This window comes from Balaenoptera borealis (assembly GCF_965194805.1).
Source record: "Balaenoptera borealis genome assembly, chromosome: 2".
Classification (NCBI taxonomy): Eukaryota; Metazoa; Chordata; class Mammalia; order Artiodactyla; family Balaenopteridae; genus Balaenoptera; species Balaenoptera borealis.
This window is the reverse complement of record NC_138867.1, coordinates 182,900,096-183,039,989: the sequence shown is the minus strand read 5'-3', so window position 1 is coordinate 183,039,989 and position 139,894 is coordinate 182,900,096. Positions and strand designations below refer to the sequence as shown.

The 139,894-nt window shown below is 56.1% G+C and overlaps 5 protein-coding genes and 2 long non-coding RNA genes across 18 annotated transcripts in view; 2 read left to right on the top strand and 5 right to left on the bottom strand.

Moving 5' to 3' along the window:
* The window catches only part of CELF5 (CUGBP Elav-like family member 5), a 64,947-nt gene extending 25,297 nt beyond the window's left edge, over positions 1 to 39,650 (bottom strand). For 5 of the 9 annotated variants that reach the window (XR_014241715.1, XM_082381245.1, XM_082381246.1 and 2 more), the window contains exons 1-6: positions 39,384 to 39,650; positions 18,707 to 18,789; positions 5,438 to 5,489; positions 3,442 to 3,570; positions 1,888 to 1,967; positions 79 to 225 (exon numbers count right to left, since the gene is read on the bottom strand). Coding sequence is in view for 8 of the 9 variants with exons in the window: in XM_082381245.1 (XP_082237371.1) it covers positions 79 to 225; positions 1,888 to 1,967; positions 3,442 to 3,570; positions 5,438 to 5,489; positions 18,707 to 18,789; positions 39,384 to 39,642 (750 nt within the window). In the remaining variant the exon portion in view is untranslated. Of the gene's footprint in view, positions 1 to 78; positions 226 to 1,887; positions 1,968 to 3,441; positions 3,571 to 5,437; positions 5,490 to 18,706; positions 18,790 to 38,717; positions 39,114 to 39,383 lie in introns of those variants that run through there. The other 4 variants (XM_082381250.1, XM_082381248.1, XM_082381244.1 and 1 more) reach the window with 2 other exon arrangements.
* A 10,087-nt stretch (positions 39,651 to 49,737) lies between these two features.
* On the bottom strand, positions 49,738 to 65,692 carry NCLN (nicalin). 4 transcript variants are annotated; one of them, XM_082381239.1, is made up of 16 exons: positions 65,359 to 65,692; positions 59,991 to 60,181; positions 59,720 to 59,864; positions 58,799 to 58,891; positions 57,942 to 58,036; positions 57,010 to 57,090; positions 55,538 to 55,641; positions 54,436 to 54,524; positions 54,213 to 54,352; positions 53,791 to 53,969; positions 52,867 to 52,954; positions 52,739 to 52,777; positions 52,490 to 52,653; positions 51,542 to 51,595; positions 51,370 to 51,448; positions 49,738 to 51,256 (listed from the first exon to the last, which is right to left on the bottom strand). In XM_082381239.1, exons 1-16 carry the CDS (start codon positions 65,540 to 65,542, stop codon positions 51,200 to 51,202), a joined length of 1,782 nt encoding a protein of 593 aa, XP_082237365.1. In that variant the 5' UTR covers positions 65,543 to 65,692; the 3' UTR covers positions 49,738 to 51,199. The 4 variants fall into 4 exon arrangements, with proteins under 4 accessions (XP_082237365.1, XP_082237366.1, XP_082237367.1 ...); XM_082381240.1 differs by having other exon boundaries at positions 52,490 to 52,650; XM_082381241.1 differs by lacking the exon at positions 58,799 to 58,891.
* A 154-nt stretch (positions 65,693 to 65,846) lies between these two features.
* On the bottom strand, positions 65,847 to 82,519 carry S1PR4 (sphingosine-1-phosphate receptor 4). The gene is made up of 2 exons (XM_082381251.1): positions 81,379 to 82,519; positions 65,847 to 72,828 (listed from the first exon to the last, which is right to left on the bottom strand). Exon 2 carries the CDS (start codon positions 72,743 to 72,745, stop codon positions 71,588 to 71,590), a length of 1,158 nt encoding a protein of 385 aa, XP_082237377.1. The 5' UTR covers positions 72,746 to 72,828; positions 81,379 to 82,519; the 3' UTR covers positions 65,847 to 71,587.
* Positions 82,520 to 82,620: 101 nt separating this feature from the next.
* On the bottom strand, positions 82,621 to 100,154 carry GNA15 (G protein subunit alpha 15). The gene is made up of 7 exons (XM_082381252.1): positions 99,080 to 100,154; positions 91,465 to 91,649; positions 89,692 to 89,846; positions 88,942 to 89,070; positions 86,186 to 86,315; positions 84,581 to 84,734; positions 82,621 to 83,592 (listed from the first exon to the last, which is right to left on the bottom strand). The coding sequence occupies exons 1-7, from the start codon at positions 99,222 to 99,224 to the stop codon at positions 83,366 to 83,368; spliced, it is 1,125 nt and encodes a 374-aa protein (XP_082237378.1). The 5' UTR covers positions 99,225 to 100,154; the 3' UTR covers positions 82,621 to 83,365.
* On the top strand, positions 99,096 to 109,454 carry LOC309623909. Its single transcript, XR_014241717.1, has 2 exons — positions 99,096 to 99,207; positions 106,739 to 109,454. It is a non-coding gene; the product is annotated as an uncharacterized lncRNA (long non-coding RNA).
* On the bottom strand, positions 109,320 to 127,332 carry GNA11 (G protein subunit alpha 11). Its single transcript, XM_082381253.1, has 7 exons — positions 127,146 to 127,332; positions 116,412 to 116,596; positions 113,986 to 114,140; positions 113,441 to 113,569; positions 110,700 to 110,829; positions 110,462 to 110,615; positions 109,320 to 109,757 (listed from the first exon to the last, which is right to left on the bottom strand). Exons 1-7 carry the CDS (start codon positions 127,279 to 127,281, stop codon positions 109,567 to 109,569), a joined length of 1,080 nt encoding a protein of 359 aa, XP_082237379.1. The 5' UTR covers positions 127,282 to 127,332; the 3' UTR covers positions 109,320 to 109,566.
* An 8,468-nt stretch (positions 127,333 to 135,800) lies between these two features.
* LOC309623908 lies at positions 135,801 to 138,917 on the top strand. Its single transcript, XR_014241716.1, has 2 exons — positions 135,801 to 138,460; positions 138,798 to 138,917. It is a non-coding gene; the product is annotated as an uncharacterized lncRNA (long non-coding RNA).
* Positions 138,918 to 139,894: the final 977 nt, after the last annotated feature.

The following is a 139,894-nucleotide window of genomic DNA, read 5'->3' as shown; positions in this document are numbered from 1 at the left end:
AGACAGACTGAGCCAGATCCCCAGAGAAGTCTCAGAAGCCCTGCTGGAGACAGAAGTGTGTCTGCCGGGGTCACTCACAGCCTGGGCGTAGGCACTGTAGGGGCTGAAGGGCAGGGTGAGGGACGGCGTCAGGATGCCCAGCTGGCCCACCATCTGCTGCATGCGCCGCAGTGTCCGCTCCTTGTCCGTGTCAGCAAACTTGACCACCAGGCTGGAGGAGGCACCCTGCAGGGGCAGCCGCAAGCAGGGAGGGAAAGAAGGGGGGACGTAGCCGGGACTCTGGGGTCCCTTACAAGGGGTGTAGGGGTGTGGATAGCAGCAGCTGTCAGCCCCACCCTCGAGGTCCCAGGTGCCACAGTGAGGACAGTCCGGAGATCAGCATCCCAGGTCTCGCACTTGACCCTGCAGCCCCCTCGTGCGCACAAGTGGGGCATCCGGGCGCGGGGGGGCTGCATCTGGGGCATAGTGAGGACCCTGACTGTCAACCACACTCTCAAAATGGGTGGAGAATCCAACTGCTGGAGAGGAACAATGGGGGCCCGCATGGAGGACCCTATAGCTGCCACCCACACCTGAGAACAGGTAAGGCTCCAACCATCAGAGAGGTTGAATACCTCCTCTGATGGAGAGCTCACTCCCTGAGCCGCCCACCAGCTCCATCACTGGACAGCTCGGAGCAGGAGAAAGCCTGCCCTTCGGGTGAGCTGATTCCTGTCCCTCTAGGGACTAAAGCTGATGCCTGAGGACCCAGAGAGCAATAGAAGGAAGGATCTGAGACTGCCCTGCTCTCCACACCCACTTTCCAGAACAACAGAGAGTGGGTCCCCAAGGCCTGTCTTCCCCGTGGCAGATCCGGACATTTATGTACAGTGATGGTGGCTCCCAGGGCCACTTTCCTGGGAGGCAGGGCCACCCCCAACACCTGTGTGGTCCCCTCCAGCCTCTCACTGCTGCAGGCCCACAGGCTCCCGGCTCCAGACTTGCCCATTCCCCACTCTGGCCCTACGGGGACATTTCCAAATGACCTGGTCCCTTCCGTCTGGGACTCCCCATCACCCTAGGAGGAACCCCATGCTTCTCAGCCTTGAACTGCAGGCCCCTCCAGCCCCATCTCTTCCTGCTCCTCTGGGGCTCACACACATTTGCACACACTCATACATGCATTCCGCCCACACAGACTCACACTCACCATTGACACTCACAGACACACATGCATACACTCCCAAATACGTGCACATATACTCACGTGCACACAGTCACACATGTACACACGTGACTGCCTACATTCACACGCATGCTCACCCCTCCACACATAGACATTTGCCTTCACACACTCCTACAGATGTACACACGTGCACTCGCTCCCCCCACATCACCCAGACACACACTCGCACATAAATATACATGTGCACTCAGCTACATACTTGCACACGTGTGCTCCCACGAACACACCCACTTAACACACTTGTGTGTATGCAGTCACACGTGTACACATGTGTGTATGCACCAGCGCACACGTGCACATGTATCCATACCCATTACACACACCTCATGTGCACACTGACACCCACCTACTCACAACCACACGCTCACACACAGACACGCACACGTGCACACACCAACACACACACTGGCCTGCGCGTACTCGCGTGCGGGCAGCCACGTGCTGGCAGGACATCCAAACACACTCCACGCTTACTTGCAGGCTCACACACACAATCACACACATACACCCACCCATACCACCATCAGAGACTGCGCCTCTTCTCCCCACCATGACCTCTCTGAAGAAGGGGCAGGGGCTACCGGATGGCTGGGATGGTAAGGCCAGGCCCCCTTGCTCCTTTCCCACCCCTATGCCCATCGCCCAGGGCAACTCCGACTCACCGGCATGGTCTGGCTGCCATGCAGGGCGTGGATGGCCGCCTGAGCCTCCGTGTGGGAGGAGAACTTCACGAAGGCACAGCCTGCTCCGAGAGAAGGGGAACGGGTGAGGGGCCACAGGAGAGGGGCTGACAGCCCTGCACGGCCGGTCAGCGTGGACACAGGCAGCCCGAAAGTCGGACGTCCGAGAGACAGCCAGCCATTTGTTCAGACAGACAGCTGGACAAGGAAGGATCAGACAGTAAGACAAGCACACAGCCAGCCAGCCAGATAGCGGTTTGTCCAAGACCTCATCAGAGGGTGTGAGGAGGTGCACAGGTGGAGAGGCAGGCCCTGCCCGTTAGAACAAGTGAAGGGGACGGGCTTAGAGAACGCCCACCAGCCACCGATGCCACGAGATCCAGAGTTGTAATCAGATACGCAGAATTAGAGTGACAAACCATCAGACATAGACACAGAGAGATGCAGTCCTGTGGGCACACTCAGGCAGAGGTACACTCAGACCCAGACAGATATGCCCATGTGGCCAGAGTTGGATAGATGGGGATGAAAAGTCACCAGGCAAGGGCAAAATCAGGTGGACAGACAACCAGAGACCACCTGACACAGGCAAATCCAGACAGACGGTCATAGGCTACAGTTCCAGACAGAGAGAGGGCTATGGAAGAGCCAGGCAGATTTGGGGGAAGGGGAGTGAAAATGTTCCAGAACTAGATAGTGGTGACAGTTGCACAGTTTTGTGAATTTTGTGAAGCACTTCACTGTACACTTTAAAAGGGTGAATTTTACAGTATGTGATCACATCTCAATTACAAGAAAAGAGCCAGGCAAATAAACAGTCAGGGACCATCAGATACATTCAGTCCCAGTAAGATAAAGTCGCCAGGGCAGAGACAGGCAAACTGAGAGTCAGTCCCAGACAGATGAACCTGAACACGTAGAATCAGGTAGACGGAGACCACCAGGCACATGGATACCCAAACAGAAATAGCCATTTGGACACTCAGAGAGAGGGTCAGAGACTAAGAGACACAGGCGGAGTGATACTCAACCCTAGGTACATGCAGTCACGTGAGCAGACCGGAAAACAAGTTTCTGGAGATCATTAAACAATCATTCCTGCATGGTACAACCATACAGGAACGGTGGAGGAAGTAGGATCAGGCACAGGACATAGGCAAATCCAGACGGCAACAGCCCCATGGACAGAGTCAGGTGGAGACAGGCAGCCCCAGACGGACACGGGCACACGGGTAGGACCACGTGGGACTGGACAGTCTCTGCTCGCCCCGCCCCCCGGAGCCGGCCCCGCCCTCCCATGTGCCGCTTCCGCCTCCTGAGCGAGCCCCACCCTCTTGTGTACCTAGCGGGGCCCCATCCCTCCAGCCCGCTCTCCACGTGCTAGGTCCCGCCCACTGTGGGCCAGCCCCGCCCCACGAGCCCGGCCCCGCCCCCTGGATCCCGCCGCGCTCTCCTGTACCCGCTCCGCCCCATCCCTCCAGCCCCGCCCTCCCACAGCCCCGCCCCCGGCAGCCAGCCCCGCCCCCGGCCCATCACCTTTGCTGCTGCCGTCGGGCCCCCGGAGCACGGTGCACTCGTCTATGACCCCGAAGGGCTGGAACAGCCGCAGCACGTCCTCCTCTGACTGCTGCTTGTTCAGCATCCCCACAAACAGCTTCCGGTCCCCTGTGGGCGGAGACACCACCTCAGCCGAGTCCTAACCTCCGGGAATTTCTCCGTCCCTCCAGCAGAGAGTGGAGGTAGCAGGGCGTGGAGCAGGGCGCCTGGACCCCCCTGGGCCATTTTCTGCGCGTGTGAGGGAGGACACAGCCACGCGCTTTCCCTGCCTGGGTCTCTCCACCTTTCCACGTGCCTGCGAGGTCCCACCTCATGCAGTGCCCGCTGCCTGGAATGCCTCTCTGTCCAACTGCTTCCACTCTCTGGGCAAAACGGCCACTCCCTCCTATGCACTCAGAGTCCACACATAGTACCAGGGTTAGGAACTGCCTTGCCTGGCCTGGGTCCATGTCTGTCTGTCTGTCTGCCATCTAGATTTTCCAGGCAGGGGTGAGCGCTGAGGGCCCCTGCATCCTCACAGTGCCCAGCAGAGCTCCCCGCCCAACCTTGCCAGGGCTCAGGAAGGGCCAAGCAATCAACGTCTGTTAAATGAATGAACAGTGTGTGTGCACAAGACCAGGTGCCTGGGGAGCCTGGGGTTGGCTTGGGGCCTGGCTGCAGGCCTGGCTGGGACCTGCCCAACTCTAAGGCCAGGGGCCAGTCTGGACCAGCCTCTCCCATGTGAGGTACCAGAGCTCTGTCCCCCCTCCCCCCGGGGGAATTGCACTGCTCCCCTGTAATCAGGAACACGGCAGCTTCCTCTTCCAGGAAGGGTGAGCTTGGTTACTATGGAAACCCATTCTCTGGCAGCTGTCACTCATAGGGGTGGGAGGGAGGGAGAGACACAGAAGTAGGGAGAGAGAGACATATGAGGGAGAGAGAGAGGGACAGGGAGAGACTGAGAGACAGAGACAGGCAAAGAGAGAGACAGTAAGAGGCAAAGAGAGATACACAGAGAAGCACAAAGAGAACCAGAGAGAAAGGAGGAGAGAAAAAGATTAGGAGAGAGAAACAGAGATGGAGGGAGAGGGAGCGAAGGAGAGAGAGAATGAGAGAGAGAGAGACAGAGAGATAGAGATGAAAACGTGCAGATTCCCCCTCTCTAGTCCCTGACCCACAGTGGAAGCCAGGTTGGAGAGTGTGAAAACAAGCTCCCAGTCCCGATGGGCTTTACCAGGATCCTACACATACACAGAGGTCCTAACAGCCCTACCCCCTACAGCACCTCCAAGGCTGGCTGCTCTCCCTCAGCCCCCAATCCACCTGAGATGGGGAGGGGGGTCAAAAATATCCAAGAATGACTAGCCTTGGATCCCACTGGGGCCAGCCAAGCATCTCCCCATAGGCACACAGCCACCCAGAGGTCCAGCCTAATGCAGACACAGGGCCCAGCCTGCACACCCACGCGCCCAGCCGGGACCAGTCAAGCACACACGCTTGAACATATACACCCACGCACAGCCCAGGCACGCAGATGTGCACACAGACAGGCAGGCGCCCCCACTGCACCTGCCAGAAACACACATGCACTTGTGCACACACTTGCATACATCTGCGCACAGCTGTGCCCAGGAATGCATGCTCATATACACACACCTGCACTTGCTCAGACATGCAAACATGCACACACACACAGAGCCCAGAAACCAATCCATAGTCCTTCAGGGACCCTATCCCCTCTGCGTCTGAAGATCCCCGTTATTGCACCCTGAGACGAGTGGGGTATTTCAAGTTCTAGGGGAAAGCAGCAGGACCCGGCCACACCTCCCACTGCTGGGCCTGTGGCCCTGTGGTTAGGAGGAGGGGACACAGCCTCCCTACTCTCCCACCCCACCCCAGCCTGCACCTCTGCCTCTCCCACCACCTTTGTGCAAGGATTTCCCTCCTCCCATTCCTCTGCCAACCCGCAGCCTGGTGGCCACGGAGAGATGACAACTACCTCCTCGGCTTTCGCTGTCCGCAGGCTTCACCTGGATTGGCCGTGCCATCTGTGGAGAGAGGGGGGAGGGAGGTCAAGGTGGGCAGTGGGGGTAGCATGGGTGGGAGCTTCACCTGAGCTCTGCTGGGCTCTCCTGTCCACCTCCCCAGCCTCAGCATCCCACCAACCTCTGGCAGCAACCAGCACCCCAGTCACACCAAATGACACATGGTCCCACCTACAGGGCTCTGCTCTTGCTGCCTGGAAAACTCCCACTTTGCCTTCAAAGCCCAGTAACAATAACCCTTCATCCAGGAAGTCTTCTTGCCTCCCCAAGTGTGATAGATTGTTTGCAAAGATGGCCCAACTCCTGCAATCCCTGTATGTGATGTGACTTTGTGGTTCCTCTCATCAAGGACTGGAGTCTTATTTCCCCACCTTTTCCTTTTGGACTTGGCCATGCGACTTGCTCTGACCAAGAGAATGTGGTGGAAGTGAAGTTGTGAGAGTTCCAAGCCTTGCCCTCAAGAGAACTTGCCTTTTTGGAACCATGGAGGTTGCCAGGTGGACAAATCCAGGCGAGTTACTGGAAGACAGGAGATCTCATGCACAGAGATGCCCTGCTGACACACAACGCATGGGAGTCCTGGCTCAGCTAGCCTCAGTTGAGCCCCAGTTGACTGAAACTGCATGAATGACTCAGGACAAAGCAGTAGAACTGCCCAACTAAGCCCAGCCTGAGCTTGTTAACCAACAGAATCATGAACAAATAAAATGGTTGGGGCAGTTTATTACTCAGCAGTAGCTGACTGATACACCAAGGCAGCTACTTTTGGCCAGCTCCCTGAGCCTCAAGTTGGGGGAACTGTCATACTTCAGTGGACTGGCCTGCAATCTGGACTTATTGTTCTGGACACTGTCCCCCACTCCCAGCACTGAAAATGGAAGAAACCAGTGAACTGTTCAGTGGAAGAAATCCTTCTCTAACCCCCACTCCTGCAACTTACCCAGCCAGGGGTATGAGCTAATGTGAATATTTTAGAACAGATTTGAGGGATGTGGGGTTGGGTGGCATTTGCTTCTCTATTGATTCTAGGACAGAATCTTCCTCCCAACCCGGTGTCTCTGGTGAACTCCTACTCATCCTTCAAAACCCAGCTCAAAAGCCCCCATGCAGGCAATCCTTCCACCTTTTTGGGTCCCTTCCTCCCTCTGCCTCAGGGCAGGAAGTGTCTATGTGTTGCTCTGTTTCCCTCCAGACTGAGACCATAACATCACAACCCCACCCCTCAGGGCAGGGTACAGGAGAGAATCAGAGGAGTTTGCTGAACAGAACTGACCAGAAGGAAGTGGCCAACACCCACCAGCATAGAAAGGCACCTGGTCCCTCTGCACCAGGCCTGGGGTTGGAACGAGTACTGGTCCCAGCCCCCCCTCCCAGGTCAGACAGTCTCGGAGTAGATCCCCACAGCCATTCAGAGGTGCTTGATAAACATGTTTTTAAATCACAGTGCAGCTGCCCAGCAAGCTTTCAGAAAGATGCACAATTTTTACACTGTTTTACAGATGTCAAAATCAAGGCCTGGAAAGGTTATTTTTCTGCTTCCCCTCCCCTCGGTGAGCCCCTCCCGCTCTGATACTCTCCCTCTTTCTGAGTGTGTGTCTGGGGCACATATGGGCCTCCTCAATGTGAACACAGCCTTGGGAGCCCCAGACCAGAGAGGCTTCTGTTTTCCCCTCTTGGCCCCCACTTCCCCCAGCCCAATTTTCCTGCCACCCAGCCACACCCTCAGAGGAACCTTGACCACCTGGGAAAGGCCGAACCACATCCCCCTTCCCCCACCATACACACACACACACACACACACACACACACACACACACACACACACACCCTGGGCCCTCTTCACCTGGGTGCCACACCCCTCTAGCTGGAGGCGGGAGGGGAGATTATTTCAACCGATGGGACCAGTTTCTGGGCTGAGGGCAGACTGAGGTGGTGAAGGGAGGTGGCGGGGAGGGGGCACCTGGGCTCCAGCCTCCCGTTCTCCCACCCCTCTCACCCGCCTCCGCTGGCCCTCACCTCCTCCCCGCCACCCCCAGCACCTTGGACAGATGAGGATGGGGTTGCCATGGCAACGCTGATTCACCACACGGAAGCTGGCAATTGTTGTTGCCATGGAAACCGCCTCTTAGGGGCGAGCCCAGCTCCTGCCTTGCACAAAAGAGATATTTAAATATAATCTTCTGGAGATGGATGAGCCGAGGGAGGGAGCGAGGGAGGGGGACCACAGGGAGGGAACCTGCCCCCATCACGGCATCCTCCACCCCCACCCCATTCTCGCGGCCTGGCTACCTGCTTCCCATCTCCCCCACCCGCTGCAGAGCCTGGGACCTTCCGCCTCCGACTGGGAGGCCCCTTCCCCCTCCTGGGTCAGGTCGGCGGGGGGGTGGGGGGGGTGGTCCTGGTCTGGCTCTGAGAAGCCAGGTGGGCAGCCCCTTCCTCTCTAGTCGCCCACTCGAAAGCCGAGGCTGCGAGGCCCGGCCATCCACACCCCGCGGACCCGCGCCTCGCCTTACCCACCGGCCTGCAGACGCGCGCCAGGCTGGCATCCATGTGCCGCCTCCCGCCCGGCTGGCCCTGGGCGCACGGGCGCGCATACGCCGCACGCACACTCGGGCTCCGGGCTCCGCGCCTCGTTCTCCGCGCCTCGTTCTCCGCGCCCAACGCCCAGGCGATCCGCCCGCCAGAGGCCGGGCCCTGCGCGCGCTGCCCGCCCAAGCCGGGAGGAGGCGTGCCAGGGGAGAGCTGGGTCTCCCCCCCACCCCAACCCGCCCATCTGGCTCTGCCCACCTCCTTCCGGCTCCCTCTCTCCATCTGTCCCACCGAGGTCTCTGCCGAGTGCCCTTCCTCCCTCCTCCACCTTCTCTGGCTCCCCATCACCGCACCCTTTCCCTGCCCCCTCCCTTCCTCTTTTTACTTATTCAACAACATTCCCGTGTGCCTCATGCTGAGTAATTCTGCAGCCTCAGGGAGCAACCTACTAGTCTGGCAGAGGGGGAAACAGAGGCATATGCAGACACTTCCAGACTCATGGGGTCAGGGTTGGGGCAGAGGGAAGGATCAAGTGCTGGGAGAGCCTAGAGCCGAGAACAATGAAGAGCCAAAGGCTATCATCCTGGGGGTGCACTGAAGATGGAAAATCTGCAGTGGGTTTTGAAGTATAAATAGGAGTTGGTGGTGGGGCGGGGGGAGCATGTTGGAGCAATACCTACGTCCACTGATTCATTTAATCTCCAAACAACTTTATGAGATGGGAACATGCCCCTTTTACAGGTAGCAAATCAGAAAGAGAGAGGAGGAAATCAGAAGCAGGGGTCAGACCTACTGCCAGTTTCCTCAGGGGCCTCTGAGGACCCAGACATTCCTCCAGCCAAGGATCAGATGGGATAGGGCTCTGGGTGGGCATACGTTAAGTGGCTGGAATCCACTTCTTGCTCTGCCACCTAGCTTTTGCTGAGTGACTTCAATCAAGCCATACACCACTGGGAAAACAGGGTCCCGTATGTCTGACCTGTGTATATTACAGATGGGGAAACTGAGGCCACTGTGGGGAGGGACTGCAGGAAGGTTCTTCGGTAGACAGGCTGGGGCCCAAAATATTCTCCTGGATTTGCAAAGCTATGCCTTCAGATGTGGGGGCCCAGGGAAAGCCCCAACTGGGTGGTTTCTGGATGGTGTGGAGGCTAAGGAAGCCAAGTGGACCCCTATCTGGGCCGCCTGGGCTACCATTCCAGCCTCTTCCTCTCCCACCCAAGCCCCAGCCCAACCTCTCAGACCAAGCCCCTCTCCTGGTCTAGATTCTGCCTTGGCTCCCTATTGCCCTTGGGGTAGAGTGCCAGCTCCTCATCCTGGCATTCGAGGCACCTTTACTGCTCAGTCCCAGCCATTCCTGCCCCCTCCTCCTCCCACACCCCGAGGACACAGGGCTGGAATGCACCCCTGTACACCCCATCCTCGCCCCACAAGCCCCTTGAATGCCACCTATCCCCGAAGCCTTCCCCTCCATCCCCATCTGCTTTGGTTGCTTTGCCCAGGCATTGCCTTGATGGTGACACATCCCCCAACACACACACCGTCCCTCTTTGGGATGAACTCCTGAAGTCAGGGCTGAGGGGCTCTGGTCTTTCTGGGGAAAGACCCAGCATAGGGTCCACCAATGACAACTGAGATGAAACGAGACGAGACCTATGGTTTCCAGACTCCTGTCCTGTTGGCAAGAGTGGGGCAGGCGTGCTGGGCACAGCGCCCTGCACGGGAAGTAACCCAAGAGCTCGTGCCAGGCATGTCTGCACTGTCCCCATTTCACGGGAGAAAACAGGCTCGGGAAGAGACATGACTGGCCAGAGTCCCACAGCTCGACTTGCCTGGGACCCTGCGTTCATTCACTCAGCATCTATTTGCCAAGTGTGTGCTCAGCATCTGGTCTGTGTCACCTCACAGGACCCTCAAAACACTCCGCAAACCCACTTTACAGACGAGGAGACTGAGGTCTGGGGAAGCCAGATCATGAGACATTCGGCACTTTGGGGCCCCCCCGCCCATTCTCAGGGTTGGCTTGACTCTGAGCCAAGTCATGGGATATGGGGGTGGATCGTGCAAAGGGACCATTTCAGAGACCCCTGTGTGCACAGAAGGGGCTTCAGGAGGGGCCTGTTGGGGGACTCATAGCTGGACAAACTCATCCTTTTCCAGAGTGCTCAGATGAGCAGCAGGGCGGCCACCAGGTCTGGGGCATCCCTCACTCCCCAAGGCCTTCACAAAGAAAGAGATGGCATTGCCTCACATGGCCCAGCCCCTCACCGTCCAAGAGGCGGGAGCTGGACCTGTTGCCTGTTGTCGATAGGGGTGGGGGTGTGAGGAGGGGAGGGGGGGTCCCTTCCATCCGCAGGAACCCCGTCCTGGGGTTTGACAGCCAGCAGGAAACCCCTGCGGGAATCGGAGACATCCACCCAGCGTGGATTCCAGGGTCCTGCGGTCCATTCTGGGTTCTATTCTGGGATTCTCTTATTCAATGTAGGGTCCTATTCCAGAGTGCTGAGATTTGATTAAACTGCGTCCCCCACGGACGCCGCTGTCATACTCGAGGAGGGAACTGGAAGTGGGAGTGGGTGGGTCACTCGCTGCAGAAAGCAGCATTATGGTGGGTGGGGGCCTGGGCTCTGCCAGGGCAGGGAGAGATGCACCGAGCCGGCAAACAACGGGGACCACTTCCCCCCTGGGTCATCAAGAGATAGAAAAACAGAAGTGTCCGCTTTATGCGTCTCCTCCAACACACACACGCGCACACACACGGGGACAGGAGAGATGGTGGCTGTCTGTCTCTAGCGCAACCCAGCCCCGGCCCCCCCGCCCCGACTCCCCAGCGGTGCGCGCGGGCATGCGCGGAGACGTGAGCCCGCGGGGTGGGCTTTCTCTTGCGGCCGGCCGAGGCTCCATCCTCTGGCGGAGACGCCTGGGAGGGGGCTCGGACGCCTGTGCTCAGCTGCCGCTGTCAGGCAAGGGGGTCTCCTGCGCAGTAGCCCCCATGCCTCCTCGTGCGATCAGCAAGCAAGCCTCCAGCGCTTGTTCTGAAAGGCTGATTCCATTTCTGCGGGTGTTCTCAGGCAGGGAGGCTCACCCCCCAAATCAGCGTCTTCGCTCATCAGAATCGGAAGATATGTGTACTCAGGGATCGGAACTCCTGGGTATGCACCTGACCCAAACGTGGCATGTGTCCACCAAAGACAAAACACCGGCAAGGATCTCTATGCCTTAACAGCAAAACTAGAAACAACCCAAATGTCCACCAGCAGGAGAGTGGACGAATAAATGGTGTGTCCCAGCCATGGAATACCACACAGCGATGATAAAGTGCAAAGCGCTTTGAATCTCACGGGCGCGGTACCAGAAGAAAAGCAGGGGTTGGTTACCGTAAAAGTCAGGGCAGCAGCTCCTCCAACAGAAGAGAGGGGCTTGGGCTTGGGGACATGGGACGGGGTGGTTTCCAGGGTGCCAACTGTGTAGTGGTAACAGGGTGCTTGCTTTGTAATCAGTTGGGTTGCATGCACTTTTCTCTAAGTGTGCAGTATTTTTCAAATTTTAAGAAAAAAAAATTTTAAGCCAGGCTCTACTCCCACAGAATGCTGCCCCAGTCAGGAGGTGGCCCCCAGGGGCCCCTCCGTCCCCAGGGTCCAGCCCCGAGCCACCTCCTTCTTCTTTATCAAACATCAGCCCTCACCTCCAGGGAGGAAGGGGGCCAGCTTGCAGGAACTGAGCCAGAGAAGCCAAGAGGTTCAAGGTCTGTGGAACTGGGTGGGTGGAGCTGCAGTCCTCACTCTGTTGGGTGACCTCAAACAAGTCCCTTCCTCTCTCTTGCCACAGTCTCCCCACCTGTCAAATGGGGTGAGCAGCAGCCCTGGTGCCCCCTTGACATGGCAGATGGATGAGGTGCCCCGGCAGTGCTGGGAAACAGTGATAACCCTGGGGAAACTGACGCCCAAGAAGAGAAGGGCATTGCTTGAGACTCCTCACCCATCCCCAACTGTGAGCAGGTGTCAAAGAGAGACCGAGAACTCCCTAACCTAGATGTATGATGACACTGCACCATGCTCTTGGTTCTAGAACAATCTAGCCTACACAGTCTAACATGGTAGCTGACCCTCAGGTCTAGAACATTCTAGGTCTGCACGGTCTATCATGGTAGCTGACCCCCAGCCTAGAACATTCTAGGTCTGCACTGTCTAACATGGTAGCTGACCCCCAGCCTAGAACATTCTAGGTCTGCACTGTCTAATATGGTGGCTGAGCCCTGGTCTGGAACATTCTGGGTCTGGGCTGTCCAAAGCAGTAGTTGATCCCTGATCTAGAACATTCTAGATTTGCACTGTCCAGTATGGTAGCCCTTAGCCACATGTAGACATTGGAAGTTTAAATTTACATCTATTAAAATTAAATAACATTAAAACTTCAGTTCCTGTGTCACTCTTGCCCCTTTTCAAGGGCTCCATAGCCACACGGAGCTAGTGGCCACCCTATTTGACAGCACAGAGAGAACACTTCCACCTTCAAGTTCTATTGGACAGCAGTGGTCTATAATGGGGATTGGCAAACTACAGCCCTATTCGGGCCCCCAATCTATTGTTGTCAATAAAGTTTTATTGGCACACAGCCACGCCCATTTGTTCACTTGTCATCTGTTACTGTTTTACACTTTGAGTAGATGTGACAGAGGCTGTATGGCCGGCAAAGCCATACATTTCTGCTTTACAGAAAAAGCTCGCTGACCCTTGGCCTGGAACATTTTAGAACTATGCCATCCAGTACAGCAGCCAACAGCCACATGTGGCTACTGAGCACTTGAAATGTGGCTTGTGTGACCGAGACACGGAACTGTGTTTAATTGTGTTTAGTTAAAATTAATATAGGACTTCCCTGGTGGCACAGTGGTTAAGAATCTGCCTGCCAATGCAGGGGACACGGGTTCCATCCCTGGTCCGGGAAGATCCCACATGCCTCGGAGCAACTAAGCCCATGTGCCACAACTACAGAGCCTGCGCTCTAGAGCCCGCGAGCCACCACTACTGAAGCCCGCACACCTAGAGCCCGTGCTCCGCAACAAGAGAAGCCACTGCAATGAGAAGCCCGCGCACCGCAACGAAGAGTAGCCCCTGCTTGCCGCAGCTAGAGAAAGCTGGCGCGCAGCAACGAAGACCCAACGCAGCCAAAAATAAATAAATGAACTTATTTCTTTTAAAATTAATATAAAGGTAAACCTAAGTCTAAAAACTGATACTAGCTGACTTCATTCTTGGAAAACCTTTAAGTATGTTTAGGACGATTTGGGCAAGTGAATCTACTTTTTCAACTGTCAATTTTATAAAATGCAAATCCAGATCGAGCATCTCTGATAACCACTGAGTGTCCCACTTGAGATGGACCAGAAGTGTGCAATCAACACACCGGATTCTGGAACACTTAGGATGAAAAAAAGGAATGTGAACTATCTCGTTAGTAAGCTTTACGTGGGCCCTACTGACTGCCTCTTGATAGGATTTTGGAGATAGTGGGTTAAAATAAAAGATAGCATTAAAATTCATTTCAACTGTTTCTTTTTACTCTTTAAATGGTGCTCCCAGAAAAATCTAAATGCTATACATGCCTTGCATTCTATTCCTATTAGCACCGTTCTAGAACATTAACCAGCTCCTTATTCTCCTAAACAGGGTTTCTCAGCCTCAGCACTGTTGATTTGGGGCTGGATAATTCTCCATCGTGGCGGGCCGCCCTGGGCACTGTAGGGTTTGGAGCAGCATCCCTGGCCTCTACCCACAAGATGCCAGCAGCAACTCCCGGTGATGACAACCACAAATGTCCCCAGACATTGCCCAGTGTCCCTGGGGGCAGTAAACTCGTCCGTCAGGCTCTCACATGTCCTTGCACTCAGCAGGCCAGGCATGTTCCTGCTTCCAAGTCTTGGTACACCCCGCGCTCACACCACCCCCATCTGCCACAATCCTCCCCATTGCTCGACTCAGCTCAAATGCATCCCCCTCCAAGAAGCCACCCTTTTTGCCCTCCACGAGGTCATCAACGCAGATCACCTGGTTCTCCCTTGAGATGCTGCCCACGGTGGCCCTTATATCTGGCTCTTCATTTTGTGGTCACCCCTTGTAGTGAGTTGAATGGCTGTCCTCACTAAAAATATGTCCAAGTCCTAACCCCTGGAATCTGTGAATGGGAACTTATTTGGAAAAGGCATCTTTAGAGATGTAATTAAGTGATAGATCTGGACACGAGGTCATCCTGGATTTAGGTGAGCCTTAAATCCAATGACTGGTGTCCTCATAAGAGAAAGGCAGAGGGGCTACCCTGGTGGCACAGTGGTTAAGAATCCGCCTGCCAATGCAGGGGACACGGGTTCAAGCCCTGGTCCGGGAAGATCCCACGTGCCGCGGAACAACTAAGCCCGTGCGCCACAACTACTGAGCCAGCGCTCTAGAGCCCGTGAGCCACAACTACCGAGCCTGCGTGCCACAACTACTGAAGCTCACGCGCCTAGAGCCCGTGCTCTGCAACAGGAGAAGGCACTGCACTGAGAAGCCCACTCACCGCAACGAAGAGTAGCCCTCGCTCACCGCAACTAGAGAAAGCCCACATGCAGCAACGAAGACCCAACACAGCCAAAAATAAATAAATTTATTAAAAAAAAATAGAGAGAGAGAAAGGCAGAGACTTCTGTGATGGCGCAGTGGTTAAGAATCTGCCTGCCAATTCAGGGGACACGGGTTCAATCCTTGGTCTGGGAAGATCCCACATGCCGCGGAGCAACTAAGCCCGTGTGCCACAACTACTGAGCCTGCGCTCTAGAGCCTGCGAGCCACAACTACTGAAGCCCGCGTGCCTAGAGCCCATGCTCTGCAACAAAAGAAGCCACCACAATGAGAAGCTCACGCACCGCAACGAAGTGTAGCCCCTGCTCGCCGCAACTAGAGAAAGCCTGCACGCAGCAACAAAGACCGAACGCAGCCAAAAATAATAAAAATAAAATAAATTAATTAAAAATAAAAAAGACTTCTCGCTCCCAATGCAGGGGGCCCGGCTCCGATCCCTGGTCAGGGAACTAGATCCCACATGCATGCCGCAACTAAGAGTTTGCATGCCGCAACTAAGAGTTTGCATGCCACAACTAAGGAGCCAGCGAGCCGCAACTAAGACCCGGCACAACCAAATGAATAAATAAATAAATAAATATTTTTTAAAAAGAGAAAGAGAGAGAGAGAAAGGCAGAGGGAGATGGGAGAGCTGAAGACACAGAGAAGAAGGCCACGTGATGACAGAGGCAGGGATTGGAGGGATGCGTCTACAAGCCAAGGATTGCCAGCGACCACCAGAAGCTGGGAGACAGCCTGGGATAGAATCTCCCTGAGAGCCTGCAGAGGGAGGGCGGCCCTGCTGACAACTGGATCTTGGACTCTGGCTCCTGGAACTGGGAGACTGTAAGTTTCTGTTGCTTTAAGACACCCAGTTTGTGGTGCCTTGTTAAGAGTGGCCCTAGGAGACGTCTACACCCCCGGATCTACTCCCATCCTGAAAGTCAGGGTCTGCTCTCAAGGGACCCCCAATCTAGGGGGAGACATAGGCAGACGCAGACACCCCCGGCCCCGAGGGGTCAGGGATGAGCAGAGGGAGGAGATAACAGGGGTCGCCTTGAAAGCAGCGTAGAGATTCTCCAGGTAGGAAGGCAGTTTCCCGCACGTTCTCAGCATGACCTAGAGGTTGGTGTTCTTTCCAGTCCCTCAGTATCTGGGGAGTGAGGAATTTCTAGGAACTAGGGGCTGCCGGAGACCAAAATATAAAAGCTTAACATCTCCAAAAATGGAATCTACTTTGTACCCACATTTTTTAACAACCCTCTCTCCAGGCTGGTCAGATGGACCTGGCGATGCCCATTTTGGAGACAAGGATGACTGAGCCTCTGAAGGAAAGACACTGTCAAGGTCACACAGGTTGGGAGGGGTGGAGCTGGGATGTGAACCCACAGGATCACAGAAGTGGGGGGAGGGGTGACACATGGAGGAGAGGCTCTGGAGAGCAGGATGTGGGGATGGCTGGGATGGGGGGGGATGGGGGAGGGAGGGAGGAGGAGAAACCTGTTCAAAGGGGATGCTGTGGCCAGTCTGAGCTCTGCTGGGTCTGGGGTGCCTGGGAGAGTCACCAGGGGGTGATTTCTGCACACAGAGCTGGCAAGAGAAGTGCAGCATAGGTGCTCAATGAAAGTTTGCTGGTGGCTGGATAGATGGATGAAAGAACTGGATCCATGGGCTGGGAGAGTGAGCAGAGAGAGGAGGACAGAGAGCCCTGAGCCTGACACAGAGAATGAACCCCTGGCAACTGGCATCTTTACATCCTGAAGAGGCCTCGGACCAGAGACCAGCCTGGCAAGAGGGGTGGGGCATACAGGGAGGGATGGCTCCTTGACTCCTGGCTCTTCCACCGTCTGCCAGAGCCCAGCTGTAGCCCCCAACACAGAGGGAACAGGCCCCTGAGGCTTCAGGCAGCCAAAGGCACTGGCTTTGGGTCTCAGTGATCCCATCAGGAAAATGGGCGCAGGGGAATGGGGAAGAGGGACTTAGCTGATGGGGGTGGAGGGAAACTGCTAGGAACATTGGCAAATCTCCATGTGGGTATTGATTTCTCTGGACAGAGAGTCAGAGCTTCCAGCCAGGACCTGATGCCACAAAAAAAAAAAAAAAAAAAGGTCCACTGGATATGGAAGGATAGGGAAACAGCACTGGGGCTGTTGCTAGCATGGGGTCTGCAGTCAGACCATGAAGGTCATATCCCTGCTCTGCTGCTTGCTGGCTGCCAGAACTTGGACAAATCCACTACCAAACTTTGTCCCTCCAAGGTGTCCCTCCCCAAGGCCCCCTGGCTCCTGGCAAATTGCCAGGATAGAATATGGCAGAAATGAGAGTGTGTCATTCTGAAAGGAAGCCATAAAAGGCGCCGTGGCTTCCTCCTGGCTCACAGTCGCTCCGATCACGTGCCCTGGGGGAAGCCAGCAGCCCTGTTGCGAGGCCCCTCCCTCAAGCAGCAAGCACGAGGGAGATGCCCACGGGGAGAGACGCTGAGGCCTCCAGCCAACAGTCGAGCTCTGGCTGACGACTCCACTGCAACCTCAGGAGAGACCCCGAAGCCAGGACCATGCAGCAAACTCACGCCCCAATTCCTGACCCCTGGCAACTGTGAGACAACGAATGCTGATTTTTTGAAGCCACTAAGTTGAGCAGTAATTTGTGATGCATCAGGAGATAACTAATACAGTCCGCAGAACTCCACTGTGCCCCTTGACGCTAACCTGTATGGACGGACCTGCCCTCCAGTTTCCAGTTGGTTTGGGGAGGTATTGGCAGAAGGTCCAAGGGAGGGAGAAGAGTGAATTCCGGATGGTGTTTATTCCACAGGCTCTAAGTCACCTTTGCATGTCCTGCTCCTTCTCCTGGCATGCCCTGCCTTCTCATCTTTCAAGTCTCTTCTCAGATGCCACCTACTCTGTGAATCCCTCCATGACCTTCTCTACAGTTTCACCACATTATACTCTTCCGATGCTGAAGACCAGAGAGGTTGAGTTACTGGCTCACTGTCACACAGCAAAAACAGGTGGGAGCTGAATGAGGAGTCCACTGATGTGGCCGCCAGAGCGTATGCTCTTGCCTCTGCCACTTCACCTTCCAAAGAGGGGCTCTTTGTTCTGCAAGATAAGGTTGAGGCCACCCCCTCCCAAACATTTTGATGCTTGTTCAGAGTTGAGTCAAACCCATGCCACAGCTTCATGTCCCTGGCAGGCAAACCCCAGATTGTCCACTGTCAGCCGTGCTGTGCCCAGGTTCCCAGCAGTGATGGCATGATGCCACCAAAGCATCCGCTGAATCCCCTTGAGGCTGAAGGGTCCCTGAGATTTCCAGAGGGAAGGGGAGACCCCCCACCCCCGAACTCATGGGGGGGTGTGCCACAGTTCTCACTGGAGACCTGGCTTGGCTGGTTCAGGGGGACCATCCATCCTTTACTGGGGGCAGGGACCTCCTGCCCACCCAAAGAGGACAGGGCTGATAAGAGAGACCAGCAGGGACAGAGCCTGGGCCAGCCTTCCCTGGGGAGGAACTATTACATTAAGGGGCCATAGCTTCATTTGCTCCATAAGGACAAGGGGAAAGAGAACCCCTTCCCTTTTTATGGTGAGAAACAGGTAGGGTCTAGGCTCCTCCCTGAGGCCCACGGGCCCTGCACATCTGCCTCTCTCACCTCCCTGCCCTCCCCTCCTCCCTCTCTCCCCCTCGCTCACTCTGCTCCAGACGCACGGGCCTCCTCGCTGTTCCTCCAACACGCCAGGCCCGGTCCTGCCCCAGGGCCTTTGCACGGGCTGTCCCTCGGCCCTGCCAATATTTCCTCATCCTTCAGGTTTCAGTCCAATGACACTCACATGCGAAGTCAGGTGCCCTTGTGCAGTATGCAGCCTGCACGGCACACAACCACCCTGGTGTGACGTATACAGCATGGGATGCAGTAGGCACGCAAGAAATGCTCATTCTGGTGATGATTTCTGTCTCCCTGTTCCTTATGCCTCTTTCTGAGTCCAGAGGCACGTGGGCTTCACAGCTGATCCCAGGAAGGGCCTTAGCCTTCCCCAGGCCGAAAGCATCTCCTCCATGTGTCCCCTCCCTTCCCAGACAGCACCCAGGACTCACCCCGGGCAAGGTCTTCTGTTCGTGTAGGGCAGTCTGAGCTTTGATGGCGGAGTCCCTGGCACAGTAGGTGAGAAAGGCACAGCCTGGAGGGGAGACAAAAAGGGGTGTTAGGAGAAAAGGATGCTGTATACCCATGTTCACAGCAGTATTATTCACAATAGCCAAGAGGCAGAAACAACCCAAGCGTCCACTGACTGACGAATGGATAAACTAAACGCGGTCCACCTGTACAATGGAATATTACTCAGCTTTATAAAGGAAGGAAATGGGACTTCTCTGGCGGTCCAGCGGTTAAAACTCCGCGCTCCCACTGCAGGGGCGAGGGTTCGATCCCTGGTTGGGGAATTAGGATCCCACATGCCGCACGGCACAGCCAAATAAATAAATTGAAAGGAAGGAAATTCTGACCCATGCTACAACATACATGAACTTGAGGATGTGATGCTCAGTGAGAGAACCAGACACAGACGGATAAATACTGTGTGATCCCACTCACAGGAGGTCCCTGGAGGAGTCAGACCCACAGGGACAGGAAGTAGATGGTGGGGGCCAGGGGCTGGGGGAGGGGGTGGGGAGTTAGTGTTTCATGGGGACAGAGTTTCAGTTTGGGCGGATGAGAAAGTTCTGGAGATGATGGTGGGGATGGTTGCACAACAGTGGGAGTATACTTAATGCCACTGAATTGCACACTTAAAAATGGTTAAAATGGTCAACTTTATGTGTATTTAACCACAATAAAAAAAATTTAAGGAAAGAAAAGAAGGAAAAATGATGAAGGTGGTAAATTTAATGTTATGTGTATTTTACTACAATTTAAAAAACAAAAAGAGAAAAGGAGGCTGGAGCCCCCTTTGGGTGTGGGGCAGTAGGAGTAGCTCAGCTCTCCCCTCCCACACGTACACTTCCCAAAGGGTGAGACAGGGAAAGGCAGAGAGGAGAATCCGCTGTTAATTAAATCCGTGGCTGATGCTAAAAAGCGGGGCGAGGTGGGGGAGGGGAGAGGGGACAGAGCTGCTGCCCCAGGGAGGAGGGTGGGGAGGGCACAAGCAGCCCCAGGGAGTCAGAAGAGGCCTCAACACTGGAATGACGAGCACAGTGACTCTGCCACTAACCAGCTTTGTGGCCTCGGATGGGACGCTGCCCCTGTGTGGGCCTCAGTTTCCCCCATCAGAGAGGATGGTCCGAGGGTGCGGTGGGATGGACCCACCAAGGGGCGGGGAGCGGAGCTACACGGGTGGGGTGTGGCGTCAAAGGGCAGGGCCAATCAGGAGAGGCAAGGGGCGGGGCCGGCCCTAAAGTGGTCCAGAGAGAGGGTGTGATTGGAGGAAGTCCTGAGTGGGGGCGGGGGGTGAGAAGCGTGAGAGCCACAGAGACAAGAAAGGTTGAGAGACAGACACAGAAGAGGAGCGAGCAGAGGGAGGCGCCCAGAGAAAGGCCAATGAGATCAAAGATATTTTGAAAGATGTTTGCCCGAGGCGGGCTAGAGGATGCAGGCAAGTTCCCTGGGATGGACATAGGGATCTGGGCCCCAGCACTGGGTTTGCCTCTCTAACCCCTATGGACCTCAGTTTCACTGTCTGTGAAATGAGACCATCGTTGGCTCTTTGATGCTGTCGAGTCCTGTGTCCTCCATGCCCAGCTCCCTCCCCATGGTCTCTCTGCCTCCCCCGAAGAGGACCCCCTGTGCAGAGCTCCGTGGGCACCACTTCCGCCCCAGGCTGGAGCTAATTAAAGCTGCATCCTGCTGGGCTGCGCTCACTACGCGGCTGCTCCCACCAGCTGGGCCTGGTGATGGGGAGGGGTCCCCGCCCCAGGCCTGAGAGGTGCCCTGCAGCCCTGGGGAAGGGGCACCAGGCAGAGCTGAGGACAGCTTCTAGCATTTAAAAAACATTTAAATGTGTTGGGAATGTAAAATGGTGCGGCCGCTGTGGAGAACACTTTGGCAGCTCCTAAAAAAAGTTAAACATAGAATTACCATATGATCCAGCAATTCCACTTCTGGGTATATATCCCAAAAGAATTGAAAGCAGGGACTCGAAGAGATATTTGCACACCCGTGTTCATAGCGGCATTATTCACAACAGCCAAAAGGTGGAAACAACCCAAATATCCATCAACAGATAAATGGATAAGCAAAATGTGGTCCATCTATAAAAGGACAACAAAGGAAAGAAATTCTGACACCTGCTACAACATGGATGAACCCTGAAGACCTGATGCTCAGTGAAATAAGCCAGACACAGAAGGACAAATACAGTATGATTCCACTCATAGGAGGACCCAGAGGAGTCAGATCCACAGAGACAGGAAGTAGATGGTGGGTTCCAGGGGCTGGGGGAGGGGGATGGGGAATTAGTGTTTAATGGGGACAGAGTTTCAGTTTAGGAAGATGAGAAAGTTCTGGAGATGGATGGTGGGGATGGTTGCACAACAATGTGAATGTACTGAATGCCGCTGAGCTGTGCACTTAAAAATGGTTAAGTTGGTAAATTTTGTTATGTAATTTTACCAGAATAAAAACTTGTAATTGGGATATATTACAAACATCCTCTCTTTATAAATTGTGTGTACTTATCCTTTTTTGATTATATTTGATGCCCATGTCTTCTTCCAATACATGCCTTGTCTTTCCACTTTTTTTTTTTTTTTTTTTTTGGTGTTTCTATTTTCTGAATAGAATCTCCCAAGGTCTTCAGGGAAAGGAGAAGCACTACGAAAATCAGCCATAAAGACTGAGAGAAATTAGGCATGATTGGCAAGAAATTGGGCTGCAGGGAGATGTAAAATAGGGGCAAAGCCCTTTCTCCTTGGGTCCTTTCTTGCCTGTGGAGCCCTATATGCAGAAGATGGAGTGTGCTGGCCCTAGGAGGGTAGGTGAGACCCCTGAATAACCTTCCATCAGCCTCTGGGTCTGGAAGGTTTGCAGCGAGAGAAAAAACCAAAACAAACACGCGAACCGCTGTCCCTGGTACTGAAATGTTTCCCTGTTTTCTTGGCCCTATCTCTTCTCAGCCTCTTAGCTTCTCTTTTCTAATTGGTGAAAACGTGTCATGTTCACCAGTTTCTGGATAATAGAACCTCGAATTTCAGGTTCTATTAGGGTTGAATTGTCTCCCTCCTCCCCCATGCTCATATGTTGTTCTCCTAACCAACAGGACCTCAGAATGTGAACTTATTTGGAAATAGAGTCGTTGCAGATGTAATTAGTTAAGGTGAGGTCATAGTAGAGTAGGGTGGACCCTAATCCAGCATGAGACTGGTACCCTTATAAAAGGGGAAAACCTGAACACAGAGACATGCACACAGGGAGAACGCCATGTGAACATGAAGGCAGAAATCTGGGGGATGTATGACAAGCCAAAGAACAGTAAGGACTGCCAGGACCACCAGAAGCTGGAAGACCTGGATCAGATTCTCCCTAATGGTCTCAGAAGGAGCCAGCCCCTGGGGCTTCCCTGGCGGTCCAGTGGTTAAGATTCCGCACTCCCAATGCAGGGGGCACGGGTTTGATCCCTGGTCGGGGAACTAAGATCCCACATGCCACACAGTGCGGCCAAAAAGAAAAAAAAAAAAAAAAGAAGCCAGCCCTGCCAACACCTTGATCTCAGACTTCTGGCCTGTTGGACTAGGAGAGATTACATTTCTGTTTTTTTAAGCCACCTGGTTTGCAGCACATTATTTCAGCAGCCTTAACAAACGAATACAGTTCCCAACAAACACAGACTTTTAGTGATGATGTTAATAAAGCTCCTTAGTTTTTATTGCTAATAAGCTTATACTCAATACTGACTCATTTAATCCTCACAACAACCCCACAAAGGAGCTGTTGGCATTGTCCTCGTTTTACAGATGAGGGGTTGAGGTACAGAGAGGGGAAGTGACTTGCCCAAGGTCACACAGTGGAATATCCCACGCAGTCAGGCGCCTCGAACTGTGTGCTAACCACTGGGATGCACTGCCTGGAGTTTGCATCTTTTCTAAAAATTTCCCCCAGGGCCTATGAGGGAAATAGGCCCCCCAGGCCTATGTGGAGGGTCACAGGCCCCTGCCTTAACTTTCCCTGTAAGGAACCTTAAAATAGTACCACCTTTCTGAGAGAATGTGCTGCTGGATCAAATGTTGAAGAGGCCATGGACCCCATTTCAATTGAGGGGGTCTGTTTTGCTGCATCCTAGTCCTAGAGGGACCCTCCCAGGGAAATCTCAGCCCAGCCAGTGCCCACAATGGGTGAGCCTCTCAGCAGATTCCAGCCCTGCCTACCCTCACCCTATACACCAGCCTCGTCAATGACAAGAGGGTGGGACCAGGTGTTCAGCAAAACACACCCCAAGCCCTGCGCTGGCCAAGCCCTGGGGTTCTGTAGAGGCGGGGCAGGTCAAGAGGGCAGCCCCACCTCCAAGAACCAATAACCCAGAATGCTCAGTACTTGACAACCCTATGGTTCCCTTCACACCCACCCCCATTTTCAAAGCCTGGACAAGAGCTGACCTCTCGACACCCGAGGTGGAGTAGGGACCAATGGGGGGATCCTTGGGAAACAAGAGATTTCCTCAATATATGAAAATTGTCTAACAACTAGATCTACCTCATCATGGCTCTCTCTGGAGGGAGGGAGTGCCCTGTCCCTGGAGGCAAGCAAGCAGACCCCCAGAGAGGAAACTTCTTTACTGGGAAATCCAGAGGGTCCCTCCTCTAGACGAGGTCCTCTGCTCTCTGCTCCAAGATCACAGCTTTTGGAATTTCATGACTTGAAGTTGTAATAATGACAGTAATAGTTGAAGTTCACTGAGTGCCAAGCATCTTATAGAGACATCACCCATATGAACCCTTCAAACCCTCAGCCTAGCCCAAGAGAATGGCACTATTGTATCTATTTTTCTCCCCATTTTAAGATGGGGAAAATGGAGACACCAGACATTGAGCTGTCACACAGCGACGGGTCCCAGAGGTGGAATCTGAACCCTGGAAGTCTAACTCCAGTCCCAGCCCTTCTGCACCACAATATTTCCCCTCTTATAAGATAACAGTAGTAGCAATAACAGCCAATTCACTGAACACTTAGGGCGTTCGCTGTCCTGGGTACTTGGCTCCACGCCCCTCTCTTCTCTGCAGGAATCCTATGAGGGAGGTGTTATGCATAGTACGGAGGAATTGAGGTTCAGAGAGACAAAGTGACTTGCCTATGATTGCACAGCAGGTAAGGGGTGGAGCTGGAATTTGAAGCCAGGGGTATCCGATGTCATGGGCTTCACTCCCATCCCCTGCACCTTTGGGGCTTTGGTCCCTGGGGTGTGGAGTGGCAGGGGCACCCAATTCTGCCATCTTCCTTGAACTCACTCCACACCTTTAATATTTTAAGACAAAGGTGGCCTTAAGCGCATCCATGAAAAGACCCTTGTGGGCCACCTACAATCTAGTCTAGACACCAACTGTTTGATGCACAGATAAACTGAACCATTAATACAGGCCTCCCAAACATGGAGACCCAGGCCGACCCCACAGAGCCTACGATGGTGGGGAGAAGAGTGCCCACGTTACAGATGAGGAGACTGAGGTTCCCAGTGGCCCAGGTCACCCACAGATAGGACAGGGCTAGGACTTAAGCCCATACCTGCATGACACATGACACAGGGCTCTTCCCCCAGCCCACAGGATGCTCCTCTCTCCAGCCCTGGGGATGCTCCTCTCTGAGGAAGGGGGCGGAGGTGGCCATTGTCCCTCCATGGCAACAGGCCTCTGCTCAGCTGGGGTTCTGGGGACGATGCTTTGACTAATGGGTGATGCTAAGCCTCCAGGCTGGGTAGAGGCAGAGACAGACACACCCCTGTGTGTTGTCAGCCTGGGGCAGAGGTGGGGACACAGGGCTAAGGAAGCCCAGAAGATAAGCATCTCTGGGCACTGAATGGTGGTCCTCCCAGAAAAGATCCATCCACTCCAGGAACCTGGAAACGGGACCTTATTTGGAAAAAGGGTCTTTGCAGATGTAAGTAAGGATCTTGACATGAGATCATCCTGGACAACCACGTGGGTCCCAAATCCAGTGCCAAGTGTCCTTATATGAGACAGAAGAGGAGACACAGACAGAAGGCTGGGGAATATGGAGGCAGACACTGGACGGATGCAGCCACAAGCCAAGGGACGCCTGGAGCCCCCAGAAGCTGGAAGAGGCAGGAGGGACCCTCCCCTGGAGCCTCCAGAGGGAGCACAGCTTTGATCTCAGACTTCTGGCCTCCAGGACTGAGAGAGAATCTGTGATCGTTTGTAACGGCTACCCCAGGAAACTAGTACAGATGGGGACCCAGGAGGAGGAGCAGTTTGGAAGGAAGAGGTGGAACCCGGTTTGGGCCCTGCTGGATCTGAGGGTTTGGGGGTCTTCATAGGAAGGACCCCCGCAGGACTGACTAAAAATCCCCCAAGTGGTACCAGCCTTGTGCACAGAGCCAAGCCCTCATGCAGCTGCTCTCCCTGCTATCCCTGGATTCTCACTATTTTTATCCCCATGTTACAGATGAGTTAACCCAGGCTCAGAGACGCTGAGCAGCTTTCCTGAGGTCACACAGCAAGTCAGAAACAACCCCTGGTGCTAAACCCAAACTGGGGGTGGGTAAAGGGCTTCTGAGTTCCAGAAAATTCCAGAGCGTTGGGGACGACTTAAGTCGCTGGAGCTTGTTACATTGATCTAATGAACTAAAAAAACTGTTTTAAAAATGAAAAGAAAAACAATTTTTTTTCCTTTTTACTATTCATAGCCCTTATGTTCATGCATAAGTCTGGGATTTTTGTCACTTCCCAGGCAGCTTGGTAGGTCTGGGGACTGACCCTGATTGACACTGGTCGTGTCCCTGGCTGCACCCTGACTCTGGACACACCCCACGCCTGGCCTCTCACTGACTGCCTTTGTTTTTGGTTTTTTTTTAATATTTATTTATTTGGCTGTGTCGGGTCTTAGTTGCGGCATGTGGGATCTTTTAGTTGCGGCATGCGGGATCTAGTTCCCTGACCAGGGATCGAACCTGGTCCCCCTGCATTGGGAGCGTGGAGTCTTAACCATTGGACCGCCAGGGAAGTCCCTCACTGACTACCTTTGAACTTGCCATTTCCTTGGTTCACACACCCTCACCCTCATCTTTGCCTGGCTCATTTCTCCTCAGCCTGAAGGTCCCAACTGAGTCACTGCTCCTCGGGGAAGCCTCCCCATCCCCAACTGATGCTGGGTCAGGGGGGTGGAGACAGGTAGTGTCCCAGTCACTGATGTGTTCCCAGTGTCCAGCATTGGGCCCAGCACACAGCACGTGCTCAGTAAGAATTTGGCCACTGTTCCTGGTCTCCATCCTGGTCCAGCCCCACCTGGACCAACTCAGTCCCCTCCGCCCTGGTCCCCAGCTACGCCCTGGCGCCCACATTCTGTCCTCCCCAGAGCAGCCACCAGGGGGCGCCCGTGAGCACCTGAGTCAGGCCCCGTCCCTCCTCTGCCCACAACCCTCCAGGGCTCCCACCTCCCTGGGGTAAAAGCCCAAGTCCTCCTCGTGGCCCACAAGGCCCTGCACGACCTGCCCCGTCCCCTCCCTGCCCTCCCCCCTCCCTCTCTTCCCCTCACTCACTCCGCTCCAGACACACGGGCCTCCCGGCTGTTCCTCCAACACGCCAGGCCCCGTCCTGCCCCAGAGCCTTTGCACAAGCTGTTCTGGGATGTAGTTCCCCCAGATCTCTGCACGGTTCACCCTCTCACTTCCTTCAGGTCTTGGCTCAAATGTCACCCCCTCAGTGAAACCTCCATGGAGCACCCTGTTTAAAACGACAGTCCTGGGGCTTCCCTGTTGGCGCAGTGGTTAAGAATCTGCCTGCCAGTGCAGGGGACATTCGTTCGATTCCCTGGTCTGGGAAGATCCCACATGCCGCGGAGCACCTAAGCCCATACACCACAACTACCGAGCCTGTGCTCTAGAGCCCGCGAGCCACAACTACTCAGCCCACGCGCCTAGAGCCCGTGCTCTGCAACAAGAGAAGCCACCGCAATGAGTAGCCCTGGCTGGACGGAACTAGAGAAAGCCCGCGCGCAGCAACGAAGACCCAGTGCAACCAAAAACAGTCCTCAACCACCCCCCACCCTGTTCTATTTTTTCCAGTGCCTTTGTCACCATCTCAAATGGCACATAATTTTTTTTTTCTGTCTCCCCCACTGAAATGCCACTTCCAAGAGGATGGGGGCAGGTTTGTATTTTGTTCAGTTTTGGGTCCCCAGAACTTAAATAGTGCCAGGAACAGAGTAGGTGCTCAATAAATACTGACTGAATGAATGACTTTGTTTCCAAACTGACCTGCTAATATCAAGACCACCTCCTGGAGGGCGGCGACTACATTTGATTCATTGTTCTCCCTCCCTCCACCGCCCCCCATGCCCAGCATCGGGTCAGTCAATATTTCCTGAGCACCTGTCATGTGCCAGCTGTGCTGGGGAAACAAAAGCAGGAGAGACAGCCTTGTTCATTTCTCTCTGACCACCAACATCTCCCCTCCCCAGCCAGGACTCCCACCATGACCGACTGTGCAAAGCCCTCGTCTCAAACCCCTCTGATCCCCACCCACCGCAGACTGGCACCCCAGGTTCAAGGTCTTTCAATTCAGCACTCATCTAGGGACTAAAGATGGGGAATTAACCCTGCCCAATGCCCTTCTGCTGTGTGACCTAGGGCCAGCTACTTAACCTCTCTGAGCCTCCACTTTCTCATCCATAAAATAATAATACCATCCACTAAGGATTATAGGAGACATTCCCTTCTGCTGTGGCGCCACCTCTCCACCACGCCCTGTCCCTGGTCACCCTCTCCACCTCCTCGTCCAACCTCTCATCCTGAAGCCATCCCCCACTTTGCTGAGAATAGTGGGGCTGATGGGCCCCTCCCTCTGCTTATAAACTCATTGCTTCCTGTCCAAGAGGGCAAGACCTAGGACCCAGGGCTCACACTCCCTCGGGCACACCGTCTCTGGGCTGCTGCTCCTTAGCCTCTGTTGCTCTCTCCTCCTCTGCCCCCACCTTACACACTGGGGCTTCTCAGGGCTCATCTGGACCCCCGACTTCCTGCCTGCGGCCATGTTGACTCCTCCCACGGATTTAGTCACCATCGCTGCACCAGTGATTCCCCCATCCGTGCACTCACCCATCCATCCATCCATCCACCTGTCCATCCATTCATCCTTCCATCCATCCATCTATCCATCCATCCACCTGTCCATCCATCCATCCTTCCATCCATCCATCTATCCACCCATCCACCTGTCCATCCATCCATTCATCCTTCCACCTGTCCATCCATCCATCCATCCATCCATCCATCCATCCATCCATCCACCCATCCATCCATCCATCCACCCACCTGTCCATCCATTCATCCTTCCATCCATCCATCTATCCATCCATCCACCTGTCCATCCATCCATCCTTCCATCCATCCATCTATCCATCCATCCACCTGTCCATCCATCCATCCTTCCATCCATCCATCTATCCATCCATCCACCTGTCCATCCATCCGTCCTTCCATCCATCCATCTATCCACCCATCCACCTGTCCATCCATCCATCCATCCATCCATCCACCTGTCCATCCATCCATCCTTCCATCCATCCATCTATCCACCCATCCACCTGTCCATCCATCCATTCATCCTTCCACCTGTCCATCCATCCATCCTTCCATCCATCCATCTATCCACCCATCCACCTGTCCATCCATCCATCTATCCATCCATCCACCTGTCCATCCATCCATCCTTCCATCCATCCATCTATCCACCCATCCACCTGTCCATCCATCCATTCATCCTTCCACCTGTCCATCCATCCATCCATCCATCCATCCATCCACCCATCCATCCATCCATCCATCCACCCACCTGTCCATCCATTCATCCTTCCATCCATCCATCTATCCATCCATCCACCTGTCCATCCATCCATCCTTCCATCCATCCATCTATCCATCCATCCACCTGTCCATCCATCCATCCTTCCACCCATCCATCCATCCATCCATCCACCTGTCCATCCATCCATCCATCCATCCATCCATCCATCCATCCATCCGTCCATCCATCCACCTGTCCATCCATTCATCCTTCCATCCATCCATCCATCCACCTGTCCATCCATCCATCCTTCCATCCATCCATCTATCCATCCATCCACCTGTCCATCCATCCATCCATCTATCCACCCATCCACCTGTCCATCCATCCATCCATCCATCCATCCACCTGTCCATCCATCCATCCTTCCATCCATCCATCTATCCACCCATCCACCTGTCCATCCATCCATCTATCCATCCATCCACCTGTCCATCCATCCATCCTTCCATCCATCCATCTATCCACCCATCCACCTGTCCATCCATCCATTCATCCTTCCACCTGTCCATCCATCCATCCATCCATCCATCCATCCACCCATCCATCCATCCATCCATCCACCCACCTGTCCATCCATTCATCCTTCCATCCATCCATCTATCCATCCATCCACCTGTCCATCCATCCATCCTTCCATCCATCCATCTATCCATCCATCCACCTGTCCATCCATCCATCCTTCCACCCATCCATCCATCCATCCATCCATCCACCTGTCAATCCATCCATCCATCCATCCATCCATCCATCCATCCGTCCATCCATCCACCTGTCCATCCATTCATCCTTCCATCCATCCATCCATCCACCCACCTGTCCATCCATTCATCCTTCCATCCATCCATCTATCCATCCATCCACCTGTCCATCCATCCATCCTTCCATCCATCCATCTATCCATCCATCCACCTGTCCATCCATCCATCCTTCCACCCATCCATCCATCCATCCATCCACCTGTCCATCCATCCATCCATCCATCCATCCATCCATCCATCCATCCATCCATCCGTCCATCCATCCACCTGTCCATCCATTCATCCTTCCATCCATCCATCCATCCACCCATCCATCCATCCATCCATCCATCCACCTGTCCATCCATCCATCCTTCCATCCATCCATCCACCTGTCCATCCATCCATCCTTCCATCCATCCATCTATCCACCCATCCACCTGTCCATCCATCCATCCATCCATCCATCCACCTGTCCATCCATCCTTCCATCCATCCATCCACCTGTCCATCCATCCATCCTTCCATCCATCCATCTATCCACCCATCCACCTGTCCATCCATCCATCCATCCATCCATCCACCTGTCCATCCATCCATCCATCCATCCATCCACCTGTCCATCCATCCATCCATCCATCCATCCACCCATCCATCCATCCATCCATACACCTGTCCATCCATCCATCCATCCATCCATCCATCCATCCATCCATCCATCCGTTATCCATTTATCATCCATTACTTTATTCATCCATCCATCATTCATTCATTTACCCATTCATCCATCCACACATCGAGCTACCTATCCATCCATACATACATCCGTGCATCCACCCACCCACCTGCTGTGTTTCAGATACTTTTCTAGGCACTCGAGACCTATCAGTGAACACAAAAGGCAGAAATATCCCATCTTAATAGGGTTTCTAGTCTATTGGGAGGAGAGAAAAACCAATAAAATACAAAGTAAAATCTATGGTACATCAGAAGTTCTCATTTTCACAGAAAAAAAAGGGGGAAAGCAGGGAAGAGGCATTTGGAGTGCTGGAGAGTGGCTGAGATTATAAATCATGTCTGCAGGATGGCTTCACTGAGAAGGTGAAGTTTACAGAGGATGAAGGAGGAGGCATGTGATTATTTGGGGGAAGTGTGGTCCAGGCAGAGGGCACAGCCCGTGCCAAGACCCTGGGGAAGGACCGGACTTGGTGTGTTGGAGGAACAGCGAGGAGGCCCGTGTGTCTGGAGCAGAGTGAGCAAGGGGGAGAGAGGGAGGAGGGGAGGGGACGGGGCAGGTCGTGCAGGGCCTTGTGGAGGACTTGGGCCGTTACCCCAAGGGAGGTAGCTGGGACCCTGGAGGGCTGTGGGCAGAGGAGGGGGTGGGGTCTGGCTCAGGTGCTCACAGGCACCTTCAGCTTGCTGTGGGGAGGACAGACAGTGGGGGGTGAGTATGGGAGACGAGGGACCGGGGTGGAGGAGACGAAGCCGGTCCAGGTGGGCAATGATGGGGTAGACAGAGTTGGGGGGAGAAGTGAGTGGATGTGGAGAAGGTTAGAAGGCAGAGCCATCAGGAGGGAGGGATGGGGAGCAGAGGTGTGAGGGGGGGGAGAGTGAGGGTGACTCCATAGTTCTATCCTGAGCACCCTGAGGGCTTGTCTACATGACACCACACTGACCACCAACCGCTCAGGCCAGAATGTTGGTGTGATCCTAGATCGGGGTCTCCCCCTCGGCACTGCTGCCATCGGGGCCGGGTCATCCTCTGTGGGGGCCATCCTGGGTGCTGTAGGGTGTGGAGCAGCCTCCCTGGTCCCCAGCCAAAGCCAGGACCCCCCCACTCATGACAACCACAGATGTCCCCAGACAATGCCTAGTGTCCCCCAGGGGGCAGGATCGCTCTGGGTGAGACCCACCTCACTGGACCCCTTCCTCCTCCTCATCTCCCCCCACCAAGAGATGACGATTTGACTTTTTTAATCACCACAGATCACCACCCTTAGGACCACTCAGCTGTTCTGACAACTTTCTCACAGCACATTGTGCTCCTCGTGGGCACAGTAGGTCTGGTTCACTCAAAGGTGGCACATAATAGCGACAAAAAAAAAAACAAACAGTTGAGAGAGGGGGTGGGTAGGTAGGTGAAGAAATGACCTTGCAGCCCTGCCCGCCCACTTGGGGTAGCTCTAGATGACACCAAAACCCTTCCAACGTAGACACTGCTATGATGAACATGCTGTGTGTCCTTGGGGAGGTGCCCTCCCCTCTCTGAGCCTGCCTTTCCCCATGAGGTTGCTCGGGAGACCCCTAGTTGTGGTGGGAATGCTTCCTTGGGTCCCTCCTCCTAGCAGAGGGTCAGGGACAAGGACATAATGAGTGCCCCCTCCCCACCTCTCAGAAGTGAAGACTCCACCCTTAAAGGCTGCTGGGAGAAGTAGGAGGACAGTTAGGGGAGGTCACAATCTACCCTACATGACATCTGCAGGCAACCCGCCATCTCTCAGGAGCCCCTCAGAGGAGCTGGGCTCAACCGTGGTGGCAGAAATCTCTGCTATTCCTCTGATACACCAGGCCCTATCCTGCCCCAGGGCCTTTGCACATGCTGTGCTCTCTACCTCCAGATTTTTGGGCCCTGAGACACACAGGCCACTATTCTCCCAACACAGCAAACTAATTCTGACCTCAGGGCCTTTGCACATGCCATGTCCTCTTCCTGGAATGCCTTTCCCTTGGCTTTAGAACATCTTTCTCATCTGTATTGCAGGTCTCATCCCAAATGTCACATCCTGACATCTTCAGTCACCCAAGGTCAGCTGTCACCCTTCAACACACATCTCATTTTACTTCCTCCAGAGCAACTCTCTCCTACCCAAATCTTATTCAACTGTTTGCTCATTTATTGTCAATCCCTCCTCCCCTCAGATTGCTTTGTGTCCCCCAGAGCCTAGCGCTGGCACATCCCAGAGACTTGACAGACAGTTGTTGACTATCTGGCTACCCAACCATTTACTGACACCAAGTATACACAAGACACTACTGACAGTGATTGCATTAACTACATTCTATAAATTAATTCTAATTTTTACAACTACTCTGTAAGACAACTATTGATATTCTTTCTCTTTTACAAAGGAGGACGCTAAGGCTCAGAAAAAAGATAAGGTGGTTTGTCCAAGATCACACAGAAATAAAAAGCAGAGCCAGGAATAGGAACCAAGCCTGCCCGGCTGCAAAGCTGATGGTCATTCCCATTCAGGTGGGGAGGAAGGTGGTAAATGGAGGGGTGTCCACCAACCCATCCATCCAGCAGTCAGCCAGCCAGCCATCCGTCCCTCTATCCGTCCACTCACCCATCCATCCACCCCTCTACCCATTTATTCCTCCATCCATTCATCCATCCATCCATCCATCCATCTATTCATCCATCCATTTACCCACCCACCCACCCACCCATCCATCCATCAATCCATTCAGCCTTTCATCTGTCTACCCACTCTTTCATCCAGCAATGCACTCATACAGACAAGTCACTGTCACCCATCCGTCCATTCATACCTAGAGCCATCTACTCATGTATCCATCTATCCACCTGTTGAGCAGCCCCACCCCCCACATCCAACCACTCCCTCACCTTCCCATCCTCTCATTCCCTCAGGCCCTTGTTCATCCACACGATCCACTTCAAAATGGTGAACAAGGGCTTCCCTGGTGGCGCAGTGGTTGAGGGTCTGCCTGCCAATGCGGGGGACACGTGTTCGGGCCCTGGTCTGGGAGGATCCCACATGCCGCGGAGCAACTGGGCCCGTGAGCCACAACTACTGAGCCTGTGCGTCTGGAGCCTGTGCTCCGCAACAAGAAAGGCCGCGATAGTGAGAGGCCCGCGCACCGCGATGAAGAGTGGCCCCCGCTTGCCACAACTGGAGAAAGCCCTCTCACAGAAACGAAGACCCAACACAGCAAAAATAAATTAATTAATTAAAAAAAAAATGGTGAACAGGACACAGTCCCTGCCCTCACAGAGCTTACATGTCAGTGATGATGACCATGACCCCAGACCAACAGGGCTATTGCTAGGTCAGTGTCTTCCAAACCTAGCAGCCCCTCCCTCTGGCCCTGCACAAGGACAGCCAGCATCCCTGGATGGCTTTCATCCTGAGTCTATGTCTCCACAATCACATCTCTTTCTCTGACTCCTTTATTTCTCTTCCAAAGTGGGTCAAGTCTCAGGTTGGGAGGTGTGACACCTACCTATACTGCTGTGTGACTTGAGTCTGGGTGTTGCCCGTCTCTGAGCCCCAATTCCTCGCCTATCCATGTGGGGGAGGGGAACCTGGTTTTCTAAGAACCACTGCGACCTGAGCACATGTCTGCTTCTTTGTGACCCTCTTGTCCCACACTGTGAGGCTTGCCCCAAGGGGAAGCTTCTGTTGTACCCATCCAGGTGTGTAGGAAATGTGCATATGCTGAACAAGGCTGGGAGGCTGGAAAGAGGCCAATGGTGGCCATGACAGTTAACAGGACATGAAGCTCCCTTTTCATGCAGGTCTGAGATCCTCCCCTGCTCCATATTCTTCCATGGCTCCCCAGTGTCCTCAGGAAAGAGTCCAAGCTCAGTCCAGCATAAGAGGCTCTTCAGGGTCCAGCCCATGCCAACTCTCTGGCCTCACCTCCCATGCCTCACCTAATTCCTCCTCTACTCCATCTGTGCCCCTTCACTCCTCCAGGCCTTTGCAAACCCAGTTCCCTCTGTCCACATCCATGAGGACAGAGACATCCACCTAGCTGACTCACTGCTTTTTTTCACACCCATAAAAGGGCCCAGAACAAAAAAAGTGCTCTGTGAATAAATACATGAAACGCTTTCTCCACCTGGCAAGCTCCTATTCATCCTTCAAAACCCCACTTCTAATGCCCCTCCGCCATGCAGCCAGAGTCCCCAGGCAGAGCCTTCAACGTCCTATCCAGTTCCCTCAACCCTGCATCCCTTCCCTTTCATACAACCCTGACCATTCCAGCTATAGGTGCCAATGTCTAGCTCTGTCTACCGATCAGAGGGGTCTCACATCTCTCTTGCCTAGTACAAGGCAAGGCCCCAAAAGGCTTTCAGGAAGTGTTGGCTAAATTAGTGAGTGTGGTCCTACTGAGTGCTCCTAATGGCGAGGGTCTCATCTGCCAACATCAGGGGTGAAAGAGAGAGTCACGGGCCTATTTCAGAGATAGCTCGTGGGTCCACCCCCCATGCCAGAACTTCTCAGAGGAGCCCTGCCAGATATGCCCCACATCAGAAGGGGACCCTGGGGCTCCCAGGACTCTTTGCTGTTTTCCCACCAGGGCAAAAACTCTGTCTTTCCCCTGCTTGAACTTTCCCAGAGTCAGCATCAGCATTGCTCTGGGCCTTTGCACATACTCTACCAGGAACACCCTTCCCCGTCAACAGAGCTTTCCCACCCTTCAGGTCTCAGCTTACTCGCATAATAAGCATGGCTCTGTGCCCAGCCCTGTGTCAAGAGCTTTAACCACCATTCCGGTCCTTACATCCCCCAACCCTCTCCGAGATGGGAGGTCCCGCTGGCCTCCCAACTCTATAGATAACAGCACTGAGGAGGCTGGGGCCTCCTCTGGGTTGTCCCCGCTCATGTGTTTCCACCATCGCAGCCCTGACATCAGTGCCTTGTAACCTCCTGGTTCCTCACTGTGTCCCCCACCATATGGGATCTGGGGGTGGGACGAGTCTGGGAGAGGATTTTTATCTGTTTGCCCAACACTGTATCCCGGGTCTAGGACGGGGCCTGGAACACAGCAGGCGCTCAATAAATGTTGGTCATAGGGGTAGATGGATTTACGGCTTGTTGACTCCATCGTGCCACATAGGGAATCCTATTTGCTCGGAATCTCAGCCCCGCACCAACACCGGCACACAGTAGGCGCTCAATCAATGCCCTCAGCCTGAAGGAAGGCAGAAACGATGTCACAGTCACCCTCAGAAAAGCCTGTTAAACCCATCATCATGGGAAACTGAGGCACTGAGAGGGGTGTGCCTGGCTCGAAGCCGCACAGCTAGCCCTGGTGGCTCTCCCCAGCCCCCCGCCGCTGTCCCCTCCCTCCGTCCCCCGCGCCAGGCAGCGCCTGCCGGCCGCCCAGCCCGCCGTTTCCCTGGGGCTGGCACGTCACACTCGGAATCTCACGCCTCAATCGCGGCGTGCTACAGCCTCCCCCCCTGCCGCCAGCCGAGCAGCTGGTGCTCCCATGGAAACCGTAGGCCCCCGACCCGCCCCCTCCACCTGCACAGGCCCCCCTCACAACCTCCGCTTTAAGACAAATATTGTCATTAACATGCAAATATATATGTGATTACCATAAATGGGGGCCGCGCGGCAGCGGACGAGCCCTCTGGCAGGCGCCTGCCCCGGGCAGGTTGGGTATTAATATTCAGCCCGATCGGGAGAGGGACGGCCCGAGCCACACCAGGCACCTCCGGGGACCCCACGTGCACCCAGCGCTTTCGGAGGGAGGGTCCCAGAGGGGGCCTGTCCCCCAGCAGGTGACTGGAGGGGGTGATGACTGGACACTGGCCAGTGGGAGACCCCCCAGTGCCTGGCCTGAGCCCCGAGCTGGGCTGGGAGCGGCGGGGGAGGCCTCCTTTCTCTGGATGGGGCGCCGATCTCGGCGGGGGTAAGGTCTCGTGGCCTCCCTGCCCCCCCTTCTCCAGCTCTGCCCCACTCCCGCCCTTTCTCTGCCTCTTCCTGTGTGTGGGGGGGGGGGTCTGGGGGCGGCTCCCTGGGTCTCCCCCTCCCTCCGTCTCTGTGTATCTCTCTCCTTCTCTGCTCTTGCTGTGTCTCTCCACCTCTGTCTCCATCTCTCTCTCTTAAAAAAAAAAAAAGCCAGCACCCAGGGGCCGGCCCTGTTCCTGAGGAATCTTCACTTCCCGCCCTGCCTTCTCCCTGCAACGCTGCCCCATCCCCAGAGCCCAAGGACCCAGCTGGACTCCCTGCCTTTCTCCTGGTCCCAGCACGGCCCATAGGAAATGGGGTGCCCCTACCCCCCACCCTTGGCCACGGCTGTCAGATGTCACAGCCCCGCCCCCTCCCCTCCCCCCCCCAACACCACCGCGGTGGGGGGGGGGTCCTCATCCTCAGCTTGGGGGACACTGTCGCCCCTTCATCACACAGATATAGAATTCTGCTTCTTCTGGCCTGGGAGGGAGACAGGTGGGTGACAGCTGGGGGGCAGCTCTGGTCGGTCCTTGGGACCCAGTATTTGCCCTTCCAGCCTCAGTTTCCCTTCTGGATGAAATGCACAGGTGCTCACAAGCTCATGGGAGTGACGATACCTTCACTGAGGATCAAACAGGCCCCCAAATGTGAAAATTAAGGGTGCGATGGTGATCATAAGAATAATGTGATACTGGATGGTCCTTCTCCCACTGGGTGCTGGGGTCACGGGGACCACAATGGGTGTTTTCACTTCACCCCACTCCGGCCCTTTCAGGTCCCCTGGTGCCCAGCCTCCGGTGGCCCAGAAAGCTCTCAGGGGATTTCTCTCCACAACCCGGGGTCCACACTCCCACCCCATGGTTCTCAGCCAGCACCCCCAGCAGGCACCCTGCACCCTGTAGGCTCCCCAGAAACGAAACTAGAGACGTGTTGGCAGGAGGGGCCTGGAGCTCGTCCCCACACCACAACCTCCCAGGCATCCTTCCACTTCCCTTTGGCTGAGGCCCAGAGAGGGGCAGCCACTGGCCAGAGGTCACACAGCTGAGCCCCACAAACAGGCCTTGATCCCAGCTGCTGGCCTTTAGGTCCCCCCAGATCCCATCCACAGGTAAGGTCCTGCCAGGCCCAGCATAGGTGGGATCAGGAGGGGGAACCATTCGGGTCCTGATGGTACTGGGAGGGGGAATAGAAGGGGAAGACCCCCACCCCCCATACCCCCAGGCCCTGCATCCAGGGCTCAGCCCGACCCAAGTCTCTTGCAAAGTGGAGGTTGAGGGCCAGGTGTCATGGACATCCAGCTTCCTAATTTTCACCTTCCAAGGAAAGATCGCAAATGGGAAACACCCTGAGATGCCCCCCATCCCAACATTCTCCAGCCAGAAAAAAATAATCCCACCCACATTCATGAGACCCTGCTCTGTTAACAGAAGGTAAACTGAGGCTCTGACCAGGTGAAAATCCAGCCACAGTTTCTCCCTCACCTTCCCACGCTGCGGGGGCGGCAGGGGTCTCCAGGGGAGATTTAAAAATGAGAAACGAGGGGAGGGCCACCGGGTGTCTCCTTCTCCCCGTACCCCATCTGTCTCCCTGACCCAGAGCTGACCGACAGCCTTTCAATTCAACATTTGTGGGGGGCCACGTGGACACTCCCCCACCCCACCAGAATCTTTCTAGAAAATGGCCCTTCAGACACACCAGGAGGTGAGGGCTGTGGAAAGAGCCCTCCGTACAGCCGTGGACCCCTTAGCCTGACTCGTGGATGAGTGCAAGCCCTCTGCCCTCCTAGGCCACAGGGAGAAGTTAGATTTTCCAGGCCCTTTTTTTTTTTTTTGGTGATGGTTGGATTTGAAAAGAGGTGGGGGATGGGAAGAGTTGCTTTCCTCCCCCAGGGTACCGGCTGGAGGGTCTAGCTGAAGTGGCAGGCCTGGGCTCCAACCCACCAGACCCTCCCTATGGCCTGCCCTGACCCATCATTCATTGAGTCATTCACTCATTCATTCATCCATTCATTCAACAAACACGTATTCATGCTTACCATGCCTGCCACACTGAAGGGAGGACAGGCATGAATGGGGCCTGAAATAGGTCATGGGACCTGATCCATCCCAAAGACCCCTCCAGGGTCTCACCTGGGGTGTCAGCACAAAGCCTCTACCATCCCCACCCGCAGTCCCCAGCCCCTGCCGGAAGAACTGTCAGGGCCACCCCCATTCGGATACTGGGCCATGATCAGAGCCCAGGGCTGGGGCCACAGTCCCTGGCACCCCCTCCCAGCATGCCACCAGAGAATCAGGTGGCAGGGAGGCGGGCAGGCCTCCACACCCCACCTGCCTCCCCCGCTGGGCTCACAGGTCGCCCACGCCTCTTCATCCACCCCAGGATCTGGGCTCTGCCAGATGGACGGTCCAGGCTCATCGTCTTTGGCCTCAGCCTTCAACACACTGCTAACAGGCTTGGCCAGTTTTAACTTGAGCCAAAGGTGGAGGCGGCATTCAGGGTGGGGGGCCATAGAGAAATGGAGGGGGATGCTGCTCCAGACAGGGTGGGCAGGGGGGAGGGCAAACGGTAGCCTTTTAACCACCCGAGGCTGGTGCTCCCCCTGACCGGCTTAGCTGCCCGCACCCCAGCCCCCCACCCCGCTTTCTTTGTAGTTACCGATTAGCCCGGGATCCTGGGCATCCGTGTCCCCCGTGGCCGGCTGGACCTGCCCCACCGGCCTGGCTTTGTGAAAATGACCAAAGCAATGGAGTCCAGAGGTGCAAACTTCCCCGACGGGGCCTGGAGAGGCCGAATGAATGGGGAGGGGGGCGGCAGGGAGGGGTGGCAGTGTTCAGGCAGCTCCCCAAGCAAAAGGGCAGGAAAGAGTGGGTGAGGGAGGGAGGAAGGGGTGGGGGTCTAGAGGAAATGAAAGGGAGAGGGAGGGAGAGAGAGAGCAAGAGAGAGAAGGAGAAGGATGCTGGTGGGGGGGGAGGATGGGAGGTAGAGGGAGATGGGAGAGGAGAGAAAAGGAAAGAGAAGAGAGAGAGGGAGAGAGAGAGAGAGGGAGAGGGAGAGAGAATGCCGGAAGGTGGGGAGGGAGGGAGAGGGGGCGGAGGAGGGGAGGGGGCCAGCTCGGATCTGTCAGCTGCACCCCCAGAGGGGGGAGGAGGGGGTGGGTGGAACAGGGTTGGTGGGGGGGAGAAATGATGCCGTGGCAGAGGCAAGCAGAGGGAGGAGGTGAGGAGAGGAGGGTTGGTGGGGTGGGGGGGAGAAGATGCCGGAAGGTGGGGTGGGGAGGCCGAGGGAGGAGAGGGGAGGGGAGGGAGGGGGCCGGGTGCCCACCTTTGTGCATGCCCGTGTAAGGGTCTTTGAGCACCGTGAGCTCATAGATGCGGCCGAACTGCTCGAAGAGCGGCTTGAGGTCCTTCTCGTCCAGGTTGCGCGGGATCTGGCCCACGAAGAGCTTGATGGCGTCCAGGTCCTTCATGCCGTCGGGCTGCCCCCCGGGGGGCTCGGGCCCGCTGCTGCCCACTGGCGAGGACCGCGGCTGCAGGAGCTGCTGCTGCTGCCGGCGCGCCTCGCTCTCCGTTAGGCGGGCCATGGCGGGCGAAGGCGGGCGGCGGGCGCGGGACCGAGCCGGCGGCGGCGGCGGCGGGCGGCGGGCGGACTCGCAGCTGGAGCGACGGACGCCGCCTCCCGCCTCTCTCCCGCCCCGTCCCCGCGCCCTCCTCCCTCCTCCGCGCGCCCGCTCGCTCCAGCATCAGGACCACAAAAGGGCGGCTCCGCAGCGGCCCCTGGCGGCCAGAGCGCGCCTCGCCGAGGCGGCGCCCCCCGCGCGCATCGCCCATCCCGCATCCCGCATCCCGCCTCCGCGCTCATCGCGCACCCCAAATCGCGCATCCCACATCGCACTTGGAACATCCTGAATCTCACATCCCGCATCCCGGCGCCCAGTCCGGGCCGGTAAACTGAGTCCACCGGGCCCGTAGCCCCTGCTTTCTGGGTAGGTGACGGCGAAGCTTTAGGCAGGACAGACCAGGCCCCCAGGTGGCACGGGCTCCTCCCACTGATAACAGCAGGAAAAACACTAAAAGTAGCGCACAGTTCTATACGGTGCTTACTTGGCATTTACAGGGCTGTCCTTGGAATGTTTAAGTATACAATCATGAATAATAATAATAACAGCAACAAGAAAGAACACTTTGATAATACTATGTGCTAGGCACCGCGCTCAGCAGTTTCAAGTTTGTAACTTATGAAATAGAAATAGCAATCATTCTGTTATATCAACAGCAACACTTTCTGTCACGCTTGCCATGTACACATACTGTCCAAAATATTTCGAAGGATATGGACGCATTTGGGCTGAGTGCTCTATGGGCATCATGTCAACCCTGCTTAAAACTCTCCATCAAAACCACAAGGAGGTATCACCTCACACAGGTCGGAATGGCCATCATCAAAGAGCCTACAAACAATAAATGCTGGAGAGGGTGTGAAGAGAAGGGAACCCTCCTACACTGTTGGTGGGAATGTAAATTGGTGCAGCCACTGTGGAGAACAGTATGGAGGCTCCTCAAAAAACTAAAAATAGAGCTACCCTATGAACCAGCAATCCCACTACTGGGCATATATCCGGAGAAAACTCTAATTCGAAAAGATACATACACCCCAATGTTCATAGAAGCACCATTTACAATAGCCAGGACATGGAAGCAACCTAAATGTCCATCAACAGCTGAATGGATAAAGATGTGGTATATATATATATATATATATATATATATATATATATATATATATATCCTGTATATATATATTCTGTTGTGCGTGTGTGTGTGTATATATATATATATATATATATATATATATATATATATATACACACACACAAAACAGAATACTACTCAGCCATAAAAAACAGAATGAAATAATGCCATTTGCAGCAACATGGATGGACCTAGAGATTATCATACTAAGTGAAGTGAGTCAGACAGAGAAAAACAAATATCGTATGATATCACTTACATGTGGAATCTAAAATAAATGATATAAATGAACTTATTTACAAAACAGAAATAGACTCACAGACATAGGAAACAAACTTATGGTTACCAAAGGGGAAGGGGGTGGTATAAATTAGGAGTTTGGGATTAACAGATACACACTACCATATATAAAAGAGATAAACAACAAGGATCCACTGTAGAGCACAGGAAACTATATTCAGTATCTTGTAATAACCTATAATGGAAAAGAATCTGAAAAAAGGGACTTCCCTCGTGGTGCACTGGTAAAGAAGCCGCCTGCCAATGCAGGGGACACAGGTTCGAGCCCTGGTACAGGAAGATCCCACATGCGGCGGAGCAACAGAGCCGCAAGCCACAACTACTGAAGCCCACGTGCCACAACTACTGAAGCCCACGTGCCTAGAGTCCGTGCTCCGCAACAAGAGAAGCCCCCGAAATGAGAAGCACGTGCACCACAACAAAGATTAGCCCCCGCTCGCCGCAACTAGAGAAAAACCTGCGCACAGCAACGAATACCCAACGCAGCCATAAATAAATAAATAATATAATTAATTAATTAATTTTAAGAAAAGATATTAAAAAAAAGAATCTGAAAAAGAATACATATATATATAAAACCAAACCACTTCGCTGTACACTTGAAACTAACACAATACTGTAAATCAACTATACTTCAAAAAAAAAAAAAAACTCCCCTAAGATGTCCCAAAATTAAAACCCCAGTCCTTCCTGCAGCCCACAAGGCCATGCACAACCTGTCCTGTCCCTTCCCTGCCCTTCCCTCCTCCCTCTCTCCCCCTCGCTCCCTCTGCTCCAGACACACGGGCCTCCTGGCTGTTCCTCCAACACACCAGGCATGGTCCTGCCCCAGGGCCTTTGCACAGGCTGTGCCTGAAATTCCCTTCCCCCAAATGATGCATGGCCCACTCTTTCAATCTCCCATCACTTTCTCTGTCCACCTGATCGAAAATCGTTCAGCTACCATTACTTCCTTTCTCAGGCTTCCTTTTTCCTCCATAGCATTTATACTCATTTTAATTTAATTAATTTAATTCTAATTTGCTATATACTTACTTGTTTATTGATAAGCCACATAGCTCTTTCCAGGTGCCAGGCTCTGTGCTAAGTGCTTGACATGTATGAACTCATTTGATCCACACAACAAATGCCTGGGGTTGGTACAGACAAATAAACCAGATATTTTACACCGTCATCAATGCAATGGAGGAAACAGAAGTGGAGGGACGGCTTTAGGAGGCATATTCAGGGAAGACTTAGAGAGGATGGCCTTCAAGCAAAGATGAGAATGAAGTGGCAAGTGCAAAGGCCCTGAGGCAGGGTTGGAGAAACAGGGATCAGTGGCTGTAAGAGAAAGAGCACCACACAGCCACTGGGGGCAGTCTACCAACACGGACTTCATTTTAAATTTATTTTCTTTGTTTTTATTTTAAAATAAAAACATGATCAGAAACAGTGCCATACTGAGCCAAAGGAAACCTCAGTAATTCTGATTCTATTTAGAATGTTGACATTTTGTTCACCATGGATTTTTTCAGCATTATTTTTAGTTTTTTTTCAATTATTGCATTGGACTGCCCTGGTGGTGCAGTGGTTAGGAATCCACCTGCCAGTGCAGGGGACACAGGTTTGAGCCCTGGTCCGGGAAGATCCCACATGCCGTGGAGCAACTAAGCCCATGCACCACAACTACTGAAGCCCGTGTGCCTAGAGCCCGTGCTCTGCAACAAGAGAAGCCACCGCAATGAGAAGCCCGCGCAGTGAAACAAAGAGCACCCCCCGCTCGCCGCAACTAGAGAAAGCCCATGCACAGCAATGAAGACTCAATGCAGCCAAAAATAAATAAATAAAATAAATAAATTTATAAAAATAAATAAATAACACAACCCAGATCTTCAAAAAAAAAGAAAAAATTATTGCATTAAAATGATCTTTATCTTGATGTTTTTTGGCACCCCCCCCCCTTAAACTTTGCTCCCCAGGCAAACTCACCCTCATAGCAAACATAAGAGGTAAGTATTGTTCCCATACCCGCTTTACAGAGGGAGAAACAGGCTCAGAGAGGTCAAGTCACTTGGGCAAAGTCACACAGTGAGGGTGCTGGGATTTGAACCCAGCCAGCTGGACTCCAGAACCCACACGCTTCCTGTGATCCCACACCGTCTTTCCCACGCTTTACACAGCCAAGCTTCCATTTCCTTATTTGCCGAGTGAGATTAAGAGGGTGAAGCCCCTGGCATGGATTCAGTGAGCTAATAGGTGAGGCTCAGCATAGCACCTGGGACATCTTGATCATTCAATAAATGGCTATTATCATGACTGTTACCAGAAGCCACCTGCCCACCCCCAGACAGGAGCAGGACATCAGGACTGGGGGAGGAGCAGAGCCCGGGTGAGGGGTCCAGAGTCCTCTTAGAACATTCCACCCCTTGGCCCTGCCCAGCCCCTGGTCCTCGGCTCAGCCCCAGGCTGGGCTTGTGGAGCCAGGATGGAGATAGGCTCTGTCTCCATGGAGACAGAATGCTTGAAGCCCTGTGGCCCTCTGATGTGCCGGGAGAGTCGTTTAAAAGAATAAAAATAAAACCCCATCAGCTCTCCTGTGAGTCAAAGAGGTATTTTTCTCAGCCTCTTTCTTCCACTGAGGGAAAGAGCCCAGTCTAGCTTGAGTCTGACCTCCGGGAACTTAAATTCAGCATCCCACATCCTGAACAATACTCATCCCTGGAGTTTATTCCCTGACACACCTCAGCCGTATCAGGGAAAAGGTCATGGCAGAGAAAACTGAGGCTGTGCGCCTGAAAGCATTTGAAGCCCTTGAGGCCGACTCTCTGATTTATTATCAGCCAGAGGAAACCTTGTCACATTGGCATCACGGCAGGAGGCCCACGGTTTGGACTGTTACTTAAAAGGCAATGAGGGTGAGGACAGAGCCTGGTGGGGGATCCGGGGCTGGGAGGTTTCTGGCAAGTTGCCTGGCTCTCTGGATCTGTCGTCAAAAACCTGCCCCAGGACCTTTGCACTTGCTTAGTGTTCATCTCCCAGAATAGGGTTTCTCAAAATAATTACCCAAACTTAAATAAATTTATCTTAAAGGAAAACTGTCTACATTTGGGATCAGGTCATTCTCTGTGGGCGGCCGAGCAGCATCCTTGCCCCACCCACTCGGTGCCAGGAGCACCCCCAGTCGTGGCCACCACAGATGTCCCCAGACGTGGCCCAGGGTCCCCTGGGGGCAGAACTGCCCCAGGTGAGAACTGCTGATGTGGACAGGTAAGGTGCTTACCTCAGCAGAGGGTCCAGGTTGGGGTCAGGGGGCAGAGTCCTGGCTGGCACCTCTCAGATGTGCGCGAGACCACCTGGGCATCCTGCCAGGAATGCAGATCCCGATCCTGCGGGTCTGAGGTGCGGCCTGGGACTCTGCCTCCAGGTAAGGGCAGCAAAGTTATGAGGAGACATCCACTGCGTTCCCGTCTTGACTTTTACTAGCAAGACTCTCATTTCATAGGGTGTGGGTGTGAAGAGGGTTGAGCCCACGAAGGGAAATGTCCTTTCTGAGTCCCTGCCTTGCCCCCCTCTGCTTGGGGGTTATTGGTGGTGGTGGAAAGGTCAGCCAGCGGGGCAGAGTCAGCAAGTGGGGCGGGGGGCCCGGCCTGGAGCTGCCCTGTGCCGGTGGCCCCTTCCCTTCAGTGGTCTCTGCACAGCCAGCTTGAGTGTCTTCCTGGTTGATGGTCAGCCACACTCCGTCCCCTTAGACCCTGGTGCCCTTTGGCTCTGCCCCCTCCATGCCTCGAAGACCCTCACTGCCCAGGCTGTGTACAGCTCTTCTGGCACATTCCAGGGGGTTGAAGCCCTAGGCCCATCCTACAAGGGCCTAGGGGCTCAGGATGCGTCCCCCAGAAACACTACACCGCAGTCCCCACCTGCCCCAGATGCCTGCCGCCTTCACACGTCTAAGGACATAAAGCAGCCAGAGCTCTCCAGTTCTCAGTGCCCCCAACTCCACTGCCTTCCCTCTCTTGGGAAGGAGCTGCCCATCCACTTTCCTGCAGGGACCCCGGATCCTCCCCGGTCCCCACCATTTGGCTTCAGGGATGGGAAATGATTCCTCATTGGACCAACCCCTCCCTGTTCCCTCTTTCAGCAAACCCCACTCCCTGGACAGGACGGGGTCGGGGAGGGGGAGGTCTGAAGCACAGCTTGGCCAACCCTGAGAAAGCCTGGAGAAGGGGAAGGAAGGAAGGAGGGGCTGGAAACAGGAATAGAGATCCAGCCGTGGCCGCCCAGGGGCCGTGGCCCCTTCTCCCCACCCCTTTCGCCACAGGAGTGGACACCTGCCCCACAGGGCTTCTTGCCCTGGGAATTTGTGCTTGGGAACAAGAGGGGCTGAGTGCACACCATGTTGAACGCTGGAGTCGTCAGGGTTTTTTTTCCCCCCCAAGTTAGAATGAGAAAGACATGAATAAATTCTCTTTTCTGAATGAGCCAGCCTCAGTGTGATCCAGTAACTTGCCATCAAAACTGCGTGGGCTTCTATATTGTAGGATTCCGTTTCTGTGAAACGTCCAGAACAGGCAAATCCACAGAGACAGAGAGTGGGTTCGTGGTTGCCAGGGGCTGGGGGAGGGGATGGGGGTGACTGCTCATGGGCACGGGGTTGCCTTTTGGGATGATGGAATGTTCTGGAATTAGATAGAGGTGATGGATGCATGTCTCTGTGAATGTACTAAAACCCACTGAACTATACACTTTAAAAGGGTAAACTTTATGGTATGTGAATATATCTCAATAAGGCTTTTTTTTTTTTAATTAAAAAAACCTGTCTGAATGCCAGCTGTGCCCTTTTGCCACGCGACCTCAAGGCAAGATGGTTCACCTGCCTGGATTCCCCTTTTGTTCTCTGTAAATTGGAAATAAGAGCAGGTATGTGATCCTGACCTGTACCTTTAGGAGGAGGGATGGAAGGAGGGTCCCCGTTGGGCACCAGGGTCCTGGTTTCGGGCAGGAATCGTCAGTGGGCGCTGACACTGTGGGGTGACCTGGAGGAGGAGTGGTATTTGCAGAGACTCAAGGATCTCCCTGCAAATTGCTTATTAATCACAAAGGGGGAAACCGTGACTCTCCGGTGAGATGCCCGGCAGACACTACATCACACTGCGCTCAGGAATGACACTCCCACTTCATTCACGGTTCCTGCAATGGCCCACCCGCCCCCTTCCCCCCGACCCCGGCTTAATTTCCTCTGGACCTGCCGTAGGTCAAACGGCGATCAAAATCAGCAGTAACTCTCAGAACTGAGACTGAAAGGTCGAAAGAAGCCAAGGATGTATGTCCCCCGCAAAAGGACCACAGAGCCACTCTGCTCTGGTAGCGGCCAAAGGTTTCCCACGATGAGAAAGGAGAAAAACCAGAGGGCAGATTGGGGGCTGCAGATTTTCCTGGAAAGAGCTGTAAAGGTAAGCACTTGGGGGTTGGTGGGTCCCTGGTGAGAAAGTAACCATGGACCATACACAGTCTGGTGGGTGTGGCTGTGTGCCAATAAAGCTTTATTTACAAAGACAGGGAACGGCCGGACGCAGCCACGAGCCACAGTTCTCTGACCTCTGGTTAAACACACTCCCTCCCAAGAGGCACCTATGAAGGCTTGCGATGGTATGTCCATCAGCAGGGTGCTGGGTGGGTAAGTTGTGGTGTCTTCTGAGGGTAGAATACTACACAGCAGGGAAAAGAGGTGTGGGGTGTAAGTGGGAGATACCAAAGCAAGAGTTAATGCAAGAGGGCTTCCCTGGTGGCGCAGTGGTTAAGAATCTGCCTGCCAATGCAGGGGACACGGGTTCGAGCCCTGGTCTGGGAAGATCCCACATGCCGCGGAGCAACTAAGCCTGTGAGCCACGACTACTGAGCCTGCGCGTCTGGAGCCTGTGCTCCGCAACAAGAGAGGCCGCGATAGTGAGAGGCCCGCGCACTGCGATGAAGAGTGGCCCCCGCTTGCCGCAACTAGAGAAAGCCCTCGCACAGAAACTAAGACCCAACACAGCCAAAAATAAATAAATAAATTAATTAATTAATTTTAAAAAAAGAGTTAGTGCAAGAGAGGGACGGCACAATGCCACCCATAGAAGATGTGTAGGCCACACACCACGCAATGCTGAATATTGTCCCTGGATCCATAAACGTGCATGTAAACGTTTTTAAAAGAATGACAAAGTTACAGACAGTGGACGACGCCTCTGTGCAGAAGGGGGAGGGACCGAGGTGGTTTCATGGGATGCTCCTCCTGTTTTACAGCCTTAAAACAAAGACCCCTGGGAAGAGATCAAAGCCACTGGATGTGACCCCCTGGGGGTCCCCGTGGGGGGGTGCAATGCCCTCGCTGGAGGACACCTTTGCCCACGTCGTTTGCTGCTGCCCAGGGTTGATGGGGAACTCGGGTGACGCTCATGGGCACTGAAGGAGCCCAAGGAACGCGGTCATCTTCATAACTGTCCCCTGGGAGCCAGTGACCTCTCCACATCCCTCCTCTCCTCAGCCCACCCCTCCCTACAGCTCCGCATCACACTGAGAGCAGAATGCAAACGCCCATCAACGTCCTGGGGGCCTTCCTGCCCTCCCCTCCTCCCTCTCTCCCCCTCCCTCACTCTGCTGCATACACACGGGCTTCCTCTTCGCTGTTCCTGCAACACACCAGCCATGGTACTGCCCCAGGGCCTTTGCACGGGCTGTGCCCTTTGCCTGGACCACCGTCCTGTCATCCCGATTTCACTCAAGAGCCCCCTCATGTCCACCGGGCGTTATTTTTACTTATCCGTCTTTCCCTGCGGACCGCAAACCCCACGGTCTCCGTTTGGCGGCTGCGTCTGCGGGCCCCCGCACAGTACCTGGCACGTGGCGGGGAGGTGGGGAAATACTGGTTCACTCCACAGTCGAACAAGACTGATCTGTAGTGACGGGACCAGCGGGCGCCTGGGGAGGAGGAGGGCGGAGGGAGGGGGTGCAAGGGGAGCCGGGGGCATTCGGGACGACGCACACACCACCCCCTCCATGTGGGATGGCTTCATGGGTGCCTGTCCACTGTGCCTACGGAGAGAAACACTTAAACCATTTTTATACACGAACCTCAATTCCAGAACGAGGTTTCGGGTACATACGTGTACACACACCCACGTACCCGGGTGTGTGGGGACAGGATAAGGCTCCAGCATGTAGATGGTGGCCGTCTCTGTCCGCCGGGCCGGTGTTGTTGCGATTTTCCTTTTCTTGGCTACAGTCAATGGAACAGTTTTGTGGAAAACGAGGAAGAAATATCAACCTGTGTTGAAATGAGGAGATGAGGGGCTGGCTTTGCCTCTGAGACGTGGGGAGTTTTACATGAGTCCGTGCTGGGGCCAGAGCCACCTTCCAGCCTCAGGGCGGTGGGGGGCGGGGTGGGGGAGGGCAGTGGGGGGAGGAGAGGAGGGTCTGAGGAGAGGAGGCTGTGACCCTGACCCTGACTACGGGCGTCACTAAGGCAACTTGAGCAGCCCCCTGCGGTCTGACCCACACGGTCCCAGGAGCACCCTCCTAGCTCCTCCTCTGGGTTCGGGGAACCCAGCCCGCTCCTCCCCTCCTGTGCCCCCACCTGGACAAGCACAATCCTCATGCGCCTGGCGCCCTCCCCCGTCTGTCCTCCCCGCAGCCGCCAGCAGAGGGCGCCTGTGAGCACCTGAGTCAGGCCCCGCCCCCTCCTCTGCCCACAGTCCCCCCAGGGTCCCACCTCCCTGGGATAAAGGATCCCACAGCCCCCTCCCTTGGCTCCCCCGATGCCTCGTCCAAATTGCACCCCCCGCACTGCCTCCGTCGCCTGTGGCTTCATGTCCCCGCAGCATACGTCTCTGTACTTTGTGTATTCTCCCCCACCCCCAGAACCCAAGCTCCTGAGGGCAGGGCTTTGTTCAAGGCAGACCCTCGGGAGCTCCCAGGCCCAGAGCAGAGAGCGCGACGCCGGAACCCCTGTGTTGAGCTGCACCGGGCACCGGGGACCACAGCCCAGCCAGGGCCTCCCCGGAGCCTGGTCTGCGGCTGCGGGGCGGGGCGGGGGGGGGCGGCGGCGCCTGACCAGTGGGCGTGGCCTTCACACAGCCACTGCACCCCTACATCAGATTGAATGGTGTCCCTCCAAATTTCACGTCCACGCAGAACTTCAGACTTATGGTCTTACGGAGAAATAAGGCCTTTGCAGATGTGATTAGTTGGCATGCAGTCCTGCTGGGGTAGGATGGGCCCTAAACCCAAAGATGCATCCTTATGAGAGAAGACAGAAAAGACGGCCACGCAACACGGAGACCAGAAGCCGGGACAGACCGGGTATCCTCGCCCTCACAGCATCCAGAGCTGGGACACAACAAATCCCTGCTGTTTTGAGACACTGAGCTCGTGGTACAGCCACCGCAGGAAAGGAACATGCCCCACTGTGCCATCAGCTCTGAGCTGGTTTTTACCCCCATCTTGCAGTGGGGAGTGGTGGTGGTCTCAGCTGGGGGCCGGAGGGATGCTGGCCCTGCTCTTTATACGGGCACCAGGCCCCCCACCCCCCAGGGAGACACAAACCACTTTCACGTGGGCAGGACTGAACCCTGAGGCACCGGCCCCCGACAGGACAGGACACACAAGGCTATCATTCATTATGGCTTTATTTCTGATCGTCCGGCCGCGTCCCACAAGCATCCTGAGCTCCAACTGGTCAGCGATCATGACCATGTGCCCTGGGGAGGAAGGACGCTCACGCGGCAACCACAGCTCATCCACGGCTCACACACTCACACGTGGGGAAGGATAGGATGGGCCGGGCGGGGCCGGGCCCATACCCGCCCCAGAGGTGGCCGGGCACTCGGTAAACAGTCTTTGGGGGAGACGGGCCACCGGGCAGGAAGAGGGAGGGACGAGAGAGAGGACCTGCAGCCTCCACGCCTGCCCCTCCCAGGCCTGACGGGACGGACAGCCGAGCCAGGAGCCCCCAGGAGCCCGTTCCCTCCAGTGAGCATCAGGCAGCTTTGGGAGCGAGCCAGTCCCCAGCCCCTCCAGGCCCCTCAGAACCGGAAGGCAGGCGAGTCCTCCCTGGTGGCCAGGAGGCCCCTGGAGTCCCCTCTCCTGGACCCTGACGCCCCAGCACTCAACACTTCACTGACTGTATTGCTAATGAATCTGAACACCTGGGTCTCCCTGAGGTCAGTCCCAGCCCTGCCCCCTCCACCCCTTCTGAGCGGCTCAGGCCCCACCAGGAACCTGGTTTGCGGGGCTCAGGCCCGGACCCGCCCCCTCAGGGTCCCAGGAAGAGCTGCTCCCATGGTCACGTCTCCTCCTGGGGTGGGGGGGTGCCCACTCCCCCCGAAAGCATCCTCCTCCTTGCATATGAGGAAACCAAGGCCCAGGGAAATGAGCAAAGGGGCCGCCCCCCGCCCTGGGGGCTCCGCGGGGGGACAGGCTGAGCGCAGAGCCCCGAGAGTCCGGGGCGGGGACAGGAGGGGCAGAGGCAGTGCGAAGCAGGGTGAGCAGCGCAAGGGCCCCTGGCGAGGCTGCCAGGTGTTCAAGGCGCCAGCCGCCCAAGGGGGCTCAGGGGAGTCGCGTCCCAGGGCCGGCTGGGTGAGGGCACAAGGCTGCGAGGGGGCGGCCAGAACCCGGAGACCCAGAGGCGGCGCCACCCTCTCCAGACGGGAGGGAAGGGAGTACCCGGGTCGACGGAGGGGGTGGGGATAGCCTCGAGGTCAGACGCAGAGCCAGCACGGGGGTGGCCTGGCCCTGACCCTGTTGGCCTGTGACCGCGCGACCGCCAGGTCCACGGTCAGCATCACGGGCAGGGGTGAGGGCGAGGCTGAGCTGGGCGCAGTTCCTCTTTCCTGGCGTGGCTTAGGCGCCCCGAGGGCCACGGGGCCGACTCCAGGGCGGGGGCTCATCCGCACTTCTGTCCCCGAGTCCGCGGCCAGGCCCCAGACCAGCGCTCCTCCGAGGGAGCTCCAAGGATAAACAAGAGAAAGAAGCCCCCAAATCCTCAAGAGCAACACAGAAAAGTTCTGTAATTCAGGGTTACAGCCGCCGAGGGGCAAGGCCCTGCCCTCCTGCCGGCGCGGAGCGGCCATGTCACTGCGTCTTGGCCTTCAGCAGTCTCTGAACTGTTTTGTACAGGAGGTCGAAGTGCTGGGGGCAGCAGGAGGGCTCCAGTGAGGTCGGGCGACCCCGCCAGCAGGAAGGCCCTCGGGCCGCCCAAGGGGTCTCCTGAGAGGCCTCGCCTCCCCCAGTCCCCTGCTCACCTGGACCGCCGTGTAGGCCATCCCCAGGTAGGCGCCGATGCAGACGGCCAGAAGCAGGTCGAAGATGGCCGGCTTGACCCTGGGGAGGGGAGGGGGTGGCGGGGTGGGTCAGCGGGCTGCTCCCAGCTGTCCCGAAGACCCAGTCCCCTGGACGGTAACCCAGGGCGCTCACCTGTAGGCGTTCATCACCTGCTTCAGCTGGTCGTAGAAGACAAACTCAGGGTCCCTGGTGAGAGAGCGCTTTCTCAGCAGGCTCACCCTGATAGCAGGGCCACCGGAGGTCCCACCAGCCTAGGAACGTGGCGCGGGAAGGGGGCACCCCAGGTGTGTGCCTGCACAAGGCTGCCATTGCCCCTCCTGGGGAAGGACCGTCCTTTATTCTCAACTAATGTCTTTCCTGTTGCTTTCTGGGGGGTACTCTCTAAAACGAAGTGTGGTAACTGGAAATTATCTGGTCTGGGAAGCATTTCTATAGAGGGAGAACGACCACAGCCTAGGAATTGGAGGCCCCCAGCTCCACAGCTGTGGGTCCACTCTGAGCCTCAGTTTCTTCTTCTATTCAAGAGCTTGCTCTCCCTGGAGCGCCATGAGTTGGGAGGAAGGTGGAGAGCCAGTGAGGGGCACCAAGCTTTCCGGGCGATGTCTCCTGCCTGTGGATCCCCCAGACACCCCTCCTCGGTCCTTGCTCAGCCCAACCAGTGAGCATAGGAGCACTGAACAGAAAGAAGACAGAACTCAGGAGGCCTGCGGTGGGGAAGAGCATCCCGAGGGCAGGAGGGGACCTGGGGTAGGAGTCACCCGAGGCCCAGAACACAAAAGGTCCACGAAGGGTAGCTGGGGGTACAGGGCTGCCAGATAAAACACAGGGCTTCAGTTCTACGAGGACTGCAAATAAGAAGAAATGGGCTTTCAGTGTAAGTATGTCCCAGACACGGCATGGGCTATATTTACACCGAGACAATTTGCGGTTCACCTGGAACTCGTTTAACGGGGCACCTGCACTTCTCACTTATCGTGTCTATTTTTCGTCCAGTGTTTCTGTCTGCCCCATCTGGCCCTGCGGGGAGGAAGGCCCTAGAAGAGCCCACCCGCTGGCTGGCGGGGCGGCGCCCGGCCTCACCGCTTGTCGGCCTTGACGTGGTGCGGCCTGACCTCCTTCAGGTAGTGGCTGAGGTAGTGCTCCAGCGTGCTGAGGAGCGGGCCGTCCTTGCCCACCAGCTGCGCGGCCCGCGGCTGGGTGGTCAGCCAGTCCATCACCGAGTCCAGCTGCTCCTGTTGGATCTGCTGCGGGGAAGCGGCCGTGGTCACGGGACCCCTGCCCCCGCCCCACTGGCCCCCCTGCCCGCCCGCCCGCCCACCCACCCGTTACCATCTGCTCCGTGAAGACTGGCATGTCCGGGGGCGTCCCCTGCGGAGAGAGGAGAACATGGGGCTGAGTCCAGACCCGCCAGCGGCCGGGCGGGCGGGGGGCTCACGGGCGGGCGGGCGGGGGCTCACCTTCTCCGTCAGGTTGTAGATGACACGGGTCAGGGCCTCGGCGATGAGCCTCGTGTTTCGGGTCAGGGTTTTAGAGTCAACCCGGGACCTTCGAGGGCAGGTTTTAAAAACACATACATCAGGAATTGGCATCGTTCACAATCGCAAAAACCAAGAGCGAGCATATACCTGATAACGATAAAGACAAGCAGAGCGACGGCCCTCCCAGCAGACGGGCGCCCCCTGCACCGCGGGCTCCTCTCTGGGCCGGGCCCGCCCCCGACAGGGCAGCCCTGCACCCTGGGTGCCCGGGCCGAGCCTGCGCCCTGTGGACGCGCGTCTGCCTTAGTGACTGGCGGCCCCGGGCCTGTCTCCTCCTCTGGACCTTGGGGGAGGTCAGGACACCCGCCTCCATGGGCTGCTGAGGGTGGAGTTGCTGTAACGCCCTGTAGTGGGGGCAACAGTGTCCCCCAAATTCACGCCCACCCGGAACCTGGGAATGGGACCCAATTTGGAAGTAGGGTCTCTGCAGACGTTATTAGCTAAGATGTGATCACACTGGAGTAGGGGGGTCTGAAGTCCCACGGCTGGTGTCCCTATAAGGAGGGGAATTTGGACACAGGCACGGGAGAGAGGCCACGTGACCACGGAGGCGGGGACGGTGGCACGGCCACAAGCCCAGGGACACCAAGGGCTGCCAGCAACACAGGACCGTAGAAGAGGAGCCTCAGAGGCAACACATCCCGACCCGAGTGGGCGTCGGCGTGGGGTGGGGGGCTGCCCCGGGAGGTCCCCCGCCTCCCCCCAAGTCTTCCCTCCACCGAGCCACACCCTTCTCCTGGCTCACGCCAATCAGTTCTAGCGCCACCTCCTCCAGGAAGCCTGCCGGATGCCCAAGGACCGGCTGATGCCCCGGCCCACGCCTGCTCCGACGGCGGTGCTCACCGCACGTCCATGATGCTGCTGCGCTGGCCATCGCGGTGGCTCTCCAGATGGGACAGGGTGAAGGCAGGCAGCCGGCGGATGGCGAAGCGCTCATGCTCCCAGGCCAGGATGTCCTCCGCCAGGTTGATCTTCTTGTGCACCATGGAGAACCGCACCTCGGGGAACTGGTGGGCGGCCACCTGCAAGGGGCACTCTCAGGCTCTGCCCGGCGCCCGCGGGCCGCGCCCCAGCCCTGCCTGTCTCTGTGGAGGTGGCCCCTCGCGTCCGGCGGGTCCCAAGTCCCTCCCCGAACCTCCTGCTTCTGGAACCCAGGGAGAAGTCCACCTGCCCCCCCACCCCAGAAAACCCACCTGAGGCTCACCCGAGGCCCCAGGGTGCGCAAAGATCCCATGTCCCAGCCTGGCCTCCGGCGGGGCGCCTACCGTCTCGAGCTCCCGCAGGAAGGAGTGCTGTAGCGTCCCCTCCCTGGGCGGCTTGGACACGTGCAGGTGCAGGCTGTCCCCCCGGCCCAGGGTGTCCAGGCAGAGGACGAAGGCCACGTTGTCCTGGAGCAGGCTGGAATCTGAGTGCAGTGAGGGCTGGTGGGTGGAGGTGGGGGGCAGTACCGGGGGCCCGGACCCCACCCTGGCCACTGGGGCCGCTCACCTGTGTGGTCCAGATTGTCTTCTAACCAGCGCTTGGTGCCCTGGTAGTTGAACTTTCCTCCTCCAGAAGCAAAGAACAGGAGGTTGTACCTGGCGGGAAGCAGTGGGGCGCCAGCGTTGACACGTGGGAGTCCAGGTCCCCGACAAGGAGGAGGTGGTCTCCCCCCAAGTAGGAAATCCAACCAGCCTTCAGGGTTGGGCCTCCCTATCCTGGCACTGCTGACATTGGGGAGTCCTGGGTGCTGGGGGGTGTGCAGCAACATCCCTGGCCCCCACCCAATGGATGCCAGGATCCCCCGAGTCATGATGATCACAGATGTCCCCAGACATGGCCCAGTGTCCCCCAGGGGCTCCAGGTGAGAAGCACAGCTCTGGCTGCCTCTCTGGTGAGAAGCATGGCTTCAGGGGCCTCACTGAACTCTCGAAACCAGGAGAGACTGGGTGGACCAACCGGGAAATAAAAAGTGACAGGTGATTCAGCACACCGCCCCTCGAGCAGGACTGAAGCCAGGGGTGTCGTGAAGGACCATGTCCCCGCGCCCGCCCCCCCAGCCCCATCCATCCCGCCGTGGCCACGGCGGTCCTTATAGGAGAGGAGAGACACCCGGAGGAAGAGGAGGCCACGTGACGCTGGGACCGAGGAATCCATCACTGCTGGAACCCGGCAGCGACGGGAAGGACCCTCCCCTGGGGTTTCAGGAGGAGGCGTGGCCCTGCTGACACCCTGATCTCAACCTCCCCTCCCCGCCTGGAACGTGAGCACCCCTGCCGCTCAGGGCGCCTGCGTGCATGGGGCCGGGCCCGGCAGCTCAGGGAGACTCGCTGGTCACTGGGCCCCTGCCGTCCCAGGGCAGCGCGGTGTAGGGACGAGCGCCCACACCGGTGACCAGCCGTGCCCAGGGCCACGATGGGGAGACGCCAGCCTGAGCAACCGGCTCGCAGGTATTTCTGCTTCTTGCCGTTGGAGCATCCCCGGCCCTTCTGGGAGCGAGGGCAGCCCGGCCTCCTGGGGGGGATTCCTGGGGGTGCACCCGGGAGGAGCTGGGCTCCACGACCCGACACTGCGATTCCAGGGTCGGAACCGCCCTGCCCCCATCACTTACGCGGCGTGGGTGCGCTTGTAGGTATAGAGCCTGGAGAAGAGACGGGTGAGCTCCAGCAGCACGGAGATGCCACTCCCATTGGAGTCCGCGCCGTGCGACAGCCACTGCGGGTGTGCAGAGAGGAGGCCGAGGTCACCCCACGTCCAAGTGCGGCGCCTCGCACCCCCCCCACCCCCCCCGAATCTCGCCCCCGGTCCACGTCTCCAGCGCAGCTGGGCTCACCCACCCTGCACGGCCCAAACCCAAGACCGACGGCCCCTGGGCGCCGCCCGGCCTCCACGCACGCGGGAAGCCCCGTGCGCAGCCTCCGTCCAGCCTGGGCATCCGCCCTGGGAGCTCCCTCCAGCTGGACCTCCGGCCTTCTGCCCCCCCGCGCTGTGAACTCCCCCCACGTGTCTGGGTCCTGCGCGCTAAGGCGACATTCCCTACGGGGAACGACTGGTTCTTGGAGAGAAAAAAACTGGGTTGTTTGCATGGCTTGGGACCCTCCCACAGTCACAGCGCACCAACTGACACACGGTGTGCGATGTTGTTCAAGTTCACAGGGAGGGGGCGACGGGGTGCTCAGTGAGGGAAGCCAGACACAAGGACACACAGGGTGTGACCCCACTGAGGGGAAACGTCCAGGACAGGCCGATCCACAGACACGGAGAGTGGGTTCCTGGCTGTCGGGGGCTGGGGGAGGGGTGGGGTGACTTCATAGAGAGGGGGCTTCTTTTGGGGGGATGGAACGCTCTGAAAGCAGAGAGTGGTGATGTCTACACAATTTTGTGAATTCACTAAAAACCTCTGAATTGCGTGCTTTAAAAGGATGGATTTTATGTTACGGGAATCACATCTCAAATATCTAAGAAAATTTCACAGGAAAGGGAAAATGAGGACACAGGTGTCTAAAAAGGCTCTGTGGGGGTGGATGATGAAAAGGGTGAGAACGTGGCTCTGAGCTGACTGTCCAGGGCCGGCCTCTGGGCCCCGGCGTCCTCAAGGACAGCCTTGGCCTCCCAGGTGGGGCGGCCCGCAAGGCGCGGTCAGGGGCGCACGCCCGGATGCAGGCCCTCCCAGCACCCACAGTGTCTGGTTCAGCTGGCTGTTGGTTCTCCAGCAGGAACCTCCCACCCCACCGTGCCGGGGGCTCTGAGGGCACAGCACCGGGTGGCCTGCAGCCTGGAGGGACGCTGGCCAGGCCAGCCCTCGGGGGCGCCGGGAACTGAACTTCGGGGGCCCCCTGTCCTGACACTGTGCAGACACGGGGTCTGCACGGGCACCTGCTCTCCTCCTGGGTCTGGGGTCTCGGCCGTGCCGGGCAGAGGTGCCTGCGTGACCGGCCCCAAGTGAGAATCCCTGGCTGGGTCTCATGGGCCTCCCCGGGGACCGCCCCTCCCTCTGCTGTCACGTCTCGTTTGGGGGAGTGAAGCTTCACAATGACACCCGTCCCGCAGGGTGTTCACGGGGCCCTGAGAGCACGGACGTACCGGGGCCACCCCGAAGGCGTCGTAGTGGGCCACGATGACGATGGTGGGCAGGTCCTCTCCGCCCAGCCCGGTCAGCCGCCCCTGCAGAGACACAGGTGTGAAGGGCCAGCCGGCCTGAGGTAGTGGCCGCCCCCCACCCGGCGGCAGTGTTCTCGGCTTTGCCGGCTACACTGTGGACACAGGGGGTGGCCAGACCTGGCCACCGGGAAACCAGGCCCACCCTTCAAAGGCCGAGCCCCGCTGACGGCAGGCACGGCAAGGTCCTGACAGCACAGGAAGAGCTCAGGGGGTCGGGGTCCGGCGCCCTGGCCGAGGTCCTCCTGCGTAAACCAGCCCCCGGTCAAGTCCAGCAGGGAACAGACGGCAAAGACATCCTGTCGGGAGCACGGCCCGCGGGCGGTCCGAGCCGGGGGCAGCATGTGCTGAGGCCCCACGCCCCTTACTCTCTGCACAGAGGGCGGCTCTGCAAGGCCTCAGCTGCGGCCTCCTCGTGGGGGAAGGGGAACAAAACCACCGGAGGCTTTTTTTGGGTGGGGTGGGACGGGTGCAGCGAGACAACCCCACGGGCGGCCCGTGGAGCTGAGCCGGGTGGGGAGACTGCGAGGGGGAGAACTTGGACCTTGCTCTGGCCTGGATGCCTACATACACCCGCCCTCCCGGTGGGAGATTAGGCTTTAATTGCTGCCCAGAGCTCTGCTCTCCGCCAGCTCAGCTGAGCCCCCGTGATGTTACTGTTAGGGGAAGGGCCGGCCACTCGGGGAGGGGGCTCTCGGTGGGGCAGGGGTCGGGGGAGGAGGAGGCGAGGCAGGGTGTGTGGCTGGAGGCCCCTCTCTCCATAGGGCGGGCGGGCGGGCGGGCGGCCATCTGACCCGATTTCCCAGGCAGAGGCTCCCTCTAGTGGGCACAGGCAGTGAGGCACGCCGGGCACTCACCTCCACGCTGGTGATGAGCCAGTCGCTCACGGCCTTGCTCTGGACCCCGCTGGTGACCATCTGGAAGCCGTTGGCGGTGGCGGTGTGGAGCAGCACTGAGGACGGGGCCGGGGAGGACCAGCCTGAGCCCGGGGGCTGCCGTGCCGCGGCCTGGGGGTTCCCGGACCAGAGCCGGCATGCTCACCACCCCAGCACCCCAGACTCCAGGGGTTCAGTCTGAGCAAAAGCAGAACTGACCACACAGACTAGAACACAATGCGGTAACTGGACACGGGCAAGAACCTGGGTGTCCAGTATAAGAGCCGGTGAAACAGTCACCCGGACACCACTCAGGCCGGTGAGGAGGGCGCGTGCGCCCTCGCTCTGCGGGACCGTCAGGGACCGTTCCTAAATCACGAAGGCGCGTGCACAACCTCCGACCCAGCTCCCCAAGGATCACTTCAGCAGTGACCCCAAAACAGGAGTTTCCCATCAGATGGCCCACGATCCTCCAGCCCAGCCCCGAAAGCAAAGATGGCGTGAGAACTCAAAGTTTCATAGAAAGGAAAGTTCCATTCTCTCCTGAGCCGAGGTGAGGTGGTGCCCACCTTGCTCCATGCGAGCCAGTGGTCCACTGCGCCTGCCACTTTTTCACCTGGGGGCAGCAGCTGCCCTAAAACGCCCGTGAGCTCACCCTATCTCAAGCCCTTCCGTTCTTTACACATTTAAACACACAACCGTGGGAACTCCCTGGCGGTCCAGTGGTTAGGACTCTGCGCTTTCACTGCCGAGGGCCCGGGTTCAATCCCTGGTCGGGGAAGTAAGATCCTGCAAGCCGTGCGGTGCGGCCGAAAAACAACAATGACAATGACACAAACCCCAACTGTGATGGCCATGGGAGGTGTCATCACTGGGGGAGCTGGGAGGGTGCCTCTCAGGAACCGTAGTATGTCCGCAACTTCTTCCAAACCCTAGCGTTATTCCAAAACAAACAAGCTACGCCTAAGAAAGTGTTGTGATCCTGATCTATGATCTTATATTCTGGTTTTTCCACTGACCAACGTAAAATAAGCACTTTCTCACACCCGATGCCATTTCTTAACGGCTGCGTAATATTCCACCAAGTAGCTGACTCCTCCCCCTCCCTTCCGCTCTAACTAGAAATTAAGATCTTTCCAAAAACTCACTCTTGTGCTGCCACAATGCAGACGGCCACTGTCCAGACTTTAATTCAGACCAGGGTTTAGCAAACTTTCTCTGTAAAGTGCTAGAGAGTCGAAATTTTTAGCTCTGTGGGCCAGTCTGTCACAGCCACTGAACTCTCCTACTGTAGTGTGAAAGCCACCATAAGCCGTGTGTAACACTGGCTGTGTGCCGATAAAACTTTATTTACACAAACAGGCGGCCGAGGGCCACAGTCTGCCATCTCCCAGTCTAGCATCCACGCAGCTAATAATCTGGCCAGGAGGAATGACTCTTCCTTTACAGCTTAAACACATACCCACAAACTGTTTCCCCAAGGAGCTGGGTGAGTCCACTGTGTGGACAAACCTGCCTGCCTTGCCCACTCTCGTTGGCTCCGAGGACCAGCTTCCTTTTCCTACACCTGCGATTGGATCCTTTTGGCTCAATTCTTTGACCACTTTTGCTAGCTCACTCTCCCCCATGGCCCCCGGACCGGTCAAACGGCAGAGCTGCCGGCTGCCAAGCTCACCGCAGCATCCCCCAGCCCGGGAGAGGGGGGTCCTGGAAACTGCACAGCGGGGCCCCTCTCCGCACGCCCCCCGCCCCGAGCCCACCTTCGGCGGCAGAGGCGGAGCCCTGGGAGGCGGACGCAGCCTGCGTCTGCTCGTAGATGGACAGCAGGGCGTCGTCCTCCACGGCGAAGTACACAGGCACGATGGTCTCCATGGCCAGCATCTCGGGCTCGATCTCCATGAATTGCTGCGGGAGAGACAAACGTTCACGCGGCTTCGGGCAGGGGGGCCCGGGGCTGCCCCTAGAGGGCGGGCACCGGGGACTGGACGAGATGCAGCCGGAGCCGGTGGGGTGGGGCGGGGCGGGCCTCACCCGGATGACGTCCTGCGGCACCGCGGCCATGGCCCGCGGCAGGATGATGACCACGGCACCGGCCGACTGGCGTAGGGCGCGCTGGTAGCGCTCGTACGAGAAGTCCAGCAGCCGCATGAGCACGCAGCGCCGGCTCAGCACGTCCGCGTCAATGGTGCGCGCCTCCGTGTTCAGCACCGCGTTCCGCGTGCCTGCAGGGAGGGGTCCCTCAGCTAGCCGCCCACCCACCGGAGCCGCGCCCACCCCAACCCTGGTCTCGCGGGGCCTTCCGAGAACTCAACGAAAACTCAGACCCTTCTCCTTGAACCAACCTCCCTACCCCTACATTCCTAAACCAGGGCTGGCCCCACTGTCCCTGCTCTGGCACCCTCCCTCCGCCACTGCACCACGGCCACAGTCATCCCTCAGAGAGTGACGTGGTCCCTGCCCACCCAGCCGCCCTGCGAGGATGTGCGGGCTTCCTGCCAGGCTGGGTGCTGTGCCCCCCGCCCCATGTCCCTGCGGCAGCTCAGGGGCGGGTGCCCTCACCCCGGCCCACAGAGGCAGCCAGCAGCCCCCCACGCCACCCACCCGGAAGGCGGGACCGTCAGCAGGAGCACCGGGATTGGAACCCAGTCGGTCCTGCTCCCCCAGCCCTCCTCCCCGGGTTCCCCATGGCTCCTGGGACACAGGGCCCCACAGGTGCCTCACGCCCTGCCCAGGGTGTCAGGAGACCCCCAGCACAGAGCTCAGCACCCACTCCAGGGTCTAGTCCCCAGCAGAGGGAGCCCCCAGGACTCCTACAGGACTGCCCCCCACAGTCCCCAATGACCCGAGGAAAACCCAAACCCTGCCCTGGCTAACCTGACCGGTGGCCCCCGTCCCGCCCTCCCCAGGCCAGGGCCCCCTCCCCTCACAGCTCTAACACGGCCTTGTCCATGTCCCCGGGGCCCTCGCTATCTACTCCCCTAACTAGCCTGGGGGTTCCAGGGGTAGAGACCTCGTTCACCACACTGCAAACCCAGCATCGCCTGGCGACTCCCAGCCCAGCAGGCTCAGGACATGGAACGAACCAACGCCCGGTCTCCCTGAAGCCCCTCAGGAAGGAAAACACCAGGGTCTGTCCATCTTCTTCCAGTCAGGGCTGCACTGTTCCCCCTGGGCCGTCCTGGGCGCTGTGGGGTGTGGAGCAGCCTCTCTGGCCCCGCCCCCTCGATGCCAGGAGCCCCCTAGTCATGGTAACCACAGATGATGCCGGACATGGCCTGGTGTGCCCTGGGGGCAGGACCACCCGGGTTTCTCTCCTCTGGGAGCTCATGAAAGGGCCAGAGAATCAGGGAGGGAGGGAGAGGCTGCTTCCGGCTTGGCCCCCTCCCCGCTCACAAGCTTTTCCAGGCAGCTGACCCCTCCCCGCCTGAGAAGTAGGCTGCGGCCAGGATTGCACAGAGCGCGTTTCTAAGGCCAGCAGGTCCCCTCAGACACAGCACTGCTGTCCTCAGAGCTCTACTGGAGAAAGGCGGCGAGAAGCTGCGTGGACGTTTCAGCGCAACGAGGAGGGGGCGCCAGCACCCACGGGTGCACGGTATGCAGCGGCGGGCCCTCAGGGCCATCCCTGCACTGATGGGAAAGGGGGCTCAGGCAGGCCCCCAGCTGCCAGGGCCACCAGCACTCAGCGGGATGCTGCCAGAAATCCAGATTCTTAGGTCAGATCACCCAGGTGACAAAGGCACACGGCGGGTCCAAAATGTCTCACAGGTCCCAGGCTGACGCAGGATGCACAAAGACAAACAAACCCTACTGCACATGGGGGCCAGATATGGCCCTTAGGGCCTCCGGTTGGAGACCCACACAGTGAGAGTCAGAATAACAATGCAGAGAAACAGGTCTGCTTCCCCCAGGGAGCCAGAGTGTGCCTGTGTCCTCAGGGATGCACCAGGCCCAGACGGCCTCAGGCTCAGGGCCAGGAGCGAGGTCCCCACCTCTGCTTTCCAAGGACGTGCCATCGGGAGAAGGGTCGCTTCCTACAGCCCATCTTGAGGGCTGGTCCGTCGGAGGGGCCCAGCAGAACACAGAAGGGACAGCGCCCAGGTGGGAAAGGGCAGGGCTGTCTCAGGGGCAGGGGTCTGTGACCAAGGAGCGAAGCTGGGCCATGCGCCCCAGGCTGGGGGCTGTGTGCCTCTCCCCCGCCCCAGGGCCTTTCCTCTGCTTTAGGGCAACGTGGGAGCCCGGGAGGGCCTGGCGGGGAGGGCGGCAAAGACCTTCAGGGGCCCCTGAAGCTCTGGGAATGCCGGACAGGGCCCTCCCCCGTGTCCCAGCCGCAGCCTCCCAGGGGCGGCTCGGATGTCACCTGTCACCTCGGTGTGGAGCCTACAAAGACCCAGAGATGGGAGGGGGTGGTGGTGAGAGCAGAACCAGGTGGACGCCAGCCCCCCAACTGCCCCCAGAGGCTGAGCACCCCAAGAGCGGAGACCATCTTTGCTGGCACGAGGCTGAAGCCAGCGCAGCCTCGGTCACCCCTGCGTCTGGGCGGGCGCTGGACACCTGGACGGAAGTCGCCGGTTCCCACAATGGGACCAGACCTGGACAGAGGTCACAAGCTTGTCTACCGAGGCCCAGGGCCAGTCCTCTCCCCTTGCGGGTTGCACTGGTCCTTTGCAGCGCGAAGCCACCGACCAGCAAGGGGCGGAGAGCCCATCCCCGTGCCCGGTGTGGGTGCCCACATCCCAACCTCCCAGGGCTGTTTCTGTGGGGACCAAGTGGGATGGGCGTGAGCGGCCCAGCCCAGAAAGGCCGGAGTCCATTCGGGGGGTGGGGGGTGGGGGTCACACCCCAGCTCAAAGAGCACACGCCTCCCCTTCCCGGCACCCTGCCCGCCTGTTTCTCAACAGGAGCGAACAGGAAGTTGGGAAAGGAGGCCCAGAGCAAGGGTTGCACCAGGAGGCGGGAGCCGAGGGCGTGCGTGATGCCGGGGACGCTGCAATCAGCAGTGACCCAGCAGACCAGCCCCCAGAGGCTCCACGACCGGAGAGGAGCCGGGACTCCCTCTGCACCACCGGGCCTTCCCGGACTATCCCGCCAGCATCTCCCCAGGCAGCGGTGGGGACCTCACATCCCTGCCAATGGGGGACGCTGCCTGGTGTGATCTGGGTGGAGGTGTAGACGTGCGAGCTGAGACGGGTGGGCGCCCTGCCAGGCCCCTCCGCTCACCCCCGAGCCCACTCGGCATCCAGGTTTCTCACCATGAGCAACAAAGACGGGGGCCGGAAAGGAGGGCATGCGGGGTTGGGGGAGACACTGGGTCAGAAAAAAGAACGGGAAGGAATCCAGGAACAGGGGCGAAGAACTCAGGTAAAGGAGGGGAAGAGGGAAGGAGGGCAGGGAGAAAGGAGAGAAGGTTCCCAAGGACCTGCGAGGAGAATGATGCGGTCAGGGAGCGGGTCTGCGGCACCTGTCTGGGGCGGGGAGAGGGGGCCACACCCGCAAGCAGGCCAGCGCTGAGCAGGCGGTGGGGGAATCCGGGGCAGCCAGGCTGCTGGATTACAGCCGCCCAAGGGTCCCGGAGCGGAGCTGGGTGTGCTGGGAGAGCTCCCGGCAAGGCTCCGAGTGCAGTGCGAGAGGGGACAGCGGAGTGACTGGGTGAGGGAAGGTCTGGCGGGTTGACCTGGAGAGTTCTAGGATCCAGGCCTGCTGCTGGACTGCAGGATCCTCTAGACCAGGACGGCAGCCGCTAGTCACACGTAGCTATTCAAGCTTGTTACAGTTAACCACCGAGAGATGCTAAAGATCCCCTTCTTCCATTGCATGCGCCACATCTCGAAAGACCACCTGTGACAGCACCGGCTGAAACCCTCTCCCCAGGGGGATGTCAACAACGCATACAAACTGCCCACTCGTTAGGGGCTCCTGGCCTTCCTCCCCACCGGTCGAGAGCCTGGGGTCTAGAGACATCACTGTAACCCCAAGTTCTCCCCCTCAGCACTGCTGACAATCTGGCCCAGATCATTCTCTGGGAGAGGCCATCCCAGGCACTGTGGGGTGTGGAGCAGCACCCCTGGCCCTACCCCCTCGATGCCAGGAGCACCCCCAGTCACGACAACCCAAAGTCATCACTCAGCGACAACCACTGAGTGGGTTGACAACCACTGCACTAAACAGAACAACATAACTCTGGGGTGATGAGGGATCTGAGGGGAATCTCCAGACACTGGGGTTCCCCAGGGGCCTGGCAGTGGCAGGGGATCCAGGGGGCTCGGGCTAGGCCTGATGTTCCAACAAGAGAGGCTAGTCCAAGAGAACCAGAGCTCAGAGAGGAGGGGACCAGGGGAACTGGGGAGGGCGGGCCTTGACTTGTGGGGGCCTAAGGCACCAGGCTGGAAGAGAAACCAGAGGCCAGAAGGTTCTGGAACACCAGATACAGCAAGGCTGGGGAAAAAGAGAGAAATTCAGAATGACTTGAGCACTGGGGTCAGAACTTTGACAGATGAGGGAGCAGGGCCGGGGAACAGGAGCTGGACAGGATCCAGCCGTGGGGGCCTGAAATCGTGGATAGAAGGAGCCAGGGTGGGCTGGTGGTGTTCCAGGAAGCCGAGGGGTGGGTATGCACCAAAGCGGGGAGCAAGAAATGGGGTCCAAGGGATTTCAGGAGCCCAAAGGCAGGGGACTGAAGGATTAGCTAAGGAATTCTGAGGAACCTGGCTCATGAGTTGGGACCAGGGAGCAGAGCCTGGGGAGAGATGGGCCTTGACACGGGGCCAGGCTGGGGTCAGCGATCAGAGCTTCTTGAGCCCTGAAAGGGGTCAGAATGTAGACACTGGACAAAACACACTGGGGTGCCAGGGACTGTGAAAGGGTGGCCAGCTCGGCCTGGAAGAACCGCGCTGAGAGGCTCCACTCCAAGTGAAGAAGACCCAAGGTTGGGGCTCTGTTCCAGCTGGGAATCAGAGAGGACCCAAGAGAAAAGGAGCAGGGGCAGCTTGGCCTGAAGGTGGGAGAGAGCTCTGCGTTCTGGAGTATGTAGCCCTTGTTGGGGACGGGGCCGTGGTGCTGTGGCAGCCAGCGGGGCGGGTCCCTGGGGCAGAGAGAGCTGGGGGCCTAGCGTCGGTCCAGGTATCCAAGCTCGGACTTGCCTGGGATCTGGGTAAGTGTCTGGCGGCCCAAGTGAGGTCTGCGGGCTGGACTCCTGCTGGACAGGTGGGAGAGGCAGGTCCTGGGGCCCGGGGAGCAGAGACCGAACCGAAGAAGAGGGCACCCTGGCCGGCATAGGCCGGAGCCTCGGGGAGGAGAAAGACTGAGCGGGAGGTCAGGTGCGGGGAGGCAAAGCTGGGGGAGGTCAGGAGCCCATGGGGAAAGCCCGGCCCCGGGGGGAGGCCAGGGGCCCGGTTCCACGCACCGTAGGGCTGTCCCTGCAGGTCGTACTGCTGCATGCGATACACGGTGAACTCGTGAGCCGCGTCGGCGGCGGGCAGCGGCGGCGCCACGAGCAGCAGCACGGCGGGCAGGAAGACGATGAAGCCGAGCGGCAGGCACGACGCCTTCAGCATGTTCTCCAGCACCTCTCCTGCTTCCTCCAGCATCCTGGCCTGCGGCGGGGCCGCGCGGGGCGGCGGCGGGGACGGGACGGCGGCGGCGGCGGCTCACGCGAACTCACCTAGGCATGGGTAGGTGCCGGGGTCCTGCGGGCGCTGCGCCGGGCAGCCCGCGCCCGCTCCGGGGTCCTGCGGGCACCGCCGAGGGCCGCCCGCCCGCCGCGCTGCCTGCTGGGAGTTGTAGTCATCCCGGCGCGCGCGGAGCCACCTGGGAGTTGTAGGCCCATTCTGTTACGCCCCGAAAGAGGAAGCTGTGGTGGACCGTTTGAGTAAGGTTTCACATAAACCCCAAGTCAGAAAATACGGAGACTTAAAATAAAAAAACTATAATCGGCGGAACTTACTGAGACCCTGTCTTTGCTGTGGTAGAAGGTGGAGGGATGCAGGGGGTTGTGCAAGACGTGACCTTGCGACCCGGAGGAAAGTTGGGAATAAGGAAGAGAGGGGCCGGCCTGATGCGCTAGGTCTCCTGGGAATTGTAGTCTCATTGAACAAGCACAAGGGGTCATGGGAGCTGAAGTCTTCCTGGCAGAAGTCCGGGAAAAATCACTTAAAACTCCCAAGAAATATAGATGTTAACACCATGAGGGCAAAGACTTGTGTCTGTTTTTTGCACTGATGTATTCCTCAGAACTTAACACAAGGCCTGGCACACAGTGGGTGGTTTATATAATTTTTGGATAAAAGAATGAAAGAAGAATCAAGAAATCATGACAGAAGGTTCCTAAAGGGATGTCGCAATGGATTTTGGGACTTGTAGTCTGCAGCTTGGTGTTGTGCCGGGGTTGGTGATACATTTATACTTAGGCGTATTTATATTTGGGACATACTCAGTAAAAAAAAAATTATTCGTTCATCAGAAATTCAAATTTTACTGGGTGTCTTAAGTTTGTATTTTCTAATCTGGCCCCCTGAGAACCCAATTGTCTCTGGGCCAGGGGCCTTAAGGGGCATCAGTAACTCACACTCCCTTGTACAGATGGGAAGACTGAGGCCAGAGGGTGCAGAGCACATGGCCCTGGCCCCCAGGTTCTGATACCGTTGCCTAGGGAAGTGGGCCTCTCTTCTGTCCCAAGTGAAAGGTGGCAGTTGTGTTGATTAACAGCATGGGTTCAAGTCCCAGCTCCTCCACTTCCCAGCTGTGTGACCTTGGGCAAGTCGCTTCACCTCTCTGAGCCTCCATTTCCTCAGCTGCCAAATATGATGATAAATAATCTAACACTATTCCCCGGCTCCCCAGGGGTGTGTGAGGATTCAATAAGATAATCCACGTGAATGCACTTGGAAAGGATGAGGCATACATGAAGCACTCAATAAGTGTTGGTATTATGAGAACGCACAAAGCTCGTGCAGCCTCAGAGCTGCTGCATCCGCTGTTCCTGCAAAACACTCATGGGCCCCCTCCCACTTTCTGCATGGCTAGTTCCTTACTGAAATGATGTTGGACATTTCTTAGTTTGATGTTCGTCACACCCAGCAAATTGTGACCTTTCTGCGGGCAGGTACCAGGTTGTTTATAGCTGCAACCCCATTGCCCAGAATAGAGCCTGACACACAGTTGTTGAGTGAATGAATGAATGAGTCATGAAAACCCCAACACACCAGCCCCTTCCTTCCAGCTGTGTCCCTTGCTTCCAGCCATCCCCAGGCAGGTCCTAGGCATGAGGAGTCAGGAGTGGCTTGGCAGGGCAGGGAAAAGACTGAGAAATTCTGGCCCACGTGATCTTCATCAGCAAATGTTTATTACCTGCTTCTCCATCTACCCCCACTCTTCCAGGCCAGGCTATGAACAGGCAAGACACGCACACTCACCTAGAGACAAAGCAAGAAAGAGCCCTGAACTTGGCTCAGATAACAAGGCTTGGACCTTAGGGCTGCCCATTCCGCCTCCTCTCCTGAGCCTTGGTTTTTCTGTCTGTAAAATGGGGAGGTTCAACTAATCCTGCTTTGTGGAGATGAAACCTTGGGGCAGCCCATAGAATGAAATGGAGCATTCATTCGAGTTTTCCAAGGAGAGAAGGAACTAGTATTCATTCTTTCATTCATTTATTCATTCATTCATCAAAGAGGCAGTAACAGACAGGGATCCAGAAGTCACCTGTGGGGACTTCCCTGGCAGTCCAGGGGTTAAGACTCCACGCTTCCACTGCAGGGGGCGTGGGTTTGATCCCTGGTCAGGGAACTAAGATCCCCCAAAAAAAAAAAAAAGTCACCTGTCTGGGTTTGAATCCCAGCTCTGCCTCTTCCCAGTTGTGTGACCTTGCATAAGCTACCTAACCTCTCTGGGTCTTAGTTTCTCCATCTATAAAATGGAGTTAATGATGGTACCTGCCTCCTGGAGATTTCCCAAGGATTAAATGAGTTAGTACAAAGGTGACTAGGATAACGTTGAGTGATACATAAGGCATTTAAAAATGTTGCCAAACGCAAGTTCGTGTGCCCAATGCACAGTGAGGACAAACAAACCAAAAGTTGGAGTTTGGAGCAGAGAAAGGTTTATTGCAGGGCCATGCAAGGAGACCAGTGTCTCATGCCCCATAAACCCCGACTCCCCAAAGGGTTTCAGCAAAGCACTTTTAAAGGCAAATGAGAGAGGGAGGTGGTTAGTTGTTGCAAACTTCTTGGTGTTGGAATCCTTTGTTCTTGCAGCTGTGCAGGTCAGGTCAGGATGTTCCTGTAAACCTCCAACAAAACAAATGTTATTCCCTATTCTGAAACATTTTACCTCTATGTGAATGGACTCTTAAATGTCGGAGCCTTGAGAATAGGCTCACCTGTATATTTCAGGCCATAGGCAACATTCTTGTACAAAAGGTACAAGGCCACCATGACTAAGCACAGGCAACAGGGCACAAAGGTTAAAGTAAAAGGAACAGGTCTAAAAAGGAGTCAGATTTGTTCTTCCCTATTACAAAATCAGACACATAAGTTTGAGGGCCTTTATATTCCTTGCCTTATCAACATCCCAGGAGGGCAGGGGATATCAATATCCTCATTTTACAGATGAGGAAACTGAAGCCCATGGTGAGTGGCAGAGCTGGGGAACGGTAATGGGTTACAGACACCTGAGCCACCTAAGAGCAGAAGCCAGGATTCATGGGGACAGTTTCATCGTAGTCAGGGAGGAAGGTGGGGGTGGGGAGTAAGGAGGGGAAGAGGTTTCCCAGGCTCAGTGGAAGGCATGATGCTAGGACTAGTTCTCCCAACACTCTAGGTCATGGAGCACCTACTATCTGCTGGGTCCTGTGCTGGGTGCCGGGGACATAGCTGTGGCCCAAACACTGTCACTACCTCCACTCTTTTTTTTTTTTTTAATAGTAATCTTTTATTTATTTATTTATTTTTGGCTGTGTTGGGTCTTCGTTTCTGTGCGAGGGCTTTCCCTAGTTGCAGCAAGCGGAGGCCACTCTTAATCGCGGTGCGCGGGCCTCTTCACTATCGCGGCCTCTCTTTTTGCGGAGCACAGGCGCCAGACATGCAGGCTCAGTAGTTGTGGCTCACGGGCCTAGTTGCTCCACGGCATGTGGGATCTTCCCAGACCAGGGCTCGAACCCGTGTCCCCTCCATTAGCAGGCAGATTCTCAACCACTGTGCCACCAGGGAGGCCTACCTCCACTCTTATGGAGCTCAAAGTCCAGGGGAGAAGGTGGATGTGTAACCATGCGCGATTGGATCTATAATGGAGTTGCACAGGCAGGTGTGGGAGCCCAGAAGAGGGCTGAGGAGGAGAAATCAGGGAGACTTCCTGGAGGAGGTGATGCTAAAGCTGAGACCTGAAGGATGGGCAGGGCACGTGCCAGGCAAGCCACTCTACTGGGGACAACAAAGGCAGGTGCAAAGACCCCAGATGGGAGGGAGCAGCAAATAGTGCAGCTCAGTCAAAGCAAAGTGTGACACCCCACAGGGCAGAGGGGCCACAGGGCCCGCTCACACAGGCCCAGGACGCAGGCTGAGAGCTTCAAGGAGGCCCAGGCTCCACTCACATCAAATTCCACCGAGACCTCACCCTGCCTGCCACTGTCCCAAATAAACACACATGGACCAGGAATCAGGAAAATGTAAGAAGTATCCCAGCTTATACATGCTTGGAACGTTTTCCAGTCCTGTCCAACAGAACTTTCTGTGATGATGGACATGCTCTGTGTCTACACTGTCCAAAACAGTAGCCACAAGTCCCATGTCCCATCAAGCACTTGAAATGTGGCTAGTGTGATAAAGTGGTATGGGTTGAATTGTGTCTCCAAAATTCATGTCTTGAAATCCTAACCCCCAGGACCTCAGAATAGGACCTTATTAGGAAATAGGATGGTTATAGGTGTAATTAGTTAAGCTGAGTCACACTGGAATAGGGTGGCCCTAATCCACCTGGATTAGGACTGGTGTCCTTATAAAAAGGGAAAATTTGCACACAGACGTGCACGCAGGGAGAACCCATGTGAAGATGGAGTCTACAAACCAAGGGATGCCAAAGATTGCCAGCAAATCCCCAGAATCTAGGAGAGAGGGCTCAGAACGAACCAAACCTGTTGGCACCTTGATCTCAGACTTCCAGCCTCCAGAACCATGAGAGGATAAATGTCTTTTCTTTTTTCTTTTTTTTTTGACCGCACCGCTCAGCATGCAGGATCTTAGTTCCCCGACCAGGGATCAAACTTGTGCCCCCTGCAGTGGAAGCGCGGAGTCCTAACCACTGGACCACCAGGGAAGTCATGAAAGAATGCATTCCTGTTGTTTAAGCCCCTCAGTCTGTGATACTTTGATACGGCAGTTCCGAGAAATGCACCGAGAAACTGAATTTTAAAAATTCATTTTAATTAATTTTACATACCCACGTGTGGCTAATGGCTGCTTTATTGAAACAGCGCACTAAACAGTTTCCCATCGCCGCCTCCCCCATCCTGCAGGGGAGAAACGGAGGCTCAGAACGGAGCTATCCCATCCAGAGTGGCAGACGGGATGCTGACCCAAGAACTTGGCAAGACGGAGGCAGAAAGACTTGCGGGCACTGTCTTGGCTAGGAAGATGGAGAGAGAGAACTTTCTACCAGCCAAAGGTGGCTACATCCGGAGGGTGTACCCCTGTGTCGCTGTCCCATACCATTGCCGCAAGTCCTGTGGACTGTTTAAATGCAAAGGAATTCCAAGTTCAGTCTTCAGTCGCACAGGCCACTTATCGAGGGCTCAGTAGCCACATGGGGGTCCCATATTGGCAGCACAGATGTAGAACATTTCCACCATCGCTGAATGTTTTGTCAACACACTGATGCCACGTGCCATGGCAAAAACACTGAGCGAGTAACGACCGCCTCCTGCGGTGGGTTCCGTCTGCTATAGGCCCATTTTACAGACGGGGAAGGAAGAGGCAGTTAGTGCTAAAGGGAGAAGTGGGTGAGATTTCCCCGAGGTCAGGAGGACCAGTCGGCTCCCCCTCTGCTGGTCTCCAGACTGAGTCCCAAGAGATGCAGAGGCCAGAGGTGGGGGAAGGAGGCCGCCCAGGACCCAAGATGAGAGATAGGGCAGGGAAAGGGGAAGTGAACAGGAAGGGGCGGGTGTCATGGCCCTCCCTGTGCTGCAGGCACAGCTCCAGCAGACCCACAGCCCTCATCCCATCACCCTGATGCCACATGTGAATAAGGGGCTGCAGCATCTCATCCCATCATTGAACTCTCACGTTGCCAGGGTACAGACACCCCCCTACCCAGCCTAGCCCTGGCAGCCTGGGAGCCCCACTGAGGCCCAGTGTGGGGCTGGGATTTCCTCAGAATCTCACAGGAGGGGGGCGGCGTACACAGCAAACCCATTCATCCCCTTTCCAGCGCGCTCTCTGTTTCTCCTGTTGCCTCCTGCTCCACGGAGACCGTGGGAAATCCACTCGGCGTCAGCAGCCTCAGGAGGCTTCGGGGAGGACCGCAGGGCCCTGGGACGCACGCCCCCGGCTGCCCTGTTCCTTCCTCTCCATCCAGGCTGCCTGCTGCTGCATCCCTGAGCGCCCGGACGTGCACCCGGCAGCTGGACCACTGCCCCAACCGTGGGCTCAGACGCTCCGCACGCTGGAGATACTGGACAAGGGCTCCCGCATCCGGAAGCTGTGCGAGCGGGAGCCCCGAAAGCTGTCCCTCGGCCTCAGCGAGCTGTCGGTGGTGGAGGCGACGGATTGGGCCTCGGCGGCCCGGGCCAGGCAGTCCCCAGGCCCTCGGAGTCCCAACCGGAGACACGCACAGCAGAGGAAGCCCAGCACGGCCCGGCACACCTCCCGGCTGCGGAAGGAGTAGATGACCGGGTTGACCGCGGAGTTGAGCACGGCCAGCGCCAGGATCCAGTCCATGCCCCGCAGGTACTCCTGAGCCCAGACGTTGGAGCCAAAGATGTCGGCCAGCAGCAGGCCGAAGAGCGGGCCCCAGCACACCACGAAGGCCACCAGGATCATGAGCACCGTCTTGAGCAGCCGCTGAGCCTTGCGGCGGGCCGGGGTGCACAGGGCCTTCTGCCCGTTGGAGCGCACCACTCGGAAGATGGCCCCGTAGAGCACCATGATGGTGGCCAGGATGCAGGCGAAGACCACCACGCAGAAGAGGATGTAGCCCTTGGAGTAGAGCGGGAGCAGGCTGGAGCAGCGCTGGAAGGCGCAGACGCAGTTCCATCCGAGCAGAGGCAGCAGGCCCAGCAGGGCTGCCAGCAGCCAGCAGAGTCCGATGAAGCTGCACACGCGGCCCCTCTTGGTGGCCCCGTTCTCAGCCACCGGCCGCACCATGGTGGCGAAGCGCTCGCCCGCCGTGAAGAGCAAGCTGAAGGTGGAGGCGGCCAGCGCCATGAAGAGCAGCCCCTCGCGCAGGAACCACTGGGCCGGCGCCAGGCGGAAGGTGTGCGCCCCGGACAGCAGCACGTTGGCCAGGTACGCGGCGCCCGTGAGCAGGTCGCTGAGCGTAATGTTCACCAGGCAGTAATAGACCCAGCGGCGGGAGCGCATGCGGCTGGCGATGGCCACCAGCACCAGCAGGTTCTCCAGCACCACCAAGCAGCTCACGGCCACGAAGAGCCCGCGCAGCACCCCGAGGCCGACCTCCTCGGGCCCGCCCCGCCCCGCCAGCCGGCCAGAGTGGTTGTAATGCAGGACGATGAGCCGGCTGTGCCCGACGGCCGCCAGCAGCTGGCAGGACTCGGGGGCCTCGGTCGGGGCCCCCGTGGCGTTCATCGCGGTCCCCGGGGGCAGACTGAGGCCCGGGGTGGTTCGCCCCAGGCAGGGTGGAGCCGCTCGCCTTGCCCGGTCTTGGTTTCCTGTTATTTGAAATTTCCTGTTATGTTCAAGGTACCCCCAGGGTGAGGGTGAGGCCGGGACGGGGAGGGGCATCCCAACGGTCGCTTCCCACCCGGACTCCCGGAGGGCGCTGCGGCTGCTGCCTGCTGCGAGACCGCGGTGCCTCATTGAGGGTGGGGTCCGCGCCCCGTCCCAGAGAGGGGGAGACCTGTTCCCCTGTGACACCCGGGCTGGACGACTTCCCCGCCCCCATGAGCTACTCCCTGCGGGACCCGCTGTTCCGTCACCGGCTCCGCAACTGCTCCAAGCCCGCCTGGCGCACAGTAGGTGCTTAATAAGTGTGCGTCAAGCGGCCGCACACACAGGAGCACCACCAGCTTCCTCATCGATAGAGCAGATGCACCCCGTTTTAACCTCACGACAGGGCCAGGACCACGCGGTCCACAGAAAGGGAAACCGAGGCCTGGAGAGGCTGTGTCCGTCCCGTGTCCCGCGGAAGAGCACACAGCCGGGAGGTGAATCCCACGCACCCACACGTTCACCCAGGGCCTCCGTGGCGAGACCCTCTCTCCCCAGGTTTTCCGTTGCCTCTCCTGCCCCCTGAGCTGGCTTTGCTAGGAGCAGAGCTGCTGGGGACCGCCACCCGGGGCAGCACCTCACCTCTGGAGGGGGAGGGGCTCACAGAAGTGGGGCGCTCACCCCACCGCCACCGCACAGCCATCCTGACCCGGCTCACACTGACTCAACCAGAGAAGGGTGAGGACGGAGGCGTGTGGGCACCAGGTCGGAGGAGGAAGTCGGGGATTATGTGTGGAGTGATGTTTGGGGGGCCTGAGGGGGGAGGCACGGCCCTGGCCAGTGTCTGAGGGGGGAGACACAGGTGTCTGAGGGGCTCTGGTGTCCCCCATGAGTGGCGGGTGGGCAGGACACAGGGGCTGAGGACAGCCCAGGGACTGTGGCCCCCGCCCAGCACCTGAACCCTGAGTTCATTGCTCAGCTCTGCAGCAGGACAGTTACAGGGAAGCTCAGAGGGAGGGGCGCCCTGGGAAGTAGCAGCATCTCATCACTGGAGGTGACCAAGCAGAAACGGATCTGAAGGGGGGGGTTGTGAGAGGAGGGGCTGTGCAGGCAGCTGGGGGGAGGGGGGAGGGGATGAGCACCCGAGACCCAGTCCCGGCCTCACGAGGGACCACCTGACCCAGGCACATTCACAGAGAGACACACGGCATGTTCTGAGCCTGGACCCTGGACTGAGCCCTGATCCCAGGCTGAACCCTGACCTTGGCTGAACCTGTGACCATAGGTTGACCCCAACTCTGATCCCTGACCCAGGCTGACCCCCAACCCCAGCTGAGCCCTGATCCCAGGCTGAGTCCTGACCTTGGACTGAGCCCTGGTCCTAGACTGAGCCCTGATCCCAGGCTGAATCCTGACCTTGGCTGAGCCCATGACCATAGCCTGACTCCAACCCTGACCCCTCACCCTGGCTGAGATTTGACCCTGAACTGAACCCTGACCCCAAGCTGAGCCCCGATGCCAAGCTGAGTCCCAACTCTAGTGGAGCCCCAACCCCGACTAAACCCCAACCCCAGCTGAGCCCCTGACCCCAGGCTGGGAGAGCAAATTGAGAACTAGACTAAAATGCTATGAAAGAGCAGAGTTTGGCTAATTTGAGGCCAAGCTGTCCAACAGTGGTGACCTTCTGCCATGAAGTACCTGCTGCCTGGGTGAAAGGCCATATGTGCATTATACCTTATTTAATCTTACGATTATCCCCATGCTACAGAAGAGCAGTCCCCCTTCTAGAAATCTGTCCTGAAAACACAGCTTTAACGATACACATGTGAGTATGCAGAAGGTTATTCATCGTCATTTGTAAGTGTAAAATATTAGAAGCAACCCAGATGTCTGTACACAGGAGAGAGGCTGATGCATTACACTGCACTTCACAGTGGAGTACTACGCAGCCATGAAAAAGAATGAGGGTGATCTCTGTGAGCGGAATGGGGGATTTCCAGGATGTATTTGAGCCGATTTCCAGGATGTATTGTTAAGTTGAGGGGGAAGTACAAGAGTATATGTAGTATGTTACCTTTTGTATAATAAAGAAGGGGGGAGTAAAATATCCACATATCTTGTTTTTGCAAAAGGAAAGATAAACCAAGAACCAATCAAATTGGTTATCTACAGGAGTGGATGGGATTGAAATTGAAGAGAGGAGGGGATGACACCCTTTGTGTTTTCCTCTTTGTATAGTTTTTAAACTGTTAATGCTTTCTATATTCAACAAAAATTTAAATCAACAATGATGGAAGACAGAAGCTTTAAGATGGACTATAAATAGAAAACAAATGAACTGAACGATATGTCAAATGAAAAACATAACCTCACAGAAATAGAAAAGAACCAACTTATGCAACTTTTGGACACACTACTCACTCTAAAGGCAAAGGGAACTGCAAAAAAAAATTTAAACTTGGTTCAGTACATTTGTTTTTGGGAGTGGCATAGATGTAGTGATTCTGAAACTATCCTGCACTGTGGGACTGAGTGAAGTAGCAAATGTGGCGAAGTAGCAAGTGTGTTGATATTATTAGGAATCAGGTGTTCCCTGGGGGAGAAAGAAGGTGCAAAGATGAAATAGAAGAACCCCACAGGGATGAAATGGGATTAAAGTATCCATGTGGACTTGATATTTAAACACAAATCAATTTCCTAACTCCATCCACTGAGATAACCCAATAGGAATGAGCACACCTAGCACCCAGATCTTGGCTTCTAAATATCATGCCCTAAAAAAAAAAAAAAAGGCATCCAAGACTCTAGGGAGAAACGGCTGATTCCAGGGATGGGGCAGAAAGCATACAAGGTGAGCCTGGAATGTCTTGATGCACCAGAGAGTAAGGAAGGGCTCTGAGAAGGATGGGGACCCATGGGAGAAACACAGGCTGGCCAAACCTGAGACAGTTTGAGCATCAACAATGAACAATCTTAAAATCACACAGACATGGGGCTTCCCTGGTGGCACAGTGGTTAAGAATCAGCCTGCCAGTGCAGAGGACACGGGTTCGAGCCCTGGTCCAGGAAGATACCACATGCCGCGGAGCAACTAAGCCCATGGGCCACAACTACTGAAGCCTGCACTCTAGAGCCTGTACTCCGCAACAAAGAGAAGCCACTGCCATGAGAAGCCTGAGCACCGCAACAAAGAGTAGCCCCCACTCACTGCAACTAAAGAAAGCCCACGCACAGCAACGAGGACCCAACACAGCCAAAAATAAAATAAATAAATATTTTTTTAAAAAAATCACACAGAAAGTAGGATGGTGGGTGCCAGGGGCAGGGAAAGGGGGGGGATTCAGAGTTAGGGTTCAATGAGGACAGAGTTTCAGTTTTACAAGGTGAAAAGAGTTCTGCAGATGGATGGTGGTGACAGTTGCAAAATGACGAATGTATTCATTCAGCCATACCTCTGAAATGTACAACACGGTTCGTTTTATGTTATGTGTATTTTAAAAAACAATTAGGAAAAAAAAAAGAATGACCATTCCGTATGATCCAGCAATCCCACTCCCAGGCACTGACTCAATAACAGAGTTTAAAAAATCACCATTTGGTAACCATCCCAGCAATAATTGATCCAAGCAGGATTCATCAGTGGATGCTAAAGTAATTAGGTGGAAGTTTGTTGGGGAGCAGGATATTTACATAATCTCAAAGTATTTTCCTACAGATGATTTATCAGTTACAAAGGGGAAAATGCCTTACTTAGAAACCTGGTGAATAGCAGCTTAACCAAGACACCAAGTAAACACACTGGGAATGGGGAAAAAAAATGGGCCTCATGGGCCTCCTGAGCCTCCTGATACAAGGCACTGAGAAGGACACATCACTTCTAGGATATTCCTGCGAAACGTGGATCACCTGCATCTGATCATGGGAACCATCAGACAAACCCACACTGAGGGACATCCCACAGAATAATTGGCCTGGTCTCTTGGAAAGAGTCAAGGTCGTAAAAGGTCATAAGAGACAACAACAACAAAAAAAGCCTAAAGCTGTCTCAGAAGAAAGGAGATCAGAGATATATGAAACTACATGCAATGAGTGATCCCCAACTGAATACAACAATGGGGGAGGGGGGAGGGGGGAGTTGCTATAAAAGACAATATTGGGACAACGGTTGAAATTTTCATATGGGCTGTATATTAAATACTATTATTGTATCAGTGCTAGATTTCCTGAATTTGACCAACACCTTCTGGTTACATAACAGGAGGTGTTTGTTTGCAGGAAATACATTTGGTTTGTTTGTTTTTTTGTTTTTTTGGAGTCAAGTTGCATGATGTTGCCCACTTTCAAATTACTTAGAAAAAAATTGAGAGAAAGAATAAAAAATGTGTATATTCTTTATGGAATAGATTGTATACTTTTAGATTATGTTTATAGAGAAATATAAAGCAAAAGGTTAACTGTGGGAGCATCTAGCTCAGGGGTATGCAGACTTTTTCTGCGAAGAGCCAAATAGTAAATATTTTTGGCATTGAGAGGCAGACAGTCTCTGTCACAATGACTGTTGTCATCGGGGAAAGCTGCCCCGGACCATGTGTAAATGAATGGGCCTGGCCATGTGCCAATAAAGCTTTATTTACGAAAACAGGCTTAGAGCAGATAGTGACCCCTGACCTAGAGGAAGTGTCTATGGGAGTTCATTGTCATCGTCTTGCAACTTCTGTAGGTCTGAAATATTTTCAAAGTCAAAAGATGAGTGAAGAAAATGTGGATTTCCTAACTTTGTGGTCAGATTATGGTCTCTAAATATCATCTCCCGTTAAAAGGAAGCAGGGCTCCTTGGAGAAATGGCCGGGTCCAGGGCTGGGGCTGTGAAGTAAGTATGGAATGAGTAGAAAGCATCATGCTGTGCCAGAACTATGAGCTCTTTTTTTTTTTTTTTTTTTTTTTGGCTGCACCACGCAGCATGTGGAATCTTAGTTCCCCAACCAGGGATGGAACTCATGCCCCCTGCATTGGAAATGCAGAGTCTTAACCACTGGGCTGCCAGGGGAGTCCCCAGAACTATGAGGGCCTTAAGGCCACTGGGTCACATCAAAAGGACTTAGGGGCCAACTCAAAGAGGTTTCCACTGGCCAAAGACGAAACAATGTGGGCATAAGAGAAGAATAAGATATTCAATGGATAGAAACACATCAGATGTTACATCCATGAGTTCATAGTGACACAAAAGAGAAAAAAAAAAAACTCTCTGGTGATCTTTTGTGGATATTGAGGAAGTAACAAATTATTTTGAAAACTGCTAAAGAAAAGTCAAGAATCAGGCATTTACCCTGTCTTTCCTGCACAGCCTTTACTTCTGGGTAACCAATTACTTGATAGGGAAAAGATGTTTTTTTAATCATACTCCATTTTTTAAATTGCTTTAAATTGTGGTAAATTACATGTGACATTAAATTACCATTTTAACCATTTTTAAGTGCACAGTTAAGTGGCATTAAATACATTCACATTGGGGCTTCCCTGGTGGCACAGTGGTTAAGAATCCGCCTGCCAATGCAGAGGCCACGGGTTCGATCCCTGGTCCAGGCAGATCCCACATGGGCCACCACTACTGAGCCTGCGCTCTAGAGCCCACGAGCCACAACTACTGAGCCCGTGCGCCACAACTACTGAAGCCCGTGCACCTAAGCCACCGCAATGAGAAGCCCGCGCACCGCAACAAAGAGTAGCCCCCACTCGCTGCAACTAAAGAAAGCCCATGCACAGCAGCGAAGACCCAACACAGTCAAAAATAAATTAATCTAAAAAAAATACATTCACATTGTTGTGCAACCATCCCCACCATCCATCTCCAGAACTTTCTCATCTTCCCAAACTGAAACTCTGTCCCCATGAAACGGACTCCCCAGGCCCTCCCCCAGCCCCTGGCCCCCAGCATCTACTTCCTGTCTCTACAGATTTGACTCCTCTAGGACCTCACGTGAGTGGAATCAGACAGTACTTGTCCTTCTGTGTCTGGCTTATTTCACTGAGCATAAGGTCCCAAAGTTCATGCATGTTGTAGTGTGTGTCAGAATTTCCTTCCACTTTAAGTCTGAATCATATTCCACTGTATGGGTGAACCATATTTGTTTATCCATCCATCTCTCAATGGACACGGGTTGCTTCCGCCTCTTGGCTATTGCAAATAATGCTGCTGTGAACACGGGTGTACAAATATCTCTTTCAGACCCTGCTTTCAGTTCTTTTGCTTGAGCTGGGTTTTTTAACAGAAAAATTCCAGACAATAAATGCAGAAGAAATGAAAGTGTTCAAAGTCACCATTTTTGCAACCCCTAATGATATATGTAAGCAATGATCACCAGTGGCCACTAAGACCATTATGAGAGAGGTTCATGGGGAAATTTCGCAGTAAATGAATCAGACTTGTGCCACCTGAACCCACTGGTCAATTTTAACGAGGTGGGGGAGGGAACCAACTGGGTGTTAATGTTGTTACATATCTCATGGAGAGAGAGACAAAGACAGGGAGACACAGAGATACAGAGAGAAAACAAACTAGATATGTTGTCTGGTGGAGCTCACACCATCTAGGAAGTCCGCTCATGTTTCTAGGTAGATCAATTCACAGGGATTACAGGGGACAGAGGAGCCCATTAATCCACACCGGGGAAGCAACCCACCCAATCAGGAGGCTGGTAAACTCTACCAGATAAACGACCTGGTTTCTTCAACAAATAAATGGCAAAGAAAAAAGGTTGGGTGATGGTTATAGGTGAAAAGAGACTTAGAGATACAGCAACCAAATGCCACGTGTGGGCTTTGTTTGGGTCCTGACTCAAAGGAACCACCTGCGGAAAAAACACGTATGACGTTTCATCATCAGCGATGAGACATTTTGCCATCATGGGCCCACCCGGCTGATGCACTAAGAGGGACCCTGCGGCGTTCTTGCCCAACATGCATGCCATTAATCACATCATGAGCAAACATCAGACAAGCCCAAATTGTGGGACGTTCTATAAAATAACCGGCCAGAACTCTTTTATTTTTTTTAATTTTATAAATTTATTTATTTATTTATTTATTTTTGGTTGCATTGGGTCTTCGTTGCTGCGCGCAGGCTTTCTCTAGTTGTGGCGAGCAGGGGCTACTCTTCGTTGCAGTGCGTGGGCTTCTCACTGCGGTGGCTTCTCTTGTTGCGGAGCACGGGCTCTAGGCGCACAGGCTTCAGTAGTTGTGGCACGTGGGCTCAGTAGTTGCGACTCGCGGGCTCTAGAGCGCAGGCTCAGTAGCTGTGGCGCACGGGCTTAGTTGCTCCGCGGCATGTGGGATCTTCCCGGACCAGGGCTTGAACCCGTGTCCCCTGCATTGGCAGGCGGATTCTTAACCACTGTGCCACCAGGGAAGTCCCCTGGGCAGAACTCCTTAAACAGGTCATGACAGATAAAGGCTGACAAGCCGTCACCAAGGAGACAAAGACAGGAGATGCAATGTGGAATCCTGGCCCAGAAAAAGGACAGGAGAGGGAAAACTGGCCAAACTCTAACAAGTCTAGAGGTTAGGTAACAGGATGATGGTTGATGTTAATTCCCCGGCTTTGATAACCTGACTTGTAGCATGGTTATCTAAGAGGTTCACATCAGAGGAACGTGAGTGGACGATGTTCAGGAACTCTGCACTATTGCTGCAACTTTTCTGTAAATCTAAAATTATTATAAAATGAAAAGCTTTAGGGAATTCCCTGGCAGTCCAGCGGTCAGGACTCCACTCTCTCACTGCCGAGGGTCCGGGTTCAACCCCTGGTGGAGGAACTAAGATCCCAAAAGCTGCAAGCCGTGCAGCGCAGCAGGGCGGGGGGGCGGGGGGGTTGGGGGGGAGCTTTAGAAAAGACATTTACAAGACACATGGGGAAATCTGGATACTGACTGGATATTAAATATCCAAGGATCATTGCTAACTTTTTTAGATGTGATAATGTTGCATTATGGTTATCCTTTTTAGAAGGGAGTCTTTGTATATTAGAAGGATGTGGATGAAATGGTATGATATCAGGGATAATGAAAGTAACCAGGGACTTCCCTGGTGGCGCAGTGGTTACGAATCCACCTGCCAATGCAGGGAACATGGGTTCGAGCCCTGGTCCGGGAAGATCCCACATGCCACAGAGCAACTAAGCCTGTGCGCCACAACTACTGAGCCTGCGCTCTAGAGTCCGCGAGCCACAACTACTGAGCCCATGTGCCACAACTACTGAGCCTGCGCACCTAGAGCTCGTGCTCCGCAACAAGAGCAGCCACCATGATAAGAAGCCTGTGCGCCGCAACTCGAGAAAGCCCACGTGCAGCAACAAAGACCCAATGCAGCGTAAATAAATAAATAAGAATTGGGTGCCTAACTCAGGGGACCAAGGTCATGTTGACGGCATGTACTCTTGATATAATGGGACAAAAACCTTCTTCACCTCTGTGCTCCTCCGACCTAAAATCTAAACCTCAACTAACCGTGAGAAAAACATCAAATGAAACTCAACCAAGGGATATTTGACAAAATACCTTTTAGGAGACGTATCTGGGAACGTGACCTTCTTTGGAAATGGGATCATTGCAGATAGAATCAAGTTAGGATGAGGTCATTTGGGCGGGCCTAATTCAGAGTAACTGGTGTCTCTGTAAAAAGAAAATTTGGACACAGACACACACAAGAGGAGATGGCCATGTGAAGACACAGGCAGAGACGGGAGGGACGCAGCCACAAGCCAGGGATACACAGAGCCACCAGAAGCTAGAAAAGGCAGGAAGGACTTTCCCCTAGAGCCTCTGGAGGGAGCACAGCCCTGCTGACACTTTAGTCTCAGACTTTGCCTCCAGAACTGTGAGAGAATACATTTGCGTGGTTTTAAGCCCCTCTGTCTGTGGTACTTCGTTACAGCAGCCCTGGGAAAGTAAAAGGATAGCTGACCAGCACTCCTCAAAACTGTTAAGGTCATCAAAAACGAAGTAAGTCTGAGAAACCATCACAGCCCAGAAGAGCCTAAGGAGACGTGATGATGAAATGTCGTGTGGGAACCTGGGTGGGGTCCCAGGACAGAAAAAGGACATTAGGGGAAAAAAGGAAATTTGTTGGACTTCAGTTAATAATGGGTCAATATTGGTTCATTAATGGAAAAAAAAAAGTACCATATTAATATATTAATAATACGGGAAATCAGGTGTGGTTTCATAAGGCAACCCTCTGTATTCGCAATTTTTCTATAAACCTAAGACTATTCTAAAAATTAAAGTTTATTTTTTACAAAGTAAAACAAAACAAAAAACGTCTTGATTGAATAATAGAATCTTGGCTTGGCCACCACCCAGGTGTTTAGCCTTAGTCAAATTATTCAGTTTTCTGTGCCTCGGTTTCCCCATCTGTAAAATGGGGGTGATGGGGTTTGTGCTACATGGGCCTGCCCTGAGGATGGTGGGAGACCAGGATCTGGGGTAAGTGGAGTCATCATCATCTCCATCAGGGATAGGTGGTGGCTTCTGCTGGAATTTTGGGTGAGTAGCAACAGAAGGTCAGCTCACATGTCCCCGGGGCCAGGGAGAGAGGTTGAACTCCACTTCCTGGCTCAAAGTGCACGCAGTCCCACACAGCTCTGTGTACCATGCCCTACACAAGTGGATGGACAGCAAGTAGAACTTTTTCCTTCCTTTGCCATGTTGCTACCCTGCCCGGGACAGACGACCTGAAATGGGACCGCGCGGGGCAGGGGGTTGGTTGTTAAACAGGACGCCCCTAAGAAATCAAAGGTCTCCAGAATGTCATTTCTTTAATGTCCACCCTTCAAGGGGCCCCGCAGAAGGTGAGGGAATAAATACAGAAGGTTGTAAGATGCAGCACGCCCGGTCCCCAGCCTGGTAAGGAAGTGGGGCGGGTGATGCCTGTAGACCTCGGTTTCCTTCATCTGAAAACTGGGGCAGGACACACTTCGAGCCACGAGGCTCTGATACGGCGGCGTTTCCCGGGCGTCTCTTTCTCCTAAGAAAACGGAAGTCCCTGAGCTACGCAGACCTCAGGCTGGGATGCGGCTCCTTTCCGCTAGGGGGCGCCAGAGTCCGCGTCCCTCGGCATGAAGGACCACTCCCCTGTCCCGGGGCTGGTGCATCACCCCCAAAAGTGTCCCAGACCCCTGCCCAAGGGGGACATACCTGGAGGTGGGGGTCCTGAGAGAACCCCATCCACCCAAGTCCTGGATCCCCTGCTCTTTTCACCTTTTCCTGCACCCTGGCCTCTCAAAAGGCCATTGTGCTCCCTCTCCAAGGAGATACAGTGAATTGAGGAAAGGAAGACACAGAGGCTGTCCTGCTGAGGAGCGGAGAAAGGAGGAGGCGCCGATCGGCCTTCCACCCTGGCTCACTCGTGGCCCTTCTGCCACCTGGGCCTGGGGCTGGAGCGAAAGGGGCACCTGAGTTCGCTGAGCGTCAGCCCACCTCGCTCCCACCACCCGCAGGTCCCGCCTGCCACTCGCAGGTCTGAGTCCGGAGCGTTGGGCCTGGGTCACAGCAGGTTGATCTCGTCCAGGTAGCGGGCCAGGACTGAGTCCCGCACGTCCTTGAAGACCTTGCGGATGTTCTGTGTGTCCGTAGCGCATGTGTAGTGGCTGAAGAGGCGGCGGGAGCGCGAGCCCTTCCTGCCACCATCTGCTCCGTCCACGCAGCTGGCGTACATGCAGGTGTACATGTCCAGGATGAACTTCTTGGCTGCCTCCGTGTCCTGCTTCGGGCCTGGGGACAGGGGTAGGCAGTCAGGGCACACAGCTCATGGGGCAGGTGGGAGCCTCTCCCTCCTGGGACCAAGGTGGGCTCTGGAGACCCTGTCCCTGATATGGGCAGCAACAGGGCTGCAGGGACCACCCACCAAAGTGCCTGCCGGCCACCGCCATCTTCTGCCTTTCTAGCTGGTCACATGACTCAGGTCCAGCCAATAGGAGCATCAGGTATGTGTTCATGCAGGTCACATGACCTGGAATGGACCAATGAGACTGGTCTCTGGGACTTTGGGCAGAACTGTGTTAAAGAGAGACCCTCTCTCTTGGCTGGGCTTGGAGCTGGGGGGATGGGAGCCTGGAACTGCAGAGAAAGACATCCTGGGGAGGTGCAAATGGGGAAACCGAGGCCGGGGGGGGGGAAGGATGGCCATCCTGGTGAGGCACACATGCGATTCCCCCCCACCATCTCTCATTCATATATATATATGAATATTAATATATATTCATATATATATATATATATATGAATGAATGACTGGTGTCCTTATAAGAAGACAAGAGACAACCAGAGACAAAGTCATGTGGTGACAGAGGCAGAGATTGGAGACATGCATCTACAAGTCAAGGAATGCTAAGGATTGCAGGTGACCACCAGAAGCTAGGAGAGGGGCTTGGAACAGATTCTCCCCTGGAGCCTCCAGAAGGAACCAACCCTGCTGACACCTTGATTTCAGACTTCTGGCCTACTGAACTGTGAGGAGAAAAATTTCTGCTGTTTTCAGCATCCAGCATGAAGGCTTCTGTTAGTTTATCCCCATTCTACAGAGGGGGAAGCTGAGACTCAGAGAGCTTGGGCAGAGGACAGAGATGGGTCTGGAACTCAGGCCTGTCCCATTGCATTTGAAACCCCACTGGCTCTAGGCTGGGGTAGGACCTGGACCAGCATCTCTCTTGGGAGCTGCTTTTGGGAAGTGAAGAGTATAGAAAGTTCTAGAACCACTCACCCTGGAAACTGGGGAAGTAGGTAGCCAGGTGGGAGGTGGGGATCTTCTCCTCCAGGATGTCAGTTTTGTTGAGGAAGAGGATGACGGAAGTGCTTTTGAACCAGGGCAGTTCCAGGATGGTGCCAAACAGGGCCAGGCTCTCCTTCATTCGGTTCTGGGTTGGGGGGCACAAGCAGGTCATTGATCCAGATGGCCAGCTCAGCCCAAACAGGAGCCCTCCCCCCACGTAGAGATGGGGCTGTCGGCCCCCCAAGCAGCAGCTTGAGGCTCCCCAATTCCCGCCCAGCTGGGTCTGAGGGTGGTGTGGCCAGCTGCCTATGTATGCCCGAGGTGGTTTTGTGCCTGTACTGGTTTGGGTAGTGTCCTCCCCACCCTCAAAATTCATGTCCATGTATGTGGAACCTAGAAAAATGGTACAGATGAACCGGGTTGCAGGGCAGAAGTTGAGACACAGATGTAGAGAACAAACGTATGGACACCAAGGGGGGAAAACTGCGGTGAGGTGGGGACGGTGGTGTGCTGAATTGGGCGATTGGGATTGACATGTATACAGTGATGTGTATAAAATTGATGACTGATTAAAAAAAAAAAAATTCATGTCCACCTGGAACTTCAGAATTGAGACCTTATTTGGAAATAGGGTCTTTGAAGATGTAATTAGTTAAGAATCGGTCACACTGGAGTAGGGTGGGCCCTAAGTCCAATGTCTGGTATGCTTATAAAAAGGGGAATTAGGACACAAGGAAATGGCCACTTGAAGATGGAGGTAAAATGGGGTGATGTGTCTATAAGCCAAGGGACGCCAAAGATTGCCAGTGGCCACCAGAAGCTGGGAGAGCCTGGAACAGATTCTCCTTCACAGGGAACCAGCCCCACTGACACCCTGACCTCAGATTTCTGGCCTCCAGGACTATGAGACGATACACTTCTGTTGTTTCAGCTCCCCCCCACCCCCACGCCCGCCACATCCCAGTTTGTGGTACTTCATCACAGCAGCCCTAGCAAACTAGGACATCTCGTGTGGCTGGACTGGAGCAAGATCTGTGTCAGAATGACCTCAAATTGATTCTATCTGATTCAGTTTGAAAGTTGAAATTATAACATCTGACCCTTGGATCCCGAAACTGTCTATGGGAAACTTTAACCCTGAAAAGTGCACATGTCAGAGATGATAACGTGCCTGACCTTCACGCAGGGGGTTAATTAGGAGAAGAGTTCACGAAAAGGAGAAGAATTCTGAGTAAAAGCAGGACATTGTCCCCATGACCCACATTCCCAGGATGGCTTACATTGTGCTTCGGGGGTGGGGGTGAGGGGTGGGGTGTGTGTCTTGAGGCTCGAGTGTCTGACTCTGTGTGTGTGTGTGTGTGTGTGTGTGTGTGTGTGTGTGTGTGTGTGTCAGGGTCCTGGCCTCACAAATGCTTGTAGATCTGTGTGTTGGGGTTCAATGGTCTGACCACAAAAGAGTGGACGGTGACGCTCAAAGCCAAGCCAGACACACAAAGCTCCACTCAAGAGTGCCTGCTCAGCTGTGGGTCCCCGGCCCAAGATGGGGATAAGAAAAGCAGGGGAAATGGTGCCCCTGCATCCATCGTGGCCCCTCACCTCTTGGTTGTTTTCCTCCAGACACTGGTCGTATTCACTCAGCGAGGCCAGGTAGATGAGGGCGATCACATTCTCGAAGCAGTGGATCCACTTCTTGCGTTCTGACTTCTGGCCCCCGACGTCCACGATCCTACCAGGAACAACTCCCTTTCAGAGTTCAGGCTTAATCGGGACCCCCGTGACGAGGCGTCCCAGACCCCGGTCATGGCTGGGACATGCCATGAGCAATATTAATAGCAACAAGAATAGATGCCAGCCACCTTGTGTATTACAGCATTTCACCCCATGGAGCAAGTATCGCTATTATGCCCATTTTACAGATGAGGAAACCGAGGTATAGGGAGAGAGGGGACTTTCTAGAGCTTCTACTACACTGGGCTGCCTGATTTCTACCCCATGGTAGAGGACAGCTGGTTGCCCTCAGTCTGCCCTGGTTCTGGCTGGGTGACAAGAGGGAAATTGCGGATCATCTCCAGACCTCAGTGTCCCATCAGCTGTGTTCTGGCTGACTATGGGAGTGTCGAGTGGCCACACAGATGGGCAAACGTCATCCCCTCTGTGTGTGGCCCAGGGCAAGGGTTTGCCTCCACCCTCCCACACACCACAGCAAAAGCCTGGGCCCTCCTGCCTTCCTGTTCTCTCTTCTAAGAAATGTGGGTTACTGATAACAAGCCCTGTGTCATTTCCCCAGGGATGGGACCATTACTCAGGCAGCTGGTAGGAAATACCAGAAGCCTCAGAGCAAGAAGAGACTTGCCCAGCTGTACAGGAGGAAAGTCCAGGCTGATGCCTGCGGCGCCTGATTCCCGAAACCAGCCTCTCTCATGATCCTCAGATTCCCTCAAACCCCGTATCCAGAGCGGGATGGGTGAAGCAGCGGTTGAGACTGGGGCTCCGATGGCTGAGATAGGTGTGGGGTATGCTACTTGCCAGCTCGGAGTCTCAGTTTCCTCTGAGCCCTCACCTTTGGCCTAAGAACGGACTCAAGTTTCCCCATCTGATAATTCCCCTCCTCAGCCCAGCCTTCCTTCTGAACTTCCCCAACCACTACTTTTACTCCTAAACTTTTACCAACTCACCTATCCATCTATTTATCCATCCAACCAATCACCCACCCACCTATCTATTTGTCCATACGTCCACATACCCACCCACCCATCCACCCATCGATCCATCCATCTATCTATCTATCCATTCATCCATTCATACATACATACACCCACCCACCCACCCATATACCCACCCATTGATCCATCTATCCACCCACCTACCCATCCACGCATCCATGCATCCATCCCCCCACCCATCCATCCCCCATCCATCCATCCCCCCACCCATCCATCCCCCCACCCATCCATCCCCCATCCATCCATCCCCCCACCCATCCATCCATAAGTCCATCCATCCATCCATCCCCCCACCCATCCATCCCCCCACCCATCCATCCATAAGTCCATCCATCCATCCATCCCCCCACCCATCCATCCCCCCATCCATCCATCCATAAGTCCATCCATCCATCCATCCACCCACCCATCCATCCATCCATCTTTCCAACCATCCACTCACATTTACAAACTTCCACTCTGACCTTCAGCTGATCATCACTAGTGAAGCAGGAGAATCAAACTCAGCCCCTAACTTTGAGGGGCTCTCCATCTAGTGGAGGAGACCCAATGCAAACAGATAAATTATGAACCTTCCTGCTAAGGACTATTGCAGAGGCCAGGACAACATGGGGCCGGGGGAGGGGGTGTTCAGGGAAACAAGGGATCAACATGGGTGGGTTGAACACTGCAGGGTCTCAAGCATCACCCTGCACCCTCCACAGCTCCCTGCCTAAGGTCACTGAAGATTCTCTAAAGGCCACTAAGGTCACTGAGGACTCTCTAAAGGCCAATCTCAGAAGTTGCTTCTCTCACTGTATTCTTCCTGACCTCTCCTTGGCCTTTGACACTGACCATGACTCTGCATGGACCATCCTTTGCTGCACTGGCCACCCACACCTCTGGCTTCCAGCTCAGGCCTGTGTGCGCCCAGCCACCTCCCAGATGCCCCAGACCCCTCAGACCCAACCTGCCCCAAATGAGTTCATCATCTATTCTAACACCTCCCATCCCGCCACCACCACTGTGGCTCCACCATCTACTCTGTCACCTTGATGGGAACCCCATAGGGAGTCACTTTTGACTCTCTGCTCTAATTCCCATGCTCATCTCGTCCTGCCCATTCTACATCAGAAAGCATTCTTGCACCGTCCCCTCATTTCCATCCCCAAGGCCACTGCCCGGGCACTTCCCAACCCTTTCTGCCTGAACCATGGCTCCTGCCTTCTCCTGGGTCTCCTGACCTCCAGCCTCACCCCTCATTTGGGGCTGGGGAAGCTCAGAGGGTGAGCTTCCCCAACCCCAAATCAATCCCTCTGGTCTAGCCCTGACTGCACAGTCTCTGTCTCTTCCTTCCCATCACCTCCTAGCTCTAGTGAACTCCTATTCATTCTTCAATGCCCTAATACCAATGTCCCCTCCTCCAGGAAGACTTACCCTCCCAGAGCTCTGGGGGCTCAGTCTGGACTCCCCCAGGTCCCAGTCCTGATTCCATGGAGAGGCTGGAGGTGTCTGTGTCCAGCCTTGCCTCCTTCAGCCTGGCAGCCCCTTTGTGGGCTGGGACTAGGCAACTCCTACTCATCCCTCAGTGCCCCAGTTCCTTTGCCCCTCCAACAGGAGCCTTCCCCACCCACCAGGCTATGCACTCACCGCAGGTTGGTTTTCTGCACGGAGAAGCAGTACTCGTTGATGCCGGTGGTGGGCATGCGGCTGCGGAGCACATCCTGCGAGGTGGGGATGTAGCCCTCCTCCGTGATGCGGTCCAGATTTGACAGGTAGCTGTGGAGCCAGAAGCCCTGAGTCTTGGCCTTGAAACCTCCCTTTGCTTCTCAGGCCCCCCACCCAGGGCCTGGTGAGGACCTTGCTGGGGGGAGGAGAGCCCCCGGGGGAGGGCCAGGATCTCTGGGGTCCCAGGTGGCTCAGGCGCACAGCCTAAGGCCATGGGGGCATGGGGAGAAGCAGCTTCATCCTCAGCAGCGTGACCCCAAGGACAGTCTCGCTGGTGTGGGCATCACCCTGGGAAAACTGTCACCCCAGGTGTGTCACTGCCCCAAGAACAGTGATAGCCTGGAGCACTAGACACGCAGCGTCGTACCCAGGACAGCTTCACTGCATGACGATGAACAGTGTCACCCCAGAAATGGTGTCACCCCAGGAACGATGTCACCCCAGGAACAGTGCACCCCAGGAGCTGTGTCACCTGGGGAGCAGCGTCACCCCAGGGACGGCCTCACCCCGGGGCAAGACCACCCACAGCATTCCCAGCAGTGGGAGCCGGCCAGCCTGGGGCCCCTCTGCCGGCTCCGATCCCTGGGACTGGGTCTCCTCTGGCTCCGCCTCGGCACCGCCTCGCGCTGGGCACCTCGACCCCGCGCCCGTCCCCGCGCACCCCAGACTCACTACACTGCCGAGTCGAGCAGGTGGAAATCGCGCCGGCGCTCGTAGCAGGCGCGGATGCCGGAGTCCCTCCACAACCACTGCATGGCCACGGCGTAGTGCTTCTCGAAGGTGGTCACCTTGTAGGGGTCCTGGCTCATGATCAGGTTGGCCCGGTGCTGGGGAGGGACGGACGGACAGGGGTGGGTCAGAGCAGCCGGGCGGGGCGGGTTGCCCTCCTGACGTCTCCACCCCCTTTCGTCCCGGCGTCCATCCACCGAGGGCGGGCACAGGCGGAGCGCACGGCGCGAGGGGCCAGCAGGGGCTTGCGTGCAGGGAGCGCCAGTTCTGGGTGGCCCTGCCTGGGGCAGTAACCTCTGCTCTATCTGTCCTCCTTTCTTTGCACCGGAAGCAGGCGCTCCTGTTGTTCATGTCTGAAGATAGGGTCTTTACAGAGGTAATGAAGTTACAGTGAGGTCATGAGGGTGGCCTTAATCCAATGGGACTGGTGTCCTTGTAAGAAGAGGAGATTGGGACACAGACACACACAGAAGGATGACCATGTGAGGACACAGGGAGAAGACAGCCGTCTGCAAGCCAAGGAGAGAGGCCTCAGAAAGAACCAACCCTGAGGTCTTGGTGATTGGAACCCTCATACACTGCTGCGGGGATGCAATCTGGTACAGCCACTGTGGAAAACAGTATGGAGGTTCCCGCCAAAATTAAAAATAGAGCTACTGGGAATTCCCTGGCGGTCCAGTGGTTAGGACTCCACGCTTTCACTGCTGAGGGTCCGGGTTCCATCTCTGGTCGGGGAACTAAGATCTCACAAGCCGTGTGGCATGGCAAATAAATAAATAAATAATTTTTAAAAATAGAGCTACTCTATGATTCAGCAATTCCACTCCTGGGTATTTATCCAAAATAATTGAAATTGGGATCTTGAAAAGATATCTGTACACCCAGGTTCACTGCAGCGTTATTTACAGCAGCCAAGATGTGGAAAGAACCTAAATGTCCATCGATGGTTGAATGGAAAAAGATAGATATATCTCGAATACTATTCAGCCTTTAAAAAGAAGGAAATTCTGAAACAGGGGACAATGTGGATGAACCTTGAAGACACCATATTAAGTGAAATAACACAGTCACAGAAGGACAGATCCTGCACGATCCCACTCATATGAAGCATCTGGAAGAGGCAAGTTCAAGGACACAGAGAGTAGAATGGGCTAGGGGAAGGGAGTTGGGTTTGCTATGAATAAAGTTTCCCTTAGGCAAGGGGAATACATTCTAGAGCTCTTCCTGATGACACTGTGTCCGCAGTTACTGATACTGCATCGTGCGCTTAAAATTTGCTAAGAGGATAGATTTCATGTTGAGTGTTCTTCACACAATAAAATAAAAATTTTAAAGAGAAGGGTGATGTGACACACAGTCTGCATAGCACCCCGGCCCCCAGCAGGGTGGGGCAGGGCTCAGGAACCAGTCCACCCTACTAATATTTCTAGAACAAAACGCCTGCTGACTCAGGACTCCTACCAGGCATCATGGGGTCCAAGGGAGAGATGGCTGAGCCCTGGGGCTCCACGGGGAACCTGCAAGTCGGGGGGGAGGGGAGGGTGGGTACCTGCTGGTGCTGAGCTGTCTGGAATGCAGACCAGGATCCCAGGAAACCCTGGAGGAGGTGGTTCTTAACAAGGACTTGGGGGATCTGAAGGGACACAGTCCCACCCTGAAGTCCTAAGGAACCCCCTCCCAGTGTGGCGCCCATGTGGCGAGACCCGGGATGCTCACCTTGTTCTCGGGCCAGCTGAAGGGGATCTGCAGCCGTTTCATAGCCTCAATCATGGTCTGCATGGACACGAAGATGTTCTGGTAGACCAGGGTCCGGAAGCTCTTGCGGTCCTCCTCCGAGTAGCCCGCCCCGTGGATGATGCGCATCTGCTTGATGAACGTGCTCTTCCCGCTCTCGCCGGGGCCTGGGGAGACGACTCTGCGGTCAGCTCGGCCCTCCGGGGCTCCCGCCACCCGCCACCTCCGGCCACTAGGGTTCAAATCCCCGCTCTGTGATGCTGGGTGAGCAGCTTCATGGCTCTTGTGTCTCGGTTTCCCCACCTGTGAAACGTGGTTTGCTGGGTGGACGTGAGGGGTAAACTAGTTCATTAAAAGTTTGTCCCAGGAGGGGCAGCAAACCACGGCCTGCCGGCCGCTGTTTTTGTTTTTATTTTTGGGGTCTTGTTTTGCTTTGTGTTTTTGTTTTTTTGCCACACCGCGGGGCTTGTGGGATCTAAGTTCCCCGACCAGGGATGGAACCGGGGTCCCCTGCTGTGAAAGCGCTGAGTCCTACCACCAAGGACCACCAAGGAATTCCTGACAGCTGCCTGTTTTTTCATGGCCAGCAAATTTTTACAGTTTGCATGGTTTTTATATTTCTAATTCTTTTCACCCTTACAGTTTTTACATTTTTGTAATGGTTACAGTTTTTGAATTTTTTAACGGCTGAAAGGAATCCAAAGGTTCCTTTTTGGTGACACCTGAAAATGACATGAAATTCAGGTTTCAGGGTTGGTCAATAAAGTTTTATTGGCACATGGCCGTGCCTGGTTGTATACAAATTATCTAGGGTTGGTTTCTCGGGACAGCCACAGAGTTGAGTAGTCAGAGACCCTCTGGCTTGCAAAGCTGAAAAGATTTACCATTTGGCCCTTTACAGAAAAAGTCTGTGGACCCCTGGCTTAGAGTGTGCTTTGACATAGTAAGAGCTACATTCCTGTCCACTATTATTAGCAATAGTAGTCTTTACCATGATTATAATTACTATTATTATTATTCACTATAATAATTTCAGGTAGAGAAAGTTTTGTGAAGGAAATACAATAAGATAAATAGATAAAGAGTGATTAAGTGACTACTACAGCTAAGTGTCACGGAAGGCTTCTCAGTGAAAGTGACATTGGCGTTGAGATCTGATGGCTGGGAAGGTTGCTCTCGTGCCAAGATCTGGAGGAGGGAGCACCAGGCAGTGGATACAGCACGTGCAAAGGCCCTGGGGCAGGACCAGGCCTGGTGTGTTGGAGGAATAGCGAGGAGGCCTGTGTGCTTGGAGCTGAGTGAGCGAGGGGGAGAGAGGGAGGAGGTGAAATTATGATTGTGGAAGGGGTTCTAAGGAGCTGGGGGCTTTGAGTTAGGCTGGGTAATCTAGGAGGGCCTCACTGAGGAGGTGACATCTCATCTGAGACCTGGCAGATGACAGAATTCATTAGAAGAGAAGGGGGAATAGCGTTCCCAACAGCAGGCACAGTACATGCAAAGGTCCTGGGGCAGGACCATGCCTGGCATGTTGGAGGAACAGCCAGGAGGCCTGTGTGTCTGGGGGAGAGTGATCGAGGGGGAGAGAGGGAGGAGGGGATGGCAGGGAGGGGACGGGGCAGGTCATGCAGGGCCTTGTGGGCTGTGGGGAGGACTTGGGCTTTTACCCCGAGGGAGGTGGGAGCCTGGAGGGCTGTGGGTAGAGGAGGGGTGGGGCCTGACCCAGGGGCTCACAGGTGGCCCCTGGCTACTGAGGGGAGGGCAGGTTGGGGAGGGGTGAACCCAGCCAGATGGGAGTGTTCTGGTCCAGGCTGGACCCAGGTGGCCGCATGGAGCTAGAGAGAAGAGGACATATGCACAAGATATTTGGGAGGCAGAATACACACGACCTTGCTGATGGACCAGAGTGGAGAGGGGTCCTTGCAGGCTCACCTACAGAATCTCCAGGGCCAAGTGCTGGATGAAACCACAGGGCCCTTCTGAGTGCAGGGTCGCACGTCAAAATGCCAGTCATGGGTCTGGGATAATAACACTAGAAGCTTTGGAAGCTTAAAGAGCAAGGCCTGGCTCCCTGCTGTCTGAGCCCCGATATCTCCCTTTCTGAGCCTCTGTCTTCTCATCTGTGAAATGGGCATGATAGCCAGGCGGGAGGTGCAGGGCCGGGAACCACCTGCAACACCTTGTCACCCTGCCGGCTCCTGGGGGACACTGGTGTGGGGTCCCTCCAGGGATGGGGAAGGGGACTCGTGCAGGAGGAACTGGGACCAGCAGCAAAAAAGGGAAGGGGTGCCCTGGCTGGAGCCAGAAAGAGGAACCAGGAGCAGCGGAAACACAGCAGGGAGGAGGCGGGGAGTGTAGGAAGCGGCAGAAGAGGGGGTGGAACCCTCCTGTACCGCCCCTGGGGGGCTCTCGCCCCTCCCACTCCCAGCAATTCTGAAGGCAGTGAGGGCAGGACCCAGCGACACCGCTGCACTCGAGATCCAAGGAAAAGAGTCGCTTTTCTATGGCCCTGAAGGACATTCATGGGGAAACTCGGAATGCCAGCGGGACTTGATGGTGACGGGATTGCATCACATGCATCGCCTGCTCACCACTGCCCTGGGGGTCTTTGCTTTTTAGTGGGACTCAAGCCCACTGAAGTATCGGGGGGGGGGAAAATGTGTCAGGGCTGCAACTTTACTCGCAAACGGTTCCGATAACAATGAATACGTACATATTAAATATAATATATAAATGTATAGCAAATAAACTATAGCTATGCATTATGTAAATTATAAGTATATACACATATACTTATATATAATGTGTGTGTGTATACATATATAGAGAGAGAGAGAGAGAAAGAGAGAGAGAGCAGGGTGGGATGGGATAAAGGGCATGTGGTAAAATGTTAACATTTGCAGAAGAATCCGGTGCAACTTTTTTATAACTCTGAAAGTATTTCAAAATGAAAACTTAAGAAAGGGAAAAAAAAAAGACCCTCAAAGGGCTTGCCTGGTGGTGCAGTGGTTAAGAATCCGCCTGCCAATGTATGGGACATGGGTTTGAGCCCGGGTCCGGGAAGATCCCACATGCCATGGAGCAACTAAGCCCGTGCGCCACAACTACTGAGGCCGTGTGCCACAACTACTGAAGCCCATGCGCCTAGAGCCCGTGCTCCGCAACAAGAGAAGCCACCGCAATGAGAAGCCCGCGCACCACAATGAAGAGTAGCCCCCGTGTGCTGCAACTAGAGAAAGCCTGCGCGCAGCAACGAAGACCCAACGCAGCCAAAAATAAAATAAATAAAATAAATAAACTTATTAAAATAAAAAAACCCTCAAATGCCATGTGAGATGCTGCGTTGGAGGCTGGAACAGAAAAGGGGCCGTGGTGGAAAAACCAGTGAAATCTAAAGTCTGGAGTTTAGTTAACAGAAATGTAGTGGTACGGGTCCCACATTAATATCTCAGCTGTGATGAGCACACGGCACTTATGTAAGATGTCATCACGAGAGGAAGCTGTTCAGGAGGAGACGGGAGCTCTCCGGACTATCTTTGCCACATTTCTGTCCATTGAAAATGATTCCAAAATAAAAAGTTTCCTGCAAACAAACCAACAACAAACAAAAAACGCCCCACAGTTCCACAATCTGAAATGCTTCAGTAAGGAGCCACGTGTGTCTCAGATTCCTTGGATTTCAGGACGGGGATACATCAAACTCAATAAATATTCCTGCAGTAGAACCTCTGACTATCACAGTCAGTGAGATAAACCCACAGCCTCGCCTCCCACTGGGAAAGCTGGGGAGACGGGCTGGTCTCCGGAGCTTCTGCTATTTGGAGGTGGAAGAGGTACCGTAAGCCCCCCTGTCCTCCTAGGGTGCCGGGGGGGGGGTTCCACACGCACCAGCTCGCCCAAGCCCACAAGAGGAACGGCTCTTGGCTCCACATTTCATGTGGGGAAACTGAGTCCCAGATTGGTTGGGTCATGCAGCTGGTGGGTGGCCAAACTGGGACTCAAACCCAGTTCTGAGTCCAGAGCTCACGGGCTTTTTAATAATCATTCCGGGGAGTTCCCCAGGCACTGCCTGAATTATCGTCACTAAGATTCCCACCGTTTTCCCATTCACAGTGGAGATGTGGGGGCTCAGAGAGGTGAAGTGACTTTCCCAGGGTCACACAGCTACTGGAAAAGCAGAGGAGTAAACACAAGCCCTTGTGGATCCTTCACCTTCATCAAAGTATCAGTTCATGTGATGTTTCTACGGACGCTCAGAAGCTCGTCGGCTCCTCTGGGTGCTGCCAAGACGGCGGTGAGACCTACGGCAGGGGGCTGCACCCTTTGACCTTCGTCTGGGTTGCCCCCAAAAGTGTGGAGAACAAAGAATGATCTCACCAAGAAACAGTTAATTTTTATTTATTTATTTATTTTTGGCTACGTTGGGTCTTCGTTGCTGCGTGCGGGCTTTCTCTAGTTGCAGCGAGCGCGGGCTACTCTTCGTTGCAGTGCGCAGGCTTCTCACTGCAGTGGCTTCTCTTGTTGCAGAGCACAGGCTCTGGGCACGCTGGCTTCAGTAGTTGTGGCACATGGGCTCAGGAGTTGTGGCTTGTGGGCTCTAGAGCGCAGGCTCAGTAGTTGTGGCACGTGGGCCCAGTAGTCGTGGCGCACGGGCTTAGTTGCTCCGCGGCATGTGGGATCTTCCCAGACCAGGGCTCGAACCTGTGTCCCCTGCATTGGCTGGCGGATACTTAACCACTGCACCACCAGGGAAGTCCGCAACAGTTAATTTTGTTGAGATGCACCGATTTCTTTTCTTTTTTTTTTCCTCTTCTGTTTCATTAAAGAAAAAAAAAATCCTGGTCGCCACCCACAGCTTGGGTTTTGTGACTCACAAGTGGTTCACAACCTGAAGTCTGAAAAACTCCACCTTTGCAGCTGTGACTGTCCTGGAGCCACTGAGGAATCAGGAGCCTCTCTGCTCCCCCTCCTGATGTGGTTCAGGAATCCCCCCAAGTGGGGCTGGGGGCTGCGGGGAGAGCTGTTTCCACCTGGCGCATCCTCGCACCCCAGAAGGGAAGTGATTGCTTCCTCCTGGGAATGGGTGAGGAAGTGGAAACTCGCAGAGGCCAGGAGCCGTGACAAGCCCCAGGCATCGCGAGACGCTGTGCGCCTCCTTCCATGGGCGATGGCAGTCCCAGCCCCGCCGTCCTCCCCCAGGAAACTGGGCCACTGGGACACAGGGAGCTGCCTGAGAGCAGACAGCTCATCTTCTATGCCCAGCTCTGCCTCAAAACTGGCTGCAGACCCCAGACCCATCCTGCCGCCGCCCCGGGCCTCAGTTTCCCCATCTGTCATTGGGGTTCTGTGGAGGCACATTCACAGGGCAGTCAAGCGCTTGGACTGTGGAACCAGAATTCTAGGTTCCGATCCTGGTTGTGTGACCTTGGGCAGGTCGCTTCACCTCTCTGAGCCTCGGTTTCCCCATCTGGAGTGGTTCCTACCTCACATAGTATGGACAGAGCTGGCTCCTTTAATTGCCTTATTCTGACTCTTCCCCCTCCTCAACGTGGTGACCACTTCCTGTCAGAGACAGACCCCCAGCCCCTTGGCCTTCTTCCTCCAAAGGGTCAGCCACCTCTCAGAAAAGAAAAAAATAACTTTTGGATTCAATTCCTGTTTTTAAGGAGGGCAGGTGTGGAAGCAGCCCTCAGGGCTTGGATGGGGTATTGAAACCACAGTCCAGCGGGCTGTCCATAGGGCCACCATCTGTGCTTGGACACGTGGACAACCTCCCCTCTCCCCTCTCCCACCCCTACCAGCAGAAGTGGCTTCCTGATATGGGACTGGCTGTGCAGTGGTCAGTGGGGCAAGGGACTTTCCTAGCTCCAGGAAGATATGGTACAGCTCTGGGGAAAATCACCCCTGAAACAGGATTCATTCATTCATTCATTCATTCACTCATTTATAAATCATGCATCGGGTATCTACTCTATGTCAGGTCACCGTACTCCTGAAATAGATGCTGGGGACACAGGAGTGAATACGATGGACATGGTCCTCACCTCTGTGTTGCTTGCTGTGTAACTGGAGAGACAGACAATAAACAAGGAAACAAGAAAACACCTGAGAGAGCGCCAGCGAGTGAGTGGTATGAAGAAAAATCAGGCGAGAAAGAAAGATGGGGCTGACTTTGAAGCCCGGGAAATCAGGGAAGACTTCTCTGAGGAAGTGACACTTGAGCTGAGACCTGCCTTGAGTGAAAGGAGTGAGAGCACCAGCCATGCAAAGGCTTGGGGGATGCTGAGAGCCCTTGGCAGGGAGAATGGCAAGTGCAAAGGTCCTGAGGTATGGTTAAAGAAAACCTGAGATGTGCAAGGAAGTATCACTAACACTGCCAAACCCCTAGCCCAACAGGTCAAGAAAAATGGAGCAAAGACAAAGAATGAGAAAGGAGACATCACTACAAATCCTACAGACATGAAAGGATGACAAGGGAATGTTATAAACAACCTTATGCCTATACATTTGACAACTTTGAAGAAATGGACAAATTCTTTGGAAGATACCAATAACCAAAGCTCACTCAAGAAGAAATAGCCCTATTTATTAAAAAATAGTAAATAACATATATATACTAGCCTAGCTATTACAGAAAGTGAATAGAGATAGCTATGAAATTAAATTCTTAATTAAAACCTTCCAGGCTCAGACAGCTTTATTGGGGTCCCATGCCCCCACCCTCTCCTCTCTCTCCACCCCTCAGGGCTGCCCCTTCCCACTGAGCAAGAGAAGAGAGAGGACGGCCATCCAGATGACCAGGCTTTTTGCCCCAGGACAGGCGGATGGGACTTTGGAACACTTCCCAGGCCCTTGCTCAGGGCTCAGGCAGTCTCAGGAGACCCTCCAAGGCTGGCATCCCTGGGCTTAGGCCAGCAGGGTCATACACAGGGCAAGGTGGCTGGGAGAGTGGACACACGTGGAGAAGAAGACATGAGGTCTCAGAGGTCACAGCCTCAGAGCTTTCCAATCCACCACACCCAAGTCACCCCCACTCCCTCACCCTGTTCTATTTTCCTCCTGTTCTTCCTGCTGCTGGAAATTATTTTACCTGCTTATTAGTTTTGGGGCTTAACGTCTGTCTCCCCCACCGGAAGCTGAGGTCCCCAGAGGCAGGGACACGCCCCATCTCCTCTGCCGCTGTGCCTCCAGGAATTACTCAGTAGTCTTGAATGACTGAACCGATCAACCAATCAATCAATCAATCAGAGGCACATGGCAATGCTCTCTCTGCCCACACGACTCGTGCTGATAAACCACCAGAACAGACCCAGCCCTCCAGAGGGACGGGAGGGTCTTGGAGGGCGAGGCTGGAGCTCCCCGGGCTGTGCGGCTCATTCCCTTCCTGTGACGCGGGAGCCGCTGGGACGGGCCGGGCCTGCCCGACAGAAGCCAGGCCACCCGGCCAAACCACCTCTGCTCCTGCATACGCCCAGGAGATGGCCGGGCTGCGGGACGGACGGGCCCACAGCTCACCCCTTGGGACTAGGAGCCGGGCCTCAGTCGACTCATCCTGAAAGTGGGCTCCCAAGCTGTCCCGCCCGGGTAGCCGCGGACTCACCGAGCAGCAGCAGCTTCAGCTCCCCTCGGTCCCGCTTCTTCTCCTCCAGGAGGATCTTGTTGATTTCCTGGTCGATCCGGGCCGCCGACTTCTCGTCCTCGGTCAGGCACCAGGGGCAGCAGCGCCAGGTCAGCGAGCGGGCCATGGTGGGACCTCAGCGGGCAGCAGGCGGCATCGCCCCCGCCCCCCCTTCCCCTCCCCCCGGGAGGCACCCCGGCCCAGCCGCTCCGGGGAGGGCTTCTGACAGCCGGCGGCAAGAGTCTCCCTCGTCGTGGGGGTCGCCCCCCCAGGGACCCCCGGCTTCCCGGCCTTGGGCACCCGGCGGCCCAGCTCAGCGAGGCCTGTGCGGGCGGGTCAGGGGTGGAGGAGGAGGAGAGGAGATGCCGGTTTAGGGCTCCCCGCCCACCCCCAGACCTGACCAGCCCGGCCCGACAGGTTGACGGCAGTAGAGCGAGAGGTGAGGTGGGCGCCCCGGGGGAGGGCGGGGCGGGGAGGAAAGGCCCAGCCGTCTGCAGTCTAGGTCTGCGCTGGGCCTCCTTCCTCATTCTGGAGAAGGGGTGGACCCTGTCCTCCTGGGCCTCTGACGCCGGCCCCGGCCCACCCACCTCTCCCCCTCCTCTGGGCCAATTAGAAGCAGTCATCAGAATACCCCACAAGATCTTTTTTAAAAGAACAGCCAAGGCCCGGCGGCACCTACTGTTTTAAGCGCTTTTGTGTATTGGGGGGGGAGGGGGGTGGCCATGCGGACAGCACCCCAAGTTCCTTGCCATTCCCGCTGCACAGATGGGGACATAGAGACACAGCCAGGCAGTGACAACCCCCGGGGAGCCTGTCCCACCCGTGGGGCCCCGGTCTCAACTGCAGAGCTGGCAGCTTTGGGACTTTGGAACCGGGCCATTCATTCTTCTTGCAAACATTTATGCGGCGCCAACTGTGAGCCAGGCAGTCTACGCACAGCAGGGACCCAAATGACGAAAAACCCAATCTCCCTGCCTTATGGTCTAGACAGACAGATAAAGAAATACCTTAAATATATGTATATCTGAGCCTATCAGATAGCCATAAATTGTGAGAGGAAAATAAAGCTGGGAAGGGGGATGGGAGACTGGGGGGGGGGGCCTCATGTGTGGCTTGAAACAGGGGGTCAAGGAAGGTCACTCTGAGAAGACAGGCATTTGGGACCAGGAGGAGAAGTCGGATAGGCAGCCTGGACATAGGGGGGACCTTGGGAGTCAAGCCCGCGTCCCAGCAAGGCCATGAGGCCCCCGTTCCCTGACGGCTCAGCCCTCAGGACATTAGAAGCAGGAGGGGACACAAGGGTGGCTGTGTAGCTGCGTCCCCACAGAATGTCTCCAATCCAGCAGCTCTATGCCGTGTTCGGGGACAGAATGCTCTTTGAGAGGTTCTAGAAAGCTCTAGAAAGTTCCCGAACACCCCTCCCCTCCCCCCCCCCCAGAGATCCACAGAACCCAGGAGACTCCGGGCCCCTCCCAGAGGCACTGGTGAGGCTCAGAGAGGGTGTGTGCTGTGCCTGAGGTCACACAGCCGCAACTGTCTCCCTGTGCCACGCCCCAGACGACACCAATGCGGTTTTCTTCGCTGTTGATTCATAACGACCAGCAGATGGGAAGTTCGATAGGGGCCCCCTTGGGTCACTGGCTCCTGGCAGGCACTGCCCTGCCCAACCCCGTTCCCACCCCCCGACCGGATGGCCGTGAGGAGGGGGTGCTCCCCGGGGCCTGAGGCCTGGGTGACTTCCCACTCCCGGGCAGGTGAAGAAAAGCAGAAATAATAATGTGGGCCACACAGAAGCAGAACGGAGGTAACCAGCTTGGCAAAACCCGGAGGCCAGGCTGAGTCACAGACTGGAAGGTGGATGGCGGGGCAAGGCCAGGAGCACCTAGGGCCACCCCGCTGTTTCCCAAAGGACACCAGGCCCCTAACCCATCACACAGGGCCAGGGCGGCAGGCCGAGGTCTAATACCTTTCTTGGCTCCCGCTGACCTCAGAAAAAAAAAATCCAGGCGCCTTGATTCCCCCTCCTCCAGGGCCCATACTCTGTGAATTTCTTCAGCCTCACAACAAGTCTTCCCACTTCCCCAAACAGGCGAGGAGCTGCTTCCTCTCCAGATGAGGTGCCATCCTGGCGGGACACCTGTCACCTATTAGTTCATTCGGGAATAACAGGGTGAGCTGTGTGTTTAAAAATACACACACACGGACCTCCCTGGTGGTCCAGTGGGTAAGACTCCACGCTCCCCATGCAGGGGGCCTGGGTTCCATCCGTGATTGGGGAACTAGATCCTGCGTGCCGCAACTAAGAGCCGACGCAGCCAAATAAATAAATAAGTAAATTTTTTAAATATATATTTTTAAAAAATACACAGACTTCTCTGGCAGTCCAGTGGTTAAGACTCCGCCCTTCCACTGCAGAGGAGGTGGGTTCCATCCCTGGTCGGGGAACTAAAAATTAAAATAAACACACACACACACACACACACACACACACACACACAGAAAACACAGAAAACATGAACGTATAACCTAATAATTTCCTGTGAAACTGATACCCACGTGATCCCCACCCAGGCCAAGATTCAGGGTATCGTCAACCCCAGGAGGTTTCCCAGATACCCGTTCCAACAAGACCTCCTTCCTCCTGCTGGCCAGTCAGTACTGCACCAACTTCTATGGTATTTCTGGGTTTAGGGGTTACTTTTTGGTAACAAGATTTATTTTGTTTTTTGTTTTTTCAATTTATGTGGCTTGGTAGGCGCTTTCTTTGGTGTACAGTTTTGTGTTTTAACAAATGTACACAGTCATGTAAATTATGGCTAAAACAGCTGACAGAATATGGTTCTGTCACCTGAAGAACCCCCTCCAGGTACCTCTTTATAGCCAGACCCTCACCTGAGCCCTCACCCCTGGAAACCATCCATCTGCTCTTTGTTGCTATGGTTTTTTGAATCTTTTTGAGACTGTCATATACATGGAACCATACACTGTGTAATTTTTGAGACTGGCTTCTTTCACTTAGCATCTGAGATCCGTCTATGCAGTGGGGCATGTCAGGAGCCCTTTCCTTTGGACTCTTGGGTAGTTTTCTGTTGTGTGGGTGCATCACCCTTTATCTGTTCACCCGTAGAAGGCCATTTGGGTTGCTCCCAGTTTGGGGGTGACCACGAATAGTGCTGCTGTAAACATGCACTATAATCATCATGAGTGTTTGTTTCTCTAGGATAAATTTCTAGAAGCGGGATGGGTGGGTCATAAGGTAATTGTACATATAACTTTGTAAGAAACGGCTGAATGGTTTTCTGGTGTGGCTTTCCCATTTTGCACGCCCATCAGAAATGCCTGAGGGTTCCCGTTTTTCCACCTCCTCATCAGCACTTGATATTGTCCGTATTTTTTATTTCAGCCATTCTAAGACATGTGTAATGGTACCTCACTGTGGATTTAATCTGCGTCTCCCTGATCAGCTAACGGTGTTGAACATTTTTGCATGTGTTTATGTACCATGTTTGTATCTTCGTTGAAGTGTCTGTTCAAATATTTTGCCATTTCCTTCAGTGGGTTTGTTTCCCTGTTATTCTGTCTTGAGAATACAAGTCATTTATGGGATATGGGGTTTGCAAATATTTTTTCCCAGCCTGTGGTTTGGCTTTTCATCCTCTTAGATGTGTTCTTTGTGTTTCATTTTGACGATGCTCAATTTATCAGTTTGTTTTTCCTTCACGGGTCATGCGTACGGTGTTGTCGCTAAGAACCCTTTGCCAGACCCAAGGCCAACAAAGAAGTTCTCTGTTTTCTTCTTGGAGTTTTATTGTTTTACATTTTACTCTTTTTTTAAAAAAATTAATTTTATTTATTTATTTATTTTTGGCTGAGTTGGGTCTTCATTGCTGCGCGTGGGCTTTCTCTAGTTGCAGTGAGCGGGGGCTACTCTTCATTGCGGTGCACAGGCTTCTCATTGCGGTGGCTTCTCTTTGCTGCGGAGCACGGGCTCTAGGCACGCGGGCTCAGTAGTTGTGCCTCAAGGCTCCAGAGCGCAGGCTCAGTAGTTGTGGCGCACGGGCTTAGTTGCTCTGTGGCATGTGGGATCTTCCCGGACCAGGGCTTGAACCCGTGTCCCCTGCATTGGCAGGCGGATTCTTAACCACTGCGCCACCAGGGAAGTCCCCTGTCTGCTCATTTTACCAATTACTGAGAGAGAACTGTGGAAGGTTTGAAGTGTAATTGTGGATTTCTCTATTTCTCCTATCAGTATTTTCATATTTTGCTTCATCTATTTCGTGCAGACACATTTAGGATTATTATGTCCTCTTATGATTCTCTTATGTAATGTCCCTCTATATTTCCTCGCTTTTCTTTATCAATTTACAAGTGGATTAAGCATCCTTAAATATTGTGTTCATTGTTTGCCATTTTCGAACTTTCTGTGAATTCTGGTCTGTCTGGCTTCTATCACTCAATGTTTTGTTTGTGTCATAAATCATATTGTTACACGTGGTTGAAATTCATTAATTCTCACTGCATAGACTATTCCATTGGGTGAACAGCCCACCATCTATTTATGTATCCTTTTAGTAAGCGTTTTGTATTTATTTTTTTTAATTGAGATATAATTGATACATAACATATGCGTTTCAGCTGTACATCGTAATGATTCTATACTTGTATATATTGTGAAATGATCACCACAGTAAGTCTAGTTAACGTCCATTGGCACATGTAGTGATTTTTTTCTTGTGATGAGAACTTTTAAGACCTCCTCTCTCAGTCACTTTCAAAGTACAACAGTCATTTTTTGTTGTTTGTTTGTTTGGCCGTGCCGTGTGGCATGTGGGATTTTAGTTCCCCCACCAGGTATCAAACGCTTCCCCTGCATTGGGAGCACGGAGTCTTAACCACTGGGCCACCAGGGAAGTCCCAATACAGTATTATTAACTGTCATCACCATGCTGGGCTAGTCATTTATTCTACTGTTGATGGGCATTTGGGGATGTAATGAGTAGTATGGCTATGGACATTTGGGATGTGCCTTTTTGGAGACCATATGTATGACTCTCTTTAAGTAATACCCAGGGAGTTCCCTGGTGGCGCAGTGGTTAAGAATCTGCCTGCCAATGCAGGGGACAAGGGTTCGAGCCCTGGTCCCAGAAGACCCCACGTGCCACGGAGCAACTAAGCCCGTTCGCCACAACTACTGAGCCTGCGCTCTAGAGCCCGTGAGCCACAACTACTGAACCCACGGGCCACAACTACTGAAGCCTGTGCATGTAGAGCCCATGCTCCACAACAAGAGAAGCCATCGCAATGAGAAGCCTGCGCACCGCAACGAAGAGTAGCCCCGGCTCACCACAATTAGAGAAAGCCTGAGCGCAGCAACGAAGACCCAATGCAGCCAAAAATAAATAAATAAATTTATTTAAAAAAAAATACCCAACTATGGAACTGCTGGGTTACAAGGTATTTCCCAGATATTAACTCTCTTTTGCCAAAGTGCATGTACCAATTTCCAACCCCAGTAGCTCTGGTGAGATTTTTTTGTTTGTTTTTTAAATTTTTGCCCGTGCCACCGGGCTTGCGGAATCTTAGTTCCCCTGATCAGGAATCAAACCCGTGCCCCCTGCAGTGGGGGCCCGGATTCTTAACCACTGCGCCACCAGGGAAGCCCCTCTCTGGTGAGTTTTTATGGACCTAAATTTATCCCATCCAAAAGTCTCTCCTTTATTCAGAAACGACGATCTCCTTGCTGTTTCTTTGGTATGAGAAATGCCCTTTCTGTTTAATGAGGAATAGAATGTTTACATGGTTTCACAGTACCTCACAGTCCTCAGCTGATGGGAGGCCACAGCTGGGTCACTCCCTGGCCACTGCCCTTGGCGACACCCAAGGTCATGCCCCCGCCCCCACCAGGGCTGGCCCAAGGCTGGGGTACAAAGGTCCATCCCCTCCCTTTATTAACTGATGAATCACGGATTTGATTCCACTTCTGCGGGTATATCCAAACCGAAAGCAGGGTCTCCAGAGGGTCTTTCCCACCCAAGTTCACAGAAGCATGATTCACCGCAGCCAAAAGGAGGAAACACCCAGGATCCCCTCGCCGGCCACCTGGGCCGGCTTGGTGGGCGGGGGACTCGGGCTCGGAAGGTTTACTGTCTTGAAAGCCTCCTGGTTTTGTAACAAGGGCCCTGCGTTTTCACTTTGCACCGGGCCGCGGCTGGTACCCAGGCTCGGGGGCGCCGCCTACCGTCAGGGCAAGGGCCCGGCCGCTCTGTGCCTCGGTTTCCCTGTTGGAACCGGGATGCGGAGAGGACCTCCCGGGCGGATGCGTGTTCGCGCAGGCGGGCGCGGAAAGCAGGCGAGTGGCACCTGCCGGCCGCGGGGGACATGACGGCCAGGCGCGCCGGCAGCATCCGCGGGCTCCCTCCCTGCACCCACCTCCCAAATCCCACTCCCCTCCTCCGCCTCCACCTGGGACCGCCCCATCATCTCCCACCTGGTCCAGCTGAGTCCCCTCCATCCGGGTCCCTGGTTCCGCCCTCACCCCCACAGTCTGTCCTCCCGGAAGCGGCCACCAGAGGGCGCCTGTGAGCACCGAGTCAGGCCCTGTGCCTCCCCTGCCCACAGTCCTCCAGGGTCCCACCTTCCTGAGGGTAAAAGCCCAAGTCCTCCCCGCGGCCCACAAGGCTCTGCACGACCTGCCCCGTCCCCTCCCTGCCCTCCCCTCCTCCCTCTCTCTGCCTCACTCACTCTGCTCCAGACACACGGGCCTCCTTGCTGTTCCTCCAATGAACCAGGCCTGGTCCTGCCCCAGGGCCTTTGCATGAGCTCTGCCCGCCGCCTGGAAAGTCCCTCCCTCAGACCACAGCATTGCCCCTTCCCTTCACGTCTTCCAGCATCCTATTCATACGCCACCTTCTCCGAAAGGGCTTTCCTGAACAGCCTGCCTGAAATGGCCACTATCTCTGCCCATGCCTCTTCCCTGCTGTTTTTCTTCATAGACTGAGTCATGGTGATAAGTGCTGTCTCCCTGTATATGCAGTGCCTAGGACAGTGCCTGGCACACACGGGGCCTTCAGGGCATTTCCATCCCGCTGATGAATGAGTAAATAAAACTGGAGTGGGGGCTTCCCTGGTGGCGCAGTGGTTGAGAATCTGCCTGCCAATGCAGGGGACACGGGTTCGAGCCCTGGTCTGGGAAAATCCCACATGCCACGCAGCAACTAGGCCCGTGCACCACAACTACTGAGCCTGCGCGTCTGGAGCCTGTGCTCCGCAACAAGAGAGGCCGCGATAGTGAGAGGCCTGCGCACGGCGATAAAGAGTGGCCCCCGCTTGCCGCAACTAGAGAAAGCCCTCGCACAGAAACGAAGACCCAGCACGGCCAACAATAAAATAAATAAATAAAATTAAAAACATGGAGTTATTTAAAAAAAAAAACAAAAACTGGAGGGGGATATGGAGAAAAGCGACCCTGGCGTACAGCTGGCGGGAACGAGAAATGGGGCAGCCGCCGTGGAAACAGCCTGGCGGTTCCTCAAATGGTTTAACGTAGAATCGCCATTTGACCCAGAATTCCACTTCTGGGTTTATAGCCAGTAGAATGGAAAGCAGAGTCTCAAAGAGATACTTGCACACCTGTGTTCACAGCAGCATGATTCACGACAGCAAAAAAGGGGAAACAACCCAAGTGACCATCAATGGATGGATAAACAAAGGTGGTCCATCCACGCAGTGGAATGATTCAGCCTTAAAAAGGAAAGAGATCCTGGCACCTGCTACACCATGGATGTACCTGAAGGACGTGATGCTCAGTGAGAGAAGCCAGACACAGAAGGACAAATACTGTGTGATTCCACTCGCATGGAGTCCCTGGAGGAGTGAAATCCTTAGAAAATAGGATGGTGGGGGCCAGGGGCCAGGGGCTGGGGGAGAGGGTGGGGAGTTATTGATTAATGGGTACGGAGTTTCTGTTTGAGGTGATGAAAAGGTTTTGGAGACAATTACTGCTGATGGTTGCACAACATTGCGAATGAAACTAATGTCACCGAACTGTATATTTAAAAATGGTGAAGCTGGTAAGTTGTATGTGTATTTACCACAACGTAAAAAATATTTTAAGGAAAAAAAGACTGAGAACATCTTGGTTTGCAGAAAGAAATGGGGCCGGGGGAGGGGCGCGTCTTCCCAAGAGGATCTGCGACAGTGAGTGGCCAGCTGGGTCCAGAACCCGGGCTCCGCCCCATCTCTGCCCCCTGCCCCCCACGAGGAGGAGTTCCTCTTGCAGGATGCTCCAGCCCACAGCGCGGCACATCGACCTGAAGTCAGTGGCCCTGGGGCCGCGGTCCCAGCTCAGGGCAGGAGGTACACCCCGGGTGGCCGAGCTGTGGCTCCCGTGAGCTCAGACCCCATCCTGAAGGTGCCAGGGCCCCGCAGGCCACACAGGAGTCAGGTGACACCCCGGGGGCCTCAGGGCCCCTCTGCTGCCCCCCGCCCCCAGCCAGTAACAGGAAATAAGCCGCAGGGGGCCGAGTGTTTAGGAACAAAATTTATTCCAATTTAAAACAGAATTCATTTCAGGAGAAAGGTATGAAAAGTCTATTTCCATCACGTATCTCTGGATTAAGGGGTCAGGGCCCCGACACGCTGCCTGAACATGGACAGCTCCGGCCACAGGAGACTGGCACTGAGCCGACGGCGCCCGCCCCTCAGCCCGCACGGACAATACATGCATTTCAAATGACAAAAGGTTTAAAAACAGCATTTTTATATAATATTCTTTTTTAAATAGATTAAGGTTTAAATTGTCTGAAATCAGGACTGTTTAATATACAAGTACAAGCGGGCGAGGTCACCCCCGCCGGCCGGCACGGCCCCTCACGTCACTGGGGCGTTGGCACTCGGAGGGCAGTTCTGCTGGGTGATGTGACATAGCGGTGGGGGGAGGCTGGCACTCGGGCAAGCGCCTTGGAGGCGAGCGGGCCAGGCAGGGAGGTTGGGCACGGCAGCCGGGCTTGCCCCGGGATCTTGGCACGCCGGCCCCTCCGGAAGTTAACACTCTAGATGCGCCACCCCACCGCCTCCCTCTCGAAGGCCTGCCCCGGCTCCCTGTGCGTTGTGGGCCCCCGGGAGCCCACCGCCAGCGGCACCACCGCCCCTGGCCGCACGTCAGGGCTATGGCACAAACCCCCGCAAGTGGACCCACGGCACCAGAGAGGGCCCTTCGGGTGGAGATGCCCGAGGAGAACACGCTGAGAAGCCTGCCCCCCGCCCTGGGCCCTGCGTATCAGCCTCAGGAGGGAGGTGGGAGGCGGACGGACGGGGAAAAGGCTGGTGTGGGGCTGGTCTGACGTGTACGCCGTTTCTCTGCATGCCCTGGTCAAGGGCCGCCCTGAGCGCTCACTCGCAGGGCCCAGGTGCGCGGGGCAGGTACGGGGCGCCACCGGCAGGCCACTCCCATCACGTTGGTGCAAGAAACCAACCACACAAAACCAACCACTGCAGTGCTCGGCCCACGCCACGTGAGACAGCCACTCCCTCCCCCCCCAGAAACCGGCCCTCAGGCCCTCGGGGAGGTCCCCTCAGTGCGTGGCCGTGGCCAGGCTGAGGGCCCACCTCCAGCTGCCACGAGCCCCGACGGCTCGGCTCTGGGCAGAGTGCAGGGCGGTGGGCACCTCCCAGCCACCCATGGCCCCGCCAGGGCGACCCTCCCTCCCTCTCTGCCTCTCGGGGACAGCCCTGAGAAAATTCTGAAAGAAGTCCCTACCCCACCCTCACTGTTTCCAAATTGGGTACAAAATGGAACAAAACAAACAGTGGCTCCCAGTCCAAGTGGGCCTCCTCGGGGTTGGGGGCCGGGCCCAGAACCCAGGAACGCTCCCGGCGGGAGCCCCAGAGAACCCCGACGCCCCGGCCCCCCACGGCAGGCAGGGCTGTGAGACAGGGCCCCGGGGGCTGCGTTTTGTTTCCTCAAAAAAAAAGAAAAAATGGTTAGGCACTTCCCAGGGCGGGCAGCGGGGGGCGCCACCCACCCCCACGTCTTGGAGTCCGGGGCAGAAACCCGGCAACAGTGGTGAGGGCGTCAATAACTTAAACAAGGAAGAAAGAGAAGTCCCAGCCTCTGCATCTCCACGCCTTCCGAGATCAGAAGAAACCAGGCCAACAGCCGTCCCCGGAGGCCGTGTCCCGCGCCGCTGGGGGCCAGGTCTCCTCTCTGCCCGTCTTCTGTGGGTTCTCTTTTTTTTCTTTTTCCTTTTTTTTTTTTTTTTTTTTTTAGAAAAAAGCAAGCCACGCGTCAAGGCCAGAAAAAGGCGGCCTCTGCCACTGACAAAGATGAGAAGGTGCACGAGGTGTGTAGGAAGAAAGATGTACATCCCCTGATAACTGTGAAATAAAAACCATTTGTTTAAAAATATGAAAAACCCCCGACTCCTGGGGCAGACTGGCGACCAGCAGGCGCCTGGCAGGGGTCCGCGCGGTCACACCAGGTTGTACTCCTTCAGGTTGAGCTGCAGGATGGTGTCCTTGACAGCGGCGAAGACAAAGCGGATGTTCTCCGTGTCGGTGGCGCACGTGAAGTGGGAATAGATGATCTTGTCGCTGTCGGGGTTCAGGTCCACGAACATCTTCAGGATGAACTCCCGGGCGGCCTGCGCGTCCCGCTGCGGGCCTGGCGGGGGCGGGGGCGGGATGAGCGGAAGGAGCCGCGCAGCCCCCTCGCCCAGCAGCCCCTCACTCGGGCCCACCTGCCAGGCAGACCCGCCTCCCACCTCCCTCCACGCCCCTGGCTCCCGCCTCCCCCCCCCCCGCCCCCGACTCAGGCGCGTGTCCACAGCCCTGCTGCCCCCTGGCAGCCAGCCTCCTGCTCTGGCCCGCCACCCACCCCCACCCCACGCCGGGTCTCCCGGCTCCTCGGGCAGCACCTCCGGGAGATGCCGGGGAGGGAGTGACGGAGCCCAGACTGCCCCCCAGGAGCGCCCCCGGGGGTTCTCCACGTGTGGGGGTGGGGACGGCAGGAGGAACTGGGGCTGAGCCGGAGGGGCAGGAGGGGTCCGGCTCACCCCGTGTCCCCCGCGCCTCGCTCCTCCCCGTGCCCGGGCCCTGGGCGGGTGGGGACAGGCTGCCGGGCGGTGACCGCAGGGTGCCCCCTCCCACAGACGACGCTCCCCCGGGGGACACGAAGCTCTCCCCACCATCCAGGGCCCTGCGAGGCGCCCGCCAAGCTCCGGCCACACTAACTGCGCCGCGGCCTCCGTGCGGTCTGGGAAACACCGTCCTCATGTCACTCCCAAGTTGCCAACTAGGCCACCGAGGCCCAGAGAGGGTGAGGGAGGCACTGGCGGCGCCCGAGACAGGCCGGTAGGGCGGGCTCACCGTCGAACTCGGGGAAGTAGTCCACCAGGTGGGAATGGAGGATCTTGTCCTCCAGCAGGTCCTTCTTGTTGAGGAAGAGGATGACGGACGAGTTCTGGAACCAGGGGTAGGTGACGATGGTCCGGAACAGCGCTTTGCTCTCCTCCATGCGGTTCTGCGCGGCAGGCAGTAGGTTGGCGGCAGGTTCCCCAAAAGGGCCTGTGGGCAACCCCCTCCCTGGGCCCAGCGAGGGCCTCACCTCGTTGTCCGACTCCACCAGCACTTGGTCGTACTCGCTGAGGGCCACGAGGAACATGATGGACGTCACGTTCTCAAAGCAGTGGATCCACTTCCTCCGCTCGGACCTCTGGCCCCCCACGTCCACCATCCTGCAGGGCGGGGTGCACGGGCTCAGCGCGGGGCTGCAGATGACACTGCCCACCCCCAGCACAGCCGCCTCTGCCAGAGCCACAGCGACCCCTAAGGCATCAGAGCCACGAGGGCACCCTCAGTCACCTGTCAGAGCCAGCAAAGCCACAGTACCATTAAGCCAGGAGAATACAGCACAAGCAGGGGAGGGGGGGACCCCCGAAACAGCCAGGCGTCGGCTTGCCGAGGGAGGGGCCCTGGCCTACAGGGGGCGCCGTGGAGCGTGTGAGGCACAGACCCCGGTGGGGCTGAGCCGGGCGACCTCGGATGTCCCACGTCTGGAAACCTGTCTCCCCTTGTTGGACACCACACGGCATCACCTATGAATCGCTGGAACCCACCCCAGCCACGGCGAGAGCAGGCTGCTTGTCCAGCGGGAGATGTCGGCACACAGATGCTGACACCAGGCGGGGCGGGGGGGCGGGGACACGCTAGGGACGGCGCCCTGAGCATCACGACTGGTGACAGGTCCCCGCTTTCTACTTGTGAGTTTCTTAAGTGTCCTATGACGAGGAAGCCCTCTACTTTTGAAGGCGACGGCGAGAAAGAGCAGCAGCCTGAGAAGGCAGGGTCCCCAGGCCAGGCCCGCCCACAGCTGCTGGACACTCAGGCAGCAGAGGCCAATCCGCCTGGCGGGGGTTTCGCAGAGGAGGTTCTAGCAAGCACAGGCGGATGGCGGACGGGTCAGGGTGACCGAGGGGACGGGAGGGGGGTGAGTGGACACCAGGCCCACGCGGGCCGCCGCAGCCAGTGTGGGGAGCGCCATCGGGCCGACGGCGTCAGGGGCCACAGCCTTTCTGGAGCTGAGTCTCCCCAGTACAGCCGGGTGGGAACCTGGGCCCCCGGGGTGGGGGTAGGGGGGTCAAGTCTCTGCAGGAGGTCCCGTGTGGGACCAGGCTCGGGCCTCACACATCAGGCCAATCGCACTGTCACCGGTGCTGTGTGAGCTCCGATCAAGATGGGGGCACAAGCTCCGTGCCCGAGCCCCCGGCCTGCCCTCTGTAAGCCCTCGACCAGACAAGGGGGGAGGTGGGCGAGGGGTGGGCTGGCCGAGGGACAGTGGTGGCAGAGGTGCAGGGCCACTCTGCAGTTCAGACAGCAGCAGAGCGCACACACAGGCTTGGGGGAGGGGCGGGAAGGGAAGGGGAGAGGCATTCTGGACAGAGGGCACAGCAGCTGCGGAGGCCAAGGTAAGACCGTGTGAGGGGACCCCGGGACGTGGGGTTGGGAGGAAGGCCAGTGATAGCCCCGGCCTGTGCCCCACAGGCCTCTGAGGTCCCGGACCCCATCGAGAATCTGACCAAAAAAGAAGGAAACCAAAATGCTGAACTCTCACCAGAAAATGTACCATCAGGCAGGCATGTGCGGTGTGATGCCTACAACTCCTGAGGGTCCAAGGGCACCCCGGGGTCTCTGACAGGTGAGAAAGGATGGGGGGCCAGCTGGGGGCACCCAGACTCTCTCCCTCTCCTAGAAGCTTCTGCCTGAGAAGTGCGGGTCCCCGGGGACAGAGGTGGGTCTCGGGTCTCGGGCCAGAGGGCACCTCAAGGCAAACCCAACAGACTCCCTGAACGCCCCCGGGGCTGGCACTTCAAGGCAACAGGGCAGGACCTCCACCAGCAGCGCTGCCTCTGGGGCCCCTGGGGTGGGCTCGCCCAGCAGAAGGGACCCCATGCAGTGGCGGGGAGGGAAGGCTCGCAGCCAGAGGAGGAAACCCACCCTGGAGCCTGGGCCTCAGAGCCCTGGGCGAACCGTGTCCCCCAAAGTCAGTCCCCGTGGAACCTGGGGACGCAGCCTGATCTGGAAGCGGGGTCACTGCAGATGGCACTAGTTAAGACAGGGTCACTCCAGAGCAGGAGCCCTGAATCCAGTGACCGGTGGTGTCACCATAAGAAGGAAACATGGGCACAGACCCAGGGAGGGGCTGTGTGATGACGGACGCAGAGATGGAGCAAGGCTTTCAAAAGCCAAGGGATGCCGCGGGCTGCAAGCACCGCCAGAGCTGGGAGGGACGGGACAGCTTCCCCTCACGCCCTCAGGAGGACCCAGACCTGCCGATACCTTGACCTCGGAGCTAGGAGAAGATACATTTCTGTGATTTTAGGCTGCCCATCTGTGGTCATTTGTTACGGCTGCCCTGGGAGACACATTTGGCCTTGCCACCTGGCAGCTCTGGACAAGCTGTGACCTCGCGGGGTGGCGGGGCCCATCCTCGGGGACGGCCCTGAGTCCACTCTGGCCGCATGGCCTTCGGAACTGGGCTGCAGAGGGGCCTGGAGCCACCTTCCCCTGGGGCCCTCAGGCTCCTCCACCGTCCGCCCGGAGCACCCCTGCTCTGGCCTGGGCTCCAGACCACCCACCCGCCCACCCGCAAGCACCAGCACCCTCCCCCCATCTGGGGCCCATGCGGAGCCCGCACGAGGAGGCCGTCGCCCCCGGGCCGCCTCCATTCAGCCCCACCAGCGCCACCGGGGCCTGACTCACTCGGAAACCTGGTGACAGCCACGGACAAGGACCCTCTCTCGCTGCCCCACACCGGGGGCTTGGGGCCGGGGCCGGGGGCACAGGTACCTGAAGATGATGTTCTCCAGGTCGAAGGGGTACTCGATGATGCCAGTGGTGGGCACGCGCACTCGCAGCACGTCCTGCTGGGTGGGCAGGTAGCCCGAGGTGGCGATGCGGTCCACATCAGTCAGGTAGCTGCAACACAGCAGGCAGGACCGCTCAAGCCAGCCCACGAGGGGCCTCCCGGCCATCCCAGGTCTCCTGAGCGCTGGGAGGGGCCCAAGCAGCCCAAGTACTTGGGACGAGAACGGACAGGGACGAAATGAGGCCGCAGGGAACACCTGGGACAGAACCCCACCCCAGCTCTGAGGGACGGCTGTCCAGGGATGGGGATGGCGCCGGGGTTCCGAAGAGAGGCTGTGGGCTGGAGGGGTGGCTTTTCACAACCAAACCTGTCACTTTGGAATAGTTTTAGAGACACAGAAAAGGGGCAGAGAGACAACAGAAAATCCCCGCAGACACCCGCCTCCCTGTAGGGAAATCGCCCCGTCACGGCTAACGAGGCGCCGTGCAGACCCTCCTCCGCCCAGGCCCGGCCCGGCCCCACTCACTACTTGGCGGAGTCCGAGAGCTGGTACTCCCGCCGGCGGTCGTAGCACTCCTGGATGCCGGGGTCGTTCCACAGGGTCTTGATGGCACTCACGTACCGGTGCTCGAAGGTGGTCACCTTCTCCACGTCCACCTCCCGGATCAGGAGCGCGTTGGCCTGCGGGGGGAGGGGCAGGCCCGGGGACGCTCAGCGACAGCACCTGGCAACCGACTCGGAACCACTGACTCCCGTTTCCCATGAACACGCGTCAGAACGACGCAAGGGCGACCAGCAGCGATCGCCCCCCAGTGCCAGGCCCCCAAAGGAAAATGCAGATGGAGGCAGCTCCCGGGAGCAGGGCCCACCCGGCCGCCAGGCACCTTGGACAGAGGACAGAGGAACAAACACCACCGGCTGCCCCCATGTTCCCATGCTGCAGGTGAGGAAACCGAGGCAAAGAGAGCCGCTGTGACCTAAGAAGAACCTGCCCCCCGATTCCAAGCACACAGCTCCTGAAACCCTCGGGATCTCTGAAGGCATAGGTCCTCTCGTGTGCAGCCTGGGATGGGGTCTAGGGACCAGAGCAACCCACCAGGAAGGGGAGGCTGAGCTAATCACAACAGTCCAGTGGTCCAATGACTCACGCCCCTGGGACGGAGCCTCCACACAGACCCTGGACCACAGGGCTCGGAGACCCACTGCTAAAGAGCCTCGCTGAGACACACCACCCCAGAGATCCACACACGCGCACACACACACCTACACACCTACACACACACACACAACGCCGGGGGCAGAAGGCTCCCAGGAGACCCCTGTCTCTCCTCCAGCCTGCTCCACATGCCTGCACTCGGGATGGTCCCACCCACACGGCTGAGGGACTGGGGAGGGGACACAGCTGGGCAGAACCCCAAACAAGGAACGCGGGGGCCCCAGCCCAGGCTCTGGAACCCACCGGTCGCCTCCCAGGGATGCTCTCCCGCCCCAGCCCCCGCACAACCGCGTCCTTCAGCCCCGCCTCACCCTCCCGGCCTCCCAATCCGGGCCTGGAGAAGCAGACACCAGCCCCAGAAAACCCCCCTGACTGCGGATGCATGTAGGCCAGGGACCAGATGTCTGTTTCTACGGCCACGCTGTCCCTGCTGCTGCAGCAAAAGCCACCACGGATGACGTGTAAGCGAGTGGGCGTGGCCTGTGCCAGCAAAGCTGCACCTACAGAGACAGGCCTTAGTCTGCCAATCCCTGTTCCAGATGCCTCTGGACTTCCACGGTTAAAGTGGGGCCTGGCCTCTGAGGGGCCTCGGCTGCGAGCAATCCTATGAACCAGAGGGTGAGAGGCGCTCCAGCAGGCCCTACATGCTCAGCCCCACAGCCAGGCTGGCCGGGCCCCAGACACAGTGCTGGGCCCCGTAGGGTCCCTGATGACCCGTGAACCGGGCATCAAGGCAGGAAGACGCCAATATCAGAAATCTGGTTGACTGCCCTTCTTAAGCCTCAAAGTAAACAGATTAATTTAAACCCCATTGGACATACATGGTCCAATACATGGTGCCACGTGCCAGCCCAGGCAAACTGCTGGAGTTGAAAGAGAAGTCCCCGAAAACAGATCCACAAAAGCAAAGCCAAGGGAAGCCGCCGGAGAGAGCCCCCTGGTGCACGGCCAGGGCAACGCCGCTCGGACAGCAGGCAGGCAGCCCCTCTGGAAGGCAGATCGAGAGTTACCCTGGACCTCGCACCTCCACTGCTGGGGACGCACCCGGGAGAAACCAGGACAGGCGTGCAAACAAAAACCTGCACACGAATGTTCCAGCAGCATGTCCGCGAGAGCCAGAAGAGTGGAAACAACCATGTGTCCCTCGATGGATGATGGACAATGGACAATGTGCCCCTCCACACACTGAACGTCACTCAGCCACAAAGAGGAGAGAAGCCCTGACACTCGCTGCAACGTGGACAGACCCTGAGACCACGATGCTCAGTGAGAGAAGCCAGACACAGAAGGACACACAGGGTGTGATTCCACTGATGGGAAACGTCCAGAACAGGCAGATCCACAGACACAGAGAGTGGATTCCTGGTTGTCAGGGGCTGGGGTAGGGGTAGGGGAGGTGACTGCCAGTGGGGATGGGGTTTCTTTCTGGAGTGATGAGAATGTTATGGAATTAGAGGCAATGGTTGCACAACTCTGTGAATATGTTAAAAATGAGTGAATTGCATACTTTAAATGGGGAACTTGGTATGTAAATTTTCTCAATAAAGCTGTTACTGAAGAAAATAAGAGAACGTGCCACCACCCGGGGTCACAGAGGGCCTGATACAGTGCGTGCAGTGCCTGGTAGGACGCTGGCCCTCAGAGGGGGCCAGGACCCACTCCGCCAACTGCAGGACGGGGCTGCGAACAGCTGCCAGACGCCCGGCCGTGCCCGGCGCTCCCACCCGGGGCCTCACCTTGTTCTGCTCGTACTTGTAGAGGATCTTCAGGGTCTCCATGGCCCGGATCATGGCCTGCATGGCGGTGAAGATGTTCTGGTACACCAGCTTCGTGAAGCCCCGCTTGTCCTCCTCCGAGTAGCCCGCCCCGTGGATGATGCGCATCTGCTTGATGAACGTGCTTTTCCCGCTCTCGCCCGTGCCTGCAAATGGCCCAGTGAGACCCAGCGGGACCGGACCCACGACCCGAGCCGTGGGCTCACCGCGCCCTGCACACGAGAAGCCCCGCCCACGCGGAGTCCCGCCCACGAGGCTCGAGGTGGGGATGCGCCTGGCCAGCCGCTGCTGCCCGGACAACAGGGCGGGCCGCGTCCTCCCACGCACACCCTGTCTACAGGGGGAGCCGAGGCTCGGAGGAGGTCGGGACAACAACGTGGGCAGGTACGGGAGGGGAGCAGCCGCGGCACCGGCAGCAACTCGGGTCTGAATTCAGCTCTGGCCGCAGCCGAGGAACTGGAGGCCAGGAGCAGTGAAGTATCTCCCCCAGATGCCGCCACCCCCTTAACTGGTCACGTGACGAGCTCCCTTGTCCCACACGCCCTCGTGTGACAACGTCCTGCCGACCCCCGGCTTCCGATCAGAACAGCTTTCCTTCAGGGCACGAATTTGGCATCTGCGTCGAGGCCATGCTGGGCCTTCGTAGGGCACCGGGCCGTGCCCCCCACGGTCCCCAGCAGCCCCTGAACCTGTAACTCACCCAACCTCACGCCACCCCGAGACCGAGCGTGACCCTGGCGCTTGAACAGCCCCAAGGCCCACGTCCTTGTCAGCCCAGAGGCCCGGCGGGCGCCCGGGGCCCCTCCCCTCTCTGTCCCAAAGCCCTCCAGGTGTCGGGTGTCAAGGCCCCACCTCAGAGAAGGGCACACGGAGGCTCTGTCTCTGGGATCAAGGGATCAGAGCAGAAACCCCTGAACGGGGCCACGTGGCCGCCGCGTCCTCCTACGGCGCTAAGCTGCGCCGTGTGCCGGCCGGCCAGCCCCACCCGGCACCAGCGCTGTGGCGGGAGGGAGGGCTCCTCTCCTGCTCCAGCCTCGCACCGCCCTGTCACCCTCTAAGCGGCAAACCCGTCTCCCCACTTTTGTTCACCTCCACACGCAGGGACTGCAATTTAGTGGCTTTAATGTGCCCACGAATCTCTGGGATGTTTTCCACGCAGAGGGGGAGCCTGACCCCTCCTGGAGGGCGGGCTGGACTCAGTGCCTCCCTTCCAACCAAAAGAATCTGACCAAGGATGGCCTGTCACATCCAAGATGAGTCACGGGGCTCCCCATCCTCTCTAGGACTTTCACGGGGGCCGGGAGGCAGCGCCATGCATGAGGGCCCATGTGGACAGGAGCCACGTGAGGGGCCGCCCTGGAAGCGGCTTCTCCGGCCCAGTCGGGCCTTCAGATAAGGCAGCCCCGGCTAACACGTGCTCTACAACCTCCTAAGGGACCCCGACCCAGAACCCCCAAGACTCCTGACCCTCAGAATCTGCCTGTGTGTTATTTTCAGCTACTAAGTTACAGGGTGGTTTTATTGCACAGCAGGAGAGAACTTCTACAGCCTACGGATGCACGGCCTCAAACCCCTACTTGATAACCAACACAGGTCCCCACTCACCCATGCACTGAAGCCCCCAGGCCCCCTTGTGGGGACTCAGAACCCCCCAGACTCGCCCCAGCCTGCCTGTCAAGGCTCATCCTCCCCACCCTGTCTCGGAGTCACCTGCGTCCCCCACCCGAACGAAGGGGCCTGAGCTGCGTCCTGCCCTGCAGGCCGTCCGGCTCACAGCCACCGGTGCCGTGGGCGCAGGGCAGGCAGCCCCCCTCTGCACTGGGACCCATCACCGCTGCCTTTCGGGGGGTCTCTCTCAGGCATCTGCTGCCCGCCTCCTTGCCCGGGAGCTCCCAGAGAAGACATGGGTTCCGAGCGGCCTGCAGTGACCACACCATCCTGCAGCAGGAGGCCCTCCGCCCGCGTCTGAGTAACTGACCACGGGTGCCCGAGCCCACCTGGGGAGACAGAGCAGGGACCTCACTGCAGCTGCCCCTTTCTAGGACCTCCATCAAGGCCCTGGGTCCTTTCACGAATAAAAGAATACGACTCTGGTTCTGTCACCGAGTGGTAACTACCCCGATGCCACCTCCCATCCCACCACTGCCACAACATCAACCAGAGGCCAGGCGCCCACTCCCACCAAGGCCCCACCCCAGCTCTGAGGCAGGAGGGGCGAGGACCCCATGTGACCCCACACCTCCCTGAGGGGTCCATGCACTCCTCCCTCGTTGCAGGGGGCGGGGTGGGGGAGGGGAGGTGACACACAGGAATGCCATGCCCTGCGCGGTTTCCTCTGGACCAGGGTCCCCGCAGCACTGCTGACACTGGGGCCGTCCCGGGCACTGTGGGGTGTTGAGCAGCACCCCTGGCCCCGCCCCCTCGATGCCAGGATCCCCTCAGTGTGACACACAGACATCCCCAGACATTGCCCGGTGTCCTCTGGGGGCAGGACCACCCAGGTGAGAACCCCTGTCTTTGACACTATGCTACTGTAAAAAGATACGTGCCCTGCTGGTGTTTGGAAGGGCCTCTCACCGGAAACATCAGACCAGTGGCCACTAAAGCCCGACCCCCTGCAGCCACAGGTCAGCTGAGGTGGAGACGGGCAGCCACTCAGGCCCCGGGGCGCTGCCCCTCGTGTCCACCCCCCTGAACTGCAGGACCGGCAAGCGAGCTGCACAAGCGCAAGGGCGCGGGGAGACCCAGAGAGAGCCTGCTGACTTCAGACCACAGCCAGCGTCTCCAAAACGGGTGCGAAAAGGACAGGCAGCCCCCCCAGAGCTCCCCAGAGGCAGCGCAGGGCACCGAGGGTCTCACACACGTGCACGCGCCCATGCCAACAGCCAGGGGACAGCGGGTGTTCGCGGAGGAGCCGTGATCGCCGGCCAGAGAGTGGCCGAGGGACAACGGGGGACGCCCCGGTGCCCAACACAGACGATGCAGCTGGGACACGCCCCGAAAACCAAGAAATGGAAGACGGACCCCTCAGAAGCCGGAAATGCAACTGGCCCTGGAGACGTCGGGGGTCCTGGACGAGGCGCGTGGCCCGAACCCCGCCGGGGGCAGAGGAGCCGCTGCGAAGACAGCACCGTGATCAAGTCCAGGAGCAAAAGGCACCAGTGAGGTGACGGGGCGGTGACGGGCCTCACGGGCAATCGTGTCACAAGCCACGTGTCAAGTCCTCACGTGCACCTCTGAAACCACACAACACGCATGGCACTTAACGTCTCAATAAAGCTGGGGGAGAACGCGGCAAAAGGGACACCCTGGGGACAGTGCGGCCCAGGAGGTGGGACGGTCAGTGACCCTGCCCGGGCCATGCCGCCTTGCCAGGAAGGACAGAGAAAGGAGGGTGTGGAGGTGGCGGCTACAGAGGCCAGGCCCCCAGAGGAAAGCCCCACCAAGCCGCATGTCGAGGGTGGCGTGTCACCTGTGCTCAAGGCCAACAGCGACTGAGTGACAGGTGCCAGTCCCCGCAGGCGCCTCCCAGCAGAGCTGTGGGTGGAAGGCCGGAGCCGCGGGCCCTGGGCTCTGGAACCGGCAGGCCCAGCTGGCCGGAGCTCGGCCACCACTGGCCAGGGAGGGAGGGAGGAAAAGCTCCAGGGGACGCAGAGCCGCCACAGTGACCTCTCCAGGTGCCCACCCCCTGGCCCAACTCAGCCCACATGCTGCCGGCACCCAGTGCCGGGAGCTGGGACCCGGGCCCCCCAACACGCCCAAGCCAACAGCCACCTGCTCAGAGAAGTCTCGCGGTGCGAGGCCCACCTGGACCTCACGACCAGGCCCATCTGCTGTGGCCGCCGCCCAGGGGTCCCTGGCAGCTCCAGCTCATCCTGCCCGGCCCTCGGTCAGTTCTCCCTGAAGATCCGGTCACAGGGACTTCCCTGGTGGAAGACTCCGCGCTCCCAATGCAGGGGGCCCAGGTTCGATCCCTGGTCAGGGAACTAGATCCCACATGCATGCCGCAACTAAGAGTTCACATGTCACAACCAAGGGTTCGCATGCCACAACCAAGAGTTCGCATGCCGCAACTAAGAGTTCGCGTGCCACAACTAAGGAGCCCGGGAGCCGCAACTAAGGAGCCCACATGCTGCAACTAAGGAGCCCGCAAGCTGCAACTGAGACCCAGCGCAACCAAATAAATATTTATTAAAAAAAAACCTTCAACAGCTGCCCACCAGGGAGAAGAGCAAGGCCCCCCTCAAGCAAGACCGTGCGAGACCCCGTGACGGGCCTCATTCTAGCCACGCACCTGCACAGGTGCAGAGGGCACCTACCGCCACACCCCCTCCCAGCGAGGATGCCGAGTGGCCCCAGGTCCTGGCTGCACTCAGACCCCGGGCTCGTGTCTGTGGGTCCCCTGGCCCCCGCTGTCCCCCACAACGCGACAAGCCCAACCTCGCACGAGGACAGCCATGGCACTGCGGCCCGGGGCCGGCGCGCCACACCACTGTTCACGTCGCCCACGCATCGGGCCCTTCCCCTCCCGAACGCCACCCCAACTCCCTGCACAGAAACGCAAACTCACGTTTTCCAGGAAGGGCCCCAGCGCCCCCCGCACCCCACCTGCTCCTGGCCTGCTGCTCTCGTCTGTCCCTGCTGGGAGCCAGCTCCCCGAGGGCGGGGCTCTGCCAGCAGCCTCACACCCAGCCCCAGCACAGGCCCGGCCCACAGAAGGCAACGCACACATTTTTCCCGAATGAACCAAATGAACTCGTCCCCAATCCACAGTCCCGGTTCTGTCACGTGTCCCCCTCGGGTCCTCTGCATCCCCTGTCCTAACTCCAAGAACGGGGGCCCCTGGGGGCACGACCCAGGTGAGGGGTCCTGCCCCTGGGGGCCTGGCAGGGGCCAGACAGCACAGCGGGGCCAGGAGCCTGCAGGACAATCTCTGGGCATGCTCAGTGGCATCACCAGCCGCCCAACCGAGACTAACTGGAGAAGAGGAAGGAGAAGAGCAGCCCCATCCCTGCGACAGAGGGAGAAAGCTGCCGTCTCACCTGCACGGTCGGCCAAGATCTAGGACCGCAGACCGGGAGGAATTAAGTCTGAGCCCGGGCAGCCACTCCTCAAATGTGGGAGAGAAGAGGGGCAGGGAAAGGGCCTGGAGGGCAGGAAGGATGGTGCTGGTCCGACATCATCCCAGTGGGACTCAAGGTGTGCAGCATCCGTGACCCCCGGGGCAAGTGGCCGCGATCTAGCAAGAGAACACTAGCGTCAGAAGCTGAGGTTCAGGGCTGCCACCCGGCCATCCCTAATTCTAGAATGTGGACAGTGAAGCCAGGAACCCCAGGACCACAGGAGGCCCAGGCGAGAGCACTGCCGGGGATCTGGGCTCCTGGAAACAGCCCGGAAATCCAACTCAGCCCCGAGCTGTGTCAACAGGTCCAAGATCAAAGAGGCATGGCGACCTTCTGCTGGGGGACAGAGAAAGTGCAAACCCCTCATGCAGCCAAGGAAGGCAACTGCACGCTCCCCTAACCCCCGCTCATCCATTCATTCAGTGGTACCTCTATCACCCTACCTCCTGCTGGACAAGTAAAGGAGCTGAGGCACAGAGAGGTCAAGCAGCTTCGCTGAGGTCACACAGCCAGTAACTGTCAGACCTCAACAGGCTCAGGTCTTCGGGCTTCACGTCTGTCCGTCTCTCCGTGGTCCACAGTCACCGCCACCCAGGGAAGTGAGCGAATGTGAGAGCACGGGGGGAGCTCTCCTGGGCCAGCCACGGGCCTTTTAGAGATATTGCAGCAGCGGGCGGCAGCCTGGACAGGGGCCAGGAGGGAGGACAACAGGGCGGACCTCGGGACTCATCCCTTCATCTGACCTCCACACCATGGCCGCTAAGTCAGCAGGTCCAGCGTCCCCTGCCCAGGTGACTCCAGGCGCAGACACTGGTCCCCCGTGCCGGGTCCTAGTGCAGCCCCCCCTGAAGCCTGACGCTCAGGAGTCGGGGAGACGGGTATGAGCCCCAGTCCCGCCCAGCCCTGCCGTGCAGCCCAGCTGCCCGGCCTGGGGGACGGGAAAGCCCCCACCCACTTGTCGAGGCTCAGCAGAGAGGACCAATGGGGCAGAGACGGGGCGACCCGCCTCTGTGGGGGGGGTCTGACCTTCCAGCTCTGGGCCAACCGAGGTCCGTAAGCAAACCTTGGCAGGCGCTGGGATCAGATCAGGGAACGAGAGGCTCAGCCCTGAGGGCCAAGCTCTGGACACCCCACCGCAAGACCAGGGAGGTCCCCGCTTGGCCGCAGAGGGACTGCCAGCCAGCGCGATACCGTAAATAAAGACAAGGGCACAGACGGCGCTCCCCAGTTTGACATGCGTCGCCCCCACTGACCCTCCCACAGTCCGGGAGTTGGGGGACGCTCTCCTTCCACAGCAGGGAAACCCGAGGCTCAGGACGCACGGGGACCAAAACCCCACCACGCTCTCCAGCTCGGTCCTGGCGGGACCCACCTCCCAGTGCTGCCCGGGCAGCCTGTCAACCCGGGTAAAGCCCCCCGTAGGGAGAGCAGTGACCACAGGAGGGCACAGTGCCTCGCAGGCGTCGCGGCCTTCCCCCCAACAGCGCTGCAGGCAGGGAGCCGAGGTTGCGCTCGCTCTGGAGCGCCCCCAAGCCCACTCACGAGGCCTCGGGAGGGTGGCAGCTGCAAGCTGTGCCCCTAAGTCCCTGCCTGTCCACGCGTCACAGCAGAGGGCTACCGGCAGTGGCAACGGGCCCCGGAGCAGGGAGCCTCACATCCAGGCGGGATGTGAGGATGTCCTAAGTCGGGGCGCCCGGTCACCCCCATTCCACCTGCTTGAGAGAACTGCATTCAGTTAGCCAATCAAAGCCACTCAGCAAACATCTCAGGCCCGCAGGGCTCTGTGCTGGGCCATGGGGTGGCAGGGCCTGGCCTGGAGGGGGGATGTGGTGGGGAAAACGAGGGGGAGACACCTTGGTAGTGACCGGCCAGGTGCCCCACGCCCGGGCTGAGGGCAGAGACTGCGGCCACCCGGGAGCAGGGGGCCGGGGCGCATTGGCACAAACTCCCCAGCCAGCAAGCCTGCGGCCTGGGGCCCGGTTCTGAGAGCAGCTGGAGGTCCACCAAAAAATAACCCCGCACGCGGGTGCCCCCGAAGCCCGTGCAGATGCCCCAATCCCGTCCACGGACACTGGGCTGACAGGCCCCGCGGCTACTGTCCTGATGGGAGAGGAGCGCCCTATGGGGACCAGAGATGGCCGTTCCCCCTGAGTGCGGCCCAGCTCCGCACACCCGGCCTGGCCCGGCCCAGACCAGACCCGCCCACCCAGGGCTGGACTTTGCCCCCAAGGCCCTCCGAGGCAGAGGGGGGACAAACGGGCTCCCGTCCCTCCTGCCAGGGGTCCCCACTCAGCTCCTTCTGCAGCCGCTCCAAACTCCCAGCCCAGGAGCAGCAGTGACTGCGACCTGTTCTCGGGCCGCAGGGTGAAGGGCTCCACCACAAAAATCAGAAAGCGAAACCTTTTGTGGTTAAACATCCAAGGCTCTCAGGCAGCGACCAGCGCAGCTCAGCCGAGGCCGGGAAGCATCTGTGCACACGGAGTCCGGAGCCCAGGGACACGCCTGGCGAGGCCGTGCTCGGGCCCAAGGGGAGGGCGATTCCCACTGGCCTGGCGCACAGGACACCAAGGGAGAGGGGCTCTGAGAGCAAGCCTGGGCTCCTGCACCTCCAGGGATGGCGCCCACCCTTTCAAAGGCACAAAATTTCATCTAACTTTTAAGCCCATAAGATTCATCCTGGGGTGGGCCGCTAGGGGTGGCCCGGGGGCCCCAGGCGCTTCCAGCTCTCGGGGTCTGAGGGGAACAGGCAGGGCCACTGCCAGGAGCCACGGCCACGTTCCACTCTCGCCTCCAAGCAGGGCAGGCGCACCCTTCCCGCAGGGGCCACCACACCCCAGGCCGGATTCCGGCCCTTTCCACCGCCCTCGGGGCCGCAGCAGGCAGGACAGGAAGCCTGCGGAACTGACCGCCCTGCTTTATTTAGAAATCCCGGAGCCGCTCGGCTCCCGGAACGGCGCTTCCTGCTGTAGGCCTCGGTTCTCAAGGGGAAACCTGTCCTAAGGAACGGACGAGGGGCCTCCTCGGTGGTTCTCCGCTGAGTGGCAGAAACGCAGGGGCAGGGGACTGCACCTGCACCCAGGAGGGATCACGGGAGGCAGAAGCCGGCGGGCCTGCCCGGGACCCCCACAGGCGCTCCTAACTGAGCCTGGGGGTCCTCTTCCGTAAAGTGGGGACCCCAGTGTATCCCCTGCAGGGACGCTCACTACCCCCATTCCCCACCACAGACGACTGTCAACGAGGACGTGGCCTGGAGTAACAGGACCAACAAAACCGAACACACCTATCACACATGTTTGTAGATGTGTTGCGTGTTGACGGCACACACATATGTGGCTTTGGACCGTAGTAACAAAAGCATTCACCTTTTAAGCACACACAAAACATCTGACAAAACAACCTAACACTGATCACATACCGGCTCTGCAACATGCATTTTACACTGTGTACTGACAAGGGGCAAGGGTGATTCTGATAACACAAACGGAGGTGATTCTGCCCCCGGGGGACACTGGGCCACGCCTGGGGATGTCTGTGCTTCTCATGACTGGGGGTGCACCCGGCATGGAGTGGGTGGGGCAGGGATGTTGCTCGGCACCCCCCGGCCCCCAGCACGTCCCCTGGACCTCGGCCTGGCATTCATAGCCGCCCTCCTGGTGTCATAAACCTTCACCTTGGACCCACAAGCTCTCGTCTTCCTATCTGCCCCCATGCCTAGGACTTAACAGCTTCCCAGGGGGGTGCAGACTCCCTGTCCTGCAAGCCGGCAGGGGGAGGGGTGGGACCTCAGACCCAGGTGCTCCTGCAGCCAACAGCCAGCACCCATGGCTGAGCGCTGGACACATCCAGATCCCCTGCAAGGCTCCTCAGCCCCGGCCCAAGGAGACCAGAGACACACAACAAGGCTGCAGGAGCACAGGCCACCGACCTGTACCCCTGAACCCCACGTCAATCTGGAGCCTGGGTGCGCACAGGGCAGGTAGCAGGGGCGTGCAGAGGTTCATGCAGCCCCCAGCCCCCAGGCAAGGCCGACTGTCTGGTAACATTAACATGCTGGTAACTTCTCAACCCCCCTCTGAAAATAAAGTCTACCTCTGTTGGCGAAAGACAGCCAGGGCCATGCTGTCCTCCCAGGTGCCACTGGGACCCCACTGCAAGTTTCCTCCAAACTTTACCGTTACTCTCTGCCTGCCTTTTCTGCAAAGATGGCCCGTTTTATAGCCTTTAGGTAAAGTGGAATGTTTGGAAAAAAAACAGGGAAGGTATTTTAATCAAAGGGAGGACCCAGAGGGTCCCCACAGGTGGGAGAAGCGAGGCAGTCCCTCCAAGACCCATGGCCTCCAGCGACTCGCTGCCTCCGACCCTGCACCGTCCTGCAGGACCCCAGATGGCAGACCCCTCCTCCACCGGGGGCCCATCACAGCAGCATTTCCAACCTTCCCCGCAGTGCAGGAATGCAGCAGAGCTCCGGAGAAGGCAGGGCAAGGGCTTCGCTTGTGTAAACGACCTTCTTGCCTTTGACTGCAGAGGTAAGTCCTCCAACAGCCCTTATTTAGGGTGACAACAGCTTGCCGACTGCTGGGCCGACTGGCTCCGTGCAACAGGTGCGCAGTGGGGGAAACGGAGACTTGGACAGGAATCCTCTCCAGGAAGGGGAAGAGGACCCGGGAGACCCGGCTCCCGCTAGGACGTAAGGAGAGGGGCCGCACAGAGACGGTTGCTCCGTCAAGGCTCCACCCGCCCCGGCCCCAAGAAGAGAGGAAAGGCTGTCTTCTTCCCCACGGACTGCACTCCACTGGGGAGGGACATGGGTTTTCCAACTGGCCTCAGGGAACGGGGGCTGGAGGGGGACAGGCCCAGCCTGCAGGGAACAGGGCTCCACCTGGTGGGAAAAGTAGAGAAGGGATGCCAGAAGGCAAGGGGCGCGTCTTGTGGATTACATCGCAAAGGTCTGGCCCTGAATGGATGCTGGGGGCAGCGAGGGGGCACACCTGTTGGTGTGTGTGTTGGGGGCAGGGATGGAGGGCCAGCCCTGTGCAGGGAGGAGGCTTGTCTCCTGAGAAGGGGCAGAGGGCAGACCCTCGAGGGTTCTGGGGGCCCGAACGGGACAGCAGAAGCAGAAGCTGGCCCTGCAGGGATCAGGGGCTGGGCAGCAGAGGCACGGAGTGATCCCAAAGGGTCCTGGGGACCCCGCCTGGACAGCAGAGACAGGGGCTGATCCTGAAGGAAACTGGGGCCTGATCTGGACAGTTGAGGCAGGCACTGACCCTGCAGGGGCTGGTGACCTGCCACAGCCAGCACAGGCGCGGGCAGATCCCGAGGGTCTGGGGCGCTGATGTGGACAGCAGAGGCAGGGCCTGGCCCCTCTGATGTCAGGGACTCAACCTAGACAGCACAGGCTGCAGAGATCGGGTGGCCCAGAGGTGGACAGCACAGGTAGGCAAGGGCTGACCCCGCGGGTGTCGAGCCCGCTCTGGACAGCACGCAGGGCCATGGCCAGCACGCAGGGCCGCCCCGCCCGCCCGCCCGGCACGCGCACCGCCGGCCCGAACCCCGCAGGCCCGACCCCACTCACCGAGCAGCAGTAGCTTGAGCTCGCGCCGGGCGTCGCGCTTGTCCCGCCGCAGCTGTTTCTCGATCTCGGCGTTGATCCGCTTGGACTCCTTCACCTCATCGCTCAGGCAACACGCCATCATGGACTCCAGAGTCATCGTCCCGGCCCCGGCCCCGGCCCCGGCCGCCCGCCGGCCGCCCCCGCCGCCGCCCCCCGGCCGGCCCGGCCCTGGCCCCGAGCCGCCCCGGCCGCGCCCGCCCGGCCCTCGGCGCTCGGCCCCTGGGCCGGCGGTCCGCCTCGGCCGCCTGCAAGCGCCGGTCCCGTTCAGCCGCTGGTCCCTCCCGACCGCCCTCCACCCGCGCCGCCACAACCGCCGCCGCCGCCGCCGCCGCCAACCGCAGCCGCCGCGACCGAGCGACAGCGCCTCACAACCTAACCCGCGCGCGGACAGCGCCGACGGGCGGGCGGCGCGGCCAATGGGAGTGGGCGGCGGCCCGCGCGCCCGCCGAGGGGGCGGGACTAGCAGTCGGGCTGGGCGGGGCGTCGCGCGGGCGGGGCGGGGAGGGGCGAGGCGGGCGCGCCCGCGGGTTTGGTTGCGCCGACGTGGGAAGGGGGACGCGCAGCCGGGAGCCGGGCGGGGCCGCCCGGGATTGTGGGAATGCGGAGGACTCGGCAGGCTGGCTCGGCTGCGCTCGGCTCCGCTCGGCCCCGCTCGGCCCCGCTCGGCCCCGCTCGGCCCCGCTCGGCCCCGCTCGGCCCGGCGGCTCTCTGGGCCCCGGAGCGAGAAGCTCGGACCCGCAGGTGCGGTCGCGAGGCTGAGCGACGCAGGCCCAACGCGAGACACTGGGGTACAAGCCCTCACGGCCTCCTGGGGCGCCCTGGCATTACCTGACCGGAAACGAACCTTCCTCTCCTCCGTTCTTGGAACAAACATTAATGGAACGCCTCCTGTATACCAGGCCTGGGCTTCGCATTAATGCAGAGCCTGTTATATGCCACGTATGTGACGAGCATTAATGGAGTACCTGCTGTATATCAGGCATGGATCAGCCATTAATGTAGTGCCTGCAGTATACCAGGAATGCACCAGCTTTTAATGTAGTGCCTACTGTGTAACCAAGCATTAATGCAGTACTTGGTATATACTGGGCAGGAAACACATTAGTGGAATGCCTACTGTAAACTGGGCATGGACCAGGCATTAATGCAACACTTGCTATATACCAGGCCTCGACCAGGCATTAGTGCAGTGCCTGCTATAATTCCAGGCAGGGAACAAGCATTAATGAAGCACCTACTATAAACCAAGTACTGCTGGGTTGATTTTATGGGAGCATAGCCACACCCATTCATTTAAGGAGCTTGGCTACTTTCACCCTGCACCGGCAGACCTGCATAGTTGTAACAGCCCTGAAATATTTACCATCTGGCCTCTTCCAGAAGGAGACCTAGAAGGAGGCCTAAACACAGGAAGCGCCATGTGTTTTGAATGACGGAAAAAGAAAAAAGCCTGAAATGGAGACCCATTTCACAGATGAGGAAACTGAAGTGCCCTTATGCACAGTTCCCTGACGATGGCACTCCTCCCAGTCATGACCTGGCCACAACACCCACCCCCTCTCCACCTGGCCCTGCCCAGATCCCATCACAAACCTTCCAAGCTGCACCTTGACACACTGTACTCACCTGTCTTGAGATAAGGGGAGAAGGGAGGGTCAAAGTCTCCATTTATTAGTTGATTGGGAATTGGGACTGAGGAAAGTTTTGTTTCTTGAGACACTCATCTTGGGGGCTTCCATCCCCACCCCAATTGGACACACAGCCGGAGCAGGGGCCGCTGGGGTCCCCCCACCAGTAGAGGAAAGATCCACTTGAACAAAGAACCCACAACCAGGGAACCTGAACAAAAACATTGGTCTTGGCTCCAATGTCCCCTCCTCCAGGGGAGGTGGTCAGGCCAGGTGTTCCCTGAGCACCCCTTCTGATGACACCCACACCCCACCCCAGCACCACCCTGCTGGACTTCCCCAGGCCCTTTTCATGGGCCGAAATCATCTGCTTTCTTCCCTTACTGTCCTGTTCCCTCCCCACCATATTGTAGGGTATCTATGTTCTGATCACTGCTGCATCTAGACCCCAGCCTGGTACACAGTAAGTGCTCAGACACGCTGGCACCTGGGACCTGGGACCCTTTGCTGCAGTGCTTGCACCTGGAAAAACGTCTCCTCGGGCAACAAAATACAAAGAAACTATAAGGGGACTAAAAATAACGGTGTGCACGTGCAGTTGGGGCAAATTATGGACAACAAGATACAAAAAGACCAAAAAACCCAACTGTCACTTCTTTTTTTTTTTTTTTTGGCTGTGTTGGGTCTTCGTTGCGGTGCACGGGCTTCTCATTGCGGTGGCTTCTCTTGTTGCAGAGCACGGGCTCTAAGCGCTTGGGCTTCAGTAGTTGCGGTGCATGGGCTCAGTAGTTGTGGCTTGCGGGCTTCAGTAGTTGTGGCTCCCGGGCTCTATAGTGCAGGCTCAGTAGTTGTAGCACACGGGCTTAGTTGCTCTGCGGCATGTGGGATCTTCCCGGACCAGGGCTCGAACCTGTGTCCCCTGCATTGGCAGGTGGGTTCTTAACCACTGGACTACCAGGGAAGTCCCAACTGTCACTTCTGAAGACCCGGAAGCAAAAGCAGGGTGTCGGGAGCAAAAGCAGGATACTGTGCATGCCCGCTGCACACTACACCACCAAAGGGGTGGGCAGACCACCTAAGTCACCTCTCTGGCCCAACCGCTGGACACACCCCTACCCTCACCCCATATAAGGAACCAGCTCGTCCCCCCCTCTCCCACCAAGGGAGTGAACAAGCAAGGGAACCTGTTGCTTGTTCTCACTCCCACCTGCTGCAGCAGGGGCCCTGAGTTTCTTGTCTAGCCTCATCAATTTCTATTCATTAAGGAAGCCAAGGACGCTGGTCAGTAACAAATAAGTATTGAAGGGAAGAATGGATGAGCTCTTTGTTGTTTGTTTTCCATCTCACCCAACAGACTGTGAACTTCAGGAGGGCAGTGACTGCCTGTGTCTCGGTCACCCTGGGGTCCGCAACGTCCAGCACAGAGCCTCAGGCCTCTTCCCTCCTCCAGCAAAACGGTGTACCAGTGCTGGCCTGGATAGTGATGAGTGGAATCGCCCACCCACATGTGTGAGTGCCACGTGCTCCGGGATTGTCCATCTTGCTCTTTGCAGTGTCCCCACAGCCTAAAATAGCCCCTGACGTACAGTAGGTGCTTGATACATGTTTATGAAACCAATGAAGGAACACAGCTCTCCTGGGTGCGTCTTCTCTTGCTCTGGAAGAAAAAAATAATTGCGCTTTCTTCCCTTCTCTGCTCCTATTCCTTGCCACCTCTGGCCTCCTCCTCACTCGGGACTTAAACCTCAGGATGGAACCTTCCTTTTGCTGCTTACTCTGGTGTAGACTGTCGGCGGGTGACTTAACTTCTCTGGGCCAGTTTCCCTGTCTGCAAAGTGGGCAGACTATTTGTTGTTTTTCAGAGAGCTTGTTGTCAGTAGCCAAGGGGAAGGTTCTTGTCACGTACACAGTAGAAGCTTAATGTTTGCTGAAATATTAACAGAATACGGAGGAATAGACTTCAGACATTTGGTTACAAAATGCCTTTTGCTTCCATCGTGGGCTCTCCCTCACTCGCTCTTACAGCAAGCTCTTTACCGACGTCTAGACCATCCTCTTCTGCTGGAGAAGCACATGTGCAGGAGAACTGAGGCCTCCTGCCAACAGCCGCAGGAGGGAACCGGTTTGGAAGCGGCTCCTCCAGCCCCAGTGCATAGCTTGATTGCAAGCTCATGAGAGACCCCGAGTCAGAACCATCCAGCTACACCACTCTCAAATATCTGACCCTCCCAAACTGTGTGAGACCATGAATGTTTATTGTTTTAAGGCAGCAAGTTTGGGGGTGTTTTGTTACATAGAAATTAATAACAACACATGTACCCAAGAGAAACAAAAGCACAGGTGTACATAAGACCCGTACACACAGGACTTCCCTGGAGGTCCAGTGGTTAGGACTCCACGCTTCCACTGCCGGGGGCTCCGGTTCAATCCCTGGTCGGGGAACTAAGATCCCACCTGCCGCATGGTGCGGCCAAAACAAACAAACAAACAAACCAGCAAAAAAGACCTGTACACACATGGTGTAGCAGCTTTATTGATAACATCTCCAAACTGGAAACAACCCAAATGTCCACCAACAAAGTGAGTGGATAAACAAAATGGGGTCCATACATTCTCTGGAATATGATTCAGCCATAAAAAAGGAAAAACACACAACATGAACGAATCTTAAATGCCTTATGCTGAGTGAAAGGCACCAGACACAAAAGAGGATGTACTGTATGATTCCATTTATATAAAATTCTGGAAAACACCCACTATGGAAATCTATAGTGACTGAGAATAGATTGCTGGTTGCCTGGGGCTGGAGGGTCGGGGCGGGGAGGGGCCCAAGGAAACTTTCTGGGGTGACGGAAACGTTTGGCCGTGCCACGCGGCTTGTGGGATCTTGTTCACTATCTTGATTGTGCCCGTGATTGGGGTAGACATATGACAAAACTCATCAAAATGTACATTTTAAACACGTGCAGGGCTTCCCTGGTGGCGCAGTGGTTGAGAATCTGCCTGCCAATGCAGGGGACACGGGTTCGAGCCCTGGTCTGGGAAGATCCCACATGCCGCGGAGCAACTGGGCCCGTGAGCCACAACTACTGAGCCTGCGCGTCTGGAGCCTGTGCTCCGCAACAAGAGAGGCCGCGACAGTGAGAGGCCCGCGCACCGCGATGAAGAGTGGCCCCCACTTGCCACAACTAGAGAAAAAGCCCTCGCACAGAGGCGAAGACCCAACACAGCCATAAATAAATAAATAAATAAATAAAAATTTAAAAAAACAAAAACACGTGCAGTTCGTGACATGTCAATTACACCTTCATAAAGCTGTCAAAATAAGAAATGTCCAAGGAGGTGGTAATTGTAAAGTACCTAGTAGGTGCTTAATAAGTGCTTACATGTTTCAGAGGACACTGAAATGGAGCCGAATCCACAGGGGGTGGCTTGTCGTTCTCAGCCCTTCACTGAGTGCTCTCCTTGTGCCGGAGGTGGGTGGGGACCAGGTGGGTAAGATGGGGAACGGAGGCCCACGGAGAGATGGTGAACTGGTCCCAGGGCCCAGCTGGTGGCTAATTACTGACCTTGGCTTCTCCACCCAGAGGCCCAGAGAGACAAAGTCCACGGCTGCACTCCTTGATGGTTGGGAGGCCCCGTCCTCCTGTCCCCATGGCTTCCTCCCCTCCTCCATCCTTGGATATTGGCCTCCCATGCCCTGAAGGATTCTATTTTATGAGCGGGTCCAGGGGCCGGGGAACAAGGCCATTTCCTGGCACAGAGCTGAGAACGTGAGCAAAAGTGAGTGGGGCCCTGGCTGGGGGCACGCAAGGTGGAGGGGCACCTGAGGCCAGAGCACCAGCCCCGGAATCGGGGGCAGATTCCCCTGTGTTCAAGTCCCTGTCCTTCTCCGGGCCTCAGAGCTGAAAACAGGGCGATCATCACCCATGTCACGTGAACACTCAGTGTCGGAGGAACCAGAAAGGGGTCACATCCTTAACCCGACTTAATGCCCCAGCCTGCAATCCCAGAGGGTATTTATTTGTTTTCTTCTCTTTTAAATTTTTTTTTTTTTTTGGCTGCACTGTGCTGCATGGGAGATCTTTGTTCCCCAACCAGGGATTGAACCTGAGCCCCCTGCAGTGGAAGCGCAGAGTCTTAACCACTGGACAGCCAGGGAAATCCCTCTTTTAAATTTTCAAAGACAGGGACTTCCCTGGTGGTCCTGTGGCTAAGACTCCGCTCTCCCAATGCCTCCCAATGCAGGGGGCCTGGGTTCGATCCCTTTCCTAGGGAAGTAGATCCCACATGCCGCAACTAAGACCTGACACAGCCAAATAAATATTTAAAAAAAAAAAAATTTCAAAGACAGTGATCAGGGTGAGGGGTCTGGGTCTGTCTGGATGACAGTTTTGTAGACCTGCAGACACACAATGAATGTTTATTGCACAACTCCATAAATATTAGCTTTTACTCTTTACCAAAAAAGACATACAGGTGTCCAATAAAATAAGCACATTAGGAAAAAGCCCAGGAAAACCTCAGTGAGATGCCACCCACCAGAATGGCTAAGACCATACTAAGTGCTGACGAGAAGCAGGGCAACTGGGACCCTCATCCACGACAGCTGGTGGGAATGCAAAATGGGCAGCCTCTGCAGAAAACAGTGTGGTGGGTTCTCAAAGAGTTCTTAAAATCACATACCTGCCACGGGATCTAGCCATTCCATTCCTAAGTATTTACTCAACAGAAATGAAAACATACGTCCATACAAAGATTTGCACACGGATGCTCACAGCAGTCTCATTTTAAGCTAGGTCAGAATCAAACTGTCTGGTCCTCATCCCATACACACTGCCCTGCAGGCTGTGTGACTCTCAGAAAGTGGCCATCCCTCTCTGAGCTTCCGTTTCTTCATCTGTTAAAATGAGGGAGATGATAAGAATTTCCAGGCACCACTAAGCACATGAAAAGATGCTCTGCACATAATAGACACCCAACGGTTGGTTTGTGTGAATTTAAAAAAAAAAAAAGATGTTCAATATCATTAGTCATCAGGAAAATGCAAATCAAAACCCACAGTGAGATACTATTTTACATCCACCATGATGGCTATCATAAAAAAGACATAATAACAAGTGTGGGCTAGGACGTGGAGAAACTGGAACCCTCATGCATGGCTGGTAGGAATGTAAAATGGTGTAGCCGCAGTGGAAAACAATTTAGCAGTTCCTCAAAAAGGTAAACACAGAGTTACCATTTCACTAGCAATTCCACTCCTAGGGACCTATCCAAAAGAATTGAAAACAGGTGTTCAAACAAAATCTTTTTTAAAATAAATAAATAAATAAATAATTTATTTATTTTTTGGCCGTGTTGGGTCTTCGTTGCTGCGTGTGGGCTTTCTCTAGTTGCAGCGAGCGGGGTGTACTCTTCGTTGCGGTGCGTGGGCTTCTCATTGCGGTGGCTTCTCTTGTTGTGGAGCACGGGCTCTAGGCGTGCGGGCTTCAGTAGTTTGGCACCCGGGCTTAGCTGCTCCAAGGCATGTGGGATCTTCCTGGATCTGGGCTCAAACCCGTGTCCCCTGCGTTGGCAGGCGGATTCTTAACCACTGCACCTCCAGGGAAGTCCCTCGAACAAAATCTTGTACATGAATATTCACAGCAATATTATTCACAATTGCCCCCCCAAAAATGCAAACAACCCAAATGTCCATCAACAGATGAACAGATACACAAAATGTAGTCCATCTACACACTGGAATGTTATTTGGCCATGAAAAGGGGTGAAGCACTGACACTCACTACAACGTGGATGGACCTTGAGAACGTCATGCTCAGTGAGAGAAGCCAGACACAGAAGGACACACAGGGTGTGATTCCATTGATGGGAAACGTCCAGAACAGGCAGATCCACAGACAGAGAGAATGGATTCATGGTTACCAGGGGCGGGGGAGGGGGTGGGGGTGACTGCTCATGGGGACGGAATTTCTTTTTGGGGTGATGGAATGCTCTGGGATTAGATGGTGTTGGCAGCACAATATACTAAAAACCATTGAAGTGTACACCTTAAAATGGTAAATTTATGATTTGTGAACTACATCTCAAAAAATGTGTCAATGATAAAAAAACAATAACAATTCCCACATGGCCTGGCACACAGAAGGCATTCAATAAACATTCAGGATTATCATTATAATAGGCTCAATGGACACAATAGAGCCAGTTTTTTAATCAACACTTATTGAGCACCTACTGTGTGTCATGGTTCTGGGTGCGGGGATACAGCAATGAAAACACGGACAAGAATTCTTGCCCTCATGGAGCCAATGTTCTAGGTAAGGGTAGACAGATAATAAATATAAATAAATAAAATATACTGGGTCTTAGATAGGAGTAAATGCTTAAGAGAAGGGAAAAAAAGCACAGTAGGGGGTTTGGGAAGGGAGTGGAATTTTAAGTACCAGGATTAGGGAAGGACCCTCTGCAAAAGTGAGCAAGGCACCCATATATCTACCAGCAGCAGGGACAATGTATGCAAAGGACCTGGGGCAGGACCTGTGCCTGGCATTTTGGAGGGATAGGGAGTAGGCCCGTGTGGCTGGAACAGATTGAACGAAGGGAAGAGAGGGAGGGGGAGGGAGGAGGAGAGGGCAGGGAGGGGACAGGGCAAGTCGTACAGGACCTCGAGGGCCGCGGGGAGGACTTCGGCTTTTACTCCAGGGAGGTGGGAGCCCAGGAGAGCAGCAGGCAGGGTGGGGGCGGGGCCTGACTCGGGTGCTCACGCGCGCCCTCTGGTGGCTGCTTCGGGGAGGACAGACTGTAGGGGGCAAGGATGGGAGTCTGGGGTTCAAGATGCGGATGACTGCTGGCCCCGGGTAAGCGATGATGAGGGATGGACCCGGATGTAGAGCTGAAGTGCTGTCTAGTGTCCTAAGCGCAGGAGGGCTGTGACGTGCTCACGGAGAAAGTACGTGTGTAAGATGAGCTTCGTTCAGACGTTACAGCCCTACGGGCTGTGAGCTCAGTATTAGCGAATCAACGACTTTTATTAAATAAGGTGTCTTCAAGCAGAAACACACATCACACAAGTTTATGTGTTGACCGGTTGACAAAAGTGCCGTGACCAGAGCTCGCAGGAGCCTGACCCTCCGCGTCCCCAGGAGCAGCGGTGCAGTGTTCAGTAATTCAGTGTTTGCAGCAACTTTATAGCACAGAACTTTTGTGAATAACAAAAAGGGACTCTACATCCACCGTGCCTCACTCTAGATCACAACCCAAAACAATTGTTCAGTACACTTCCCCCACCATATACAGTAAAATCAAAACTGCCCTTTTGGAATAGGCATTGCTCATCGCGGAGCAATCGGTGCCACAAGGCATGCCTTTAGGAAGTGTCCCTGCCTCTCACTTCTTAGAGGGAAACTGAGGCTCAGGGGGGCGGAGCTGGGTCAGAGGCCTGCCTCAGCCAGCCTGTTGGCACAAGAAGCTTCTGACCTGTGTGGCTGCAAAGGCTTTCGATTCTGAGTTTTATTTGAAACTCTTCTCATCTCAGTTCCCTTATTGCCCCTTATCTGTGACCAGCAATAAAAGTCGTCAAGGCTCTCGGGCAGGCAGGGCCGAGAGCAGATAACAGCGGACACATGGGCAGTGTGAGCCGACAGCCTGCCTTGTACCCCCAGGAGAGAGGAATAGCTGACAATTTCTGAGCGTTATCTTCCTGCCAGTCTCCATTCTCAACAATTATGTGTCTGACCACATTTATGCAGGAAGGGGGTATGATTCTCTGATTTTCCCTCTTAGGATAAAGGCTAGAAGAGATCCCAGGACGGTGGGCACAGCCAGTGGGCACAGAGCAAACCAGGTCTGGACTAACCAGGTTTGTTTTGTTTTGTTTTGTTTTTTGGGTGAGCCACGGCTTGTGGGATCTTAGTTTCCCGACCAGGGATCGAACCCGGGCCCTCAGCAGTGAAAGCGCTGAGTGTTAACCACCGGACCACCAGGGAATTCCCAACCAGGTTTAGCAAATAAAAACACAGGATGTGCAGACAAGTGGGAATTTCAGATAAGCAACAAACAAGGTTTTACTATAAGAATGTCCTATGCACATTGAACTGGGAATCCAGTAGTTTCTGGGAGCCCTAAGCTCAGGCAATGTCTTTGCTCCTCTCCCATCCCCGGCAATCCGGGGATGGTACTGTCTGTATCCAGCTCTGTTTTCCCCACCCAACCAGCCTTGGGTTTTGTTTTGTTTTGTTCTACATTTTTTACTTAATTTTTCTTAGTTGTGGTAAAATAAACATAATGTAAAACTCACCCTCAATCATTTTTAAGTGCACAGCTTGCTGGCATTAAGCACATTCACATTGTTGGGCAACCATCCCCACCATCATCTCCAAAACTTTCTCATCTTCCCAAACTGAAACTCTGTCCCCGTGAAACACTGACTCCCCAGCCCCTCCCCCAGCCCCTGGCCCCCACCATCTACTTCCTGTCTCTGTGGATGTGACTCCTCTGGGGACCTCCTGTGAGTGGAATCAGACAGTATTTGTCCTTCTGTGTCTGGATTCTCTCACTGAGCATCATGTCCTCAAGGTTCATCCATGCTGTAGCGAGTGTCAGAATTTCCTTCCTTTCTAAGTCTGCATAATCTTCCAGTGTGTGGATGGACCACGTTGTGTTTATCCATCATCTGTCAATGGACACTTGGGTTGTTTCCACCTTTTGGTTATCGTGAATCATGCTGCTATGAACACAAGTGTACAAATATCTGTTTGAGTCCCTGCTTTCAATTATCCTGGGCATGTACCTAGGAGTGGAATTGCTGGGTCATGTGGTGATTCTATGTTTGACCTTTTGAGGAACTGCCAGACTGTTTTCCACAGGGGCGACACCATTTTCCATTCCCACCAGCCGAGCATGATGGTTCTGATTTCTCCCCATCCTCGGCAACAGTGGTTACTTTCTAGGTTTTTTGTTTGTTTGTTTGTTTTTTGTTTTTTTTTCATAGATGTCCTAATGAGTGTGAAGTGGTATCTCCCTGTGGCTTTGATTGGCATTTCCCTGATGACAAATGATGTCAAACATCTTTTCAAGTGCTTCTTGGCCATTTGTGTAACTTCTTTGTCGAAAAGTCTACTCAAGTCCTTTGCCCATGTCTTCATTGGATTAGTTTGACCTGCTCTTGAACTTCATATATGTGCAGCCGGGCCACTAGCTCTCCATGCCTAGCCTCCATCCACGTTGTGTCTGCAAGACGTGTCAAGGTCGTGACAGTAGCCATTGACCATTTTCCATGCTGTGACCCCAGCAGAAAGCTATCTTGCTTGAGGTCGACAGGCTTCAGGGTTAGGGTTTCTGGTTTGGGTCCTTCCCAGCCTGCACTCTGAGTCATTGCTTTTGGCCATCTGCAGGTCGAGAAATCAATTTAGTGGGTCATGACCCACATTTTTATTTTCAGTGATACAGAATAGGAAATACAGTGTTTCATGCTGGGCAACAGCAACTGTTATCTTGGGCAACTTTTATTGGGGTGATGTCTGTATTTAAATGTGTGTCCTGAGCATGTGTGCATACATTTCTTAATTAATTAATTAATTAAGTTTTACTGGGTGAAGATGTCATGGTCAAAAAAGTTTGAAACCCCCCTCCCCCCTTATAGACCGAGTATTTTTTTTTTTTATAGCTACTTTATTTATTTATTTATTTATTTTTCGCTGTGTTGGGTCTTCGGTTCGTGCGAGGGCTTTCTCTAGTTACGGCAAGTGGGGGCCACTCTTCATCGCGGTGCGGGGACCGCTCTTCATCGCGGTGCGCGGGCCTTTCACTATCGCGGCCCCTCCCGTTGCGGGGCACAGGCTCCAGACGCGCAGGCTCAGTAGTTGTGGCTCACGGGCCCAGCTGCTCCGTGGCATGTGGGATCTTCCCAGACCAGGGCTCGAACCCGTGTCCCCTGCATTAGCAGGCAGATTCTCAACCACTGCGCCACCAGGGAAGCCCCGAGTATTTTTTTTTTTAATGTCCTTTTCTTACTTTTTTTTTTTTTTTTTGGTCACACCACATGGCTTGCAGGATGTTCCCGCACCAGAGATTGAATCTGGGCCACGGCAGTGAAAGCCCAGAATCCTAACCACTATGCCACTGGGGAACTCCTTAGACTGCATCTTATTTCATAATTTAAATATTGATGTGTGTGATGAGTTGATTCACTGGAATGGTGATTCCCAACTGGGGGTAATGTTGCCCCACCAAGAGACGGCCAGCAATGTTGGTGACATTTCTGCTTGTCAGGACTGGGGGGGGGGGTGATTCTGCCCCCAGGGGACACCGGGAGATGTCAGGGGACTTCTGTGATTGTCACACTGTGGGGGGCTTTCGGCGTCAACTGGATAGGGGCTGCTCAACACCCCACAGTGCCCAGGCCGGCCCCGCACAGAGGATGACCTGCACCAGTGCCCAAGCGCAGAGGGGGTTAACTGGACTAGTCTGTCTGGTGTGCAGCTCCGTGTCCAGCCCAGAGCCTGGCCCACGGTGGGCGCTCTTCAAGGATGTGCGAGCGGAGGGCATGAGGGCTCCTTGCTCAGCCTCCCTCCCGGGGCGCAGGTCCTGGGACACGCTGCCCCCATGTGGACGGTCGTGGAACCGCGGCCTCCGCTCCCCTGTCCAGGGAGTGCAGCCAGCGCTGCCAGCCTGGCCTCACCCTGGGGAGGGTCTCGACGGGGCGCTGCCCACCAGCACTTTCCGCCAGGATGGCAGTATTCTAACTCGGTGCTGCCCAACATCCTCGCCGCCTGTGTCCACTGAGCCCCTGAGAGGTTGCCAGGGCAACTGCGGACATGCGTCTTTCATTTCATCTCATTTCCATCAATTTCAGTGTAATAATATAACGGTGTAGGGGAAGTGGCTCCCATAGCTGTAGTCCAGGGTACCCTCCTCTGCCCACCCCGCACTGTGGACATTTGGGCCGAGCTGTGCACTGTAAAATGTGAGCAGCAGTCCTGGCTGGGGCAGGGCCAGAGATTTTGCATTCCTCCAAGCTCCCAGAGGAAGCCAGTCTGGGGACAGGTTTGAGATCCATTGCCCTACCCCAGGGTCGCCCCA

Excerpts from the sequence above, each read along its gene's own strand:
- GNA15 (XM_082381252.1), bottom strand. The coding sequence starts at position 99,224 with ATGGCCCGCTCGCTGACCTGGCGCTGCTGCCCCTGGTGCCTGACCGAG. Across the intron at positions 91,650-99,079 it reads GCTGAAGCTGCTGCTGCTCG|GCCCCGGCGAGAGCGGGAAG; the intron begins GTGAGTCCGCGG and ends TCGTCTCCCCAG. Across the intron at positions 83,593-84,580 it reads CTACTTCCCCAGTTTCCAGG|GCCCGAAGCAGGACACGGAG; the intron begins GTGAGTGGTTCT and ends CCCTGTCCCCAG.
- GNA11 (XM_082381253.1), bottom strand. The coding sequence starts at position 127,281 with ATGACTCTGGAGTCCATGATGGCGTGTTGCCTGAGCGATGAGGTGAAG. Across the intron at positions 113,570-113,985 it reads CTCTCGGACTCCGCCAAGTA|CTACCTGACTGATGTGGACC; the intron begins GTGAGTGGGGCC and ends GCTGTGTTGCAG. Across the intron at positions 109,758-110,461 it reads CTACTTCCCCGAGTTCGACG|GCCCGCAGCGGGACGCGCAG; the intron begins GTGAGCCCGCCC and ends CGCCCCCGCCAG.
- S1PR4 (XM_082381251.1), bottom strand. The coding sequence starts at position 72,745 with ATGAACGCCACGGGGGCCCCGACCGAGGCCCCCGAGTCCTGCCAGCTG.
- NCLN (XM_082381239.1), bottom strand. The coding sequence starts at position 65,542 with ATGCTGGAGGAAGCAGGAGAGGTGCTGGAGAACATGCTGAAGGCGTCG. Across the intron at positions 51,596-52,489 it reads CACGTCAAGGCCGACAAGCG|GGACCCTGAGTTTGTCTTCT; the intron begins GTGAGGCCGGGC and ends CTCTCTCACCAG. Across the intron at positions 51,449-51,541 it reads CAGGTGATGAACGCCTACAG|GGTCAAGCCGGCCATCTTCG; the intron begins GTGAGCGCCCTG and ends TCCCCTCCCCAG.